Raw genomic sequence first — 103,267 nt, 5'->3', positions numbered from 1 at the left:
AATCTTAAATCTCCTTCCTGTGGTCGACTAGGAGCCAGATTGGCCGGGGGGGGGGGGGGGGGGGGGGGGGGGCATGTTGACCTTGTCTGCAGATTTAGAACACAGAATCATCACTGATATGGCAGCTGTACTGTGGCAGGCAACAGAAGCTGGGCCTCCAATCAGATCATCAGGTCAGAAAGTTGTAGTTAATGCAGAGTGTGAATGTAGAACCGTCCAACTCAATGAGAAAAGACAACTTGGGGGCCTTTTTTGTCAGATTCCTCAGAAGTCTTGAAGAGTTACTGAAGCCTCTCTTTATTTAATTAACCGCTTCTCTTGAACGCTGGACACTGAACCGGTTAAAACCTCTTACTGGTGGGGATCACACTGTGAGCATTTAATCTGTTACCCACTGGCTCCATGTTGCATATTCATTTTGTAATAAACCAATAAACCATTAAAACATGTTGTCTTTATAGTAACAAGAGACAGAATTTGAGCAGCCACCACCACACAAATGCTACACACGCCTAACGGGCAGCACAAAGTCTCCAACACACCAAAATATCACATGCAGCCAGACACCTACTTTGCCGTCTCTGAATCAATCTCCTGGACATGACCCTATCATTCCTTTTTCCACATATTGTGTTGCTTTTCACCGTAGTTCTTATTGCTTTCTTTGATTAATCTTCCTCCTAGCTTTCCCTGACGCACTGGTCTGATAGACTTCCTGTTGGTTTTCAAAACAACTCTTCATGTCAGCCTTCCTTCCGCCCATCTCCCCCCTTCCTCTGCACCTCTCTAGTCTTCTATTCATCACTCCACAGCCCATTTTACAGTATCTTTCGGCCTCCTTCCTCCATCCGTTTCTCCCGCTCCATTACCTTGCTCGTTCATGTCCCCTTCATCTCCCCCTCTGCCTGTCCAACTCCCTGACATGAATTCTTTTTGCCCCCTTACTGTATTTCCCATCTCTTCCTTGCATCCCCCTCCTCTCACCATTCATCTTCAGGTCCTCTGTCCATCTCCCTCCCTCCCTTCCTTACCTCTCTGTCAGGCCCCAGCTCCCTCCCTCCCCTTTCTTCGTCTGGCAGTAGAGCTGCTCCAGTCTTGCTGACAGTGCTGTTTGTGTGAACTGAGTTCTGAGCTTCACAGCCCCCTCGCCTCCCATTGCTCCCCCGCCTCCTCACCACCCTCTCCACCTCACACTCCACCTCCTCCGCTCCTTTTCCTCCTGCCTCCCACCTAACAGACCCCTCCAGGCGGGGGAATTAACCTTCTAGCCCTGGGCTGCTGGGCTTAATGACTGTCTGTGGGGCCAGCATCAAATACACAAGCCAGCTGCTAACATCTGGGACACACACACACACGCGTGCGCACACACCCACCTCCATGACCTACACACAAACACAGAGACATATGCAGTACACATAGCATACTGTGCAGCATAACATAAGGCTCCAGTTGCCAGATTTATAGAACACTCTTTCTGTATTATGTGCTGCCATGTATGTGGAAGTCTTTGCACTCTTCTCAATGACAGTGGCTGGATTGTCATCACTGCATGACTGACCCACGCTGCAATAACAAATGCAGCTGTGCAAGTGCTTCTGTGGTTATACTGAGCAAATAGCTGGTACATGCATTCACAGCACATGTATGGACTATGAGCAGATCAAATGAAAAATACATGCACGTGGAAAATCAACATGACCTTCAAGTTGCCTTACTAGAAGAGCTTTCAGTATGTTCCACTGAGCAAATGGTGGTGTTCTCCAGCGACCATTCAGTTGGAAGTATATAATTGACAAAAGGAGTGGGTGGGGGTGAAGGGGCAAGAATCAGAAAAAAAATCAAAAGTAAAAATAAAATAAAGAAAAAAAATCTGTGTTTAAAGTGAGTTCTGCGGCTCCTCTTTTTCTCCACTTCTGCAATAGAGCAGATCAGCCTGGGAGTATTGAATACAGGAAATACAGCCGTGTGGATAGTCTCTATTCCATTCATTATGTATGAGCATAAATGTTACAAACTAGCAGTTGTAAAGACATCCATGTTGCATCTGGATCTTTGAGGGTTGCTCTGCTCCTTTCAACCCATGCACACTGTAATGCTAAATAATGGGAACCATGAACGCTCCAGAGAAAAGCAGAGCAAAAAAGAAACTACATCCATGTGCCTCAGATTTCTGGCTGACTGCAGCTTTATCAAGCTGTTATAACTTTACCGCTTTTATTCATTCAATAAACCAGAGGTCCTTCAACATTACAAGTGGTCAGTTATCATTGTGGAGCTTTATACATAGAAAAATGTTAGAACTGCTAAGCCAGCTGTAACCTTGTTATTGTTTTTCTGACATTTATTTCACGGCTGACTTGACCCCCTTCGAAGCACCTCCATCAACACTTCTCATACACAACTCCCTTCATTCTGCACTCCGCGCTATTGCTTCTCTCCCTCTCTTTATCTGTTTGCCTCTGTCTTAGACTAAGGAGTGAGAGATGGGGGAGTCCCATTGGCATTCTTTAACATCTCCTAGGCTCACTTGTGTTCAGAGAGTCATCTGTAGATCAGGAAGACAAAAAAGACGCTCCTGAGCCTTTGCGTCACTCAACAGGTAAGCACGGCTCCCTTTCTCTCATGCAAATTCGCACACCTATTCAAAAGGTTCTTGGCTTTTTTAAGAAGGAGGTACGCCCTCTCTGTGTGTCTGTGTGCTTGCCTCATTTTTTTTTCTGTGTACCCTAGGCAGGCAGATGTGCCTGAGTTGGTGAGGGTTGAAAGGAGGCTTTGCCTCTCTGTCTCTCAACTTTTTCCTGGGGAGAGCAGGTGTGTCAGTTTGTGTAACGAAGTCAGTGTAATCCAGTAAACTTGAACACTTTGAGCCAAAGGGACCGGAAACAAAGCAAGTGTTTACTTGAGTGCTTTGAAATTGGACTGGGCGTGTGTATTGGCCAAGCTGATATGATTTAGCTTGTCTGCTCTAATCAGACTGCTTATAAAATGCCATGTTTAAATGAGAAATCGAGGATTTAGATGTAATTAGATTCTGTTGATAATCTAATCCACATCTTTTAGAAGCCCTCTTTATCAGCAACTCAGAGCTGAAGCAGTAATAGTTCACAAGACAGCCTCTATAAGCTACAGTAATTGTACCCACAGGCAATTGGTGAGATTGGTAAGAGTTTAGGTTGGCATTAAGATGTATGACCACATCTGAAATGGATGGCTGCATGGAGGTTGAAACTTCATTTTCTGCGCATTGACTGATTTCATGGGGTTTTATGTTAAATTGGTCTAGGATTGAGTGTATTGAGTCGTTTGATGATGTTATGAAAGATGCCATTAAAAATCTACCTGTCGGGGTCACGCTGAATAGTTCAGCTACTTCTAATGTCCTTGCGGGGAGAGTGGCAGCGTTGTCTCTAAAAGCAAATCAAATTTCAAATCAAACTTTCTAATTTGCATTTGTAAGAAGCTAGAGAAGAACAAGGTCGAAAAGAGAAAAAACACCGAACCAATTGAGTGCTGCAGTAGTAAAATATGTCTCTTTCTTATAGTCGAAGACAAATTAAATTGCCATTCAGTCTGGTATTTATCTAATGCCACATTTTGAATGACACGTTACAGTTATTCTGCAAATGCTACACCGTCGCACTTTTTTTTTGCATACAAAGGCAATCAACATGTATCATTTAATGAGCATTCTTGCGACTGGCTGTATTTTTAAGGCAATTAAGGTGGTTGTTTGACTAGGTAATGGGAATGTGGGGAGGTCAGCCAGGCTGTGTCTGCTTTCATTAAGAATCCCAATGAAAATGGTGACTCACGAGGCCAACAGCAACCGCTCTGTGCTGCACAAACATTTCTCCTCCTCACAGGAAATGGTTGATGTTTGAGGCCTAAATCCCAACGGTAGAGATGAGATTTTGGCATTTCTAATTGCATGGTGACAAATGAACGGAATCCAGCGCTTATCGGGAGATGGAAAATGCTAAATTGCTATTCACGTGAAGACAAAATCTTAAGAAGAAGCCGGGAAATTATCGTCTTTGTGTTTACCTTCACGAGGCAGAGATAAAGAGAAGAAGGGCATTTTTAACCTCAGAAAGATTTTCTATTAATTGAAGAGGGAAATAATTGCCCTTGTGTGTTCAAAGAGTATACTTGGGGCTCTGAAATACACCAATGTTTTGAGAGCGAAAAAATAATTAAGTGTGAGTTAATTCTTATCAAAGCCTGTTGGAGTGCAACTAATCGACTCAGGGAAGATGCGTCAAAAAGCTATTGCCTCCAATTCATTTTGTCTGTTCAGATGAGAAAATGTTTAGTTTTCAATTAAGTAAATCACTATTATTTGTTCCACTCCTGCAGCAGATACATTGAAGTGATTACATACTGATTTAAAATCCACAGAGCTCTCTTCCAGGTCAAATAACTCAAGTCTGTATCCACAATATTGAATGCTATTGGCTTGGAACCACAGCACTGCCTATGTCATTAATTTCTAAAATGTTCTTTTGTCACCATTCACAACAGGAGCATGCCACGATGCAGAAAGTGGACCACATTTCTATACTCATTTATCTGGAGAAAATATCCAAATGCACACTCTAATTGACTATCTTAATGGACTGTGCCAATACAAGTGTTAACCAGAACACTCTGTATGTACTCTTACCTCAACATTTACAACAACTTATATGGAGATTTTCTGACTCACAGCAATATTCAAAAGTCCCGAGCTAACCCTCATGACCCCCATTGAGAACGTTATGTTTGCTGTAACATTTGTGTCTGTGTCATTCTCTCTATGAAGTCAAAAAGTTTAGAATGAATCCTGATCAAATCCATTAAAATGTAGCTTACGTCTACCAAGGTCTTCAAGGTCAACTTAATGGTTTATTGGTCAAAAACTGACAGAAAGCCTTAGAAACTATGTTTTTTACAAGTTTCTGCGTATTCAACATATACAGTCAATATATATGAAAAGTATTCCTTTGAGCTCTCCTTCAAGGTCAGTAGATTGATCTGAAGGTAATTAAAATAAAGATGCTATTTAAACCTGTGTTTCTTACTACCATCGTTTGTATTGACAGCATATAGGTATATAGGGATTCTTATATGGGGCATCTAAATATCCCTTTACTTTGGATCTTTGACCTTTTCCTCGGGGTCAAATAAGGTCAAACTTTCATAAAATGTATTTTATCTTTAAATGTATGTTTACAAGCCTTCGTTTTTATTGGCAGCATTTTGGAAATGATACGCTGGCATATGAGGAGTCTAAATATCAAATTATAGTTTGGATCCAAATATCATGTTGTTTTTGACCTCTGATCTCTCTCTTACTTTTCACATCTGCCCTTATTTCCAAAATGCGTGATATCCTTAAAGAAAGCATTGTCAAGACAAAGAGAATGTGTCATGGTCCTGGGTCATTTTGACCCAGTGTTCTTAGTTTTTCTGTAGTTTTGTATTTTGTTTCTTATGTCCATTGGATTGTTTGGTTTGGTATTTGGATTCCCCCTGTGTCCATGTTTTTATTGTGGTGTTTGCTCTGGTACCGTGTTCCCATCCTATGTGTTCTGTGTTCTCCTCATCCCCTCGTATTCATCCTTCTTCTCTGCCTCTCTCTCTGCCTCTCTCTCTCCGTGCTCATCTCTGTGTACTGTGTTGTGTTTAAGGTCCACATCTTGGTGTCAGTATCGTCAGTTTCGTGTCCTCCCTGCTCGGCCATGAGTAATTGTCTTCAGCTGTGTTCCCCGTGTGTTCCCACTTCCCTCGTTACCTTCTGTGTATTTATGTCAGAGTGTCCCTTTGTTCTGTGTTGCGTCGTCCCTCTAGGTTGTGTGCATTTTCCGTGTCTTCCCAGCGCCTCAGCTTTTAGTTGCTCCCAGTATAGTTTTATATGACTTCTTATGTTTCTGTTAATAAAGACCGGCCTTTGAGTTCATCCCCGTGTGTCTAGAGCCGTGCATTTGGGTCCTCTCTTGCCTTCACACAGCCGCCGCATGACAGAACGACGCAACCACGAAATGGACCCAGCAGGCTCCGCCCGTGAGGGAGATATTCTCCGTGTACAGAGTCTGGTGCAACGAATAACCCACGCCTCGGACTCACGGACAATTTCCGTCGGACTTAACGCCATAAAGGCAATAATCGAGGGAAACCCTTTCCTTCAGCAGCTCACCTGCTATGAAGGCTTTATCGACGAATTGAGCCGAGCTAAGGAGGCATTACAAGCCCGTGAGCTGGCAGACAATGTCCGTTCCCGGGATTCCACGCCACAGCGACTGCAGACGGAGATCTCCGCCCATCAGCCGCCGCAGCAGCAGCAAACTAAGCTCGCCGCGACGGTACCGCAGCAGCAGACGGGGCTCTCGGTGTCGCAACAGCAGCTGCTAAAACGAGAGGGTTTTTTGGCGCCGCTGCCGCAGAGCCCTTCTCCATCCCCTCTCAGCTCTGACCGTCGCTCTCCCGCTGCTCTCCTAGCAGCGATGTGGTCGGATGATGAAGAGGAGACCGTCACCCCCGCATCATCACCGGTTTTCCCCGTCACCTCCGTTCCCTCATTAAGGAGGAGACGCCGTCGCCGGTCCTCTCCTCAGTCGGATTCCGGGACTACTGGGCAGCCGGCTGGGGTGAGTGACAAAGACACTTTCTCTGTTCACTCTGAGGCTAGTTCTCACTACTCTGAATGCAGGAATGCAAACTCTGTGACTCTTGCCGTAGACGCTAAAGGCTCACGGTCTGTAAACGTTGAATCTGAACCCGAACTTCTTATGAACCATTGTACTGCCCGGAGGGTCAACTCAGAGACAGTTTCTCCTACGTTTGGACTCATATTCGAGAAAGATCACCCTTCGCTAGTGTTTCCTAGGTCTAAAAACTCGAAGTCAGCATTTCCTGAGTTAGAGACACCTGTTTCTGTGCCCTTTACCTGTGTGTCTGCTGAGGATGATTGTTTTGCAGTTAAGCTCACCCCTGGGGCTTTACTACCTGCCCCCTTAGATGGTAAAACAGTAAAATCCAAGACTGTAAATGTTCCTGTGATAGCTCGACCCCAGCTCGTTGCTTCTGAGCCATCACCCCCGGGGATTGTCCATTCTGACGTATGTACTGATTCAAATGTTCTTGAGTCAGGGGGCTCTACACCCACCACTGTTTACCCTAGGTTTACTGCTTCCGGCGATCCGGTGGTAAAAGACTTTGTTTCATCTGCCTCTCCGGTGCACAGACCTATGTTTACATCGGCTATTAACCCCTCCTCTGTCAGTATAAGTACGGTTAGCTCCGAAGAAAGAAGCTCTAAGACTGTTGGTGCATCAGCTGATCACATTTCTCTAGAGTCTGTACACACTGAAGGTGATGCATTAGTGCCTGTAAGCTACAGCTTTAGTACACTTAACGCTACGAAGTCAGAGCGCTGTTCCTCATCCGCTCACTCAGGGCAGGGAATCGATCTCTTGCAGACTGTTCTTTCTAGGCCCGCCTCCCAGGCCCCTTGTGTTCTAGGGATAACTGCGGCCCAGCACTCACATGCACCTGTCTCAATTCCCCAGGTGAGGGGGGCTGGCGCCCAGCTGGTCCCTGTTCCGGTTTCCGGGTCAACTGAGGCTCTGCTGGTCCCTGCACCCGTATCGGCTCCTCGGGTGGGGACAGCAGCCGCCCAGTCCCTGCCGAAATCTGTGCCAACCGCTGAGGTGGGGCCCGCCAGGACCCAGCCAGTCTCTGCACCTGTACCTACTCCTCAGGTGGGAGCGACTGGTGTCCAGCAGGTGCCTGCACCTTTCAACTGCGTTGTAGGCCCAGGGGAACTGACACTGCCACCTGTCCTACATCCGCTCCCACACCCATCATTGCACTCAGCTGCACAGGATGCCCCTCAGTCAGTCATTCAACCCATAACCCTGCCATTAATACACTCTGTAGCTGAGCCATTAGCCGCCCGACCCGCAGCCACTTCAGCCACTCCTCCACCCGTCACACCTCCACTACAACCATCACTGCAGTCTCTAGCGCAGTCTCCTGCAGCTCTGCTTTCCCCAGTGCAGTCTCCAGTGTCCCCAGTGCAGCCTCCTTTAGCACAGTCACCCACTCAACCACCAGCACCACAACCGTCACTACCTCTAGTTCATTCCCCTGTGAAGTCATTAACTCCACCACCTACTCCACTCTCACCACCACCGTTACTACAGACATCAGTTCAGTCTCCCGTGCAGTTATCTACTTCACCACCATCAGTAGCTCAGCTCCCACTCTCATCCGCATCTCCAGTAGCTCAGCTCGCACCTGAACCATTGGCCCAGTCCCCGATAGCAATACGGTCTTCTGTTCGGCTTAACATTCAGCCAGGGGTCCCAAACCTCTCTGGCTCTACATCAGCTCCTGCTGGAAGCTCGGATGAGCTCATCCAGGACTCCGCGGCTCCCACGCCGCCATCTACCTCGTCCGCTGGGGGTTCCAGTGAGCCCGGCCAGCACCTCCTCGTCTCCGCTGGAGGGTCCGAGGGGCCCGTTCAGCCTCCTGTCCGCTGGAGGGTCCGAGGGGCCCGTTCAGCCTCCTGTCTCCGCTGGAGGGTCCGAGGGGCCCGTTCAGCCTCCTGTCTCCGCTGGAGGGTCCGAGGAGCCCGTTCAGCCTCCTGTCTCCGCTGGAGGGCCCGAGGAGCCCGTTCAGCCTTCTGCCACGTCAGCTGGAGGGCCCGAGGAGCCCGTTCAGCCTTCTGCCACGTCAGCTGGAGGGCCCGAGGAGCCCGTTCAGCCTTCTGCCTCTGCTCCGCCTGGTCCGGCCTCAGCCTCTGCAGCTCCGCCTGGTCCGGCCTCAGCCTCTTCGTCCTCGTCTGGTCCGGCCTCAGCCTCTTCGTCCTCGTCTGGTCCGGCCTCAGCCTCTTCGTCTTCGCCTGGTCCGGCCCCCGCATCGCCACCGCCTGGTCCGGCCCCCGCATCGCCACCGTCTGGTCCTGCCTCGTCTGGTCCTGCCTCGTCTGGTCCTGTGCCCACCAGGCCATGGCCAGCACGCCTGAGACTGGAGGGCCGCCGCTGCCTTCCGCGCGGTCGGCCTCCTGAACTGCTCCGTTGTCTCCTTCGCCGCCGCCGTTGCCTTGCGCACGGCCGGCCTCCTGAACTGTTTCCACGTCACCGCCGTTGCCTTGCGCACGGTCGGCCCCCTGAACTGGTTCCACGTCTCCGCCGTTGCCTTCCGCATGGTCGGCCCCCTGAACTGCTCTGTGTTTGGGTTGTTTTCTTGGGCTCCGGTGTTTGCTGTGCTCTTCTTTTGTTTTCTGTTCCGAGCCCTCCGTCCTAGGCCCCCGCCGCCCGCCCTGGGTCGTTTTCTGTTTGGTTTTTGTTTTCCTGTGTTTGGGCTGTCTGGAGCCAGCCCTTGAGGGGGGGGGGGGTACTGTCATGGTCCTGGGTCATTTTGACCCAGTGTTCTTAGTTTTTCTGTAGTTTTGTATTTTGTTTCTTATGTCCATTGGCTTGTTTGGTTTGGTATTTGGATTCCCCCTGTGTCCATGTTTTTATTGTGGTGTTTGCTCTGGTACCGTGTTCCCATCCTATGTGTTCTGTGTTCTCCTCATCCCCTCGTATTCATCCTTCTTCTCTGCCTCTCTCTCTGCCTCTCTCTCTCCGTGCTCATCTCTGTGTACTGTGTTGTGTTTAAGGTCCACATCTTGGTGTCAGTATCGTCAGTTTCGTGTCCTCCCTGCTCGGCCATGAGTAATTGTCTTCAGCTGTGTTCCCCGTGTGTTCCCACTTCCCTCGTTACCTTCTGTGTATTTATGTCAGAGTGTCCCTTTGTTCTGTGTTGCGTCGTCCCTCTAGGTTGTGTGCATTTTCCGTGTCTTCCCAGCGCCTCAGCTTTTAGTTGCTCCCAGTATAGTTTTATATGACTTCTTATGTTTCTGTTAATAAAGACCGGCCTTTGAGTTCATCCCCGTGTGTCTAGAGCCGTGCATTTGGGTCCTCTCTTGCCTTCACACAGCCGCCGCATGACAGAATGAGGTTGCTAGTTAGTTAGTATTTTACTGTTGTAAAATATAAAATAAGCTCAAGTTTTTTTATGTCCATTTATTTATAAATCTATGCCCACTATCATTATCATTACCTACTTCTACATAATGTCTGTGTAATCAGAGTAAACATGCTACCCTTATCGCAGTTGTACTGCCCTACAAATTTCTTATGTTTAAAAAGAAAACTAAATGAACATATGCAACATGCAACACTATTCCATTAAAAGTAAATACTGCTCAGAGAGTGAGTTGCCTTGGTGGATATTTGCTTTCTCTGAGTGTTTCTTGTTTCTTTATACTTTTCTAGGGAATGGAAAATATGTGCAGAGATTTTTTGAAATTGAAATATGTATAAATACAAATGGAATTACAACATATAAAGCAAAAACAGAGGTTATATCATTCTAACAAGACCGAAAGTTAACATTTGGTAGGGCCGCCTTTGTATGTCCATCTTTAACACATCTTTTAGTCTGATTTCTTTTAGTCTCCAGAAATAATTCTTCAGACTTAATGAAGGGCATTCAAAGCCCTTCTTTAGATGTTGGCTACCTTTTGTTCCACTCTGTGTAGTTTTTCAATCCAGATATGCTTTTACTGCATTTGCAGTGTGTTTGTGGGATCGCTGTTATGCTGAAAAATGAAGCTGTTGCCAATCAGATTTTTTTCCCGATGGTATTGTATGGTGGATCAAAATCTGATGGCACTTTTCTGTGTTCATAATTCCATAATTTTTGACAAAATCCCCAACAGCATTGGCTTGTCTTAAACATTGACAGAGCCTCCACCATGTTTTACAGATAGCTATAAACACTCGCTCCGGCCCTTTTCTGTATATATCGATAAAATTTTAAACTGGAAATTTCATTTGGATTCATTGAAATCATTTGGATTCATCATTTCATCAGGCCTGTTGACACTGATTTTTAGTCCAGTTCTTGTGTAATCTGGCATTCCTCTTAGTTTAATTACTAAGAACGGCTTCTTGGGAGCCACCCGTCCATTCAGGCCATTTCTGATGAGACTTCAGTGCACAGTAAACGGATTAATGAAAGGGCCAGATATACCTTACCTATTTCTTAGGTCAGGTCTTTCCGATATCTTAAGGCCTTGACCTTAAGATACAATTCGTTGTTTTTGGTTCCGATTTTTTGCACCTACAGTACTTTAGTTTTTGTCCTCCAACGCTCCATTTTCTTCAAATTTTTAGGGATAACCCCCACACCATGCCAAGACATGCCAGGTTTTTGGCTCATAGTCTACTAGGAATCACCTTGTTGGTGTAAAAACAAAGTTCTATGCCTGTGTTATCTTTAGCATTTGTCATAGTTTCAACTAAACAAATGTGAACAAATTTTGCAACAGGCACCAGGACTGGACTGACAATAAGCTAAATAGTAGCCAACGTCCAGAGAGAAACAGCTTCAAAAAGCCTGGAGGACTGTTGCCGAAGACCAACTTAAAAATTACAAGAATGTCTGGGTCCTTGGAAGAAATAAAGAAATAAGGGGTCTTTTAAGATTTTTTTACAGTACTGTATCAACCATTTTATGCAAAAAGCTATGGAGAGTTTACTTTATAGGGTAAGGCAGCTGCTACGCTATATAAATCAAGTGATAGTGGTTTAATTTAATATCAATTTAATACAAATTCTAAATTTATATTAGTGAAATGTAGATCACTACTAAGGACATTTTTGTTCCATTTTTTTGTGCGTCCCATGTATACACTGGTTTCCACAGGCTAAGTTTAAAAATCGGCTCTCGGAGGCTGAGAGAAAGGTCCTTTATCTTCCATTCTTTGCTCCCAAAGCTGATTCTTTAAGAAAAGCCAGGAGAAATGCTGCAGAGACCACAGAGGTCTTTAGTGCAACTAATCACAAATATGTGTATGGCCTTAAGGGAATTGTGCACACTTTCATACTCATCACAAGACTAACTCTAGCTCAACGAAAATGTTCCTCTGCATTTTCTCATTTGAAACACACTGCAAAGAGTGTATCCTCAAGAAAAGGTTTTTCACCATTAAACGCCATTAAAATTAGAACCATGCTTTTAAATGCCTTAAGCTCCACTTTAATGGAACTATGAATGATTCATTGATTAACTGAATGATCAATTGGAAGTCTGCAGAGATAGAGTTGTAAACATGTGCTGGACTGTTACAAAACAATGATATGTTAAAAAATAGTTTGTCAGCAAATCAAATCATGTCGACACTCACAAAATATGACAAAATATGGAAAGAAAAATAATCCTTCCCATCTTGTCTTTCTAACCTAATGTCTGCCTGTAGTGGATGTGTATATGTCATTTGTGATTTTTTTTTTTTTTTTTTAAATGGTTGTTCCAGGGTTGTTGAAGGTCAGGTGTCAGCGGTGAAATGGACTTCTTGTCAGCCTGGATTGTGTCTCCTGCAGTCCTACCCTTTCTCTGTTTTATCTTGGGTAAGAGAATCAAATGTCACCGTGGAGTTATTACAGTAACTGTGGCCTTTCCAAGTCCCTTCCCTGTTCTGGCCGGTCAACAGAGCATTGGGAACAGTGCTCTGTTGACTAGCCAGAGCACTTTTTTGAAGTCTTAATTTTCACTGAAACAGAATAACGTCGGTGATACATTCAGGTCACCTTCTCAACCTGCCTCAAATAGGAGTGTACAGTAAGTAAAGCACTGTACAACCTTAATCTCATGGTGATCTCTTCACCTTACACGTTGAAAATCTTGCCTTAATTGCTATGTTTTCTGCAGCAATAATTGATTTACTGTGGGTCTTATATAGTGCTGTAAGAAGGTATTTGGCTTTTTTCTGATTTCTTATTGTTTTCCATATCTATCATACTATATACCATATTTCAGATAATCAAACAAATTTCCATGTTAGACAAATTCAAACTGCAGTTTTTAATTGAAGATTTCATTTATTACAGAAAAAAGCCATCCATAGCTACATGGGTGTATGTGAAAACTAACTGATTATTAAATCATGAATTAACTGCAATTAACCACATTTTTTAGAAAGCTGAGTTCAGTTATAATAGCCACCCCCAGACCTGATTACTGTCAGACCTGCTGAATCCAGAAATGATTTAAACAGATCCTGTCTGTCAAAGTGAAGTTTAAAAATCTCAAAGAGCAAGACAACTTGCTGCGACCTTAAGAAAATGATGAGAAACAAACTCACTGACATCAATCGGTTTGGAAAGGGTTTCAAAGGCATTTTTAAGGCTTTGGGACTCCAGCAAACTACGGTTTGGAGCTATTATCCACAAATCAAGAAAACCTGGAACAGTAGTGAAACTCTACTAAAATTACTCCCAGAGTGCACGGACGAGTCATCCAGACGGTCACAAAAGAACCCAGAACGGCATCTGAGGAACTGCAATCACATTTGCCTCAGTTAAGGTCAGAGTTCATGATTCAGCAGCAAGAAAGAGACTGAACAAAAATGGCATCCAGAGCAGGGTGAAAACCACTGCTGACCAAAAAGAACACGAATGCTTGTCTCATATTTGCCCAAAAAATATCTTGATGATCCCCCAGACTTGTGAAATCACCATTTAAAAACTGCATTTTGTATCGGCTTGTCTTTTTAATATTAAAGTCTGAAAAATGTAAGTGTGAGAAATATGCAAGAACTAGATTGCATTTCTCCTTTGAGGATCATCATCATGGTTTATAGTAAGGTAAGGTCTCCTATAGGTGCATAGGACTTACTCTTAAAATTTCCACTGTCTCTTCGGTTTGCCTAATCAAGTAGAACATCATTGGTTAAATCTTTTCCCTGTTTTTGGCTGATGGACAATTTATATTACAACCAGTTTCCCACCAGATTTATTCAGGGCATAAAGGAAACTTATTCACAGGGAATTAGTTCTTCATCCAGAGTAATGTTGTGTTATTATTGACTAAATTGTAATTTGGCTTGTAACTTTGCTTAGGTGGGAGTTGTTTAAGACTTTTGCTCCATTGTCACAATTCTTTTAAACTGTCAGCTTTTTTGTCATCAAATACTTTATAAAGAAAGTAAATAACACTAAGTGAAAGTCACATCATGTTTCCATGGTGACAAATGACTTCCAGTTCATGGAATTTACCAAACACAATTAAAGAACAGAGATACATGAGGTAGATCTGTCACCTAAACAAGAAATATTGTTGCTCTTTAACAGCAAAGAATAACTTTAACTTACAACATTAAAATAAGTATGGAAAGTGGATGAGCAGTTGGACTCTTCAGTTGTCTCATACTGTAAGTATGAATGTTTTACACATTAAGCACATTATTCTCTACATATGTTTATTTGCTCTGATTTGCTATTGCCAAAGTAACATTGCTTTACTTATTATACCTAGGTTTGTTTGTGTAACCATTATGTTGCAGTCAAACTCAAACATTCAGCAGATTAAAGCAAACAGTTAATCACATGTTGCGTTATATTTTATTATGTTGCAGATTTAACTCATTTATATTCTTCCATTGTTTCTTTGTTCTGAGTATCCATGTAGGTCAGGTGTGGGAAAGCTCCCCCCAAATCCCTCCAGCATTTCCTGACTTTTAAAGTGCTGATGATGTCATGTCTGACATCACCAGGTTAATCCAAGAAGAGGGGAGTTTTTTGCACAGGCATGTTTCCTTTTGTTAGTTTATAGGATTATGAAGTGATTTGTCCTAATAGTTTTCTTATATGGAGCATTTAGCTGTGTAAATGAGTTAATCAGGAGAGGAGTGAGCTTCATGTGATTCTCAGCCATTTGTGTTGAGTTGTAGATTTCTCACCTTAAACTAGTGGTACTGGCTACACTAACAGAAGGGGAATTGACAGGTGAGGTGTGTTGCTTATTCCGTGTGCTCTTTGTTTCCTGTTATGAGTTTTGTTTTAAGTTTCACAAATAATGGGGGTGATTGTAAAAAAACAAAACAAAAAACTGCTCATCTCTGGGAACCCAAAATGCCTTCTGAGTCTGGTTACCTACCGCCTTCCTTGACACTCTTTCACAAGCAAAATATTTCCCTCAAGAAGAGGAGAAGGAGGAGGTGAAGAACAAAACAAAGCATAAATACCTGACTCTATCAGAATACCAAAAACACAACTGCACGTGAATACAAACGTTATTCCACATCTGCTGAAGGGGTGGATGGACAAATGCTGGCTGGTGAGAACTGTTTTTACAGCTGTTTTGCAACAGAATGTCAAAAAAACCTGAACTGAACTCTTACCTTCAGGCACCAGGGGCCCGTTCTTCGTACGTCGCTTACTACATCCAAGATCAAATGACACATCCAAGATCAAATCATCGCGCTAACTCTGAGCTCGCTATTCCGGTTCCCCGAACACACCTGTTGTTGACGATTAGTATAGCTGGATGAAGTAATGTGAGATCACTGGGTGGCCCAACAGGGGCTACGCATCGATAGTAGAAACATTGATCGGCAACCCTTTGATTGGTCGGCGAAAATGTCGAAGGAGCGCGCTCGGTATTCTTCGGCAGCAGAGCAAGAACTCTTGAGTGAGGGATTTTAGGAGTTTCAGAGTCTAATTAAAACGCAAGGGAACACTGCAAAGGCTGCAAAAGCAAGGAGAGAGGGCTGGCAGAAAGTTGCTGACAAATTAAACTCGTAAGTAATTTAATAATAACAATAATAATGGAGTGGATCTATATAGCGCTCTTCAAGGCACCCAAAGCGTTTTACAATGCCACTATTCAGTCACTCTCACATTCACACACTGGTAGCTGTCACAGCTGCCCTGGGACAGAAGCCAGGCTGCCATATCGCGCCATCGGCCCCTCTGGCCAACACCAGTAGGTGGTAGGGTAGATTTATCATATCACACTATATTATCCAATATTATATTACATTATATTATATTACATTATGTTATATTATATCCCCTTTCACATTAGAGCCACAACAGGACCCACTAGAACATGGGAACAAGTAAAAGTGAAATATAAGAATATTCTACAGAATGGTAATATTTATCACTTATATTGCTTTTCGTCTCTTGGACAGAGACCCTGAAATAATCTGTTTGTTTGTTTATAACAGCAACCAAGAAAAGGGGCAGCGCAAAAAAAGACAGGTGGTGGTCCTGCACCCCCTCGTCAACAAGTTGGTTAAGTGAATAATACCCTCACGGGAAAATCGATATCTCTCTATGAGCACACTGTCGCGCTGAGCTAAAGGATCCTGTCTGTCCCGCAATATACGCTGAATTCTGAGGACTCTCCTTATCAATCTTGCACCTTCCGCAATGGGTGGCTCGCGTATACGGACAGGACATGGCTGCAACAGGCTTCCCAAATCCACCTTCGCTTTTATAGCCGTGGTCTCCCATCTTGATTACACGAAGTAAATTGCAATTACTACTCTGAAATCTGAATTACATCTGTAATAATCACATACATGTAATAGAATGTTAATAGTACATTTCCCTTTTTTAGGAAATGACCTGTATGTATCTGTGTGACATCAATAAAAGGATCAAGTGCTGCATTATCTTTAGTTACATTGATGTTATTTATTTATGGTACAACAGTGGTAAAATATCGCTGTTGCTTTCGTATACATGAAGCGGAAATACCTGAGTGGCCGCGATCTAATCCTGTTTACATAAAGTAAACCTGCTCCCGAGCAGGTTTACGCTTACGGCTCTGTTGCTATGACAGCAAGTCCCGGATGGGCTTCGAAGAACCGAACGATCCAGGATCACGCGAAATCGTCAACAGTCAAATCCGGCTAACTTACTTAGCGAGGTACGAAGAACGGGCCCCAGGACGTCACGTGTTGGTGTTTTGGATGCTAGTTTATCACCTGATGCTAGCTAGTTTGGTTAGCAAGCTAAATTCATAAATTGTATAGACATACATATAGTGTTAAGCAAGAGAGGAATAAAATACTAGAATTTTACTCACCATTGCAGAAGCAGAAACTAGCGCTGTGCCATACTACAGCTCATAATATTGGTCACATAATCCATTAAAAATGCTCCAAAAAGCACCACCAGCAGACATAAACAGTGAAGAGTTACGTGAAATGGTGGATGAAGCCTAAAAGATAACCGGTCTGCTTCACCTACCTGTATCAGGACACCTGTCAATCAATCCAGGTGGATGCATTAGCAAAATAATAATAGTAATAATAATAATGAAACCTAGCCATAGGTGCTAAAACCTTTTGTGTGTGTGTGTGTGTGTGTGTGTTTGTGTGTGTGTGTGTGTGTTTATTTGTTTATACCAGGGTGTAAGCGATATTTTTAAAGATGTAAATTTGGACATTTTTAAAGTAACGAGCATCATGTGGCACAAGAAGCATTGGGGTAATTTTTTAGCTCTGGAGATTGCCCCTTGGATAATGACCGCTGCTAATAAGTCACCATACTGCCCCTTAATTTCCCCTATGGGTATATATAAATGTCATTTATAAAAAAAAATTTTTAAAAGCCACAACAAACATGCTTGCTGTTGTTGAGGTATTAACCTCTTGTGCTTTGGTGATAAAACTCTTGTTTATGTGTGACATGCTAAGGTGCAATATCAAGTCCACAAGAAAAAGATTTAACCCATCTCTGTAACGCCACAGAAACATCCAAAGTTTGCTAAGTTTAGCTAACACTACTCACTTTAAGTAGGTTAAAGCCTTAGTGGTTTGGAGATAGAGCAGGTCATCCATGCCAAAGTGTCCTTGATACAGACCACAAAAACTGCCCCCAAAGTGTCTGTGGTGTGTATGTGTCTGTGATGGATAAAGAGCTGCACCTATATTGTAAAAGAGCAGTATGCAAATATTACTGTAAAGCTCTATGTATGGTCCATAAAACTGGTTTAACTTAACGATTATAAATTCAGCTCACTTTAGGACATGGAAATGAAATTGTATTGCTGCATTTTGATATTTCTATTTCTCAGTAAAATCCATTGTGGAAGTATTTTAGTAGGCACTGTAGATCATTATTGACTATTCATTTATGTAAACTGTATGCAAATTTGCTTCTGTGTTTGGCTGTTTGTATGCATCCTCTGTAATGGCCAATCTTGCCCTTCATATTTGACGTGAGGTGACTGGTTCAGCCTTGATCTGAGAGCTCTGCCTCTCACTCATGTTGTCAGATGCAACAGAGCATGCACTTCACAAACAACTTGGCCATTGCTTCAATGAAGGTCAAGATTTAAACAGCCCAATAGAATCAGGTTCTCTGTGGGGCATTGTTTAAACAGACTTACGCTCAGATATTAAACGCTAATTGGAGTATGCACTTGCATTTGGCTTTTTGAACTGAATTTATTCATAAACTTTTGTGTGTAATACTCATATAATCTTAGCCCCAGTGTAAAAGCCTGGTGGGTGGTCTACTTTAACGTAACCTTCCTGACTCAAGTGGACTGCGCCATAGGCTGTCACCTCAGAGCTTGGCTGAAGGATGGTGAACACCAACTATGACAAACAAGGGGGATTAAAGTGATAATCATTACTCTTCCCGGGAGGAATTAGCTAGTGGGACATCGACATTGAGGAAAAACCACAGGTGAACAAGGTCTCTGGTGCCCCATGTTTTTTTTCCTCTTCCCAATACCCTATCTGCATGGCCGAGGGGGGATTTAATTTGCAGTAATTACTTTATTGACTCATTTTCAGGGCCGTATCACTGCAGTTTCCCATCAATAAAACATATGCCAAGATGAATAATGTGGCCAGGCACAATGGGATGCCTTCTCAAACAAAAAGACCACAGGACTGCTCTCCTGTGGTGCATGTTTTTGTCATGCTCCTTCTGCTCATTTTATTTCCTTCATCACACTCCTCACACATACTCAGCTCTTATTCTTTTCCATCTCTTTTCATGAAATCCCAACATATCCCTTTCATGTTTCCTTTCCAATGCGCCTGCTTCTCCTTTTTTTTTGTTTTTTTGTTTAATGTTTCCAGGCACACGGGCCCAGCAGGCCTTTAGGACTGAGCCCAAGAATCTAACTGTGCGGATGGGAGCCACAGCTGTGTTGAGGTGTGAGGTGTTGCGAGCCTCGGGGACTGTGCAGTGGGCCAAAGATGGCTTCCTCCTGGGACCTGAGAGAAGCCTGCCAGGCTTTCCACGCTACAGCATGATTGGAAACCCCGAGAGAGGTAAGCCGGGATACTCACGGAATATGGTCTATGGCCTATTGAGCTTTGATGGACCTATTAAAACTAAATAAACATGTATAATAACAGAACCTCAAGAGATGCCAAAATTAGTAAACCTAAACAACTAAAAAATGAAACCATCAGAGAACTGTGTGTTATTTGTGTAAAGGGCACTTTAACATATGATTTCCCAAAGATAGTAGCACAATTTGAATCCCATGTACTTCTTTGTTTTGTTGTGACTTATAGTTTATATGGTTTAATTATGAAATGCTGCTGTCATGTCAAGATGCCCCCAGCGGTACGACTTCAAGGGGGCTTCTCTAAAAGTAAATGAGATGAGGTTGTTGTTGTTATGGCTTCGATGCTCCAATAAGCATGGCTGTTACAGGAACCTTATGGCTATTATAAAGGGGTATCATCTGGGGTGAGGTGAGGTGATGTGATTGTCAACAGCCTCTCGCACAACCCCCTTATCCTGTCACTCGCACATGAAGATTAAAAAAAAAGAAATTAAAGCAACAGAGTGCCAGATGATCTGTGAAATGTGGCAGAGAATATAGTGTGTTGCAGAATCTGCACCACAGTCTATAAAAAGTAATAGCCAATTAGAAGGCAATCCTGAGTAAGAGAAGAGCATCTGTTCCTGATCAGCCCACAACTAGACAAGCTGCATTTCACTGTTGCACAGTGTGGGAGACCACCAGTGACACATAAACACTAAGGGATACAATGATGCACATTCTCGTGTGCGCCCTTATTCATGGCTTGAGTTTACACAAATACATTCAGAGGAGTAAAATATTTCTCTGTTGATTAACTGTTAGTGAGAAAATTATTCATTACAATAGACACAGGGTTAGAAAATCACCTTTTATATCCACAACAAGGAAAAAAGAAGTACACAATGAATGTAAGGACCACAAACACACACAAGCTGTCAAACACTCATAGGCTCAGTCATAAATAAAATGCCCATCAGTGCAGGTACCCTTTTCCAGGAAATGAAACTGCAGACTGATGTATGCAATCACTTTACACTGCACAGAACTAGCAAAATCATTTAAGATGACACTTGACTGCACTTTATACGCCACCAGTTTTCACTGATTGTCATCAGTGATGTTTATTGATGCTTAAAAAGACTGAAATCACATATTCACGCACAGAAGAGAGGCCGGCGTTGATTTCAGCATGCACTTATAGTAAATTTAGCACCCTTAGTTTCCCCGAGCTGAAGCAGTAATGTAAATGTGTACTGACATGAGCCTAGATCCAGGATTTCAGCCATTTATGTGCACCAACTCTCAGTGTAAAGACAGAACCTTAAAGATAAAACAGCTTTTTTTAAGGCACCAAAGCATTAGGTTTGTCTTTCTCATTTTGTATTCAAAGAATGGCTCACGAGCAACAACACAACTCTAGAAAATAGCATGCAGCCAGCCAATCAGGTAAAATGTTAATAATGAACGTCACATGTAGAGAGAAGTGAATCAGATTTTATCTTATCTAATATCAGCAAGCATCATAAACTGATAAATCATAGTCACACATAGAGATTAATTGAGGCTCTTACTGGGGCTTTTTGAGATATGTTGCTGTTATCTTGTTATACAGTATCAAATCCATCCATCCATCGCTCCCTCCCTCCATCTATCCATTTGTTTTTATCCAACTCAGGGGCACAGAAAGGCTGGAGCTTGCCTCAGCTGTCAAACAGGAAAAAGAGGGGGTACATCCTCGACAGGTCGCCAGTTCATCACAGGGTTTACATCAAGAGACAGACAGCCACACATGCTAATATCGATACCTCAGGCTTATTTAGAATCACCAGCCCCAACCTAACAAGCATTCCTTTGGACTGTGGGAGGATGCCGCAGTACCCGGAGAAAAGCCATCAGGCACAGGGAGAGGATGCAAACTCATAAAAAGGCCTCAGTCAGCCAGCAGGTTCTTGCCAGGAACCTTCTTGATGTCAGGCAACAGTGCGAACACAAACGAGGATGCAGGAGTGGATTCCAACAAAACGAGCCTTTTATTTTGGCTGATGAAAAGAACAAAAACAGAATGAGGGCAGCATACGTGTAGTACTCAACAGAAAACCTAAACTGGACAAAACTAAGGAAAGACTATGGCTGGAGGTACAGAACACAGGAGGTGGTAACACAGACGACGCGAGACAGACTGTATGAAACACAGAGACTAAATACACATGAGGGATGATCAGGGGAAGTGGCCACACATGGGAACACAGCTGACACACATGAACTTAACGACAGGACAGAAGGAGTGAAACTGAATACACTGACCGTGAATACAGACTTTCAAAGTAAAACAGGAAACATGGAGATTAGACAAGACACATGAACCGGGGAGACGTAGTACAGGGGAGATGACATAACCGACAGCATGGACTTGACAATATAAGACACGCAGACATAAACACACGAAGGGCAAGGGAGACTTAATACACGGGTAATATGTACAAATGGCTGGACTGCCTTAGTGACCCTAAACAAAGAATAAACATCAAAATAGGCTAAAACACAAAACACTGGGTCGCACGACCCAGGACCATGACATGTACTGTATCCAAAAATTTCAAAGGCCCTAGATGAAATAGATACAGAGTAATGGGCAAATAACCAATTCTCATTGCAGCCTCTGCCAGTCTCTACAACTTGATTGGACTATTTGTGAGTAATTTCAGGAAAGAGGAATATGATTAATAACTCCAATGTCTCTTTCTTTCTGCACTCAATGATAACTTAGATGTGAAAATTGCTTCTGGTTGGTGTTAATTATCTTGCCAGCGTACTTGACACATGTATTTGTAGGCCTGTGTGGTTGTCAGACTAAGATACTATTTTCCACATATTAGTAGGCTGTGAGCCATCAGGAGCTGGAAAACCAACGTTGAACATCATCTAATCCCCACAGGTTATGGCAATGCATCAAACAAATCAAGCCCTGTTGGCATGCCACACTATCAGAAGAGAGATGCAGAGTGAGGGATTCTGCCTGGCATCAATTAATAGACATTTTATTCAGTCTGCGTTGTGAATTTGGGATTGGATTTCATTTACCACACTGGAAATTCATTCTGAAACAAAATGCTGTGAGTATAAACAACCACTAGCATGTCAATGGAAATGCCTGCAGCTGGAGATTCTCACCAAGTGAAATGTTTATATTTTACAGAAATAAGAAAACTGGCTGTTTATAGTCAAATCAAACAGGAATGTCAGCAGTGGAGTATATTATCGTACTGAACTGATGCGCAGGACTGCCATTTAGATTTCTAAGCTGCCGTGGCTCAAGTGGTGGTTTGATCCCTGGACCCTCCACGTACCAAAGGGTCCTTGTGCAAGACAAAACCTCAGATCTACTAGTTACAGCTGCTTTGCATGAGCGTCTGTAATTGGGTAAATGAGAAGATATTGTAAAGCATTTGGTAGAACTAAAATTAGGTGCTCTCTACATTAAACCCATTGTCAGTTTCTCTTTGATAGTTAATTTTGGCATTATGTAAATTTAAAAAAAGGCCTCTAAAAATGCTAAATGCTTGTCAATATATAAATACTATAAATGTTAGGACCTCCTAAGTTATACTCAGTAGAAGGGGACGCATAGGAAAATGAACCCATTCTTTTTGTAATTATCTACATATGTAGCATCTCTCCAACACAGTTCATCTCTCCATCTCTGTTCCAGGCCAGTATCATCTTCAGATTGAAGATGCTCAACTGGAAGATGACACTCAATATGAATGTCAAGTGACCTCATCTGAGTCCAGCAGTGGAATCATTTCCAGGCTGGCCTGGCTCGACGTACGAAGTAAGGGGGGACAAAAAAGGTTGTGGAGTCTAATAATAATCATGTTTTCTTTTTTCTTTTTTTTCCCCGAGTAACAAAATGCATGTTAGAAGGCACAGTGAGCATCCTCAGTACTCCAGTAACATTTGTGACCTCTTGACCAGTAATCAGCATACAAAGAGCTGTTAAATATTCATTTCTATTGATAAAGAGCTTTTATTTGTGTAAGATACGGCAATTGCATTTGAAGGACAGTTTTAAGTTACTTTGCCCTTGGTACGGCGTGTTTACTGTAGCAGTTTTATTCAATAATACACTGATCAACCACAGCATTAAAAGTACCACCAGGTGAAGTGAATCATATTGATCATCTCGTTAAAATTAATGTTTTGATGGAAAACCTTGGGTCCTCACATTAATGAGACTGTTACTTGGAGATATAACAATTACCCAGCATTGCTGCCAACCAAGAACACAAAGGTAGTCCTGAATGGCCGTAGCCTCCCTCAGCAGAACAGTGTGCACTCCAACACATTGATGAAGAATGGCTCGAGGAACCTGACAAGGGTAATGACCCAGCCTCCAGGGGTTCAGAGCTTTTTTATTAGTACAGGGGGGGATCTAGACAATATTAAGAAGGTTGTTTCAGTTTTGTGCTCACAATTCTGCAAACTTTTCAAACAGTATTCAAGTACTATGCCACCTTTACATGTTCCAGAAGGGTCTGTGGCTTTAACTAGCAGCTGGAAAATATAAAGAGCAGCCTGGCTTCTCTAGCAAGCCTCAAGGCGATTCATGTCTCTTCCTTGCGCAGGAATACATTTTAACAGAAGTGATTGAAAAGTTCCTTCTCAGACATGGAATGGAATAGATGTTATTGTGCAACTACATTAGACCACCTGTAGTCACTCTATAACAACCGGTGTTTCTCTCTCCCTAACCCTTTTGCTTGTGGGAGCAAGCCCATATGTGGTAAGGAAAGGACTCTAAAAGAACCTTTCTTCTCCAGGCGCACTTCATTTACTTACATCCCCCTCCCTATTCTCTCCCCCGCACAATTTCACCCTCTCTCTTGGCTCGCAGGCTTTCTCTTTGGTGACCATGGACACCGAGGATGGGGGTTTGGATAGGAGGGGCGGTTGTGGCGATTGTAGAGTCCTCGCTCTCTTCTGGGAAGAGAGCAGGTTTTTCTGACATCAATAGGCTGGCGCGAGAAATGGCGGGTAGTGTTGTACTTGAATGGCAGTATTCTACACTGCTGCAGTTTAATATGCTACGGCAAGCCTACACCTGCAGCCACAGCAGGCTTGACTCCCACATTCATTACCTCTGAGATGCTTCTTGCATGTGTGCCCACTTATACAAAATCAAAACTCTCGCTTTCTGCTTTGTCAAAACAATGAAAATATGTGTTATACCAACCAGTGTGTTGCATCAGGGATGGCTGGTAGTAGTATTAGTACTAGCATTTACCCGTGACAGACTCTTTCATAATGTTTCTGAAATGCTCACATACGAGTCCACATGCTGCACATCTCAGCAGGTGCTTTTATTCAGTGTCCTGGGCTCACGTCCCAGCTGTTGACTGTTTAACATGGACATTTGTAGATGAGCTGTCGCAAAGGGCAATCAGTGAAGTGACTGGCTTAAAAAGCTCTCTGCAGCCTTGGTCTTAAAGGGTTATTTGTTCCAGCCCAGCAGTTCAAGTGATTCAAAATACGTGACTAATCTGGGGCTTGATAATGAGCTGATGAATTCAATCTCCCGTTAGTGCTGAACTGGGACTGGAAACTGTGTATCCCCTTTGAAGTGCACCGTCTCTGATGAGTTTCCGATGGACTTCTCTATCACTGAACTACGGCTCCCAAGGCCCCGCACCCCTGGCCAGTCAACCATGGCCATATCCTATCAAGCTCTGCATCAAATCAAAACACTATAAAGTCTTTATGAGGAGATACAGTAGGGGAGAGGGGAGGAATTTGAAAACAAAACAGAGATTGGTGGTTGTATAATTGGATTCTTGGGTCAGGGAGAGTGATATTATGACTGGCTAATTCAAGATGGATCACCACAGGCAGTAAATAGCAGGGATAAAGGCAAAAATGTCAATAAGCCCCATCCATGGGCTTACAAAGAGATGTTTTCAAGACATTTCCATTGGTGCAACCTAACTCCTGTGTGTTTTTTGCTTCCCTGCGGAGCTTAGATAGGGGATTACTGCAACAGGCAGATCAAGTGGCAGTGAGTAATCCATGACAATAACAACCTCTACCCTCTCTGCTAAAGCCCCCTCCTCTACTAAAACTTACCCCGCACTGTGCCCGTCACATACCTGACACATCCTGTGTCTCGGTTTATACCATTAGCCTTAGCATTTAATCCTATTAATGAACAACTCTCTCCCTCACCACAGTGCATGCCTGTACAGATGCCTCCTGCAAATGTTCAAAACTGTTTTTGATGTGTTCTGGTTTTAGACTGTTACTCATTCATTTGGCATAGTGTGTCACCGAGATATGTGTGTGTGTGTGTGTGTGTGTGTGTGTGTGTGTGTGTGTGTGTGTGTACGTGCCCATGTGTGTAAGCTTATTATCAGCGTTGGTTGGAGGTTAGAGGACATTTTAGGAACCAGGGCTATAGCGAGGTTTTTTTCGGGAGCTAATGAGTTTAGCACTTGAAGAGTATATAATGAGCCTTCATTTTATGATTCCCTGTTATGAATAATGGAACAACTTATAAATGGGGGCACAAGCAACGTAGAACATGGTGACTTTATTCATCTTTGTTCATGAAAAGTTCTGACAGTTGCCCAAGATATAACCTCATCAGAGGATGGGGTGTTATACACTGGTGCCATGCTTTAATTCTGACAGCGCCACTTTAATGTTACAGTAGGTTCTTTCTGAAAAGGGGAAGTTCTGCTTAATAGCAACATGAGCGGTTCCTTGTTAATTTATTTAGAATCCATCACAAAGGTGCATTTACAATTGAGCCTAAATCTGTTTTTAATGTTGCGCGTGTGTGATGCACTTGCTGTAAATGGGAGTTTGGGAGATGGATGCTGACAGATGCAGTTATGACATGTTTTGGCTGGAGCAGCGCTCGTGCAGATGAGAGGTGATGGAGGTAGAGCTTTTTGTCCTAAACACCTGTTCCACTTCTCCCTCTGAATGCAGACAGAAAATGGAAAGCTGTTTCAGTGGTTTGCAACATCAGGGATTACATGTCAAATAAATACCATGTTCATATTGTGCATGAATAGCCAAATGTATGTGTTTCTCTGCACATATAATACTGTGTAAATCGTAATTTCTTTATATTTTGCTGGAAAATGGAAACTATATAACATAGATGAAGCATAATGCCTACACGAATAGTTCTCCGACCTTCTTTAAGGGCATTCAAAGCTCTTCTTTGGGTGTTGACTGCCTTTTTCTTTCTGATCTCTGTCAACATGATCCCACACGGCTTCAATAATGTTGAGGTCCCTCCTCTGGGGAGGCCAATCCATGAATAACAGTGTTTAATTATATGTTTTTCTATCTAGTGAAAGTGTTTAGGATCAATATGGGCTGAAAAATGAAACTGCTGTCAATCAGATGCTTTCCATTGTATTGTATGGTGGATCAAAATTTAATGGTACATTTCTGTGTTCATTAAACTAAATGGAAACAAATTATGTGTTTTTGTGACAGGCTGCTAGTATCAAATACCTAAAGATGCAAAGTTGTCTGTTATATGTAAAAGCAACACTTGTTAATTACTTCAGTTAGGTGCCTTTTGAATAATTCACTGGTCAGTGTTAAGTAGCTTCCTCTGAAAATGGTCAGGTACAAGCGACTGAACTGAAAATGAGTTTAAAAATAGCTAGTGTCCAAAGAAAACCTTTGAAAGCCATTCAGAAATCCTGGAGAACTATTGCTCAAGAAAAAAAGCAAATTGAAAGCAAAATAAAGAGAAATGAGGGGGTGGCTCAAGACTTTTGCACAGTACAATATAGAAGGAAAAAAAACATTCTTGCACACATACTGTGAAAATATGGTGTTCGACAAGCTTTATCATCCAAAGATGAAACTGATGAGTTGTGTCTTTCTGGTGTTAAGAAGTCAGAGCTCCATTATTATCTATCCTATTCAGCATAAGCTTTTTAGAGACTTTCTATCCTCTGGGCCTTTTCCAATATCTTTCGGAGAATCAGGTTAGTATCACATGTTAGACCATGCAGACACTGGTGCCTGTTTTTAGAGTGAAATGAGATGAATGTAGCTTGTCTGCACATTCACTCGCCTGTGTCGGAGTGTTTGTGCGTGCAAATCTGCATTCACTGTAGACTTGAGTTTATCTTTGGGTGCTTGTGTGCAATGGAGAAAAGAGAGCATGTGCATCTGTATGTGAATGAGAAAGAAGGATAGGTGCAAAGAGCTGCTTATGCATATTGATGTGTGTCTGCTAATCTGGTTCTTATCTGCTTTATCCATCCATCCGTCCGTATTTGTCTAATAAATCGAATATTTCAGCTCAGCGTTTCACATCTGAACTGCAGGATCAAGTCCTTGCCTATCTGTGTTCATATATGTACCTTAACAAGAGAAACAGAAGCAGAAAAGCAGACGGAAAGAGGAAGGATTTAAAAAATCCCACTTAGAAGTATACAAAGAAAGGGCAGAAAGAGTTAATTAAGAAAACAGCATGGTTGCTGTCTGCTCTTTGCTCTGAGTGCGTGTCTAGTAATTGAGCCGGATGTGTGTTTTATTGTTGTCCACATGTTCTATCGCAATTGTACAAATGTGCATTGGTGCAGGTTTAGCTTGACTGGGCTTATTCCCTCACATGGCTTTTCTGAGGGGATGTGATGGATGGCGGCTGTAAGTCCCAGTCCAAGCTGGAACACACCTTCCTCTGCGCTTCTGCAGTTTAACTGCAGTGGTCAAGAAAGATAGTGTGGGTGGAGGGAGGTGGGCTCGGGCTGCTAGAGGGGGATGATGGAGTGAACGAAAGATAAGAGGAACAGGCCAGCATGAGCGAGCGAGGAAAAAATTAGATACCTGCCTGCCTCATTTGTGAACATATCATTATTCTTATTTTAGGATTTGTTAGGCTGCCAGACACCCTTCGAGCACAACAAGTGATGCGCCTGTGTGAATTGTGTGGGCCTGAGTAGATTGAGAGTACAGGGGCTGTCAATAGATGCATGGCCCAGTCATCTTCTCTGGGAAGAGGGAGGGGAAAACAAACAAATGCATCTCATTATTGCTGTGCGCGCCTCTGCAGTGCTCTGGGTAACCCATCACAGTCCACACAGATTCAATTGCTTCTTTTAAATCAGTTTGAAGCTGCAGCCACATCTCATCTGTCTCAATAGCAGACTAGAGCGAAGAGGTGACTCTGCACACAGCAACAGCTCCTCCTAGTGGCCACGAGTCAACTGGACGTAGAGGTAGATGTTGAATGGCTGGCTGGTTTGGTTGCTTGTGGTCCAGCTGTTGAGCCATACATTGGCAGCGGGGTTTATCTCCGGACTGAGCGGCAGCTATCTCCCTGCTCCGCCTAATCCTCCACAGCCCGTCTTATAGTCACATTTCATTCTTGCAGTATCTCTTTTCTCCTCTGCCAGTCTTTCATCTCCCTTTACACGCACACATCTCCTTCCTGTACTTACCAACTCTCTATTCTGTCTGTTAACTCAGGCAGCCTTTGCACTTGATCTCTGATGAAAGAAAACAACCTTCACAGTAACCATAGTTTCTAATTCTACAAGCTCACCCACACACTAAAAGCCAGCACAATACATGGCCAGTTATCTGTAGGCTAGTGCGTGCTTAATTTAACTGATGCTCTTGGTAAGGAGGGGCTAACAGATCTGCAAAGAATCTCTTTCATAATTAGTTGGTGACAGATTTCTCAATTTACTGCCCAAATTTTTTTCGGTCCCTTGTGTTAAAAGCTATGTGTTTTTTCCCTTTTCTTTTCCTGGAATCTCTATTTATGGTCAGATAAAAGGATTGTAGAGAACAGTGGAGAAGTGAAGACTGCTTTGATCAGTCCAGAAAGCACATATTTAGCTTGGGGGTGATCTGAGTAGAGAAGTGTTTGGTGTTTGCTATGATAGATTAGCACTGGATTGGTTTCATCACCGTTTCATCTTTATATTCTCTTCTTGTCCACAATTTGTATTGAAACGCAACCAAACATCAAACCTAAATCATTCAAAAACTGACAGTGTGACACTCCAGTCAGTCCCAGACAATTACAATCCTATTATCATATCACTGCATAAAGCTTAGAGCAATGGCTAGAAATCAGTGTAATCTATAGTTTTTTAGGTGCTGATGTTAAGTTGGAAACTTGAGCTGTTTTCTCTCTTTCAGTCCCTCCGTCCAAGCCGTACTTTGACATGGACATGTCAACACCTTGGGAAGCCGGGAAGAAGTACACCGTCACCTGCGTTGCCCCTGATGCAAAGCCTTTGGCAGAAATCACACTTTATAAAGGTGAGTCATGCTTTGTGCTCCATTAGATTTTTATCTTGATGGTCAGGCTGACAAGCTGGAAGGAAGGGCCAGCCGCCTTTTTGATATTCTACAGTCTGCCATGCGTATAGGCCTCAACCTGAATATTTTAACAAGAAAACACAGAATAAAATTCGAGTCCACTAAAGGCTTCTTGTTTCTTAGTTTTGTTTTGGTTTTTTTAAATTGCAGAGTTGAAAGGAGGAGACTCTGTGTGGGAGGAAATAGCCTGAACATTTGAATTTCCAGATGTTTGTTTCACAGTTTCATGTAGAGTCAATTTATTGCAGGTTCCTTGTTGTTTACAAAAGCATCTACAATATTGCCATCGCTTTGTTTTTACCTCTTCTTCTTCTGTCACACCTATTACGCTGTATCGTGCTGAAACCGAGCGAGAGATGTTCCCTTTGTTCCAGCGGTGTGAATTTGTCTGCGGGGTTGTGCTGTAGGTCTAACATATAATTTCATAGTTTCATATTTTTAGACCACGTACGCATGATTTCTGCACGACAGTCGCGCACACATATGCACCATAGTCCAGTATTTGCAATTCTGCATGAGAATAACACTGGTGTTTGTGTTTTGCATGAACAAATTTACACACAGTATTCTTCTTTTTTTTTGTGCGCCTTCCCCCCATTGTGTCTTTTAGATGGAGTTGAGCTGACAGGTGCAGAGTCTTTCTCCACGTCTGGCTCAAAGGATAAGCTTCTGAACGCGCATGCTGAAGTAACGTATGTGTTCAGCTGCCTGCCAGACTCATTCTCCTCACCAACCTGCTCAATCTCCCCAAGTCTGTCTATGTTTCTTGTTTCCCTTGTTTTCACCGTGCTCTTATTCTCACCTTCTGTCTTAGTGAGTACAATGAATTTCTGCACACACACAAACTGCTTCTTGGCACTGTGGAGTTGAATTAGCTTCTGTCAAATGCACAAAATTACATTCCAGCAGCGAGACAAATCCAATCCTTGCTGGTTCGCCTGGTGCCCATACATTAAGCGGGGCCATAGATTACTTTAATCCTGCATATCTCCTCTATGTCAAAGATAATAACCTCTTGTCATATCTTCAGATAACATTGGTACTGAGGAGCTGCGATGTTGTTTAACTCTCAAGCAGAGAAGCCGAGGTCTTAAGCAATATTGATGCTTCTTCCACATATTCACGCTGAGCATACACAGCAGTGGGCGATATGTGATGGTTACAGTTGTCACTGAACTGTAGTTTGATATAGAAGATGTAAACAGAGAGAGTAAACTAGACTCAGAATAAATTCACTGTTTCTAAGTACATTGCAAAGTGCCTTGCTTTTATTCCCATGGCTCCTGACAACACACACAGCGTAAAACAGAGTTGGGGTACTTACATATTAGCTAAAACCATCTGTTTTTTTGTTTTATTTAACACTTCTAATATTCCACTACATTTATCATTTAACCAGTTACAGATACTGGTTATCTTATTTTGCAAATAACTGTTAAAATTATCCTTTTTTTCCACAAAACTCAAAGACTAGAGAAAAATAACATTCATAATATTTCATTCTATATATTCAAAAGATCATTCTATATATTCAAGTTTCATTCTATATATTCAAAAGATCATTCTATATATTCAAAAGATCATTCTATATATTCAAGTTTCATTCTATATATTCAGAAGACCATTCTATATATTCAAGTTTCATTCTATATATTCAAAAGATCATTCTATATATTCAAGTTTCATTCCATATATTCAGACTTTGGTTGGAATATATATATATATAATATTTTCCTAAAGGGCATTCCATAATATATATATATATATATATATATATATATAAAAAAAAAACACCCAGCACGCCCCTGCGGGCGGTTTATCCTTCAAGCTCGGGTCCTCTACCAGAGGCCTGGGAGCTTGAGGGTCCTGCGCAGTATCTTAGCTGTTCCCAGGACTGCGCTCTTCTGGACAGAGATCTCCGATGTTGTTCCTGGGATCTGCTGGAGCCACTCGCCTAGCTTGGGAGTCACCGCACCTAGTGCTCCGATTACCACGGGGACCACCGTTACCTTCACCCTCCACATCCTCTCGAGCTCTTCTTTGAGCCCTTGGTATTTCTCCAGCTTCTCGTGTTCCTTCTTCCTGATATTGCTGTCATTCGGAACCGCTACATCGATCACTACGGCCATCTTCTTCTGTTTGTCTACCACCACTATGTCCGGTTGGTTAGCCATCACCATTTTGTCCGTCTGTATCTGGAAGTCCCACAGGATCTTAGCTCGGTCATTCTCCACCACCCTTGGGGGCATCTCCCATTTTGACCTCGGGACTTCCAGGTTATACTCGGCACAGATGTTCCTGTACACTATGCCGGCCACTTGGTTATGGCGTTCCATGTATGCCTTGCCTGCTAGCATCTTGCACCCTGCTGTTATGTGCTGGATTGTCTCTGGGGCATCTTTACACAGCCTGCACCTGGGGTCTTTCCTGGTGTGATAGACCCCAGCCTCTATGGATCTTGTGCTCAGAGCTTGTTCTTGTGCTGCCATGATTAGTGCCTCTGTGCTGTCTTTCAGTCCAGCTTTGTCCAGCCACTGGTAGGATTTCTGGATATCAGCCACCTCCTCTATCTGCCGGTGGTACATACCGTGCAGGGGCCTGTCCTTCCATGATGGTTCCTCGTCTCCCTCCTCTTTCTTGGGTTTCTGCTGCCTGAGGTATTCACTGAGCACTCGGTCAGTTGGGGCCATCTTCCTAATGTATTCTTGGATGTTCGTTGTCTCATCCTGGACTGTGGTGCTGACACTCACCAGTCCCCGGCCCCCTTCCTTCCGCTTAGCGTACAGCCTCAGGGTGCTGGATTTGGGGTGAAACCCTCCATGCATGGTAAGGAGCTTTCTTGTCTTTATGTCAGTGGCTTCTATCTCCTCCTTTGGCCAGCCTATTACCCCAGCAGGGTACCTGATCACGGGCAGGGCGTATATATATATATATATATATATATATATATATATATATAACACCCAGCACGCCCCTGCGGGCGGTTTATCCTTCAAGCTCGGGTCTTCTACCAGAGGCCTGGGAGCTTGAGGGTCCTGCGCAGTATCTTAGCTGTTCCCAGGACTGCGCTCTTCTGGACAGAGATCTCCGATGTTGTTCCCGGGATCTGCTGGAGCCACTCGCCTAGCTTGGGAGTCACCGCACCTAGTGCTCCGATTACCACGGGGACCACCGTTACCTTCACCCTCCACATCCTCTCGAGCTCTTCTCTGAGCCCTTGGTATTTCTCCAGCTTCTCGTGTTCCTTCTTCCTGATATTGCTGTCATTGGGAACCGCTACATCGATCACTACGGCCGTCTTCTTCTGTTTGTCTACCACCACTATGTCCGGTTGGTTAGCCACCACCATTTTGTCCGTCTGTATCTGGAAGTCCCACAGGATCTTAGCTCGGTCATTCTCCACCACCCTTGGGGGCATCTCCCATTTTGACCTCGGGACTTCTAGGTTATACTCGGCACAGATGTTCCTGTACACTATGCCGGCCACTTGGTTATGGCGTTCCATGTATGCCTTGCCTGCTAGCATCTTGCACCCTGCTGTTATGTGCTGGATAGTCTCTGGGGCATCTTTACACAGCCTGCACCTGGGGTCTTGCCTGGTGTGATAGACCCCAGCCTCTATGGATCTTGTACTCAGAGCTTGTTCTTGTGCTGCCATGATTAGTGCCTCTGTGCTGTCTTTCAGTCCAGCTTTGTCCAGCCACTGGTAGGATTTCTGGATATCAGCCACCTCCTCTATCTGCCGGTGGTACATACCGTGCAGGGGCCTGTCCTTCCATGATGGTTCCTCGTCTCCCTCCTCTTTCTTGGGTTTCTGCTGCCTGAGGTATTCACTGAGCACTCGGTCAGTTGGGGCCATCTTCCCAATGTATTCTTGGATGTTCCTTGTCTCATCCTGGACTGTGGTGCTGACACTCACCAGTCCCCGGCCCCCTTCCTTCCGCTTAGCGTACAGCCTCAGGGTGCTGGACTTGGGGTGAAACCCTCCATGCATGGTCAGGAGCTTTCTTGTCTTTATGTCAGTGGCTTCTATCTCCTCCTTTGGCCAGCTTATTACCCCAGCAGGGTACCTGATCACGGGCAGGGCGTATGTGTTGATGGCCCGGATCTTGTTCTTACCATTCAGCTGACTCCTCAGGACTTGCCTGACCCTCTGCAGGTACTTGGTGGTTGCAGCCTTTCTAGCGGCCTCTTCATGGTTCCCATTTGCCTGCGGGATCCCCAGGTACTTGTAACTGTCCTCTATGTCTGCAATGTTGCCTTCTGGTAGTTCAATCCCCTCAGTTCTGACTACCTTCCCTCTCTTTGTTACCATCCGACTACACTTCTCCAGTCCGAACGACATTCCAATGTCATTGCTGTATAGCCTGGTAGTGTGGATCAGTGAATCGATGTCTCGTTCACTCTTGGCATACAGCTTGATGTCATCCATGTACAGGAGGTGGCTGACAACTGCTCCGTTCCGTAGTCGGTATCCGTAGCCAGTCTTGTTAATGATCTCACTGAGGGGGTTCAGGCCTATGCAGAACAGCAGTGGGGACAGAGCATCTCCTTGGTAGATCCCGCACTTGATGGTAACTTGTGCTATGGGCTTGGAGTTGGCCTCTAGTGTTGTACGCCACATCCCCATTGAGTTCCTGATGAAGGCTCTTAGGGTCCCATTGATCTTGTACAATTCTAGGCATTCCAGTATCCAGCTGTGGGGCATTGAGTCATAGGCCTTCTTGTAATCAATCCAGGCAGTGCACAGGTTGGTCAGTCTGGTATATATATATATATATATATATATATATATATACACACACACACACACATATATATAAATACAGAGACAATATAAATAAAATATACGAAGGGGATAAATAGAATAAATAGGAATAAAAATAAAAATTAAAGGTGAGAAGGGAGGTTTTATATTGCTGTGTTCGTGTTTCTGCCTACATCATTATCATCAGTGTTTGCCCTGCAAACATCATTGCAAGTCAGCAATCATTCTGAGATATCGCAGATTGCAACGAGTGTAAATATACCTCAAAATTAAGCGGGAGAAGTTGCGAAACAATATTGATGCATTGATGTAAATAGCAAATTAGTTTATGCTTTTATTTACACCCATCTTTGTTGGGTGTAATGGGTTGGATCCATTTTTCCCCTCATAACTTTGTGGTACAGATGCCACAAGGTGCTAGAAACCTTCCTCTGAGATTTTGGTCCATAGTGGCGTGATAGCATCACAGTTGCTGCAGATTTGTTGTCTGATCTGGATGTTCCACATATGCCAAAGGTGCTCCATCTGATTGAAATCTGATGACTGTGGAGGCCATTTGAGTGCACTGAACTCACTGTCCAATGCTCAAGAATCCAATTTAAGATTATTTGAGAATATCCTGCTGGTAGCAGCCATCAGAAGATGGGTACACTGTGGTCATAAAAGGATGGACATGCAACAAAACTGAGAAAGGCGATGTTGTTTAAACAATGTTTAGTTGGTATTAAAGAATCCAAATTCTGCCAAGAAAATATCCCCGCCTGAGCTGTTGCTACAAGGCAGCATGGATTCATGCTTTTATGCTTTTTCCACAAAATTCTGGCCCTAACATCTGAGTGTCACAGCAGAAATTGAGACTCATCAGATCTAAATTCTCTCTTTTGCAATTCTGTTGAGCCTTTGTGAAGTGTTGCATGTTAAGAGATGCTCTTCCGCATTGCTTGGTTGTAACAATGGATTTTTTTGAGCTACTGTTGCCTTCCTAGCAGCTTGAAGCAGTCTGGCCATTCTCTGACCTCTGACATCAACAAGACATTTTCACTCAGAGAATTGCCGCCTCGCTGGATATTGTCTCGTTTTTGGACATTCTCTGGAAACCCTAGAGATGGCTGTGTGGGGAAAATCCCAGCAGATAAGCAGTTTCTGAAATACTCAAACCAGCCCATCTGGCACCAACAAACATGCCACATTCACTTAAATGAACTTTCATCCCCATTCTGATGCTTGTTTTGAACTTCAGCATTTCATCTGGGCCATGGCTACATGGCTAAATGCAATGAGTTGCTGCCATGTGATTGGCTGGTTAGACATTTGCATTAGCAAGCAGCTGCACAGCTGTACCTAAAAAAAAAAAGTGACCTGTGAGTGTATATTGAACTATATTTACCTTCAGTGCTGTTTGTCATTTCCACCTTCCCTAAAACCTGGTCTCCTGACTCTGAGTCAGATACACGTCATGTGTCTAACTCATTCCTCATGGATAAATATATTACATGATACTTGTCACTTTGTTTATCTCACCAGACTTCCTAAAGCCTAAAAACATCCCCAAATCCGTGCAACCCTTGAAAAGGCATTTGATTGTGACCTTACACTGGACTGTATTTACATCGATGTGTCAATTTTTTTTTTTATGAAACGCATTTGAATATCTTTTGGGATGATGGGATTTTTTTTTGCAGCTTTATATCTTTCAGTAATAGTTTGTTATTGTCATTTCTTCTGTCCTTCTGTTACCTCTTAAAGGGTCACTGCTCTGAGTTCTGACAATGGGAGGGAGTTGGCCTGTCACGCCATGAACCCCACCCTCCTCAAGCCTGTGGAGACCACAATGGCTATGAATGTGTACTGTGAGTGTCTCAACCTGTCTTTAAACTGATGGCCAACACCCTCATTTTATATAAAACACACACACACACACACACTCTACCACACAGGAACAGAACCCGAGGGGGGCCCTTGGGTATCCGGCATTGTGCACTCAGTCTGTGTTAGTGGCGCAAGGAAAAACATTTAAGCTGAAGGCAAAGTCACACCTACTTCAAAACAACATTCAGCTGGGGCAAACTTGTGAACATCCAACTCTCAAGGCAGCCTGTGCTGGACAGAGGGAAGAGGTTGATGTGACCAAAGCAGTAAGCAGTTGTTTTCTACAGTTTTGGCTGTGGCTAATAAAGCAGCCTGCAATTAAATTTCTGTGGGTTTGGATGTGTTTAGTAATCTGGAATTATTTACACGCTTGGTTATTGCCCCAGCGTTAACCAAGGCACATAAACTAATTATTAGATGAATTACACGAGCAAGAATTGTGCTAGAGAATTTTTTTTTAACAATAATATATTTCTAATATGGAAAGCTCAGGACACCACATTTAATAATAATAAATCTTACAAAACTAGCCCAGCAACTTTTGTGCTCATCAGCTCAAATTAAATTTAGAATCCACCGAGGAAGGAAACTAAGCCAGTTTCTGTTGCCTTTTCTTTCATGTTTTTATAAAAACCACGCAACATAATATAATAAATCCATTGCTGCACATGAAGGTTAGCTGACACGCGGGATGTCTTTGCCATTGCGTTTGGCAAAGAAACAATGAAAGCTGTTGTTGCTGAATAAACAACCAGTGCTCTACTGCCGCTGTTGTTTACTACAGTGTGGGTTTGGTGTTTTCTACCCTGTTGATCAGCTGAAGTAATGGATTGTTGAGGCCTTAGAGCAGGGGTGCCCAATCCCGGTCCTCGAGAGCTACCGTCCTGCAGCTTTTAGATGCATCCTTGTTCCCACACACCCGAATCAAATGAATGGCTTGTTATCAGGCCTTTGCCAAACACGATGGCATGCTGAAGAGGTAATCAAACCATTTGATTCAGCTGTGTTGGAGTAGGGATGCATCTAAAAGCTGCAGGATAGTAGCTCTCGAGGACTGGGATTGGGCAGCCCTGCCTTAGAGTGTACCCACCTGCTTGTCCCGGGACTAAATCATGCTGTTGATTAAAGTGGAGGAGGGCTGCTGATACTTTCAGCAGTGAGTGTTCCCTCCTGCTCAGCTGCGGTATTATCCACAGGCTGACTACACACCTTAATGCTGTCCCTATGCTTTCCTTCTGCTCGTCAAATACATTTCATTGCGATGTTGACCCTGTGCTAACTTGCATATGACAAATAAAACTGAAAACTGAAACACACGAGACACAATAGTTGCTGTTTTATCATTCACCAGTAACTGCGAGTGCTCCTCCCTTCCTCCCTGTCTCTCTTCTCTGCATTAAGCAGTATGGGCTCTCTGCTAAAGTGCTAGTGTTGCAGAACTTGGGACCACCGCCGCAGTCTTACTCAGTATGCTAGCCCATCAAAGCCAGCGCGGTGGCCATTTTCAGCCAGCTAGATTGTTAGCAAGGTGGCAATTTGTCATGCTGGCCCAGGGTCTGCAGTCTGCTCTCTGAAACTGATTGCAGCAATAACAAAGGCCCATCCTCTTCTAATTTATTTTACTGCATATATTTTATTCGAGGAGGCTGTAATTTATTCATATTTCACGTTGCCTTATTACTGTTTGAACATCTGTTATTTTGCTTTATGGACTGGATCCAGCTCACTGCTCCCTTAATACTTAATGCTTTCATCAGATCCGGACCTCTTATCCCACAGTCATGCTGAATGACCAATTTATTGGCCCTGTCTCAACAAATAGGGATGCTTCCTGTTCAATTGCCAAGAGTCTCCTCATCGCACTGCAGTTTCTTTTTTTTTTTCTTCTCTTTTTCTTTTTTTTTTAATACTGTCCTATTGGCCACACCATGGTTCTGTTTCTCTGAGTTACTACACCTCTTTTCTTCTCTCACCTCTTCCTCTTTTTCTCGTGCTCATCCTCTGTGCCATTTCTTCTTGTCACCCCCCACCCCCATCCCCCTTTCTTGACAGTCGCACCTCAGCCTCCAGTTATTCTGGGTCTGGAGAGGAACGAAGTCAAAGCAGAGAGAACGCTTGTGTTGGAGTGTGTGTCATATGGTGGAAACCCCCTTGCCACTCTCCACTGGACCAAGGTAAATCTCCTGCGCCATCTGTTAAGGAAGCTTTGTAACACACTGTCACGCTGGCAAAATGAGCCATTCCTGTTAAAAAACTCGCAGCATAAGTATCCCATTCTTTGTAGCTTCTGTTCTTCGCTGCCTGCGCCATATGGGAGCTTGCAACTACTCAAACATTCTGTTGCCTTTTTGAGTTTCATGTGTTCATCCGTCTGTCAGAACGGAGAAGTTCTGTCTATGACTTGGGAGGAGGACGTTGTTGCTCAGAAGTCCAGCAGCATACTCAAACTGAAGATCACCCCCGCTGACAACCAGGCAGAGCTGTGCTGTGAAAGCTCCAATCTGGTGTCCCGATCTCCTCTTTCTGTCAGCCGCAAAATAACAGTTCTCTGTGAGTGAAAATAACTTTTAATACACTGCGCAGTGCTGGAACACACATGCACACTCTGGTAAAAAACAAAGCCCAGACAGGACTGAGTGATTGCAGGTTATTAATAATATGGACCATTTGCAGAGGAGTATAATACATCTTTCCTCCAAGCCCAATCTTTTTGCTGTCCCAGTAAATATTGTAAAGTTAATATCATTAATGAAACTAATGGTTTCTATGGCTGCAGCCCATAATTCCAATTGCCTCCAGATTAGTACCACTGTATGCTCTTTCGTAGCTGTTACATAAATTTAGCTGAATTGCTTCAACGCGCAGTCCTGAGGCACTAACGGCGACACTTTGAAACAGTAACGCCCATAGTTAAGAGATTATACTTTTCTCTCTGAATATAAAATGTTTGTTTCAGCAACAATAGAACAAATACGAAATTAATATTTATCAGCCTTGGTGCATTGAGTCTAACAATAGCCTGATTTTCACTACAGAGCCACACAATGTGGAGAGCTTTAAATGCTGTCTGATTGATGCGCCGATTTTATGTAAATATGATTAGGAGCGGCCCTTCCGCTTTCTCGTGCTATGTAAATGTGGTTTAAATTGCACCAGCGCGCCTCCATTTACCAAAACCCCCAGCAGGCTGTGGTGCCATGCCTCCCAGTCATCCATTCAGAGATGGTGAAAATGAACCGCTGACTGCCTGACAATGCTCTAGGCGCTGGCAGAAGCTGGAGGGCACGGAGCAAGACTCACTGGTGAAATATGAATATGCCTCCTTCACCATACAGCACCTGCAAGAATTTCAGGTGTGTGTGTGTGTGTGTGTGTGTGTGTGTGTGTGTGTGTGTATTAGGCAGATGCATTCCACACAGTGTCACATGTGGAACAGACATAAAAACACAAAAGATTTACATGCATGACCCCTCCTACTAGAAGCCTGCCAGCTTGGTCCCAAGGCTTTGTATTCCCCGGAAGGCTTTATACGACTGCATCACTTTGCCTGCAGCTATTGTACCCCTCTGGTTAAAACGAAGCAGACTTTAGAAACCACAATGAAAACCCCCAGAGAAAACAAGTTGCCACTCAAAGTGATTTTTTTCCCTCTCACCCTTGATACAGCTCTGTGTTTCACATCCAAAAATAGTTGCGCTGGCTCTGTGATCAGAATATGTAGCTGTTGAATGTACTATTCACGGGATGATATTTTCACTGACTTGTCTTTGTATGTTTTCCCATGCATGTGTGCGTGTACATCAGTTGAGCCTGCTGAGCTGACGCTGTCGGGTTCGTTAACAGCAATTGAGGGGCAAGAGTTGAATCTCAGCTGCTACACCACCTCCAGCAATCCCCCCGTCGACATCCGCTGGTGGCTGGGCTACAAGGAGCTCAACAACACTTCTGTTGCTATGGAGGAGGTGGGACTACACGGGACGCAATTTGCACAACGCTGAAATTCATCCATGCAGTCCTATGACTAGTTAACATCCTGGTCGATTTACACAGAATACTGAAAAAGGTTGTGTTTATTTATATATATATATATATATATATATATATATATATATTTTTTTTTTTTTTATGAATAGATAGGCAAAAGGCATGGAAGCTAATGTACAAAAACATTTCCTTTCAGTCAAGATAGATGAAAGAAAACAGTATGACCATGAGCTGTCTCTGGATAGGCCTGCTGCAGCTTTGCAAATGAATCATCCGATTCCAAAAAGAGTATTCTGCTGCTCTTCTCCTCTTTTGTGTATGCTAATAAGATCAAAGTGAATAAAAGCTGACACAGAAGATGAGTATTATTAAACAAGCTCTTTATTCATCTTGATCTTACACAAGGCACTCACTGTGCCGTATGCGAGCTTTAATGCATGCGACACAGTGTGAGGCGAATGAAGACTGACGCTCCTGTCCAGTGTCTTTGTTAGTCTTTCTGACTGTGGCTTTTACAGTAATTACCACAATAATAGCTTTAATAACCAGATGTGCTGCAAAGGCATGACCACTATCAGGCAGGTGCAAAATGACACTTGCCTCAATTTATAACAGTGTGCAAAGCCGGAGAGTCAGATGAATATACTTATTTATCACAGACCATGCACAACATCAGTTATTACAGTGGCTAATTTGCCATCTGTATTCGCCAAGACAAACCAGCGAGGGTTGTTTTTCTCACAGACCCCCCCCCCCCTACACACACACACACACACACACACACACACACACACACACATACAACTAAGTAAGGATGCCAGACCAAGACTGTCTGTCCCCCAAAACTGTCAGATGTTCTTTGTGTCTGCAGGGAGACAACGGTGGGATGACAATCATGTCCAACATGACCCACCGGGTCTCCAGGGAGGAGCACGGGATGAAGCTCACCTGTGAGGCTTTTAACAAGGGAACACATTTCTCCAAAACCCAGAGCGATGAACTCAGTGTCTACTGTAAGTGACTTTAAGTTTTCTAAGTAAGCGTGGTTTCTTGAATTCCTTTGATATTAGTGTACATAATTGCCACAAGAAAACTTCATGGAGAATAAAACTTTGATTCCAGCATTGTTCTGAAGGGTTAATGAAACTGTACAGTCCAGTAAACAAAACAATTTTCACAATAGCATTGTGCACCTAAACGTGTAGTGAGGGTGTGCTGGGAACAGCTAGCAGAGGCCCCAGTCTGCGAAATCTTCAACGCACACCTCCGGCAGAGCTTCAACAGCATTCCGAGGGAGACTGGGGACATTGAGTCCGAATGGACCATGTTCAGCATCTCCATTGCAGCCGCAAGGTGGTTGGTGCCTGCAGTGGTGGTAATCCCCGAACCAAATGGTGGACACCAGAGGTGAAGGGAGCCACCAGGCTGAAGAAGGAGTCCTATCGGGCTTGGTTAGCCTGTGGGACTGGCTGACAGCTGACAGGTATCGACAGGCCAAGAAGGCCAAGACAGGCCAAGACCTCAGAAGGTCTGCTAGATGATGTTAATGCAGCACTACGGACGATACCTACAGCCACGATTACCGACTAACAAGTTGATCTACAATACGGCAGCAGTGATCAGTGAGATGCTTGGCTACAAGTTGAACAGCCACAAGGGGCAGTACCCTCCATGGAGAAGGAGGCTAGAGGCTAAGATCAAGGTAGCACAGAGGGAGGTTAGCCAACTATCGGAGTTGCAGAAAGGCGCGATGAGGAAGGTGCCTAAGAAGTACAGGAAGCTGTCCATACCTGAGGCCTTGGAAACTGCCAAGCAATGACTCACAGCCTTGGCCAGCCGCTTGAGGAGGTACACCAGAGAGATAGAAGGCAAGAGAATAAACCAGCTGTTCTCCACAGAACCAGCCAAGGTGTACTTTTCAGTGGCAGGGGAACAATATGAGAACAGCACCACCAAGGCTGAAGGCAGAACAATACTGGAAGAGCATACGGGAGAAGGACGCAACCCATAACGGCAACCCATAGCGGCAATACTCAGTGGCTAGTGGATCTGAGGGCAGACCACAGCGACCTCCAGTAGCCATCACAGTGGCAGATATCCAAGAAAGGGTCTCCAGTATGAAGAGTTGGACAGCACCAGGTCCTGACATGGTTCACGCCTACTGGCTGAAGAAGCTGACTGCACTCCACGAGCGCCTGGCAGCACAAATGAACCAGCTGCTAGTTAACGAGAGACACCCAGAATGGCTAACCGAAGGCCGGACAGTCCTGATCCTCAAGGACCCCCAGAAGAGACCGGTCCCCTCCAACTACCGACCAATAACCTGCCTCAGCACCACATGGAAGCGCCTGTCAGGCATCATAGCGGCTAAGATGAACAGGCACATGGGTCAATACATAAGCGGGGCACAGAAAGGGATGGGCAAGAATACCAGAGGCGCAAAACACTTGCTACTGGCAGACCAAGCAGTCAGCCGAGACTGCAGGACCAGACTGACCAACCTGTGCACTGCCTGGATTGATTACAAGAAGGCCTATGACTCAATGCCCCACACCTGGATCCTGGAATGCCTAGAATTGTACGAGATCAATGGGACCCTGAGAACCTTCATCAGGAACTCAATGGGGATGTGGCGGACAACACTAGAGGCCAACTCCAAGCCCATAGCGCAAGTCACCATCAAGTGCGGGATCTACCAAGGAGATGCTCTGTCCCCACTGCTGTTCTGCATAGGCCTTAACCCCCTCAGTGAGATAATTGACAAGACTGGCTACGGATACCGACTACGGAATGGAGCAGTTGTCAGCCACCTCCTGTACATGGATGACATCAAGCTGTATGCCAAGAGTGAACGAGACATTGATTCACTGATCCACACCACCAGGATATACAGCAATGACATCGGAATGTCGTTCGGGCTGGAGAAGTGTAGTTGGATGGTAACAAAGAGAGGGAAGGTAGTCAGAACGGAGGGGATCAAACTACCAGAAGGCAACATTGCAGACATAGAGGACAGTTACAAGTACCTGGGGATCCCGCAGGCGAATGGGAACCATGAAGAGGCCGCTAGGAAAGCTGCAACCACCAAGTACCTGCAGAGGGTCAGGCAAGTCCTGAGGAGTTAGCTGAACGGTAAGAACAAGATCCGGGCTATCAACACCTACGCCCTGCCCGTGATCAGGTACCCGGCTGGGGTAATAGGCTGGCCAAAGGAGGAGATAGAAGCCACTGACATAAAGACAAGAAAGCTCCTTACCATGCATGGAGGGTTTCACCCCAAGTCCAGGGGTGAGGCTGTGAGGCCACAGTCCAGGATGAGACAAGGAACATCCACGAATACATCACAAAGATGGCCCCAACTGACAGCGTGCTCAATGAATACCTCAGGCAGCAGAAACCCAAGAAAATAGAGGAAGGCGAGGAACCATCATGGAAGGACAGACCCCTGCACGGTATGTACCACCGGCAGATAGAGGAGGTGGCTGATATCCAGAAATCCTACCAGTGGCTGGACAAAGCTGGACTGAAAGACAGCACGGAAGCACTAATCATGGCAGCACAGGAACAAGCACTAAGCACAAGATCCATAGAGGCTGGGGTCTATCACACCAGGCAGGACCCCAGGTGCAGGCTGTGTAAAGATGCTCCAGAGACAATCCAGCACATAACAGCAGGGTGTAAGATGCTAGCAAGCAGGACATACATGGAACGCCATAACCAAGTGGCCGGCATAGTGTACAGGAACATCTGTGCCGAGTATAACCTGGAAGTCCCGAGGTCAAAATGGGAGACGCCCCCAAGGGTATTGGAGAATGACCGAGCTAGGATCCTGTGGGACTTCCAGATACAGACGGACAAAATGGTGGTGGCTAACCAACCGGACATAGTGGTGGTAGACAAACATCAGAAGACGGCCGTAGTGATCGATGTAGCGGTTCTGAATGACAGCAACATCAGGAAGAAGGAACACGAGAAGATCGAGAAATACCAAGGGCTCAAAGAAGAGCTCGAGAAGATGTGGAGGGTGAAGGTGACGGTGGTCCCAGTGGTAATCGGAGCACTAGGTGTGGTGTCTCTCCGCTTACTTGATGTTTTGTTGCACTGAAAATATAATCAGAAGGGTTTTTTTCTTGTCTGTGCTGCTTTAGCTGACCTAGTTAGTATACAAATGGACACACAGATGCAGGTTATTAACAAATGTGAGAAAGAACCTCTCATTAACAGAACCAAAATCAAATATATGATGAGTCTTTTTTTTTTTTTTCAAAGAAGCGGATCCCTAATGTTTTTCTGTTGATGTGTCAAAGACCAAAATGCTATCAAGCCTGAAAAAAACATACTTACTTCTTAATATTTTATATGTAGTTGTTAATTAATTTTTGAAAAAAATAAATTAAGTATTCCTTCATTTCCAAATAATACAAGTCAACAAAATTCATTATAAGATAAATCATGCCACCCATTTTACATGCAGCAAGAAAACACGAATGTGATTAGGGTCTAATTACACTGGGTAAGTTAATCATAAACATATAAAGATATATTAGAGGTTAATATGAAAATCCACATCTTGACTTAATGAAGTTTCATAAATACTCATCAAGCATATGTAACAAATTAAACAGCAAAATATTTAAAGAGATATTTAAATTGCAAGTAAGCTTCCAAAGCCATACCTTATTGGTATATTATTGGTAACAATATGCCAATGGATCCTATAGATAGAAAAAACTGACATCGTTTACAGGTTTAATTGCAAAAAGAAGTCAGATGTTAAATAAACTTATATGGAACATCCTGATGCTCACCTATTATATCAGTAAAAACATTATTATAATAAATTTATGGTCTCAATTTCTCATTCCAAGTCTTATTGACATTATGTTTATAAGATAAGTAAAATATAGGATAAGGTGGTATACAGTATGCTTTTGAGTGGGGCTACATTGTGATTGACACACTGCAACCATGCCGTGTCCCCAGTTTCTCCTTTGTGATGTCTAGTTTGAGACAAAATTCTCAAACTAAGGTTTTAAAACAGGACTTCCATGAACAATGGGTGACAGCATGGATCTTTTATATACAGTCTGCACAAGGTAATAAACCCAAGAAAAAGTAGAGTAGTTACAGTTATACATTAAATGTGTCTTTTTTTTTATTTTCAGTTGAAAAAACAGCCAACACATCCTTGGTATTAAATTAACCATTGCAAAGTACCTACTTACTGGAGGCCAGCCACCACTGACACACTTAAAGAGATTGCTCTGCAGACACTAATATGGAAGCCTAATATGGAAGCCTAATGTGTCTGGGGTTTTCAGGGATGGGCAGTGGACCAATCCACAATGAGGGAAATGAAGGAGGGACACAATCTTTTGAGTGTCTATAATTAGCAAAAGTCTTTTCATTGCATTTTCTTGTATAATTTAATGTTATATTATTGTGTTTGCAATGATTTGAGGACAACTGTTTGTTTTTCCCAGGAGGGGGAAAACAAACAGCCAATTTCTGCCAATTGATTAGATAACAGAGTTTGGAGAAAAGCACCAGTGGGGACCGATGATATTTCAGGAGGTTTACTGCCACCCTGTCCCCCCCACAGTTCCAGGAAAAGTCTTTTGCAGAAATTTTTGAACTGATATTTGTATAATTGATATCAACTTCAGCTCTTTTAAAGAGACCAGTCCCTTAATACAAGATGGAAAACAGGTCTACTTAACATATTTAAAAAAAAAACCCCAAAGGAACTGATCATAAAAAATTACAATCAACAGACCCCCCTCAAAAAGTCTGGATCAATGCTCCACCTGAAGATGTCCCCTTACGTTCTGGAAGCACGGTCCATATGGTCTGTTTCGCCACTGGGGGAAATCCGAAAGCAACTTTGGCTTGGTTCAAGGTGAGAATGCACTGCCGTAAGAGCATGCCTGACTGTATATTTGTGTCGTGGTGTTTGTCGAGCCTAAACACAGAGATCTACAATCTTTCTTTGTGATTTAGGATGGAACGGCAGTGACTGGTGCACTGCAGCAGACCTCGTTTGATATGGGTGTAGCTCGAGAACTGGTCGTGGTCCTGACAGCAAGTGACAACATGGCCAGCTACCGCTGTGACGCCACGAATAAAGCAAAGAAAACCATCTCTGCGTACACCAAGCTCAGGGTTCACTGTGAGTAAGACTGGAGCTTTAAGACTTGAACTTTCTCCCAGTCTAACTTAGCTGAGAGAAAAGCATTATATTAGATAAATGAATTTCACAGCAGATTTGATTTGCTGCATTTTATATCCTTCATCTTGAAATAATCAATGAGTCAAAATTGAATTTTCGTGTTTACTCTGTGGTTCTCCAGTTACACCAGTAAGTATGAAGATCACAGCCCAACAAGAGGTACTTCGTCAGGGTGAGGCGCTAATCCTGGAGTGCCAGGCTGGAAGCAGCAGTCCGATGGCAAACATCTCCTGGATCTTGGGCCCATTAAGGTTTGCCTAGTCAGTAGGCTAAAGGGGACATAACAGAAAAAGCTCTTATGTAAAATCAGATCCCCAATTCACTATCAGAATGAGTCTGAATGATTGATGTTTATCCTATTAAATGAGGAGAAATGATAACTGTTTGGTGCACTTGAAGTCCTTTATTAATTGGATTTACTGGTTGGCAATTGTGTCGTAGGTTGCAGGGAGTCGAGGAGGAACCCAGGGATGCTGAGTTTGGTGGCATTTCAGTGCACAGTTCTCTGTCTCTGAATCTGACTTCACAGCATCACAACCAGAAGGTCATCTGCCAGGCCTACAGCCATGTTTTGGCAGAGGGGACCAACACGTACTATAAGCTCAATGTGCTTTGTAAGTAGAAGGTGAATTGTTTGCTCACGTCTCTCTCTCTTTTTTTTTCTCATTCTTTCCTGTCATTGACTGAGAGATTTGGGTTGCATCATTCTTAAATGATGCACAATGATGATCATTAATGACGTGGATCAAAAAGTAGTTTGCTGATGTGACTTTGCAGAATGTGTGTTCAATATAATTTTTTTTGTTTACCGGAAACCTTTGTTGTGAGTTGTGGGTCTGTTGAGCTCTGTGGCAATGTGTCCTAATTGTGCATTTGCTTTGTTGCATGGCCATGTTTGTCTTTGATGCCATTTCACAGGCAGCAGCCAGCCACTGTTTCAAAGCTTGGTGCTGTGTATGAGCATGAAGGAATGTCACTGTGTGTTTGTGCAGAGCTGCCGTTGGACAACAGTACTGTCACTCGTTGTTTTAATGCCTGTCCCTCTTCCTCCTGTGCTGCCTTACTCCCCCGTCCTCGAAGTGTGTGAAGTTAGTAAGATCTGGAATTATTGGTGGGATGTCGACTTTCTACTTGTTTGACTCTCATTAGTGTCTCTTCGTGCTTTCACGTCCAACATGTTTTGTGTGTCTTTGTGCTCACTCTTGGTGGTTCTGTGGCACTGACTTTATATCCTTGCCACTGATCTATTTGCTTAGTATGAATCCAATTCACTGTAGCTGTATTTTATTTTATTTTATTTTTTTGTGCTGCTTGTCTGTCAGACCCACCAGAATTCAGCCCAGACCAACCAACAGAGGTGCAGGTGCTTGAGGATGACATGGCAGTCATCCCACTGCTGGTCTCAGCTAACCCAGAGGAGGTCTCCTGCATTTGGCTGCACCGCAGGGAGAAGCTGGTCAAAGGTGATCTAGGGTTGTGTGATGGCTCTATAAACCAGGTCCTAGTTGAGCTGAGCCAGCAAGTAAGCACTCAGCTCTGCCATTCAGGGTCTGAATAAAACATGGCCGGTTAGCCAGCATGGGACCCTGCCAAATGTGATTCTCATTACTGCTCTAATGTATGCAGTCTAAATGAGGATTGCTGTCTCCCTGAATACAACACAACAGTTCTAAACCTGGCTTCTCCTCCTGGCCAGTGTCACCAGGGCCCTGCTGCACCCACTCTCTTTTTCTGTTAGCTCCATTATACAACAGCACTATAAAATGACTATTTTAAATGCAGAAATCCACCTATTACATTTTAAGCGCTGTGGAAAAGAAGGTGTCTCTCTCTCACAGTCTATTGTTGGCTTGATGTGAGAATCCGGCCAGACCAATCAATAATGCAGAATTAGACGTCACTTAGAGACCAGTGGCCAGAGGACATTCAGTTGATGAGCATGTAATGAATACTTAATTTACCATTGCTTTTTACGTCTGTGTGTGCGTGTGTCTGTGTGTGTTTTGGTAGAGGAAGATTACCGCTATCACTGGTTAGATGACCACTCACTGGAGATCAGGAATGTGTCAAGGAACGATGCCGGAGTTTACACCGTCAAGTGTGAAAACGATGAAGGCGCAAACGAAATCTCCATCACGCTGGACGTTCAGTGTAAGACCCTGCACACAGGAAATGGACGAGCTCGTGTGAATCTTTAGATTTGCACACACTTTCTGATGTTGTTCTGTTGCTCCTATACCTTTTGAAAGGGAGCAAACATTTTATAGAAGTTAATGAAAGTGCCCCAAGAAGCCAACTACAATGGCAAAGGAGATTTTTAAACAATGATTGAGATGGTAACTCTTTATTGAATAGGTTTCCTTCTTTAAATAGAGAACGAGCAGAATTTCTCTTGCCTGTTTTGTAAATTGAATTTGAATCGGAACAGTATGACTGCTTTTGAACTTGACAGTGTGCATCCACACATGCTGACAACAACTCTGACTTCTAGTTCCTCCCCGCCAAACGTACCTCATTCATTAGACCTCCATGCAAGGCCATCCACCACCACTGCTGCCCCAGGCCCAGCCTCAAGCTCTAGGCCCTCTGCCCCGATACTGATGATTTAATAATAGGAATGTGGAAAATGTAGGTCTGCCTGATTCACTAAAGCCCATGGTACATGCCTAATGGATTCTGCCATCTTGATCTGACTGGGCTTGACAGTTGTAGATATTCATTATGTATGGAGAATTGTGGTAGCTTTTATGTGTGGCGGTGTAAGCCACTTATTGGTGTCGTTCTTGGTTAGGAGACCAACATGGGTGGATTCCACAAACCCAGAGGTCTGTGTCTTGCTAGCGTTTCCCATCACTGTTCCTCGAGAGTGAACATAGGTTTAGACAAGTAGGCACTAATGGCTTTATTGTTGCAAGTACACGGCACCCATGGGATGTATGAAAAGCTTGTGAGGCAGAGGCGAACAAAGAAAAGAGGTGTAGTCATGCAGTGAGGAAGAAGATATAGCGTATATGTAGAATGATTGTATATGTATAAAAATGGCAAACTGGAGGGTCACCAGGTTACCCTACTCCTCTTGTTTGTTTCATCACTATCACACCTTCATAGGTCACATGACCAGATGTCTGTTACAGACACATCTATAAGAAGAACAGATGCTCTTACTGTGTTTCTTCCTTTCTCTTTCTTGTTTTGCTTATTTAGTTATTCCATTTGCTTAACTCATGTCCATATTTGATTTATTTTTATTTTTGTTGTGTCCCCTTTTCCCTTTAGCTAATCACTTCCCTATTTATATGTTAGCCAGACTGCCTTTATGCTCTTTATTGTCTCACTGTCAGCTTTCCAATGAGTTTTTATTGTTGTTTTGTGTGTATGACCTTTACCTGTTTCTGCCTTGTTGACAGAGCTTGTTTTAAGTAAGTGCGCTTCATTAGTATTTTTGGATTTTTTTTTTTCCTTTCTGATGCTTTTCTCTTGTTTTATTTTTTTGACTAATGACCATACAGAGAATGAACTCAAGCCTGATAGTTAAGTAGTGGAGTTGAGACTTTGCTTGGTCTCCTCTGCGACCCCTGTGTTTTCAATTCTTGGTCTTGGTTATCACCTAAAGAAGTTAATGACATTGTATCCAAAGCACAGTGGCCAATTATAATGGGTTTATGAATATTTGCAAAGGCAAACTGGTGTAAGAGTAATTACAGCAATGCAGCAAGCCTGTTTAATGGTTTGCCAAATGATTTGTCCCTGGTTGACATTGCTCCTGCCGTAACCTTATTCCTTTTTTCTTACCCTCAGATGCTCCAAGTGTCAAAGCAGAGAAAGAGTCGGTGTTCGTGAACCTGGGGGAAACAGCAGATCTGATATGTGTGGCAGATGCGAACCCGATTATAGCTGGCATGTTCTCTTGGAAATGGCTGGTGAGAGCCACATATATAAAAAAAACGTACACAGAAGCAGTCATCCCCTAAATGACCTTCCTTTTATCTGGCTTCCTTTCTTGCCATTTTTTTTACTGGCCTTTGCAAATGCCCAGATGCACCATATTTCACTGGCTCTAACTATCCTTCCACCCCACCTCTTCCTGCTCCACGCTCAGCCCAAATCCAGAAAAATAGCTTTCATTACTGCTGCGTGACTAGAGGGCACATTCGTCAATGTGGCGTGGTCTCTGTATCTACCGATGCCGACCAGTCTTAACCCACCCCCTGGCAGTCGTGTGTGCGTGTCACTTTCAACCTGCATGGCCCCTCCTTCTCTCTTTTCCTGTGGCTCTCTAGCCTTTGGCATTATTCTTCTCTGTTCTCAGAGCTTGTTCCATTGAGTGCCCTTCCCATCCAGACCCCAGGCCCTGATGGTTTCCAGCTCAGCTCTTCCTCACAATCTACCTGTCTAGCTCTCATCCATCTAGACAGGTAGGGGAGGCAGATGTGTGCTGAGGGATAGCGGCTGTCGTCTTCTTATCCTGCCTCACTCTATCTTTGACAGGGAGAGGAGGAGGTGGAGATGGGCGAGGAAACCCAGGAAGACGAATCAGGCCTTCTGACCATCTATAATGTGACTCGGGCTCACGCTGGTAGTTATGAGTGCCTAGCCAATAATGGCATAGAACCCCCTGCCAGTGCACATATACGGTTGGTTGTGCAATGTGAGTTTTGTATTCGGTTTTCACTGTGAGAAGGCGATAAAACATTTCCATTTCCTCGCTGTGTGGTATCTGCAAGAATAATCTTCTATGCCCATCTTGTCATATATAGTTAAACCAGAGCTTCGTAAAGGTCCCCAATGGAGAAAGGTAGCAAGCAGAGGGGATGGCACTAGCACAGCTGAAATTGTGTGCCAGGCAGAGGGCGTTCCTCGTGTCGACTTCTCTTGGGAAAAAAGTGGTGTACTCATGGATTTTGAAAATCCCAGGTTGGAGAATTGAATATGTTAATTGTTTATGCTTGTGCTAAATTTGTATAATAAAAATAACTTCAAGTCAAATATTATATGCTACACTATTTTGCAATTTTTTAATATGTCATTGCTAAATCCAGATTTAGTGCTTTTGATATTTTTTACCTGTTCAACACTTTTTGGTGTCAAGCTGAGTAACATTAAAATGCAAAATGTGTGTCTGTATGCTAAGGATTTGTCTTTCTCTATTGTGTTTCTCTGGTTGTGTTTGTGTGCGTACGTTCATGCTACAGGTATGAGGAGATGATAATGAGGGAAGGCTCCTTTCACACCAGCACAGTTCGAGTGGTAAACGTGAGCGCAGTTTTGGACTACGCTGTCTTTAGCTGCACTGCACGCAACTCGCTTGGGGAAGACAAGCTAGACATCCAGCTCATCAGCACAAGTACTGAATCGCTATTTTTGTTTCCTGTGTGTGTGTGTGTGTGTGTGTGTGTGTGTGTGTGTAAGCCTATCTCTGTAGAGAGTTATAGGACTGAATCTTTCAAAGAAATTAACAGTATGTAATTTTTATTGTAGTTTGATTTTAATGGAGAGAAATCCAGAAAAAAACATACATTACATAAAAAGTTAGAAATTGATTTGTATGCCACTGAGATACGTATTTGATCCCCGAGCAAAACATGGCTAGGTACTTGGTGGAGAAACCCTTACTGCCAAGCACTGCAATGATATGTTTCTTGTAGATGATCACCAGGTTTGAACACACCTCAGGAGGGATTTGGGGCCGGTCTTCTTTACAGAAAATCTCTTAGTCCTTTAGGTCTCTTGGCTGCTGCTTGGCAACTCAAAGTTTCAGTTCCCTCCACAGATTTTCTTTCCATCTTCACTCCACAGGAACCTCAATGCGATGAAGTCATCCTGGATCCTTAGGGGAAAAACAGCACTAAAGCAAAGGTTTCAGCCTCTGTGGTTGACTGTAGGGATGCTGTTCTCTGGGTCGTAATAAGCATAATAACTGTGTTACCAATGGTGTTCTTGGTGATTGTGGTCCCTTCAGATCTGACTTAGAGTAGCTGATGGTAAATGATCAAACTCAGTGGTTATGGCTCAACATGTAGGGATTATTCATGGTTTATTGTTATTATCATTATTCATGATTATTCATTATACTTGGTAGTGGAGGGCTATTTTTTTTCCTTTATTTCTAATTTGGCAGTGTATCACAATGACTGAGTCTGAGTGCTGCCTTGTCCAAAGTCTATCAGCCGTTTTCAGCAAAATTACAATAGTCTGGGGGAGGCACTAGACATCTAGACTTCTGTAAAGTGAAGAGAGTTGTTGCTCCTGAGAAGCAGCACTTTAAGTAAACTTATTCCACTGCTTTATCTCTACCTTATCATTTAGCCCATAGCACTACTTTACTTCTTCCTCAGATAATGCTGCAGTGATATGCTTGAGTCTGCCAGCATGCTTAGAGGTTTCTACCTTCAAGCTACCAGTGTATCTGTGCACTACCACTATTATCAGCACAGTCCAGCTTTGAGCAAAAGCCCACAGCCACAGTTGGACACATTTAATGTTTACTATAAAAACCATAAAATACAATCCAATATTGTTTTTTCCCCAGTCACTTTCTTTTCTTTTCCTTTTTTTTTTTTTTTTTTTTTACAGCTGTGAATATTCATAATTTATCTGACGCAGTGATAATACATTTTATATGCTTCCTTATCATTGTAGAGCCTGAGAGGAGGAGAGCTTTTTTCCTCTTGTAGCATGGTGCTTTTTGGATTTGAAGGAGACGAGATCCAAATAAGGCTGACCTCTCTGCCCTGGAATCTTATGAGCAAAGCTGATAGCGGGAATTATTTACTTTGCAAACTGGGCTGAAGCCCGGAGCCATAGACGAGCAGAGCATCCTTCTTATGTTGCTACGCTACTATCTCTCCTCCTTTTCCCCTCCACTATCTCTCCCTCTGCCCCCCAAAAAACCAACCTCCTTTTTTTTTCTTTTTTTTTTCTTTTTTCTACGCTCCAAATGCCAAATAATCCACTTTTGCTTTACTACCCTGACTGAAGTTATGCCCTGTGTCAGACTGAAGACCTGGATTGCTTACACTGACCTTTGTTCACAATACTGATAATAATCAAGAGGCTTCATCCTTCACTGCAGAACATTTTTGGATAAAATGGATAAATCAGCTAGTTTATGCTGAGAAAGACCAGCTAAAGCTAAATCCCATGTTTACTCATCGCTTATACAACAAAGGGCAAGCAAGAGCAAATGAGGAGTGATGCAAAACTGCTGCTGTCGGGAAATATGAGGGTTTTTTAAGCCTTTTCGCTAAACTTTGACAAAGAATAAACTGTTGGAAAAAATAAACAAGCTTTTAAAGCTTTCCGACAAATTTTAACCACAATGATCATCTCTCTTCTGGCCTGTTTACCGTCATTGGTTGTTCCCAGTTTTCTTGATTAAACATTCCAGACTAATATACCTGGAGTGATGTGTCATGAGGGCACAGCATGAAATTAAACTGCAAAAAAATAAAGCGAGCATTTTGTTCTGAGGTAAACAGTTATACACAGTATGGGTGCAGTATATCAGACAAAATGATTTTGTTCCTAACACAGCTGTATGACAAATGGGGAAAGTGAGAGTACCCCTAAGTGATTTTTCTTTCTATTTTCCTTTTGTCAAAAAATAAATAAATAATGGAAATGAAATAAAAAAAAAAAAAAAAACATCAGCTCTGAACTCATGTTTATCATTTTGTCTGTTTTTAACAGCTCCATTAAAAAGAAGGCGGCACCAGTCTAATCCACAGTAGCTCTTCATGCCTGCGAATGGAATCACTCGACTATATAATGGCACACATCTCAGTTTCTTAGCACCTAAAGCCTTTTCAAACAGCCCCCTGTTGAGTGACGGTGTTCAGCTCTCTCACAAAAATTGAGCGCACGCTTGCTTCTTCTTCCTTCTTTCTTTGTTTTTCTTCTTTTTTCATTTTTCTGCTTTTTCTTTTACCCTCAGATCACCCAGATCCCCCTTCATCGTTTCGCCAAGTCAGTGTTGGCCATGACTCTGTCACTCTTGAATGGATACCCGGCTTCAATGGTGGTTTGCAACAGAGATTCCGCATCAGGTGAAAGAGCCAAGAAACGATGTCAGATGAACAAGGGTGGGGTTTTTTTTCGGAGTCTCAAAGAATTGTACTTGACTAACTGTTTTGGTTGACAGGTACTGTTGGGATCAGTCTGTCAGTTTCCTGTATGTGGATGTCTTCCCTCCCAGTGAGACAACCTTTACTGTTACTGGTCTGCAGCCTGTCACCACTTACAACTTCTCTGTCAATGCCCTTAATGCAATAGGAGAGAGCGAATATGCTGACAACAATGCAGTACTGACCATCACCACTAAGGGTCAGTTTGGAGTAACCCCACTTTAGGGTTGAACAGCACAAGCACCTGATAGTCTGAGATCTAATTAACAAATGTGCATTTGCGGTCCTATTTTATTTTGTCTGTAGAGAGGCCAGATTCAGATGAGGACCCATCAGATATAGACCCAGCCTCACAGGGTAAGTCTTTTACACAGCAGCTACCTTCATTTGGCTAAATCATGTTAATATATGCACCTCCAATGCTTTTAATGTTTGCTGTAAAAGTGTGGTTGTCATGGCACCCACCCATACTTTTTCCCCTCTGCTAGTTTTTAATCAATAAAGACAATTGAGTGAGTGGTCGGGCCTGTCTCAGTCAGTTTTTATCTTTGCAAATTTCCATATTACTTCCTCTGCACAGAGATAATATTTCTAATGTTTTGCAAACTAGGTGGAAGTGGACTGCCAGTCTATTTGACTGTGGTGTTGACAGCAGTATTAGGAGGCCTGCTGGTGTTTAATTTGATTGGTTGCTTCTTTGGACTAAGGTGGAAAAAGAGGCAAGGTCAGACAGGTAAACATAATTATATTCCCATCAGTGGATGTTAAAATGTTTCTTCCACGGCGCTCTGTCATCGCGTTGTTCTGATTCCTCACATACCTCCACAGCAATATCACTGAGCCACGATACAACTGTCAGCTTAGCCTCTCGCTCTCGCCTCATCTCTTTATGTGCCTTTTTTTTTTCTATTTGTCAACCCTGTCTCTTCTCCTCTTCCTCACTACATAGGCCTCCACCCTCCCCGCCACATTAATCCTTCAAAGCTGTCACCCCTGTGTTTCATATATATCTGTTATTTCATTTGCTATCATTATGTCCGTCCTCTATCGCTTTTATAGTCTCTTCCCATTTCTTCTTCACTCTAACTGTCAAGGTCTCTCCTTCAAGATTTCTTTTTCTCACCTGCCTTTTGGTTTTCACATAGATTTTTTTTCTTTTTCTTTACAGCCTACTCGTCATTCATTCACTCTCACTCTCGTCTTTTACATTTCTCTGATTATCTTGGCTTCTCTTTTGTATCCCCAGCAGCGGGCAGCAGGGACAGTGTGTTGGATGGAAAGAAGAAAGAAGATGAGGGGTAGGTTCAGGCCCTGTCATAAGAAGTAATAAAAATACCAACCAAATCCACTCAAGTAAGTCTGAGCCCTCATCCACCCGCTCATCCGTGGACAAAAAAACTCCCCAGAAAACAGCCAGGCAGGCAAAAACAACAAGTCTCTCAATATCCCGTTTATATTAGTGTCAATAAACCCGCACCGCAACCCTGCAACAAATGGATACACATGCCACATAATGTATTGTTATTAAGAAGTTAATGTATGCAGGAAACAAGCTGCTGTGCGTGGTGAATGCTTTGTAACTCTGAATTCACACTGGGGACTAATTACTACAAGTTGCGGGGAAATAAATCGTGGGCTGGCAGATGACAAAGTGTGATTCCACCGTGCAGGTCAAGTCAATCAACTGCGGGAAACTCCAACAAGTACGAGAGCAGAGAGATGATCAACGCGGCAGCCCAGCGCACGCTGCTCGTTGACTCTGGATCAGAAGCGGACAGCAACGTGTACGAGAGCTATGCGGAGGTGGGAACCCGAGAGAGGAGGCAAAGAGCAGAAAGTGAAAAGGGCAATTGAAAAATATGCGAAGACACAAAAAAGGTTGCGTAAACAGATGAAGGAAGGAAAGAGGTTATGCACAGGGTGAGGAATACTGGCAGGAGAGGAAGCGGAGAATTCAGCCATAACATGGGAAATTGATAGATAAGCTAATGAAACCTTTAGCAGTGCAGAGAGATGGAACAGAGATCGATACATCACAATTAGCATTCAAAATACATATCGATCTTGGAGAAATTATCATTTTGTACTTTAAAGGGGCCAACGGGGATTTGAACCTTGGAGAAAACAGTTTAGTAAAAAGAAAACATAACACTGCTGTCAGAACAGGATGGATCTGCAAACACCTTACACTGATTTGCCTATAAACATATTTAACATATAATGATAACTAGTTTTGAATAGAAGGTTTGGTGTGATTGGGCCAGATTTTCAGCCTGTTTGCAACATTTTTAAGATAAAAAACTGTTTCTGTTAGTGTGTGGATGCCAATGACTTCTCCATTTGATAACAGGGATTACATACCCTTTGTCTTCACTTCCCATGTTTTCCTAAACAGGCAGGAATCCATGATGGGAATCTTCAAAATGTGTTGCGAGGTTATTTCTAGACAAAAGTGGCGACAGAAATAGGTTGAATCATTTCTTTAAAAAATTCACGGTAGCCTCCATCCCTCCATTGATGAGAAACATCTGGAATTGCTATTAAAGGGAAGTTATCGAAGGTCATGGCTGATGAGCTGATGCTATCGCTTCTGTCTCATATTCTGCAGGAATGTTCCCATTATTATTATCCCACCGGTGTCTACACGCCACATCTCAGCCCCCCCCCTGAGGAAACACGTGGACTTGGTAAGACGCAAACGTGGCTCAGAGCAGTCAGGCCAGTAAACACCTCACAGCCTAAATATCATGCTACATTTAGAGTCTATATCTGACCTTGTTCTAATGCAGCACATTTACAGTATTTCCCGATTGTGTTTTCGCCATGCGTTCTATGTGCTCTACAAGATGTCATCCGTCGCCCCGTCGACCATTTGTATGAAGATGTGGGTATGTACCAGGACACAGCGGCTCCCTCTCGTCCTCCCCCTTCAGTTGTGTTTGAACACAAACTGAGTCAACAAAGGAACGAATGGAGATTGCCAACCCGCCCTCGGGTGTGTAAATAAACACACACCCTGTTATAAAATATCTTTGATTTGAACATTATTTACTTGCGATAAAACCGTAAAACACACAATACACGTGTCACCTAACATACATCTAACGTGTCTCTGCAGGGTGCTGAGAGAACGAGGCAGTTCATGGCTGTTCACCAACCGCAGAGAGATTCTGATCTGCCCTTTGAGCTACGAGGAGAGTTAGTTTAGTAGTCGAACAAATTCTATACGGTACGGCTTGTGAGTCGACCGTATCCATTCAATAGAGTATTGTAAAACAGATATTCACCACTGTGTTTTTCTGTTATCATCATTCTCTTTGAATTGTATCTCACCAATCACCTTGAATGAAAAGGCAAAAACCGAGATGTGACATAATGCAAAATTTCAATTTTCAAGTGTTTTGACTTTTTTTTTGTATATTCTGATCATTTGAAATTTTCCTCAAAAGATTGGTTTGACCTAATGTACTGACTGTTACAAAAAGCTGAACAAGCTTAAAGGAAGCTGGAAGAAAGGGAATGAATAGGTTGAGGGGGGGAAAGTACAAGACCCACATGCAATCAAGGATGTCAAACCGATGCTATTGTACAAGCTTTTTCTATTAATAAAATTCTTCATCTCCTTTTTGAGCTTGTTTTTTTCCTTCCCTGAAATCATAGTCTATTCTCCTCTTCCACTCTTGCCCCTTTCACCTTTGCCCTGCTTCTTGGAGCCAAGTGCTGGTCACTACTCACGCTCCCCTCCCCCCCATCCATCGCTTTGGCCTGCAGGTAGACATGAGTCAGTGAGACATAAAAATGGACTGACACGGCTGTGCGCTGGGGCAGAAGCAGTACAGACTGACGGTGCCACCCTGGCAGACATCATCCTTTTGACCCATCCTACATCGACATTTTCCAACATGTATCCAGATGAGAACAGTGTGCCATCCCTCCTTTGTCTCCTACAAAGAGTTTCAGATCTCACAGTTAGTCTGTGGGAATCCCTACAATGGGATTGTAGTGAGGGGTATTTAGCACAGTTATGTCTTCGGGAGGTAAAGCCATATCTAGGGCCAGGCTCTAATCCTGTTTTCTCTGGGATTGAAGTTCGGCTCGCAGCATCAGAGAGAGCGAGAGAAGGAGAAACCATGCAGGGAATTTGTCTTGCAGAGTCGCGGCGAGTGGGCAGTCAGGGAGCGATAGAGAGAGCAGAAGACAGGGTTAAGCTAAGCCGCTGCTGTGGCCACTGCTCCAAAATTCTTCTCTAGTTCAGAGAAAAGCAGTTCGCCGAAGGCTTTCACTCCACAGCCCATGCAATAGTTTTAATCTTTGTAGATATTTTTCAAAACCCAAATGGCATTACACCAGACATTTAAAAACAAAACAAAAAACAAAACAAAACAATGATGTTGACAATGAATTCTGATCAAATGTGTGAGATCTGATTGTAAAGGCAATTTAGAAGAAAAAAAAAACAACTATTTATAGTAGTGCATGTAAGCTGTAAGGAGAACAGAAGCTCTTCAAAGTTTCAATAGATCTTTTAGATTCCACCCAATATGCACAAATAGTGACTGGGTTTTCTCACATCTCTATACAAATCCGTTATGCACACACCCTTCCAGCTTCCTCTTTCCCCTCCAAGTACGTTTCATCACATCAGCGTCACATAACTCTCTGCTACAGTCCAAAAATCATGGTTAGAAAGAATATGGTAAATATGGTAACTTGCTATCTTTTTTTTATTAACATCATGTGGTCTGCTCTTACTACCAAGTGCAAATTATTTCAGCAGAAATATTGACTTATATGAGGCTGGTACAATCCAAAATTTTGTCAAACCCACATATTTCTGTCTCCTCAGCGGGACGTGTGTGCCAGGAGATAAAACTAAATGTTTTACTATGATTCCTCAGTCACGCATGCTATTCTCCATCATGAACAGTTGTTCACTTCCTGTCTGACTGCAGTTTTGTGCCAAAGCCTGTTCATAATGTATCGTTTTAGCTCAGGCAGGAACAGTAATCTGCTAAAATGAAGGCTTGACGGCTCAATATTGTATGTCAGCTTCTATTTTTCCTCATTGGCCTCGTGAACATTTGTGATGTGTTGTTTTCAGAGGATTCTCAAGAGAGCTCGAAAAGGCAGGCTGTATGAGAGCACAATTAAGTCAAAAGAAGGGGGGGGGGGGGGGCAGAATTAAGCGACTAATTACCTCATTGGTTTGGTTTAACATCTTCCTTACCACTCTCAGGTAAGTGTTTGGGGAGGGGGAAAAGGTAAGATTTAATAAATCCTCTTTATTGCTTTACCTAGTTGTGCTGCCAGCTGGGAGCAAACTCAAAAATTTAACTGTAATTTCTGAAAACTCTGTCAATGCTCTCATTATTCAGAAATCAAATCAAGAAATCAAATCAAAGCAACCACAGGTTTAACAAATTAGAACATGATTTCACTGGCAGCTATCATGACTCGCTTTGTGGCCCTGCTCTCCTGTTGTTGGGAAGAAGGATGTAATTTGCCCCAACATGTGAATGATAGACTACAACTAACTAAACAGAATATTAGATAATGGAATAATATTAGCAGGTAGAAAGACAATGAATTGTTAATGTTGACAAGGTGGGAACCAAGAGCCTGCTACCTGTAATGTATATACAGTACGGTAGAACTAGTTCAGTTGGGTGTTTTTATTATTCAATCTTTTTTGTGTGGCAGTCTTCTGGGATAAATAAAGACAATGATAAGCATTATTATTATTTCAGTGTCAGAGTCTGATATGAAAGGTTTTAGGAACTTTATACTATTTTACATTTTCACATCCTGAAATCCCAGAATACAGTATCCATTTGCCAGAGCCTGCTATGTTGTCATGTTTAAACAAAAAATATTGTCTCATTGTAGACTTTAGCAAATGAATACAGTAAACCTCTTCAAGGCTACTTCCCCAGTAGCCTCTTTGTGATGGCCAAACCTGTGGCCACACTCTAAAGTCGGTAACTTTTGTATTTTCATTCTTCATTTGAACATAGTAATACATTTTAGTTGCCAATAACTTTATTGATTGGTTTGGATACATTTGTTCTATTTGTAAGCGCGCACATTTAGTTTACTTATGTATTCATACTACTTAATTTCTTTGCTTTCTGACTAACTTTTGTCTTTTTATTTCTTACCTGCCATCATCCCTGGGAGTTGCTGGACAAAAGATGGTAGCCAGGGTTTGAAACCATTAAATACAAAGGAAGATAATTGGACCACACCACCACTTCCTGCTGAAGGGGGAATGTGTGTGTTTTTAACTTTAAAAACAAAGTATTTGTATTTAATTAAATATTTGAGTTTAGGGTTTAATGGGGTTTTTTGATTTTCTTCTTTAGTGTTTAGTTTATTAACAAACTAGATTGTACTGCATCGTTTGTGATTTATGATTGTGTTTTGTTTGTTACCCCCTCATGTGTCACAATGGTCTGATCAGCCATTATATATATACCCTTGTATGTCATTTCATGTTTTAGGTCAATTGTGTATATTTGGGCAGTCATTTGGTTTGTTAAGTTTGCAGTCTTTGCCTGAGTTCAGTTTTGTTTCTTTGACCTCTTTTATGAGCTCAACATTTATTAGTCTTGTAAATATAATTTTTGGGGGTTAAATAAATGGAAACTATATTTTTCTAATAATTCCTGGGCTCCTCCTGTTTTTCAACTCGGTCCATCACACTCTTTCAGCAGAATAACAGGGCTTGCCAGTTTTACAAACTGTCCCTGAATGCCTGACAGGCACTTCAAGGTGTTTATTTGCTCTTTAGATCAGATACAGATGGATTACCTGTGGGAAAATCAAGTCCAATGCATTAAACAGAATTTGTTGCTTTCTCAGTGGCTGATACCACGTGACATGCTTCCTGGATTTTTATTTATTTATTTATGTATTTATTTTGAGTCTGTGCCTCTATGATGGCTTCTTAGTATGACCAGTGAATTCTCATCATGTACTCGGCTTCCATTTATTCCCAAGTTAACCCTTCAACACTCTTCTGGTCAAATTTGAACAGTTTTGACATTTGACAGCAACAAAAATGTCCTAAATGTCATTCTTTTATCATGAAATTTGACACACAAACACACAAAGATGAAAATATTTAAAACATTTTCTTTGGGTGCTATTAAAGTCTGAGGCTGCACAGAGTCAAATTTGAGGGTTTCAGATCCACCAGTGTGGGTCAAATCAAATAAAATGAAATTGGTGCTTTTAGGGAATTACAAAATAGAGAAGCTGTATCTCCCTTACATGCCTGTGTGTAATTTTTTCTGGGACAGTGGTGACAGAGTTCAAGGGGGAACTTGACATTGTCACGAGAGCTGTCTGTGTTCCTACCACACCTGCCCAGGTTCCCACAGACACAGGCACCTGCTGGTTTTTGAAGGATCATGGGAGAATCTTGAAAGAGTAAAACAGCACAGGAGCGATGATGTGTGGTGCACAAAAAGAGCAGGAGTCTTACGGAGGTCAATTTACTCTACTAAGTGAGATTTAATCTAATCTAATTGAGATTAAACTAACTCGTATGAAAATGTATATCAAAAGGAGGGTTGGGTGGGGATGGGATTAGGGAGGGGGTGGGGTCATAAGCTTATAGATAGTATCTGTGCTGCCATTTCAGTGAGTGTGGGAAAGTCCCGCATGCAAGGCTTTCTACCACTGGTTCCAAAGCACAGACTACTGCTTGGTTAGTGTTTGTGAACAAACATGAGCAACTATAACTGTGAAAATCCGCTAGCAACCAAAGCCATTACGAATTACTACGTTTTTGATGCAGCAATCAGTTTCACCCAGCAAGAGTCAGGAAGGAGTGACGTAGTTATGAAATACACATGTTTTCCATTTGAGCGTGTTTAGTATGGCGGACAAATCTTGAGCAATGTGTGCATGTCATCAGGTTAGAAACCTCAAAAGACAATTGTGAGGGAGTTCTTGGTTTGAGTCATACTTCGAAGGTGTGAAAATGTCAGCTGTATGTAAGGTTTAAGCAACGAAAAAGCGGATAACCAGACTGTGTCATCTTCTGTTGTTCCAGGGTCCAGTTGTAACACTCACTTGAATATTCTTGAGCATTTTACATCATCTCTGCCCAGCCCTATATTCACCATGCTGCAGTGCATTTTGTATTCTTAAATGGCATTCAGGTTTTCTGCAATTAGGCTCTTCTGATCTGCCAGCCATTAATCCATCATCAGTGAGCCTAACTGCTGCATCCTGGGAGCACCCCAGTTTTGGAGGAGCTCTGACTCATCTAGCCATCAAGTTGGCCCATTTTCCTTGCTCACATCAGTTTCAAGAGCACTGTAATGATTCACCTGTCAGTGGTTGATTAGTGTAAATATTAACACTTCTTAAAACAAACAAACAAAAAAAAACCATTTCACATAAAAATGTGAAAAGCTGTTCAAAATGCATCACCAGCACTCTGCACAAAGACTCTCCTCTGCAAGTCTTCTTGAATTGCAGGCTTTGTCTGCTGTAACAGTGTAGGTTTGTGCTTCTCAGTTTGGTAAAGCTCTTAGGTCACAATCACAACCTTCATTTCTTCAGCCTTGAAGCAATAAAGCACGACAGACAAAAAGCAGTAATTCAAGAGTCTGGCAATTCCAATTCCTTAAAACTTCAGTACATCACAATAAATATGAAGGAAGCGGCTTTCTGTAGTGATATGTTCTGGGGTATGAGTATGAACGTTGATTATAATCAGTGCGGTAATAAGTCTTTAAACTGCTATGTATAAATAACTCTTACAAAACATAAAGAAACTGTACACAGGGCAGCTTTTCTATATGCTTTAAAATATAGGGTTAAAATTCAAAGTGAATAATACACATTGCCGGCCTCTGGCCTTTATTTTTTTGCAATCTCATTGCGTTCAGGGACTGATAATTAATACAGCATGCAATGCATTTTTAAGTGAATGTAAACATGCCTGCAATCCCTTAATACAAGGTCACATTTCTTTGTTTTTGCAAGCCAGCGTCAGATGAGAGATGGAGAGAAAACAGGAAATAAATGTGAAGCAAGACGGTTAACTAGCCCAGATAGATACAGTAGGAAGAGAAGGCATACGGTGCTTTGATGAAGCAGAAGTACAAACTGAAAACTGGAAGCCAAAGAACACAGAGGAAGAGACTAAGAAAGAGCGAGAGAGAGAGAGAGAGAGAGAGAGAGAGAGAGAGAGAGAGAGAGAGACTGAAAGTCTGAAAATGAATTCAGACAAATGGGTGAGGAAGTAGTGGGTGATCACATGGGTGTGGTTGGTTAACCGTTTCTCCACTAGCCTTGCACACAAGTGACACACAGAGGAGAGCGCTGTGGATGATGAAGCTGCGGATACATCTCTGGACTCGGGCACCTCGCAGGATGGATACAAAGGTAAGCATAATAGCCTGGATGAAAGACTGAATATCCCAGGGCTGAAGGGTGTTTTGGTCTAACCCAAGTGAAAAGAGATTGATGGAGGATGACAGACAAATGGATGAACAGACAGACGGAGAGTGAGTGAGAGTGCAAGATGTGACAAACAGGCAGGCGGGTCAGGCTAGGGGAAGGGAAAGACGTCTGTACAGCCCAGGGGATACAGGCCTCATCTTGACATATGCTCTGGAGTGAAATGAAGATTGGCATGACCTGCTAATCTGAGCTGTCAGAGCTCATGACGGCCACAAATGCTCACCTGTCACACTGTTCCCAGCCCGGAGGATGAGCTGCCACCGGATAGGTCAAAGATCATGATTAATTTTTTTTTTTTTTTTTCACTGGGAGTGGATTCAAACTAAGTCCCTGGCACAGACTTCCTTTAGCCTCCCTGCCTGCTTCTGTTGCTCATCGTTGGCAGGTGTTGCTATGAAATTATACATCACAATACACTTTTATTTCCTACTTCTGTTTTTTTGTTTTGTTTTGTTTTTGTTTAAGCCGTGGGCAAAATATTGAGGGGGAGGAAGAAATAGCCAACGTTTTCCACTGATGTGGAGGTTGCGGCTCGCCGGTACAAGGATTTCTATTATCATGAAAAGAGTCGTTTTGACATATGCTCCAATGCCATTTTTTAATTGGTGACAGCTAACAAAATATGATGAAGTTAGATCTATACAGCTACAAAGTTTAGCACAGGCATACGTGGGAGGACTGCATCTATAATATGTGGCCTCGATCACTCACATTTGACAAAAAAAAGTGTCTTATAAAGTCTGACATTCAAAGTAAGAATTTGTTTTCTGCTATGCTGAATGAGGCATGTGGGTGATGTCGCCGCGTGCTATAGGAGGAAGAGGAAGCTGCCATATGGCACGAACCTGACTGATTACAGCTTCCTGACTGGTAACTGAGCGGTGCACAATATGTTGGAGAGTGAATACTGTATTGCCTCAATCGTCTACCCGGAGCCTTTCATTCCCAGGGCTAACAACTGTATGATCATTACATGACTGCAGAGACACAGTACAAATCAGTAGCGTTTTTCTCAGTGCTAATGATCAGCCATTTGTCTGCATGCGGTATGGATGTGCTTGAATATTCTATAACACATGCACCAGAGGATGTAGTCAACGTGTCACCAGTCGTTTTCAAAAGGGCCATCTGAGTTATCTGAGGCGCACTCAGTTACTTTCTACAGTAGATCGTAGAGGTCATTTCAATCCTGTAACCACTGATTGTGTGAAAACTGCACAACAGTTTGTTCAGACAGTAGTTGAGAGCTGCATTCTCTGCATCACTGTTTCACAGCATCTCATGAAAACATGTTTTGTTTTTATTTCTTTCAGATGACTTTGGTTTACTTGAGCATTTTCCTGTTTATGATGTTAAGAGGTGAGTGCCAGAAAATCTGAAGACTTGGCTCACTGAAGTCAAGTGTGAACGTTTTGGGGGTTGAAAGAGACTGTAGATTTCATTACAACCTAATCACCTTGATTAGCTTTAGCAGGGTATCTGTGCAGTAAGCCTATGTTAGGATGCACATTGGCGTATTTGCAGGATTTTTTGAATGCAGTGTCACATGGGACCAAGAACCAGCCAGGGGAACTTTAGAAAGTTCTAAGAGAAAAAAATGCCAAAGAAAATATCTAAAAAATATATAAATAAATAAAAAAAATCAGTCCATTATAATGACTTTTATTGTCTGCTAAACTCTTGCACCTACAATCATGACATGGTTGCCAGTGTAACAATATGGTTCCGTCATTGAACCACAAAACTGTGATGGGATGGAGCTAAAAATACTGTGTGGCTTCCAACCTTTAGTGCAGCTTATTCTGTTCAGTGGTGGTAATAAAGAACTATGTCTGCTTCATTACTTTTTAGGGTTCCCCTTAAAGTAAAGGAGTAAGCAGTGGAGCAAAGCATGTGAAGCTTATGGGGGGTGTTGCATTAACAAAACAAAAATTTTTTCTTGTCTTATTTTTTTTATCTGTAAGATTAGGAAAAAAAATAGCCTGCAACTTGGGGATTAGCTTGTTAACAGTTACATCTAAGCAACACGTCCCATTCATGAAGGTGACAAATTTTAAAAGGATTGGTAAAATTTTAAAAAGTAGAGTGAGCTGTTAATCATTTCTATCTCAGTATATTTTCCCTCGTATGGCTTTATTTGTGTAGTGCTGGCAGCACTGGCCCAAGAAAGTAGAGGTTTTGTGGAGCTTCGGCACTATTTGGAAGGTGCTGAGTGAGTAAACAGACAACAGCCTCTCTGTCCTGTGGTCTTGCACAACAATCCAGCTCTGTTGCACTCAGAGGTTGCTTCACAGGCCCACTCACAAGACTATTACTGTGACATACTCAGTGCATCTGCAGGCCTCGCTACTGTGCCTGGCCAGACACATTCTGAAGTCTGGCCACATTGAGAAAATCACGGGCATTAACAACGCTGTGCTTTGTTCTTGATGTAAAGTGGACAGTATAGGAACCTTCAATGGAAAGTTTGTTTCTACTTTTCTTTAGTTTTTCACATGTGATCTTTTTTCCCCCCACAGTGTCAAGGGCCCAAACACCTGCACCTGCAACTGCACCCACACCAACAGATGCAAAGCAGGCTGAATCGACATTTACAGTAAACACTGGTATCTATCTATCTGTCTGTCTGTCTGTCTGTCTGTCTGTCTGTCTGTCTGTCTGTCTGTCTGTCTGTCTGTCTGTCTGTCTGTCTGTCTTGTCTGTCTGTCAATCCATCTAATTCAGTTTCTTTCTGTGTGTAAAAGGAGAAGCACTGGAAAAGAGAACAACTAGAGATATTAACAGCTCCCTGGAAACTATACCTGAAAAACCCACAAACCAGCAAGCAAACGTCTCCCTCAGTGTTACCACATCACGAATAGAGACTTCAGCAGGTAGTTTGTCTTGTGTGTGTCTAACCCCATTATTTCTCTTCTGCATGCTATTTTTCTCATCATACGTATTCATCCTCTTTAGCTTCAAGTACAAAAGCAACAAGTCAACCAAAGCTCACATCAACTTCAGGTATGAGTCTTTACCCTCTGCCTTGCCTAACCTATGTATGTTCAAACATCAAGAGTCAGTAGAGCCATTAAGTTTAGCTAGTAGACCACGTTAGCAAACTGTATCACCACCAGACACCGACAAAAATAGAGCGAGAGAGAGCACTTGAGGTAGAGAAAATGCTACATTCTGAAAAGCATACATTTCCTTTTGACTCATTCTACTGAAACATTTAGAAATTTAATTACTTAAACACAAGACTGAATCTGGAGTTTGATGAGAGGTAACTGTAAGCTATGGAGTCAATATGTCCCAAAAATAAAAAAGTTTTAACTTGTAAATTATTACATATTCAGTAGAGATGAAAAAAAAAAAAGTCCAATGTAGTAATTTTTTCCCCTTTTTTTCCAGCACCTGCAGTGAAAACCAACCCTTCTGCACCCGAGAAAACCATCGGTAAAAGGAACACTAAAGTTGTCTGGAGTAATGGAAAAATTTCCCATATTCCTTAGTTACCCTAAATGCCACAGGCATCGTGGTTCTATTGTTATCTCATGGCAGACTGTGACAGTATCACAATTCCCCGTCTTCCAAACAAACCCACAGCGTAGTGATAGAACAGAGCACCTCACTTCCTCTCTTGCTAACAGATTAATGCTTGATTGTACCTTATGCAAGAAGAGATAAGATATTTGTGTCCTCATGCTGTGCCGGCTTACCATAGATAGGTTTTTGATACGCCATCAACAGCATGTCAGCAGAGCCAGTAGATCTCTCATGCCATCTCTGACAGTTGTTCCCCACTGAGCCTCTTTTTTTGTTCCTATAGATATTTCCTCTGTTCAACAGTCAACCTTAAGTCAATACTTTTTTTCTTCTTCCTTTACTCCATATAGAGTGGAAGTCAGAGTGGGACAAAGATTTCACCTATGGTAAGAAGCTTCTCTTTGATTGTGTTTGATTGTGTGTCGTTACTCGTTTTCTGTGGTTATTTGATTTGTTTTTTATATACTTAGATTATAAGTCCCTGAGTTATGCTGGACTGGTCATTGCAGCAGTGCTGTTCGTCTTTGGCATATTGGTCATTACCTGTAAGTATCTGAAAATCTGAAAGCTATTTTTGTGCTTTGCAATTTCTTGTAATAGTCTACCAACTTCCTTACTCTTTTGCTTATGTTTGGACTGTAGGCGGAAAGTTCAATCGGCTGCCCAAATGCCGCAAGAGGTCAACAAAGTAAGTAATTACATTTGTAACTTTTGTTTTATCAGTACAAAATTCGTATACAGTTAAACATCAAAAAATGTCTGGCTATACCTGATGTGAAAAAAAGAAAGTGCACCTTCTAAAGTCTAAAGTATTTCATTTCAGGATGTAATAATAAAAAAAATAATCTGGTCCTTCCCAGGTTCTAAAATAATTTAAATACAACCTGCAGAAGCAGTGTGTGAATTCAATACCTTGTATAACCACCTTTAGCAGTAATAACTTGAATTACTTGTTTGCTGCTCGACTTTGACGCTTTTCTTTTTCAGCCATGCTGTTGTAAATCCAGAGCTGTGTTTGGGATCATTGTCCTGTTGCATGGCCCAGTTTCATCGGTGTTAGTTATCAGACAGATGACCTCACAGATGTCTAGAATATTTTGGTTTACAGGGGATTTCATAGTAGACTCAGTCACTGAGTCAGTTCTGCAGACAAAGGAAATTCCAAGGTCCTTTGTCTGCAGAACAAGCTCAAATCATCACCACTCCACTACAGTGTTTGACATTTGGTATTGGATGTTTGTGATGAACATGATGTTGTGCATTACATCTCGATTTTATTTAGTCTTCTCTGGCTAAAGGAAGTTGTTCCAAAAGTCTTGTGGTTTGTTCAAATGCAGCTTTACAAATTTAAGCTATGCTAGAAGAAGTTTTCTCCGAGCAACCCTTTCAAAAAGGACATATTTGTTTAGTTTTTTTCTAATGGTACTGTAACATATAGCATGCTAACAGAGGCCTGTATTGTTTGAGGTGAGCTTTTGGGTTTTTCGCAGTTTCTGTAAGCACTGCACAATCTGACCTTGTGGTGAATTTGCTTGGCAGATTGGCAGCTGTCCAAAAGGTTTTCCACTTGTGAATAATCTTTATCGCCACATAGTGATGGACAAATTGTTTGGAAATGGCTTTCCCAGATTGATGGGTAGCAACAATTGCTTCCCTGAGATCAATGTTGATGTCTTTCCTCCTTGGGATTGTGTTAACACACACCTGAATGCTCCAGCAAACTTCCAAAACTTCAGTTTTTATAGAAGTTCTAATACTGGCTGATCAGTTACGCAAATATACTTGATTAGCAGCACCTGGTTGGTACTTAGCATCTTGATTCTTTTGGAAGCATTAAATGTGTAATTTATTTTTCTTCTTTTCCTGAGCCAAACCCTTGGAAGTAAGAGAAAATGCACTCTCTTTTTCACCTGACTCTATATCGGCCCATTGTGCATGAGGAGCATCTCTCCTTGTGCTGTTGGGAAACTGCATTTGGATGATTTAAATAGTTAATATCAGAGGCTACTTGATGATATATAGCAATGAGTCACTTCAGACAGAATGCTGACTGAAATCTCTTTGATGATTAATAGATCAAAGGGATTATCATTAAGCTGTTTGTAGGGCAGAACTGCAACAGATCTTGTTTTTTCCTCATATTTAGGTTTGATGAATATCATTGATTGCTGAAATAGTGTTTGATTCTTTAAGAGTAATGCCTTCCTCCTCCCTCCCTCCCTCCCCCCCCTTTTTTTTTGGTCCAGGTCATACCGGGTAGCCCAAGGATAAGGAGAGAGCACGTATGAATCCAGTAACCAAAGAAAACAGCTGCAAGAAAACAACCAGGAATCCATCAATCGAAAAACACCTGACAGTCTGTGTGTGCGTGAATGTGGACTGACACACTGCTTAGTAACTGTCATAGAAAAACAATAAATAAACTTGGAAATCATGATTCATGCTGACAAGTAAAAAAAGTGGAACCATCATCGGGTTCATCATGGTCAACTATTTCAATAGTTGGCAAGAAAAATTCCTTTAAAAAGTTAAGTGATTATTTAGCCGGGACAATAATGAATAGATGAATCCCACTTTAATCAAACCTTCAGCCATGAAGCAGGCTGGTTTCTAATGACCTTTGCATCTTGTAACTAATGCCATAGCCACGGGCAGTGTCTCACAGCTCGGATTTATTATTAAAGGTTATGAGGAATAACCCCGCATCATCTCATATTTGACAATCTCGCACAGCCCTTTTCACTGTTCTGTGAGGATATAAAAATAAAAGTTAGCTCACTTCATCATAGCTCCCACACTCGCTTTACACTTTGAATCTTAACGAAAAAGGATGTTTAGTAAGAGTGTCTAAGCCTCTTAGTGGCTCTATGCTTGTAAGCGAGTAAAGCCCTAGATTAAACAACATCCATTGGCACATTATCTCTGTATCCATATGGCATCAAAATTATGCAAACAAGAAACTGGGAGAAGGCACGCAGATTTCATAACACATTTATTAAAAAACAAACACAATCCAGAGCGCAGCATAGATACACAATATACAGTAGTATGTTGTAATCACCATCAGAAGAAAATCAAGGTGACTGCAGCTGTGCAAACAGATCCAATTCATCATATTCTGTCACCTACAGTTTTCCTGTGAGCTATCACACATGTACATATATTGTGATCGTTGGCACAAAATAAACATGAGTTTACCTTAAGAGAAAAGTGCATAAAAACATAAGTAACTTCTTAAAACATACAGGTCCTTCTCAAAAAATTTGCATATTGTGATAAAGTGCATTATTTTCTGTAATGTACTGATAAACAGACTTTCATATATTTTAGATTCATTACACACAACTGAAGTAGTTCAAGCCTTTTGTTTTAATATTGATGATTTTGGCATACAGCTCATGAAAACCCAAAATTCCTATCTCAGAAAATTAGCATATTTCATCCGACCAATAAAAGAAAAGTGTTTTTAATACAAAAAAAGTCAACCTTCAAATAATTATGTTCAGTTATGCACTCAATACTTGGTCGGGAATCCTTTTGCAGAAATGACTGCTTCAATGCGGCGTGGCATAGAGGCAATCAGCCTGTGGCACTGCTGAGGTGTTATGGAGGCCCAGGATGCTTCGATAGCGGCCTTAAGCTCATCCAGAGTGTTGGGTCTTGCGTCTCTCAACTTTCTCTTCACAATATCCCACAGATTCTCTATGGGGTTCAGGTCAGGAGAGTTGGCAGGCCAATTGAGCACAGTAATACCATGGTGGGTAAACCATTTAACAGTGGTTTTGGCACTGTGAGCAGGCGCCAGGTCGTGCTGAAAAATGAAATCTTCATCTCCATAAAGCTTGTCAGCAGATGGAAGCATGAAGTGCTCCAAAATCTCCTGATAGCTAGCTGCATTGACCCTGCCCTTGATAAAACACAGTGGACCAACACCAGCAGCTGACATGGCACCCCAGACCATCACTGACTGTGGGTACTTGACACTGGACTTCAGGCATTTTGACATTTCCCTCTCCCCAGTCTTCCTCCAGACTCTGGCACCTTGATTTCCGAATGACATGCAAAAGTTGCTTTCATCTGAAAAAAGTACTTTGGACCACTGAGCAACAGTCCAGTGCTGCTTCTCTGTAGCCCAGGTCAGGCGCTTCTGCCGCTGTTTCTGGTTCAAAAGTGGCTTGACCTGGGGAATGCGGCACCTGTAGCCCATTTCCTGCACACGCCTGTACACGGTGGCTCTGGATGTTTCTACTCCAGACTCAGTCCACTGCTTCCGCAGGTCCCCCAAGGTCTGGAATCGGTCCTTCTCCACAATCTTCCTCAGGGTCCGGTCACCTCTTCTCATTGTGCAGCGTTTTCTGCCACACTTTTTCCTTCCCACAGACTTCCCACTGAGGTGCCTTGATACAGCACTCTGGGAACAGCCTATTTGTTCAGAAATTTCTTTCTGTGTCTTACCCTCCTGCTTGAGGGTGTCAATGATGGCCTTCTGGACAGCAGTCAGGTCAGGCCCGTTTAGAGAACCTTTTCATGATATGCTCATTTTTTGAGATAGGAATTTGGGGTTTTCATGAGCTGTATGCTAAAATCATCAATATTAAAACAATGAAAGGCTTGAACTACTTCAGTTGTGTGTAATGAATCTAAAATATATGAAAGTCTAATGTTTATCAGTACATTACAGAAAATAATGCACTTTATCACAATATGCTATTTTCTTTGAGAAGGACCTGTAATGTAGTTTTGTATGAAACTAAATAAAAAAACAAACAAACATATATACATTTTACAAACTCCCACTATCAGTGGGCCCCACCCAGAATCATAATAAAATCTTTCTCCAAAACATGAGATTTCTATAGAGACAATGCAAGTGCATTGCTGTGTACATTTGTAAATACATGGATTATACTGTGTATTAGAAAGCAAGATTAAGTGCACAGTTTCGCAATGCTTTTAGCCTGCAAAGATAAATATATCAGTAGTTAAAACAAACAAAACAAAACAAAAAAAAAAACAGATATTAGCATAACCCTTTCCATTTACATCACTGAGATAGGAGGGGATGAAAAACAAAACAAAAAAAACAAAAAAAAAAGCTCCACAGCAACATTTGCTTTACACAAACAGAGTCACAACAGTTAGGCTTTACGAGACTGAGCAGCTGAGTAGAATTTGGTTAAAGGCGTGCTGGTGCTGAATAACTCTTTGGGTTTCCGCATGAGCCCGATTGCTTTCTACATTGCTACATCGGTTTTGGAAATGTGCTATGCTTGTCCTACAAAGTGAGAATCAGTAAATACTAAGGGACAGACTGACAGACAGAGAAGAGTGAAATGTTTCGTGCTGCAATTTTTTTCCCCTCAAATAGTCCTCTTTTTGAAATGCTGACAGATATTGAAGGCTTACAGGGGAATGCTACACTTTCAAGACATAACAATAGCGCAGGGCACAGTAAAAACAAAACGCACAAACAATAATCACATCTGGGTTACATCGAGTGGGAAGCATAGTTTTTTTTTTGTTTTTAAACGAAAGCACTTCAGCACACACACCAATAGGGAGTGCACATCCTTGATAAGGACCTGATTGCATAGTTGTTGTGGGGGGAGAGGGGGGGGAGGTTTGCTCTCAGGTCTGGATGGCAGCCAGGCCCACTCCCCAGTGGCAAGATATATTGCAAGATATTTAGTGGAAGAGAAAAGTGAGATGCTGCTTCGGCAAATCCACTATTTAACTCTATATAGTCATTCCCAGTGTTATTAATTCCATTATCAGTGCTCCTTCTGATGGCACAGACAAAAAGCTGACAAGGAAAACAGATTCCCTTTTGCCGACAAACAACCAGGGAAGCCGGCACCTTAGATTCTTGGATAGAAAGGGTTCCTGCACACAGCACGAAAAGGCTGATTTGCATAAAACCAGAGAAAACTGTGTGTTCTGTATGAATGAAACAAAGGCATTGTTGGCATTTTCCCCAATCATCCTACTTTATTTAATTCTTGAGATTTTATCCTTCCCTCCCTCATAACGAGGTTCTCTGTAACAGTGTGGGAGGCATTAATCTAACTCTCCACAGCATTCAGAGAGCTATTTACAATCTAAAGTGAAAGCCTTTCAAGAAGAGGGGATTGGAAAACATCATCATTCATGGTGGTTGATTAATTTGTGGCAGTGCAGGAAGGTTTTAGCACTAGCCATTTCCACTTGTTTCAGGGGTTTTCCCCCCCCTCTCCTCTTGTAACTGGAAGTTAAGAAGACAGTGAACGGGTTTTTATCTTCCTACTTTGTTGCCTCCTGTCATTCCTAATGGGCCAGGAAGAGAAAATGTGACACAAGTGAATAGGAATGAACGTGAGGCCGGCTTAGGCTGGATTAGTGTGGTTTGTCTCACTCAACGACCATTTCACATAGACGGGTCTCTCAGAGTTACACTGCATAGTCGTTGGGAATAATTTCTTGTCTCAGGAATTAAAGGGGGAAAAAAAAAAAATCAGGGAGTTCTGGCTGTGCTAAATTATCCCTTTCAACAAAAGGAGCTTTAAGCCACATTCACTGGCTTTGATTTGGATTCCTCAAATAGAATCCATTTAGAAGGTTTGACTGTGTTCCAAAAGTCCCAGGCTAAATTATGTGTATGTACAGAACAAATGACTGGGACAAACACAAAAATATACAAAAAACAAACAAACAAAAAACATACTGCATATGCTACACATGTATAGGAGGTTATGTGGGAGGGAGGAATGAACTGAACATTCAGAAGCAGGCTGTTGTTCCAAGAAGTCTAGCTGTCCTGAGTCAAAGAGTAGGAGATAACATTTCCTGATGCATCGACCTCTCTTGCCTGTGTGTTATAGGGCTTGAAGCTGTAGACCAGGAACTAGACGGACCCTTTGTGGTCCTGTTCTATTGGCACAGAGTAGATCCTGAGGAGAGACAGAGTAAGAGAGAGAGAAGAGACCACAGGAGGGGGTGAGGTGAAGCAGGTTAAAAGCAAAATTTCACCTTTAAAGGTATTTTTAGAAAACGTCTGGAGATGCACAAGAAGCGTCTCTGTGTGGCGGAGTTCAGGAAACGGCATGTCTGCTGAGTGCTACAGGGCTTTGACAGGTGCACAGTGACTGCATCACCTCAGAACACAGCTCACCCCCAGGTGGGACTTATAAACCTGGCAAGGCACTGTTGATCCAACAAGCCAGAGGTTGCTGTGTGATTAAGCCTCTTTTCAACAGAGCGATCAGTCAGCACCAAACACTGCCAGAGCTGACTGCAGCCCCAGGAGGCAGCCAGTAATCCTGCAGAGGAATTTAACCCTTGCACATCGACTTGGGGATCCGCTCTGCGACAGCTGTTCGCTGCTGCTTTAAAGATCTTTGAAGCCCGATTTGACCTCCATGACCCCTCTGACCCAACCTGCACATCACATTACATAACACCTCCAGGACAAAAGAAATTGATTACACTGCAAAATGTTCTCCAACAGAGGAGGAAAAAAAAACCCAAAAAAAAAAAACCCAAAACAACAGAGAGAGTCTCTCAGTTTAACTGGTTTAGGCTGTTCTGCTGTCTGATTGCCGTTGGCCAACTGTTGTCATTGAGTCAGTCTCATGTTTACCCCGTTGCGTTATTTCTGACTAGAGGTGTCTACTTAGGCCTCAGCTCATGAGGTAAGCTTTTGAACAGGTTAAGTCCTGTCCCATTCGGTCATATAGACCTAGGGGCCCTGCCTTAAGGTTATTGTTTGATTGCTAAAAAGGTAAGGTGTGGTGTGTTCACTGGTGGTGGCGTAGGACTCAGACTGTGTTACTAATTGCTGTGCAAGTCCAGACAGGCTCAAATGGGTGGATGCAGCTTACAATTTTGTTTTTTCTCTAGTTTTCAAGCTGACGAGTTGGATTAAATGGGACAAATCGGCAAGGGAGCCAGAAAGGCTGTTACCCACCCGGCTGGTTTTGTTACTCGAAGGCCGACTTAGCGTAAAGAAAAACATGAATTTTTAAAAACGCTGCCACAGTATGCACAACGGACATAATGAGAATATGCATACAGCGTTTTTCTTGAGCACTGAAGTACATAAAAGATGCAAAGAAAATAGTCAGAAAATGTTCTAATTCTTACCCCTGCTCCTGCTGCTGCATCTTGCGCTTCACTATCAATATGGCTGCAAGTAAACGAAGAAAAAAAAGAAAGAAAACAAATAAGGTCAACGCTCCACAAGAGAAAAGTTCACATTTGTTTAAGAATTAAAAGCTGCACAAAGCACACAGAAACTATGCTGACTCCAGCCAAGCACTGGAGGGCTTTAAAGGAATATATTTGTCACCTGTGGAAATGCAAAAGGCTTTATTTCAAGGAAACGTAGAGTACTTACTGACAACTGCTGCGACCGAAAGAGCCAACACCACCCCCGCTATAACTATTATAATCATGTAGCCCTCATCTGAAAGACCAAAAAAAAAAAAAAAAAGGAATCAGCACAATGACATTATGAATCACTTGCAAATGTTGACATTTAAAATCATTTTTATACATTACTATATATAAATAATTACAATTCAGATACTTCTTACCACTGTTGCCCTCCACACCAGTGGTTTTGCCTGGCCCAGCATTTAGATTCAAATTGGCTGAAGCTTCTGGAAAGTTACAAAGAGAAATGTCAAAATGTCCACACGCGCGCACACACAAACACACACACTTTCTACAAATGAAATTTCCCTAATTTATCTGCACATTTTGACTCGTGTGCTGCTTGAGAAATTTAAATGCACTTTAAAGGAAATGAACAAAAGATTTAAGCCTATGTACGTGTGTCTACAAGGAGAGGAAAAGAGTACTTGGGGCTTCAAAAAGAATTGTAGCCATTTTCAGAAATGCTGCTTCTCCACTTGGCAGGCAGGCCGTTGTAAACAGATCTGTAAGTCTATCAAATGTCTATCAAAGCGAAGATGAGGAGTGACGGAAAAGCGGATGGTGAGACAACGAGAATGCCAGTGTTGATTAGCTGACCGACAGGATGACGGAGATGTTGACGTGTTCATTGGCCTTTCAGCACAATCCACAGGGCCCCCTCTACAGAGCTAATTGATTCTATTCAGGCCGTAATGGTTGAGGGGAGCTAAAAGCCAACTGGGGCCACAGCTTAGTGGAGTAGAACAACCTATATACTATACAGACTTACTGACAATAACAGAGGCCATAACCTTCATATACCGGCTTCTGTGCAGCTGTCAGTATAGTGCATGTGTATGAAATAGAGACTACACAGAGTAGGGCAACAAACTCACCACGTTCCACATAATCCTCGTCATCTGGGTCTGCGGGGGGAAAAAAAAAAAAAAAAAAAAAAAAGGGGGACAAATGAGACGTCTGTTCAGTCAGTGCAGAAATGCAGGTTCTCACTATGACCGCCTTCTTATATTAACAGTGTAAGAGTTCTTAAATTGTACAACAGTGAGGATACAGACAACGCTTTGAATCTTTTAGCAACACTATTGATCGTGGTTGTGGTGGTGATAAGGGGTGGGAATATAAAATCAGTTTGAGGCCAAGATGTCCGAGAGGAAAAAATGAAAACTATAAACAAGAATCAATATTGTAACACAGGGAAGCTAAACCTTATGAGAACACTAAACAATAAGACTGCAAACAAGAACAACGCGGCCTTAAAAACAACTTCAACTGTGAGCAAATAATAAAACTCTAAATGAGGAAGAAGAGCTTTAAGTGGTAGCCACCATACAACAATTACCAGGAGTGGAGATAGATATGGAAAATTATAACCCACCATTACACACGGGGCTGATTTATACAGCTATATCATGTTTTTAATGATATTCTATTTCATATCATATTTCTATTTTACAAGGGGGGAATGAATAAATCAATCAATCAATAAATCACTTGTTCCCTCTGACTACGCTTACCCGGAGTCAAAACAAGGATCAACACTTAGGCACAACGACAGCACATGAAAAACACGTTGAAGCAGCTAAATGACTTCAGAATATTTAAGCCTAGTAATTCTTCTCAAAACACATTAATAGGCCATTCACCGTCATGCACGGGTGTGGTCGGCCTGCTGATCCGAGCGCTTAATTCTAAGTAAAATGAATTAATGTGTCAGACTGATTCCTAAAGTGACAGGCTGCAAAAAACAATTTGTTCCATAGGCGATGCAGTAAAAGTACTACTGGACAAAATATGGCTTACATACCATCAGCTGATCCTTCAAGTTCTGAAGAGTTACGAAATGCTTGCAGAGCTGAAACAGTGAGATACACATTTTCAAACATTTTATTATTCAAAACAGTTATTGGTGATATCAAAGGAGGCACTCAGCGTGTAGCACGCAGATGAAGACTCAGTCGGTTTAACTGCATACTTGTACTTCATGTACGTCACAGAGTCTCCTGTCACCTGTTCATTTATGACATCTTCCATATCAAAGAAAGCACAGCCATGGGCTTGCTGCTATAAACTTCATGCATGTTTTTATTACTTATTATTGTTCAAGTGTGTCCAATAGGCAGAAGAAAAAAAAAAAAAAAAGGAAATCAACAGTGACTGCACGCATTAACCTTGTTGAGGATGACACAGACACATACACATATGCAGGTAGTTGAGGAAAACAGGAGCTGGCACAGGGATGCATAGACCCTGATTAGATGCTTATCACCTGAAAGAGTCAAAGATATGAGAACTTACCAGCAGCAGAAGCTGGCAGAAGTAGCAGCAGACATAGACACAGCAATCGCATCATCTTCAAATGCTGCAGGGGAAAAGAAAAAAAAAAGACACGAAGTTAAAAATATCTGCTATTAATATTCAGTCACTGATATGTGTGAAAGCTTGGTGTTTTTTGGTTTAGAGACTGAGTGAGATTGAAAGCTGAAGTGCTGTCTATTACTGGGGTCTTGCCTGGCATTCTGAGTGCTGCTAGTCAGTGGAAAACTACAAATTTTGAGGCAGGCAGTTCTTGCGCTACTTTAACAAGTTTTAAAGGCATGCGTGCATAACTAGATTGCAATCCTAGATGGGTAGTGTCAACAGGCGTTCCCCCCTCATGATACCCAACAGAAGGAAGAAAAACAAAAACAAAAAACCCCAACGTTCTAACGATTCTGACACACTCAGCTAGCAACAAGTGCCTATTCATCATTTTCCAACCCTCATGCAAAGCCTTTGGACCAAGGCAAGAAAACAAGATTGAGCAAGAAAGGTGTCCATGAAGAGGTTCACTGACAAAACAAAAAGGAAACTGTGGAGATACAGAAAATCATTTTACTGCTACAATACAACATTGCATTAATAATATATCCCACAGCCTTGATATTGCATTGAAGATGTTTATTAAAGCTATTGCCACCACTTTAACCTTTTTATTACAGATGCAGCTATAATTATTTTATACACATTGCATGTTTGTGCTCATTCAGTGTTGATGCTCAGTCTATTAAAGAAGGTTTTAAGCTTTGTGAAGCGCTATGTCTTCACAATCTATTGTGTAGGTGACTTGGCGCATAGAAGGATAAACAGCATACACGCTTACAACACACATATAATCCAGAAACCTGCCAGGCCAAAGGCCCGAAATTCATTTAGCTTCTAACTGCATTTCAGTTTGCTTAGTAACAGATGGCAGAAGACCAGTTAAGAAAAGGACAAGCCCTTAGAGACCATATAGGCTTGAAATTTATTGCCATGTATGGAAGGTGTTATAAGAGGAACTTCTGTGTACCATTTACTGCAATCGATGTATTCGATGTGTAATTGATGCAAGAAGGGGCATGAACCCTGATGTTATAAAATCATTTTCAAGTGTATTCTTAGCAGGAGATGTGTGCTGATGTGATGCTGCATACTTGCTGCGTGTGTTTTAATAAACTCATTGTTTGATTGCACTCTCCTGGGCCTCTGTTGGTTTGTTTCATTGCTCAACATTTTCAAACTCGTGACAAAACTAATAAATGTATTTCTTATTTATTTAGTGCATCCTGCCAAGCATTAGGTTACTATTGTCATCCTAATTGGAGGGGGAAACAAATATGAGCTCAGTTTAATTTCATTTCCTTCTACCTTAATCTGGTCATTGACACCGAGTGACAAATACATTTTCCATGATGGTGTTCTTGTTTTTTTGTATGGTACATTGTTATTTTTGAGGAGGAGAAAAAAAAACAAAAAAAAACATCCATGTCGGAACTTCCTCATGGCAGAGGGCCCAAAAACAAACGCCATCTCTATTCCCTTTTAAAACCATGTAGATGTGAAACGCAGGTGTTCTTGACGTGCCAAACAAAGCCCCAGCTGTGTCCAACACAAAGTGGATGCAGATATTTTTAAATGGAAAAACCATGAGAATGACCTTTCTCCCACTCAGTGTCCCGGATGTAGCCTTCATGGCGCGGTTCAGTCACTCAAAAATTGGCATGCGGTCAGGAACCAATAGTCATTCATGCAGCGTTTAATACTGTACACAGAAACACTGCAGTTCTCCCACTGACCTTTGTGTCACATGTTACACAGTAGGCGCCCCTTCATTGTTAGCCTTCCCCATTGTGTGCTTATTTCCTTAGCTGTGAGGGAAGAACTGAGGTGACCTGCATTGTGAAGGTGTAGATTATGAAACACTAAGGGGCGCCTACCCCAGCACTTAGTCACTTACTATATCCTACACTAGCACAATTTAAGGAAGTAGTCCACGATGATCTCTGATTAGTAGCACCAATTCCAAATATGGTGAATGAAAGTGAATAAGATGCAGGGGCAATAAGAAACGGGATTAGCAGACATCACTTCTTTATGCAATACGCTTTTGGACAGATTAATGAGAGATCTACCCAACACTTAATTCTGCCATGTATAATCTCATCTATAAATACTGTTATGCCAGTCGAAAACTGTAGTCTCTCATGTGAGACAAATATCTATTATGTAGGGCAGCATCATGAAGTATTTGGGCTGATTATATTGGAAAAGAGATGTTAATCACACAACTGATTTGAGCGAGAGTGTGCTGTGTGCAGGCCTCTTAAACAGCTGAAGAAAATCTCCAAACGCAGCCAACCTAAAAAGCTGCAAATACAATCCCCTTCTGTGTATCCAATTTGCTTTTCAGAGTCGCACTGGGCAAAATAATAAGCTGATCCAATTTGGAAATATTTATCATCCCAGTCCACTGCTTCTCTATCAAAACAGCTCCTGAATAATATTTACCCCCATTTTCCCCTCCTTTTTTCAAATTGAGTAATATATTCTTGCATATCTGAATTACAACTGAATTTGCTCTTTTACACCACACCCAATTTGCCACATATAATAACCGGGGGATAACTTGTAAAGTGCATATGCCAGCTGCCGTCTAGCTACAGGTGCAAAGATCGTAGACAATAAATGAAGAAATCAACAAATCATCAAACTACAGTGCGGTGCTGCATGACAGGCATATACACTGTGCTGCTGATGCTGCAGGGGGAATATGTCTTGGTTTTGTTTTAGTTCCCCTAATGCAGTTTGACAGGATTAACCCTGAACATCATACCTGTCTAGCCACATTAGCAGACCTAAGAGCACCAAAAATCTTGTTTACCAGAGTTAATTTGGAACAAATGTTTTTGACTCCCTCCAACCCATCCAATTTCATCTGTAACAGCGAAACAGATGCACAAACAGAAGTTTAGTGCAAGTGCATAAACTTAACTGCAGTGGCGACCATCTCTTATCTGCTCACACAGATAACAGCCCTCTGCTCGTTCCACTGTGCACCTTGACAAGGCTCTGATACGAACGATAACAATCAAAGTGGGCAAAAATATCAGAATTTCTTCCATGTAAAGTGTTAACAGGAAACCAAATACAAGAAAAACTGAACGATAGGACACAACTGCAACGAAAAAGGAAAAAAAAAACAACTTTACCATCATTCTGATAATGTGTTATTGCTTAAACCAACTTGGTATATGAGAGCTTGCGTGGAAGAGAAAAGGCACTGAGATTGTTCGTTATTCTTCCCCATTTATTTTCCCAGAAGTGGATGCTTATTCTGGTTTGGCGAAGACTGAAAATATTTTTATTGAAATGTTTACTCAGCTCTGCCAACGGTGCAGCAGCTGTTTATCTAAGTGAAGTTGATGCTGTTCCTTTTTTCCTCCCCCCTCTCTTCTATAGCATACTGCAGTCCCACTGGACCACAAACAAAGTGACAATGAAAGTAATGATAAAAGAAAAAGAATCAAATAAAGCAAAACTCACAATAACTCAGTCGGTTCCGTGCATACCAGTGAGAAATCCACTACGGGCAGACAACAAGTATGACAACTACACAGCTATTTCCAATACAGTGTTAGACTGTGGGTGACTTCTTGAGCATCAGGTCGTACAGCTAAGAGTAAAACAACTAAGAGGATATGAGTGTGTGACTGGCTGTGGGGCTCCGCCGTCTTAGAGACTCATATCCTGTATTTGGCCTCCCTTTCTGCCTGTGTTTGTGTGCAAAAACATAAAACCGGTTAGCACCCAGTGGAATGAGCAGGTATAATTCCACAGCTGCACAAAAAAAATTAAAAAAAAAAAAAAAAAAAAAAAAAATGCAGGTGCATTTTAACCTTTGCTCTGACCAGGGCATCAACAACCTGAATAAGGACAAACAGTACACCGGGCACATACTCTTCAGCTTTACTTTTATCTGATGGAGATAAAGCTGTTGTTCTGTTTTGTTAACACTATCACAAGACCTATCCTGGTCACATCGAGGGTTTTCAAAATCCAACCTATCTGAAATGCATTGTCAGGAAACAAGCAACACAAAATCTCTCTCTCACCATCTTCTTTTTTTTGTGAGCAAAAACTTTCTGCAAGATCAAGATTTGATACCTGTGCTCTACCTCTGACAAGCCCTGCAAGCAACCTGATTAAGAACAGTGGGGAAAAGACACTGTTATTTGTTTGCAGATTAATTTTTAAGACAAAAAACAGACTCACTCGCACTGGTATGAAAGCAGCACACAGAGAAAGTGAGGTAAGGGGTGCTGAAGTGTCCCAAGAAAGGAAAAAAGAAATCAAACTTTCTTTTTTTTGAAAAGCACCTGTTTCTCTATGGAAGAAGCCTGCTGATTTGAACTGATGATAAAATTACAGTACTGATGCTGACTCACTGCGTGATCAGCTACTGTTAAGAATCAAGTATGTCTCAATCAACATCTAAAAAAATAAAAACAAAAGAAATAATAATAATTAAAATGACAGGTATACAACAATCTACACGAACTTAGCAAAGACAATAAGACTGTGAAGCTGGCTGATTTCCTGTAGCATTTGAATACTAAAAATCGCACCTTGTGAAACGTTTAAAAATCCAGTGACCTACCAATGCGAGAGACAGACCATTTCAAAACACACACTCCGACTGTGGAATATGGAGCGGTTTTTGTAATAATATCCTTGTGTATCCCTTAAAGTGGCGGACTCACGGCAGACGTCTACCGATCAGATGAGTAAATCGCGGGGGCCGAGTGTGTAACAGGAAACCCTTTTCTGCTGTGTAGGCCACGATCAGGGCAAGCTTCTTTTCTCTCTCCGTCTCCCTGACCTACAAGGGGGATTCACTGTCAACTCATTTAGAGCTAAACTACTAGCTGAACACTTGGAGTTTTAGTTGGCGGAAAGCACCTTCGCCTCTCTTGTTCTTGTTCCTCAGAGCTGTCAAGAAGTGAGTTTCCTGAAAACGAGTGGGGGTTAAACGTAATGTGGCAAAGAAGAACTTGCCCCCGGTTTGGTAATGATGGTTTTGTTTAAACTGAAACTAAAAGCTGCAACGGGAGGGGAGCGAAAACAAAACACTTACAGCACTTATGATCAGACAGTTAGTTGGCTCGGAGTTATTCAGCCACTGATTACGACCACACGCGCGCGGCTGATTGACAGTCTCGCGCGCGCCACTGCACCAAGCACAGGTGTGTTAGCTCAGCCTGAATCTAAGCTTTTCCTCGTCCAGTTGTATGTTGCATAAGCTTTATTGTTTTGTTTTTTAAAGGAAAATCGCTAATATCTCAATGTGTTTAAATTCACTTTGTACTTTCGCACCAGTTGGCGCCACCTGGTTTGATCGTGCTCGGCTGTACTTAACAATCATTCAAAGGTCGCTTGTGCGAACAGTTACAGTCTGCCTGTTGTTTTTATTTTTAGCAGGCTAGTGCTTCGTTTACTTAAGGTTTAGCTTGCAGTAGCTGTTTTGCTTACACTTCTGTTGCCTCCCTTGAGTCATTTGTCTAGATTTGAATGACCAGTTCCCTCAGAAAAAAAAAAAAAAAGAAAAAAAAAAGTAAAGTGATATTTAAAAAAGAAAAGAAACGGAAGTCGTATTAACTGGTGTCCCGATGAGAACGCTTTGTTTTATACGCTTGACTTGTACTTTAAAAACAGAGCCACCACACCGATAAGCAGTTTGCATTTCTTACCATAATAATGCTAAAAAAATAAAATAATAGCAACAGTTTGAGTTTCATTACGTTTCCCAGCTATTTGCAATAAAAAGGCATACAGTACAAAAGTATGCAGGGAGCTAACATGTAGGGAACAAATGTGCAGTTTCAGTAAGCAAAACTCAGGTAGAATATTGGCTGCGAGGTGAACTTACATTTAAATGAGTTGTTCAGTTGTTTCGATACTCTGCTGGTATGTTGTTGCTCGCTCTCCAAGATCCTTGTTATCATGGAAACTGCCAGAGTGTGTGCACATTAATACAGGTGTAGTCAGCCAACAAACTTCGTCATTGGCTGCTGAGCTTGTGGAAATTTGACACCACTTATCTTATCTGTTCTACAACTTGACTTGCTATGCAGATTGTGAAACTTGCTCGGTGCTCCAAGTGAATAGGAGTACAGTGATCACATTAGCGCCAGTGTGTTGTTTGTGCTCATAAAATCATCTGCTGCTGTCAGGGTAGTTCATCTTTGTTTCTTAATCGTGTTATTGTTTCCTCCATGTGCATGTTTCCTGCAGCTGGGATGCAGGAGCATATTCAAATGTTTATTATTGAATCTAAAGTGTAATTCAATTTTATGTTCTCCTCTGCAGGCCTGTCAGAAGCCAGTAGCTATTGGTAGTGAGTTTTCTGTTTATTCTTCTCCCCTCATAATGACCCTGCAGCCTGTCATTGCCAAAGGGAATGACCAACAATGACTTCTACCACATTCCCAGTGTGACATTTCTCCGTGGCCTGTCACAGCCCTGTTAGCATTTTGTCTCTGGACCGGTTGCAACAACAGCTTACTTCGTGACGTGTCCTCCTGCAGGACTAACTATCCTATTAGTGCTCACTTTCCTAACTAGACTGCTGCCAGCTCAATGGTGATCACTAGCTCAGGTCTCACATTAGTGTCCTTAAACTGCTGGGATCATGCAGATCTTTAATCCTGTCTCCCTTTACGACAGTGCTCTTCATGTGATTGCCTCTTTTTCTCATAGGTCAATACTGACTTTAGACAGTTGTCTAAAGTATGGCTTTTGTCCAGTGGCTGCAAAGAAACCAGGGAAGGTTTAATGGATCATGGATCATGACATGGATCACCTGCAGTTAATGTTCCAGATGAGCATGGGGAAGAATGTGATATGAAGTGACACAGAGCATACAGCCTTCACAAGAAGCACAAAAAAGAAAAAAATGTGTGAATATTCAAAGATTGTCACCAGTGTTGGTCAAGTTACTTGAAAAAAGTAATCAGTAACTAATTACTGATTACTCCCCCCAAAGAGTAATTCCGTCATTTTACTGATTACTTATTTTCAAAAGTAATTAATTACTTAGTTACTTAGTTAGTTACGATTTACAACCTGAATAGGTAATAAAGCAATAGCTCTTTCAGCCCAATTCTACTTTTTCTGCATAATCCATCATACAAAATGTAATCAAATGGAAAAGTTTCTTTTTAAAACTTGGTTTATTAGTTTTTATCTTTTAACTTTATGTATCAAGCAAAAATGTAATTATATGCAACATTCTCTGACTGGAAGAAATTTGTTTAACATTTAAACCTATTTTCTGCACATTCCAGCACATAAAATAAAATATTATTTTTGTGTTTACACTCAGTCTTTCAAATAAATGCAAGTGAAACACAGCAGAAATTTAAAAAAAATCAAAGACTCCTGTTGCTCTATTTTCACCTGTATAGCAGGCGGATGTTTGCCTTGGTGCAGGTGTGCCGCAGTGGTCAGTGGAAGAATCCGCGAGTTTGTCTGTGAATTTCCCATTCCGTGGTAGAGCTGGGCGATAGAACGATAACGATATGTATCGCGATATAACTTTTACTCGATAGAGAAATTAAGCTATCGCGATAGACCTCGCCGCTCTTGTCCTCAAAAAAAAAAAAAAAAAAAAAAGGTCAGCCAATCCAAATTAAGTAGCGCAGAGCCGAACCAATCACAGCTGCAGCATCACGTCGCGTGACTTGTTACGTACAGCACAAGTGCCAAGCCGCACGTGTGTTTGTTTGGGAAGCAGCCAGCGGGTAATGGAGCCAGCGCGTAATGGAGGAAATGAGTGTGCCGACTAGAAAAATCAACCGAGCGTGACCGAAGAGAAAACAGATGATGGTTCCAATGCCGGAGAGATTGTCAAACGGAAGAGCCATAGAAGTTCCGTAGTGTGAAGGTATTTCGGCTATTTCAAGTCTGACAAAAAACAGAGTAGCGTGCACTGTAAATTGTGCCGAAAGCAAGTCTGGAAATACAATAAACTGGTGCATGCGTCACACTGTGCGCCACGTTATTGTTTCGGTGAAATGAATTTCTACAATACTGTTACTGTTAATTCTACTCTCTGCAGTGTTTAAATGCTTACATATACACACAGTTACTGTCCCTCCACACTTACGACTCGGTTCTGCTTCTATGCCCCAGCTTTGTTTACTTTTTCCCACCGAGGCTTCTAGACTTCTGATTGGCCAACATTTCTGCACGGTTAGGAATCTAGCGCCACCTGCTGCTTTGGCATGTTCATAGCAGCGTTTTCCTTCATTTCTGCCTTTATGTGTGGACGGGATTATTTTTTAAAACGAAAACGGAAAATCTCCGTTTTCAAAAATACCCGTGTACGTGTGGACGTAGCCTCAGTCTCTGACTGGAAGCGCTAATTCGTCATTCGGCTTTTGTCAGACTAAAGTAACTGTTAAAACTGTTTGAAAAGCTCAGCTATACAACAAGGAGAGATTGAGAATTTCCTTTTAGTTCTCAGTTTATTTGATATTGACAAAAGTTAGTCAGTTTTGTCTGTTCTTCTGTAACACAAACTAAGATTTATTTTTAGAATTAATATTTTGTTTCTAAGTGGAATTGACAATTTAGTAGTCTGTTTCGTTTGTTCTATTTTGAAACTTAAACGCTTTAGCGGCTGCCTTTTGTGTAGTTTGCAATATTTGCCTTTATTTATCTGAAAAAGTCTCATGTTCCTTAAGTACATCTACCCTGTTGAACTTATTATGGGAAATAAATATTTAAATAAAAACAAGCTGCTGATTATTTCACATTTTACTTGTGAGCAACGGCACATTTAAATCTTACAAATATAGTTATTTGGCTTATATCGTGATAGATATCGTTATCGCCTGAAATGAAAAAAACATATCGTGATATGAAAAAATCTCATATCGCCCAGCTCTATTCCGTGGTAGCGCACTCGGTGCTTGCTCGGAAGTTAAGGGTTTTTTTTCGCTGTAAAGAGAAGTTTTCTTCCCACGGAATCAAAGTCAAAGTAAGGTCAGTACTTCCACGCTTTAAACGCTGCACGCTCATACTCTCTCCCGCACTCGATATATTATCCATTGTTGATCTGCACACAGCTGTCGCCACAAACGTCGCACTCGCTTACGTCATTGTCATGAGACACTCGCAAAAAAATCACGGTTTTAGTAACGCAGTAACGCAGCGTGCTTACGGGAAAGTAACAGTAATCTAATTAAATTTTTTGCAATAGTAATCCCTTACTTTACTCATTACTTGAAAGAAGTAATCGGATTACAGTAACGCGTTACTGCCCATCTCTGATTGTCACTATGCTGAAAACAGGTGATAGACTTATGTGAGACTATCACATAAAACCACAAGAACAAACTTTAGCTTCCATTTTTTTCTACTTGTTCTGTTAACTTAGCAATGAAACTGGAACACTTCAAAACACACACACATATACACGTGTGTGTATGTATGTATGTATGTATGTATGTATGTATGTATATATATATATATATATATATATATATATATATATATATATATATATATATATATATATATATATATATATGACCTTCTCATGCTATTTGATGCATGAAACAATCTGCACACATTGCATGTGTTGTATATCAAAAAGCAGAACCATTACTGTTAAAATCATGTCCCACAGGCATACTCTATGTCTCACATTTAATTTGTAAAGATATGGTCACCATATTTACACCCAAAGCAGCTCAAGCTTCTGTGGCTCAAAGATAACCTCTCAAAAAGCTGTGGGCATTGTTATTTGACTTTGCATGCACCTGGGGATTGCCTGTACCTTCTCCCTCCAACGTTGAACAACAAGAATAAGTTCCAGTTTCCTGTTGGCAGTGACTAGTGTCAACTCTGCACATCATCACCTGCACTTGGCAGAGGAATGTGCTTCTTATTTGTAGTGCTTTAAACTTCATCCCAGTTATGACTTAAGATAAAATCAGCAGAACTGGTGACAGTTCTGATCAACATGTTTACTTCAGAAAGTAGAACGGACAACAGCCCTCCCCACCTTCTGTAGAATATACATGCCAGATTAAGTATTTGTAAGATTTCAGTGGAACGACTTAAACTGACATTATCAATACGTTAACGCAGAAGATTCTAATCTGGTGGTAAATTCATTCTCTAGTTCTCTTCACGAACATATCCTGATGCTAGGACACTGCATGAGCACAGTGAACAGATAACATTTAAAACCAGTTGACCCACTGATGTAGGTGTATGCAAAACAGCTGTTGTTACTGATAGATCTATAGTGGCGTGCTAACTTTATGGTGACTTCGTTAATTTGTGTTGCATGAAAATTTTAAACTCTATGAAATGTAAAAATAAAAACGAGCCTTGACACATGTGGTAAACCACTCAGATGAATCATGCTCTGCGTGCAGTATCTTTCTATTTCGTGTTTAATGGAAGAGATATATATCCTCCACAGAGACTGTATCTACATTAGACATTGGTCTATATTGACATAATATCATTGCACACGCAGTTGCTGGAAATGACGATGTAAATCATCGTGATGCAAAATATCTCATTTCACCACATCCCAAATTTGCTCTGTTGGTTTGAGATCTGATGATTTTGGACACCATTTGAGTTCAGTGAGCGCACAAGACACAAGACAAGACTCCAGTTTAACATGAATTGAGGTTTGTGTCATGGCCTATTATTCGACTGGAAGCAACCATCAGATGGGTACACAGTGGACATTAACAGATGGACATGGTCACCAACAATACTTCAGTAGGATTGACAAAGTGGTATAGTATGGTGTCACTCTCTCCCTCCACAACATGCAGAACACCATCAGGGTCTTTAATATTGCCATAGTTAAAAATAACAATCACATTCGAATAAGCAATGCTGGGCATGCAATGGGCCACTCAAACTATATCTAAATATATTTAGTTCTTTTAGACATCACTTTTGGTTTAGCTCTGCATTATCTCGGAAGCATCATGAGCATTGCCCTGTGTGGTTTCTGTGGAGATATATTACATAGATCTTCAGATGGCATAATTTCATTTAATGGCACTGATAAGACTGATTGTGGATTTTACCCTCCCGTGGGTGATTAAAAGTGCCAAAGGGTCTTTTAATTGGCACTGAAATCTTGTTGTCTCATGTGCAGTGTTCAACCAAAGCCAGGGCAAAAGCTTTTCCTTGCAATAAAGGCATCTCTTTGCAGTCTGTTGCAAAATACTGATTAAACTTGCATATTCCTCTTCATCCTGGACAATTTTTGCCATAATCTTGGAACCAGAATCCTAAAATGGAGAATCATCTTCAAGTCCTTAACAATTTTTGAGGAAAAGCACTGTTTTTGTTGTTGTTTTATTTTACAAGTCTTATGGCTTTGAGACTAAAAACCAACCAAATATTTAAATCATTTGGTTTCCTGGCATGGACCCGGCTTTTAAGCATAGTCCATAAATTTTCAATAGGGTTGAGGTCAGGGCTTTGGGAAGGCTATTCGAAAAGCTTAATGTTAGCCTCCTTTATCCTTTCCAAAACCAGTTTTGATGTGTTTTTAGGATCACTGCCCTGCTGGAACACCCAACTGTGTTCAAGTTTCAGGCGTCTAGCTGTTTATTTAAGGTCAAGTTAAAGACTTTAGAGGTAGTATGCTTCCTTCATTATTCCATCTACTTTGTGTAATCTACCAGTAGCAATGGCAGCAAAACAGCCACAGAGTATGATGCTACCACAAGCTGGCTCAGTGTTGCTAGAGTCTCACCTTTACTCCTCCAAATTGTCGTTGTTTTATGACCATAGCAAAAAATTCTTGATAAAGCATTTGGGTTATGTGGGGAGCTGCAAATTTCAGTCAAGCTTGAAGGTGTCCATTTTTAGAGCAGGGACTTCGTTGTGGTTTGTGGCAGGGTTGAGCCTTGGCAGTTTTGTTCCTATGCATCCTAACCAATTTCCTCTTATCTGAGGGTGACAGTTTTGGTTCTTCTTTCAGAATTCAACAAGTTTACATCCGAAAAACATCATATTTATGTACAGTTTTTGTTTGAACTGATTATGTTGGATTCTATTTAGAAATAGCTTCAAGAGACCTTTTCAACTTGTGTAACTCTACAGTTCACCTTCCTAGATCGTAATTGAGTTCAGTGGATTTTCCTGGTGTTTTAAGTATTAGTCAATCCTATGAGTGCTGTTAAACAAATCCTTTTTATGTCAGCAACAAGAAACTATCAGTGGTAGTAAAATATGATCACTAATGAGATGTTAATAGGCCTCGTCGTTGTCAAGCTAAAATTGGCATGATATTTATGCTCATCATGAGTGCATATATAAACCTCTGAGCGGAACAGTAGAAGTTTCATGTCCTCACAGCTTAAATTCCAAGGTCTTCTCTTCCCTCCTTGTGACCTGTGTGAGAACTTTAATGCTAATCCACAGGATTACCTGATGCGCATCGATGGACCTGATATATCTCAGACCCTTAGATAGCGGTGAACCAGCATTGAACAAGAATGTGTAAATGTACCCATTCACACCTTGGGCTGGGATCCACAAGATATGGCTCTTTATCAGATGAAAGATTTCTGTGGAAGTTTACTGGATACAAATGGGACAATCCCAAGCTGCCACAAAACAGTGGATTTCTTTAATAACTGTATCTAGAAGATCTGTTAGATCTTTTTTTTTTTTTTAGCTGTGGGTCAAGACACTGGAGCTGCTGTATGTGAATAGATAAACATTTCCCCCAACTTTTATAGTAAAAGCAAATTATTTTAGTTTATTTTTTGTTTGCAAAGTATATGGACCTCTTTGTTATGCAGATTTCCTACCCAATCTAACAATGTCTACCATCTGCACTCCAGTCTCGTGTCTGTGTGGAGTCCAAGTCCTCTAGCATAAAAAATACAAAGTATTTCAAGCCTTTTTTCCCCCTACAGCGGTGGTGAATGTATGCCAAACTCTGCAATAATTGGGTTTACTATGACAACTATGAAAAGTTCTATCTTAATGAGGACTGTCTGTTTTACTGTGTGTGAGAGAACATGGTACATCCAAATGGTACAAGATGTGCCTCCTAAGATGGTTATGGAGCGTACAACACATTACAGACTAATGAATGCACAGTCATGGTCATACTGTATGCAGCGGTCCCCAACCCCCGGGCCTCGGACCGGTACCGGTCCGTGAGTCGTTTGGTACCGGGCCGCGAGAGTTGAGGCTCAGGTGTGAAATGTATGGTTTTCAGGGTTTTTATCGGTTTTCAGCGTTATTTTGTTATCGTTTTTATCGTTAACTCGGTTTTCCTGGGTCTTTTCACGTGTGTTATGAATAACTCTTCTATTTTTCAGTACCGGTACTAGTTTTATTTTGTTGTATTTGACACCTTAAAGGCCGGTCCGTGAAAATATTGTCAGGCATAAACCGGTCCGTGGCGCAAAAAAGGTTGGGGACCGCTGGGCTAATCCACCACCTTTCATTGTTTATACCGTTACAAAAACAAACAAACATAAAAATGAAAAATCACCATCGGCCCACCAGGCAAATGCCTGGTATGCCCAATGGCCAGTCCAGCTATGCGGTCAGCTGGTGGGTAACAGGCATCTCCAAAAACGTTAGAGCACTTATGGAAATATGTGATGTCTTGATGAATCGAGCAGGTATTTGAAGTTTACACAGCACCATTCTCGCATGAAAATATCTTAAAAGTTTATTTTGTGACCCAGACAGAGTAATATTTCAAACTCCGCCACTCCGTGTTCCTCCGCCACTGCCTCGTTTGAGTTTTGGACGAAATGGATTCTGGGATATTGCATTTCGTCATTTCGAGCTAATTGGAGACCAGAACAGCCAATCAGATATTTTTGCATCCAAGTCTGTGATTGGCTGGTTTTGTGGCACAAATATAACACAAAGAGTTGAACGCGCACGGGCAGAAATGTTGAGAGCGCGAGCAACACATTGCGAGCGAGCGCAAATACAAAAATTGAGCGAGAGGGGCTGCTATTGTGTGTGTGTGTGGATAATAGCAAACACTGAAATACATTTTTGCACGTAGCAATGAATTATGTTCACTCAAATTCAGCTTTTCTTCGCTCAAAACAAATTTCTCCTCAAAATGCGACACTTGCACCTGCAAACTTTTTTTTACTTGCGCTCATATTTTTTTTTATGTGCGCTCAGAATAGTGGCACAAAAATAACAGCATAATACTGTAGGGGGCAGGTACTTCAGGAGCTATGCTGGACAAGGCGGCCCAGTTTTTTGTCATCTACCAGCTTAGCTGTCGCTGGGTCACAAAAGAAACTTATGATTGAAAAGTTTCATAAAAATAACAAAATGTTGTTACAAATATTCGTAAAAATAGCGTGCTTTGTTTTTATACTTTTTAATATTTGAATTTTCCTTTAACAGTTACATCTAATAACCTCTGCAGTACACTGCTTGCGCCTGTGGGATAATTTGGTGGTTGCCTTGTTCTCATTACTGTGTAAATGACTTGTGTACAATATTCCTAATGGGAGAAGAATTGTTTTGCAGTACACTGAGAGAGTACACAGGGTGAGAAGAGCTATGATTAAGATTAATCTTGACTCACATGTATATGTGTATATTTATTCTTTCATAAACCCAGTATGGTCTGCCAGTGCATGTACATCAAACAGGTCTGCACACATATCTCTGTTGCATTTGCTAAAACTGTCATGCTCTGTTCAATAAACTCAGCAGGTTGATGTATAAGACTAGCTCAACTCTGCTAAGTACACAAACCATTTTTTCTCCCACAGCACTATTGTGCCTGCAAGAGTCTGACTACACTGTATGTGTTGCTGCATGCCCTGAGTCCTGCTTTATTTTATCTGATGTACTCTGTCACTGTTATGAGGAATGTCAATTTAGTTCTGGATACATGCAAAGTGAGAAGGACTGCATCACACCTGAGCAATGTCATTTGTTCTGTGGACAGGGCTATGAGATGAGTAGCTGCACATTTAGCTAAACCTTGTATTCCTTTAATTACTTTACCACCTTCCAGCTCTATAGCTATAAACACACTTATTGCCACAGCTGAACTGTGCCTTGCCTTAGTTTTTCTATGCACTGTTAGTAACATGATTCAGTGTTTTGGGCAATCATGCATATGCCTCACCTGCATATGACGTGACAAATTACAAAACCTTTATTTTATGCTGTCTTGTTTGCTTGGTGTTTTGAAAACAATTGGACAATTGCACACGGTGACTCACTGTTTTCTGTATATCAGGGTGAAATCGTAGGCTGAGGGATGCTCTGAGCAGTAAAACTGCTCTGCCATTGCCACAGTGTGCTATGAGCCAGCTTGTTGCCCAGAGGGAGAGAGCTACACCCTTGACAATACCTGGGGCTGTGCAAGGAAAAGGAGGCATAGCTGGTTCTGCTGGATTGAGTGACAGCTCTTAACCGTTGTTGAGTCAGCTGCACCGTGCAGCACTACTCCTGCTTTATCAGATTTCATGTGGCACTTTGTTTTCTGATAAAGCTGCTTTTTTAACTTTGTAAAAAAAAACAAAAAACGGTTGAATTTATTTTACATCTTGCCATTTTTACCTAAAGCGAGTAAAGCCCTAAACGTATATTTAACATCTTTTCCCCACCTGAGCAGAACGGTGCTGCTTTTTAAGCTGATAAAGGATCAGTTTTATCCTTTGCTCACAGGGAACTATAACATTTTTAAATGGATGTGTCACAAAAGATTGCATTTAATGCCATCCAACTTAACTTTTTTTTTTTAACTTTTGTGATTAGAGTTTTTGCACTTTATCTCATAACTCAGACACATTTGTTTAATCCATTTAACTTTACTTTCCAGCAGTTTCATAAGTGCTGCCTGTCAGCAGGAGTTTTCTAGTCCCAATAATCATTTTATTTTATTGTGCCTTTATTATTTCAGTTGATTTGATAATTTTGATCACCACAGAAACACTGAAATCTCTACAACAGTGAAGATAATCAGGATGGCCTTACAAGTGTCATTTAAGACCTTAAGAACTTTGTGCATCTTCCTTTTGGAAGATGAACAAAATATCATAAATATGACTCCATTGCACAAAGCTTTGATTACTCTTTGGATTCTATAAAGAAACAAGTTGGCACGGTGGTAATCACATAATCTCCTTTGAATGACTTTAAGTTGCACAGTACCTGTCAGTCAAGTTACTGGCTGAGCATGGACAGAGGTGAGTACCATTATAAGTTGTAAACAAATGAACAGGAAGGTTACCTTTCCGTAAAAGTTTCTCTGCACTTCCTTTCAGATGGCTCCCCCTACAGGTTGATTACACCAACAGGAATTTGCCCTGTCACTTCAGCCCCACTGCACTGGCCTTCTCATTATAGCCGCACACTTGCACTTGAACTTTATAAGGACATTGACTTTGGATTTTGTTTTTATCATGGAGGAAACAGTTGGCATTCATCTCTGCAGAAAATATGCTAATGCTACTGGTGGCCTGTGTGGTAACCCTGACTGTGACCTTCGTGACCTCATAGCAAATGGCACACTGAAGCATCTCCATCTCGGCCATTTTGGAACGCTTTGAAGAAGAGGGCTGAGCAAGACAATATAGGAGAAAGTTGTCTAAAGTGTTCATCTGAGCGTCTGGTCCACTCCTCTGACCCAGAGGCTTGCGGGAAAATTCTGGAAGTTAATGGACCATTCAAACACTGTCATGGCAAAGTGGACCCCTCCAGCTTTAACAAGCACTGCATCAGTGACCTGTGTCTTCATGGAGGTCTCCAGTCTGCGCTGTCTCTCTCTCCCTGGCAGATTATTCTTCTGTCTGCTTTTCCCATAAGGCTACAGTTTATGCCTGGAGGAGTCTCGGATTCTGCTGTGAGTGTTAATGTGCTCCCAGCTCTGCTGTGCAATTGAATTGAATTAATATCCTCTACAATTTGTAACTGTGCTGTTTGTAGTTCAGCATCATTGCACACCAAATGAAATATGGAGAGACTGCAGATGCCTCTAAAAGCACATAAAGTTTCATTGTGTTCTGGATACGCTGATATTGATATTGATCAGGACAGAAGAGGAAAAGAGAATTTTGAGCATTATTTGCACACAAATCAGATGTATGCCTGTAGGCACCTGATGTAAAGTTAATTTTCTTGTGTATTTATGACACGCTGGAAATGTTTGTGTAAATTAAATGTGCAGTGACTTATTGGTATTAAGGCCACAACCTTTTCAGATGCCTGTGAGCCACTAGATGGTACTAATGCATCACTGGCCAACCCTAACCTTTACAACTTTTCCTGTCTTCCCGCCCTAAGTTACTGATGTTGCTGTGTACCGCTGCAGACCCATTCTGTCCCTCCTGTTCCAATAACAACATGATTTCTGCCTCTGCCTGTGCTGAAAAAAATAAGAGGGATGGCGCTAAACACAGGGAGAACTCACTGTCAGTCCAGAAAACTGTGGCTGCTTCCACTATAGAGAACACGTGAAGGTTGAAGCGATGGCGTCCACATGGGAAGATAGCTGTTTATGTCATGCTGTGGAACCTATTCTTTCATTTAGTAAGAATTGGGAGGTAAGCTTATTACATTTGTTTTAGGTTGCCACTCCAAACCTAAAGCGGCACGGGGATGGAGCCCAGTATATTTAATAGGAAGGCATTTGAATGTCATGGTTCATGTACACTTGCAGACATGCTTTCTTAGAAAGTAGGTGTGCCTGTTTTGATAGCAGCACTGGGCAAACATATTCATGTAAGGCAGATCTGTCTGCAAATTTATAAAATTCACATCCAGGATTTCCTTAAAATCATTCAATTAATTAAAGGCGGTGACTCGGTTACCCTCAACATGATGCATTCATGTCCTGTAGCAGACAACTGATATTTTACATGACATATACTTTACTAAAGCTAAACAGAAAAATAAACATGGTGGGAGGGAGTGTGAAGGGGGCATTTTAGTAAACTTAAGTCCAAATCTTAAAGATTAAAATGAACAAGCCTACTCTAGAAGTGAGACTGAAGCCAAACTGAACTAAAACCAAAAAATGCAAACAAACAAAAGAAGAACAAATGTTAACAGTAAAAGTCTAATATTTCGCTCCTCTATGATGTAGTTCTCTGTTGTGCACTGTGGCCTTTTCACACAATCCTAGATCATTTTCCTCTTGTCAAAGTTTAGCACGCCCGCATATTTGCACTAGGAGTTGGCTAACCTCTGAATGAACACCAACAGCCTGATAAATTGCTTAAATTATTGATTATAAAAGACATAGAACCATTTAAATGATCAGTGTAATAAAGTATTATACAATTCACGACTGTCACTTTTTTAATGGCCTATGAATTCCTCAATTCAGCTACTACACCTGTGTGTCATTGTGCTCCTCACTGTGTCATGTGAGTAGCCTGACATTAGCTATTCATACACCAGTACTTGAAATAAGCAAGGCCCACCGACCACTGCAAGAATGGTGACTCAGCTGTAAAAAACATTAATTAATTAATTAAATAAAATAAGACTGTGTTCAGGCCTGCTTCTAAGATTGTGGTTTTTTTTTACCCAGAGCCTAGAGAACTGTGCACATCCAGATCAGCTGGATGCACACAGCTGGCACATCTAGGTTTATAGGCCTTTATCATAGTCTCCAGTCAGGCCATGTAAATGCCTACAGCGCACCTTAATCTCTCATAATTCAAATGTATTTGGACTTAAAGCTGATGGAGTTCATCATTTGGTCCTCACATCCAAACACAGCAGTTGCAGCTCTGCAGTCTTTGTTTTTTCAGAGAACATGGTCACCCAATGAAAAGCTTGTCTGAGGTGCTCTAGTTTGTACCCACAGTTCTGCTTCATGTCCCTATGAGACACACACAGAAGCTTTTTGAAGACAGTGCGGAGTGTTGTTGAATCACAGCCATGTGCAGAGCGCCATGTGTTAAATCCCATTACTTACTTCCATGATTGTAGTAAATTCCTGTTGATAAGCACAGGCGCTGCTTAGCTGCTTAGATCTTTATAATTCTGTCTGAAGAGCAACTGTTGGTAAGGATGTGACGCTTTCTATGCTGAGTAAATGGTTAATCATTCTTTTTCTCAGTTAAAGATATATTTACCCCGAGAGCTTTAGAGGGCCCTTTTATTGATGTGCAGGCATTTATGAACATTTTATGCATGTAGCAGTCATGCAGACTTTATGAGGGACAATAGCAATTGCCCATAATCATTATGATGTTAATAGTAACAGAGGGAGTGACAAATGGAACAGCACTAGGGATACATCTTGCCATCTCATACCTATATTCATCATTTAATATGTATTTTATGTCATCCTGGGATATCTACTGCCCCAGTTGGTATAATTAACAGAAACCCTCATTATTTAAACCAAATTAAACAGTATTTTATAACCCTTTAAATTTAAATAGAAAATGATCAATTTTCACAAGACTTATCCATTTCACATCTAACACTGTGCGCCTTGACCCTGCCTTGTACTGAGTTGGAAAAGCTGTGCTAAAGAGAATGGTCAGAGATAAGGGCCCTTTAGATGGAGCGTATGTATAAAGTAAAAGCAATATTATGTAAATCAGATTTAAAAATTAGTTTAATGAGATATACGCTGTGTAAATCAGCTCAGCAAGGCTGCTGATGTAAGACTTGTCTCCCTCCTAGGTATGTCATGCTCTAAGAATAGCCGCTATGAGCTCAGTGAGGTCCACCGTCCTGTTGTGTCCACTGAGCCTTTCCTCTCTGGCAAACTGCAGCTGGAGAAGCAAGAAGGGCTGCCTGTGTTAAACGTGGCTACGCCCACAGTGATGGCCAATGTGTACGCGTTTCTGAAATACACTAGGGGCAAAAGGACCTTTGTGGCCACTTCTACTCTCAGAAAACTGCCTATAGTGTAACTGTAGCAGAGGCGTGGTCTACAGGCCCCACAGATAGTGATTCAAGGAATGGGTGTGCCAAGTGTTACATGTCTTTGATTTCACCATTGTTGCTGATGTTTTTCTATTTTATGGTAGAGTTTGTACCTCTGTACTGTCAGTTCGTTCTTCTTTCTGTCCTTTTAAAAAGGATCACAATGACATTTTCACAATAAACACAGTAATATTTCACTTTAGGTTTCTATTGGCGGTGACTCAGGAAAATACAATAAGTAAAACAGTGTTTATGAATTAAGAATGCAAGCATGAACTGATCTCTCTGCTTTCCAATAAACAGAGAGGAACACAGTCTGCCATTTGACAATGGAGGATATAAATTACACTATTTGTTTAGCTGCAGACTTTTCACACTATTTGTTTAGCTGCAGACTTTTCACACTATTTGAGGTCAAAATTGACTTGTCATCCACCCACTAAGTTAACCTCAAGTTAACCATCTCAGTCTCAGGCCTCTTGTGTGGAAACAGATGTGATGACTTTCAGCTGAGAAATGGTCATCTTGCTGAAGGATTTGAGAGTTCCCGCAGCGAGGTAGTATATCCTGGACAGAACTGGAATGACATTTGTGGGGGAGGATAAGATGAATACAACGTGTCACAGCATGACAGCACAGTATGTGATATCCTGTTGGTGAGTAGTTCTGAATTGCAACATCGTTGTAACAGTGGTGTGGAGCGTGATATTTACACTATTATGTGCATCAGGGCCGTTTGTGCTGTGGCGCGTCAAATTACCTCCGCACTGGACGCATGTACGGCCGGCCATGCCACAGGAATACAGATGAAACCGTGGTGCCTTTTATAAAGACTTTTGCAACTCGTTATGTCACATTTCTGATTTTAAAAACTCAGGTACATGGTGTTTTTGGCTGGATCAGCAGAAACAGGGACTTTTTTAAAGCAATGGTACAGAAAACATATGTTGCTGTATGTATTTACAGGCTTGTTAGCATAGAATGAGATTATTTCTAAATGTGTGCTAAGGTTTTTCACTAAACAAAGATGCTTTTTTTAATTGTAAACCATCATTTTAAAGTTAAAACATATTACTGTGAATGTTGTCTCATTTAACTGAAATCTGATGCCCCTCACAGGAGCTCCATGTGGAGTGAATCTCTCTAAAAGATTTGCCATCGTTTTAAATTGTCTTGCATGGATCGTCAATTAGTCCATGACCAAAATTGACTGGTATTTATATGAAATCATTCAACTCAGTTTGAACCCTCAAAGGACTTTCTAATATAATTCTCACTGATCTAATCACTCACACACACACACACCTGGATGCATCGAGGGAGACTCAGGGTTCAATATCTTTCCCATGGATACTTTAACAGATAGACTATAGGATGGAATGGGGATTGATCCACCAACCTTCCAATCGGTAGACAACCCACACTACCACCTGAGCCACAGCCACCTGAAATTAAGGCACTGTACACGTATTGCTCCATACCTATACAGAGCCTTATTTGGGGGGATTTTGATATCAGCGAACTAACTTTTATTCTGTGTTGGGAACACATGCCGGCTTCAACGTCCATCCACATGTTGACATTCTGCAATCAATTGACTCAGACCACACCAATCTTCAAACAAGCTTCTTATTCCGATCATGGCTGCACACCAGTAAAGTTTCGTGACTGCATGGTTGTTGTATGAAACCTGCCCAACTCTGGGTAGTAGTTGTTATAGTCAGTGCTGGTATGGTAATATGCAAATAGTCATAGCAAAACAAGTCAAAACAACAGCAATACTTTCTGTTATCCTAGCTGCTAAACATATTTAACCTTTCAATGGTGAAACATGTTTTGACATTTGACATTAGTAAACATACCCTAAATAACCTCTCATCCAAGAAGCTTTTTCAGTTCTAAGGTCAAATGGTGGAGATCAGACACCAACTAGGGAGGATCAGAAAGACAAACGCAACAACATTGTCATCCCCTATGTAGCCGGTTTATCAGAAAAACTCAGGAGATTCTTCTCCAAGCACGACATCCCAGTGTACTTCACACCCAGCCACACACTCACACACTCAGACAAATACTGGTTCATCCCAAAGACAGAATTCCTAAACACAAACTTAACAACGTAGTATATGCTGTTCAGTGTAATGAGGATTGCTTAGACCTGTACATTGAAGAAAGACTAAAGACCCACTTTGTAAACGCATGGCACAACATAGAAGAGTCGCCTTGGCGGAACAAGACTCGGCGGTCTATCTGCATCTAAAGGACAAAGGTCACTCTTTCGTGGATGGCAATGTTCATATTTTGGACAGAGAGGACAGATGGTTTGAAAGAGAAGTGAAAGAAGCCATCTGTGTCTACTGTGAACGACCATCTTTGAACCGAGGCGGTGGCTTAAGACACCAACTGTCTGCCATCTATAATCCAGTTTTGAGAACCCTTCCCAGATGCCTTAACACCCACTCACATCCTGGGCCATCTGACCTCAGGAAATTGCATGATAGGCTGGGGCCAGGTTTCACAATGAGTTCACCTGAAACCCTGGCTGAATGTGACCTTCATACGTTTTCACACCTTGGCTCGTGTGATTGGGTAGAGGATCAATAGGGGTCTATGTCCTTCTTAGGGGACACTCCTACAGGGCTTAAATCTGGGACTCTCCACCATTTGAACTTAGAACCGAAGAAGCTTCTCGGATGAGAGGTGAAACGTCTTCAAGCAACTTAAAGAAATCCAGACGCTTTTCTTTCCAAGCTACATAACCGCAGATGACCTGGACCATTGAGAACCTTCACAGACACCCTAAATGTCATTCTTCCAGCCTGAAATTTGATGACTTTTCAATCAAAAACATTTTTAAAAATTATATTTTATACTCTTGCACAGGTACTACTAAATTTTGCCCGCTGATGCTGTTGTTGGTCAAATTTGTCTCTAGTTTGATGGATTTTAGATCCATCAATGTGTTAAATAGAGGTAAAATCAGGGGTTCAGGAAATTGTAAAACTGAACCAGACATATCATGTCTGTGTATATTTTTTGTGGACAAGTGGACAACATGTTAATTAGCTCTGTAGTTTTATATTCAGTATAGACCACTTATGAGGTCAAAACTGGCCAAATTTCAAACACATAAAAAGGTATAAAAAACATGTAAGCTTTAAAAAAAAACCAAGCAAACAAACAAAAAACAACTTTTGCAACCCATTGCTCAAATAGTTTGGTGTCAAGAAGGATTAATCAGAGGTCCCAAGACTGTAGTGTCTCCAGAAATCCTAAGTACCTCAATCCTCAGTTCTGTCAGGTCTGGTTCCTTCATGACTTTCCAACCTGGTATGTTTTGTTTTCCACGACAATCATATCATATTACCTACTTAATATAATAGCATAATAACATTTTTATAGCAGCAAAACTGGATGCCATATGCACTGAATGTCTTTGTAGTCTGCCATAATCTAATATTGACACAATATTGGAATTACTGTTACCAGTTGAACCCCGAGACATTTATCAAAAAAGAGGACCTGTCAGTAGTGTTAAAACAGGTCTATTGAAAAAGAAGAAAAAACAGTGAGGGCGCACCTATACCCAGTCCAACAATATGTCTATAATAACGAAACAAGGCTTTCTCTGACCCTGCCCAAGACCTCCTGATCACCAATTAAATATTTGAGTATTAGATTTTTTTTTAACAAACTCTACTGTACACTTTTGAGCTCTGAGTTATATTTACTTTTGCTCTATCACATATAATTGTTGCACCCTTCACTGCCCACTGTTATTCTTTGAGTGACACACAAAACCAACAGAAACCTCCCATTTCGCCCAGCTATATCCATATTACAGTAATGTTAGTTTAATAATTGTTGACTCAGTTCCATGGGATCATCCACCCAATCTGCAAGCTTTACAAAGAACACATCATTCATGAGAAACTTCCTTAAAGTATACGGTGTCGTGGACAGAAGCAGTTTGGACATGGTCAGAACGTCTCATTTGAGAAATGAAGAAAAAGTGTTCTTAGCTGCTTATCTTAATAAAAAATACAGTGCCGCAATAAAAAAGTATTTGCCCATGATCTGTTTTTTGTTTGGTTTGTCACATTTTATAAAAACTAATTTTGATGTTAGTTGAAAATGCAGTTTTTAAATGTTGACTTTATTTAATAATGTAAAAAAAAAAAAAAAGCTATCCAAACCTATATGCCCCTGTGCGAAAAAGTAATTGTAAAATTTTCACTAGCCACACCTATTACTGCCAGATATGTGAAATCAATAAATCATTTAAATAGAGCCTGTTTGACAAAGTGAAGTAGGTTAAAAGAGCTCAAAAAGGGACACATTATCCTATGAACTGAAAAAACAAAACAAAGTCACTGACATGTATCAAGGGTTGCAAGGCCATTTACAAGGCTTTGAGACTCCAGTGATCTTGATGATCCACAAGACTTTTAGAACAATATTCTGTGGATTGATGAGACAAACACTGAACTTTTCAGAAGGTTTAAGTCCTGTTATATCTGATGTAAAACTAACACAGCAATTCATAAAAAATGTGTTAGTAATATGGATGTTCTGGGGCTACTTTGCTTCTTCAGGATCTGGGTGCTTTGTCGTAATTGATGGAACTATGAACTCTGTAGTCTATGAGAAAATCCTGAAGTAGTGTCCAGTCTTTATTTAGTGCCTTGAAGCACCCTTGGGCTATGCAGCAGGACATTGATCTGAAACAAAAGCCAGTCCACTTCTGAAAAACATAAAATGTAGGTTTTGGAGTGGCCCAGTCAAAGTCCGGACTGAAATCCTATCACAATGCTTTGTCAGTTAATGCTTGAAAATGCTCCCATATGGCTGGATTTCAACAGTTTAGCAGATAGCAGTGGGACAAGGTTCCTCCACAGCAATGTGAAAGAATCATTGCCAGTTACTGCACTTTATGTTCTGGCCATTGTGATGATGATTATGATCATTGTTATAGACATAAACTGAGTAAAAAATAAGAAATCAACATTAAAATAAAATAAAAAATAGTATATAAACACTGTCTGTACTTTTGTATTGTTCAAAGTTGTTCTATTATCAAGAGATCTGAGTAACTTTGAAGGTAAGCAGTGATTTTGGCCTTATCAGGTTCGTGCCTTTCCT

The 103,267-nt window shown here is 41.8% G+C and overlaps 3 protein-coding genes across 5 annotated transcripts; 2 read left to right on the top strand and 1 right to left on the bottom strand.

The window, feature by feature from the left end:
- The first annotated feature begins 12,379 nt into the window (after positions 1-12,379).
- On the top strand, positions 12,380-57,665 carry nphs1 (NPHS1 adhesion molecule, nephrin). Its single transcript, XM_085365822.1, has 29 exons — positions 12,380-12,443; positions 18,923-19,117; positions 22,832-22,954; positions 29,302-29,424; positions 30,095-30,176; positions 35,999-36,102; positions 38,174-38,295; positions 38,500-38,671; positions 39,926-40,083; positions 40,977-41,118; positions 45,880-46,004; positions 46,106-46,274; positions 46,456-46,585; positions 46,776-46,948; positions 47,657-47,797; positions 48,345-48,485; positions 50,133-50,254; positions 50,823-50,982; positions 51,092-51,248; positions 51,527-51,678; positions 54,268-54,379; positions 54,475-54,656; positions 54,764-54,814; positions 55,068-55,190; positions 55,704-55,755; positions 56,128-56,260; positions 57,066-57,144; positions 57,304-57,452; positions 57,576-57,665. The coding sequence occupies exons 1-29, from the start codon at positions 12,380-12,382 to the stop codon at positions 57,663-57,665; spliced, it is 3,726 nt and encodes a 1,241-aa protein (XP_085221948.1).
- A 6,117-nt stretch (positions 57,666-63,782) lies between these two features.
- On the top strand, positions 63,783-70,107 carry fxyd5 (FXYD domain containing ion transport regulator 5). The gene is made up of 10 exons (XM_085365821.1): positions 63,783-63,859; positions 65,251-65,296; positions 66,457-66,543; positions 66,682-66,810; positions 66,893-66,940; positions 67,331-67,375; positions 67,816-67,851; positions 67,936-68,010; positions 68,108-68,153; positions 69,712-70,107. Exons 1-10 carry the CDS (start codon positions 63,803-63,805, stop codon positions 69,734-69,736), a joined length of 594 nt encoding a protein of 197 aa, XP_085221947.1. The 5' UTR covers positions 63,783-63,802; the 3' UTR covers positions 69,737-70,107.
- A 4,220-nt stretch (positions 70,108-74,327) lies between these two features.
- LOC146623230 (uncharacterized) lies at positions 74,328-84,166 on the bottom strand. 3 transcript variants are annotated; one of them, XM_085366626.1, is made up of 8 exons: positions 84,102-84,166; positions 78,173-78,236; positions 77,682-77,729; positions 76,753-76,782; positions 76,036-76,101; positions 75,837-75,905; positions 75,584-75,626; positions 74,328-74,391 (listed from the first exon to the last, which is right to left on the bottom strand). In XM_085366626.1, exons 2-8 carry the CDS (start codon positions 78,225-78,227, stop codon positions 74,346-74,348), a joined length of 357 nt encoding a protein of 118 aa, XP_085222752.1. In that variant the 5' UTR covers positions 78,228-78,236; positions 84,102-84,166; the 3' UTR covers positions 74,328-74,345. The 3 variants fall into 3 exon arrangements, with proteins under 3 accessions (XP_085222752.1, XP_085222754.1, XP_085222753.1); XM_085366628.1 differs by lacking the exon at positions 84,102-84,166 and adding an exon at positions 82,833-83,375; XM_085366627.1 differs by lacking the exon at positions 84,102-84,166 and adding an exon at positions 81,719-81,927.
- Between the last annotated feature and the right edge of the window lie 19,101 nt (positions 84,167-103,267).

This window comes from Diplotaxodon limnothrissa, linkage group LG11 (genome assembly GCF_057381915.1).
Source record: "Diplotaxodon limnothrissa isolate DT_005_m linkage group LG11, D_limnothrissa_male_GT1.1, whole genome shotgun sequence".
Lineage (NCBI taxonomy): Eukaryota > Metazoa > Chordata > Actinopteri > Cichliformes > Cichlidae > Diplotaxodon > Diplotaxodon limnothrissa.
The sequence above is the reverse complement of the archived record's forward strand: the minus strand, read 5'-3'. Positions and strand labels throughout refer to the sequence as shown.

What these genes read in the sequence shown, in the direction of transcription:
- fxyd5 (XM_085365821.1), top strand. Translation starts at nt 63,803, where the DNA reads ATGATGAAGCTGCGGATACATCTCTGGACTCGGGCACCTCGCAGGATG. An exon ending in AAAGCTCACATCAACTTCAG is followed by an intron (nt 66,941 to 67,330) that starts GTATGAGTCTTT and finishes CTTTTTTTCCAG; the next exon opens with CACCTGCAGTGAAAACCAAC. An exon ending in TGCCGCAAGAGGTCAACAAA is followed by an intron (nt 68,154 to 69,711) that starts GTAAGTAATTAC and finishes TTTTTGGTCCAG; the next exon opens with GTCATACCGGGTAGCCCAAG.
- nphs1 (XM_085365822.1), top strand. Translation starts at nt 12,380, where the DNA reads ATGGACTTCTTGTCAGCCTGGATTGTGTCTCCTGCAGTCCTACCCTTT. An exon ending in CTATAAGCTCAATGTGCTTT is followed by an intron (nt 46,949 to 47,656) that starts GTAAGTAGAAGG and finishes CTTGTCTGTCAG; the next exon opens with ACCCACCAGAATTCAGCCCA. An exon ending in TGTTCTCTTGGAAATGGCTG is followed by an intron (nt 50,255 to 50,822) that starts GTGAGAGCCACA and finishes TATCTTTGACAG; the next exon opens with GGAGAGGAGGAGGTGGAGAT.
- LOC146623230 (XM_085366626.1), bottom strand. Translation starts at nt 78,227, where the DNA reads ATGATGCGATTGCTGTGTCTATGTCTGCTGCTACTTCTGCCAGCTTCT. An exon ending in TCTGCCAGCTTCTGCTGCTG is followed by an intron (nt 77,730 to 78,172) that starts GTAAGTTCTCAT and finishes TCACTGTTTCAG; the next exon opens with CTCTGCAAGCATTTCGTAAC. An exon ending in TTCGGTCGCAGCAGTTGTCA is followed by an intron (nt 75,627 to 75,836) that starts GTAAGTACTCTA and finishes GTTTACTTGCAG; the next exon opens with CCATATTGATAGTGAAGCGC.